This window comes from Zootoca vivipara, chromosome 11 (genome assembly GCF_965207765.1).
Source record: "Zootoca vivipara chromosome 11, rZooViv2.hap1.1, whole genome shotgun sequence".
Classification (NCBI taxonomy): Eukaryota; Metazoa; Chordata; class Lepidosauria; order Squamata; family Lacertidae; genus Zootoca; species Zootoca vivipara.
In genome coordinates this window covers 31,666,033-31,809,507 of record NC_142594.1, presented here as the reverse complement: position 1 = coordinate 31,809,507, position 143,475 = coordinate 31,666,033, and the positions used below count along the sequence as shown (strand labels likewise).

The 143,475-nt window shown below is 43.6% G+C and overlaps 5 protein-coding genes across 10 annotated transcripts; 2 read left to right on the top strand and 3 right to left on the bottom strand.

Moving 5' to 3' along the window:
* Window positions 1-6,779: 6,779 nt before the first annotated feature.
* LOC148684253 (tissue factor pathway inhibitor 2-like) lies at window positions 6,780-12,873 on the bottom strand. The gene is made up of 5 exons (XM_088653585.1): window positions 12,484-12,873; window positions 10,296-10,475; window positions 9,994-10,173; window positions 9,539-9,712; window positions 6,780-6,936 (listed from the first exon to the last, which is right to left on the bottom strand). Exons 1-5 carry the CDS (start codon window positions 12,575-12,577, stop codon window positions 6,875-6,877), a joined length of 690 nt encoding a protein of 229 aa, XP_088509711.1. The 5' UTR covers window positions 12,578-12,873; the 3' UTR covers window positions 6,780-6,874.
* Window positions 12,874-14,269: 1,396 nt separating this feature from the next.
* TFPI2 (tissue factor pathway inhibitor 2) lies at window positions 14,270-21,971 on the bottom strand. The gene is made up of 5 exons (XM_035130270.3): window positions 21,775-21,971; window positions 18,021-18,200; window positions 17,744-17,923; window positions 17,115-17,288; window positions 14,270-16,066 (listed from the first exon to the last, which is right to left on the bottom strand). The coding sequence occupies exons 1-5, from the start codon at window positions 21,866-21,868 to the stop codon at window positions 16,020-16,022; spliced, it is 675 nt and encodes a 224-aa protein (XP_034986161.2). The 5' UTR covers window positions 21,869-21,971; the 3' UTR covers window positions 14,270-16,019.
* Window positions 21,972-29,132: 7,161 nt separating this feature from the next.
* LOC118091912 (guanine nucleotide-binding protein G(I)/G(S)/G(O) subunit gamma-11) lies at window positions 29,133-32,684 on the top strand. 4 transcript variants are annotated; one of them, XM_088653583.1, is made up of 3 exons: window positions 29,133-29,594; window positions 29,875-29,972; window positions 32,279-32,684. In XM_088653583.1, exons 2-3 carry the CDS (start codon window positions 29,877-29,879, stop codon window positions 32,402-32,404), a joined length of 222 nt encoding a protein of 73 aa, XP_088509709.1. In that variant the 5' UTR covers window positions 29,133-29,594; window positions 29,875-29,876; the 3' UTR covers window positions 32,405-32,684. The 4 variants fall into 4 exon arrangements, with proteins under 4 accessions (XP_088509709.1, XP_034985387.1, XP_034985388.1 ...); XM_035129496.3 differs by having other exon boundaries at window positions 29,871-29,972; XM_035129497.3 differs by lacking the exon at window positions 29,133-29,594 and adding an exon at window positions 29,602-29,730 and having other exon boundaries at window positions 29,871-29,972.
* An 8,035-nt stretch (window positions 32,685-40,719) lies between these two features.
* Window positions 40,720-90,638, top strand: LOC118091708 (putative acyl-CoA dehydrogenase 6). The gene is made up of 9 exons (XM_035128939.3): window positions 40,720-41,147; window positions 51,249-51,369; window positions 69,062-69,191; window positions 75,290-75,396; window positions 77,065-77,232; window positions 81,248-81,421; window positions 85,350-85,511; window positions 86,122-86,272; window positions 89,664-90,638. The coding sequence occupies exons 1-9, from the start codon at window positions 40,800-40,802 to the stop codon at window positions 89,752-89,754; spliced, it is 1,452 nt and encodes a 483-aa protein (XP_034984830.3). The 5' UTR covers window positions 40,720-40,799; the 3' UTR covers window positions 89,755-90,638.
* Window positions 86,587-104,316, bottom strand: BET1 (Bet1 golgi vesicular membrane trafficking protein). 3 transcript variants are annotated; one of them, XR_009558399.2, is made up of 5 exons: window positions 104,112-104,316; window positions 98,059-98,174; window positions 96,696-96,752; window positions 95,627-95,833; window positions 86,587-89,094 (listed from the first exon to the last, which is right to left on the bottom strand). XR_009558399.2 is itself a non-coding variant. In XM_035128940.3 (4 exons), exons 1-4 carry the CDS (start codon window positions 104,128-104,130, stop codon window positions 95,678-95,680), a joined length of 348 nt encoding a protein of 115 aa, XP_034984831.1. In that variant the 5' UTR covers window positions 104,131-104,316; the 3' UTR covers window positions 95,304-95,677. The 3 variants fall into 3 exon arrangements, 1 of the variants encoding a protein (XP_034984831.1); XR_015946282.1 differs by lacking the exon at window positions 86,587-89,094 and adding an exon at window positions 91,245-91,400; XM_035128940.3 differs by lacking the exon at window positions 86,587-89,094 and having other exon boundaries at window positions 95,304-95,833.
* Between the last annotated feature and the right edge of the window lie 39,159 nt (window positions 104,317-143,475).

Below are 143,475 nucleotides of genomic sequence, written 5' to 3'. Positions count from 1 at the left end.
CTTGGTTTTTATCTTATATGTAAATGGCACTGTGAATCTTTTAAGTTGAGGAATGAGGTAGAATATGCTTGCTTTAGCTAACATTGGGCCATTTGTGTACATAGCTTTCCAAAGTGATATGAGCCAAGAATAAAAATAAAAACCAGATCCATAACCAGAAGAGTTTGCAGTTGCAGGGAACTTATCGTCTTTGGTCCCTTCCAGTTTGTTCATTTCTATATGCTCTCCCATTGAGCTAGCATCTTTGTATTTATGTGCTGAGCCTGCACCAACCAAGGCTTTTAGCTCCTCTCTGCTAATGCAGGTTACTGCCAAATGCATTTTTTTGGGACAACGAGTGATGCCTATTTCTCTCAGAGCACAAGCTGAGACTGTAGGACTAACATAACAAACACAGCTCTGTTGCTAGAAGGCAAAGCTGGTTTGAGATCTAAATTTGCAAGGTGTAAAGGAATGAAATGTTTTAAATTTGGGAAGGGGATAATTATATTTTTCAAGTAACTATAAATCCTTGAGAACAGACTCAAGGCAAGATTGAATTGTGGTTGACACAGCCTATTACTCATGTGTGGCTTTGGTTCTGCATAACTTTAATAATTATGTAACAATATTTATAATTTGCAACGGGGGTGGGGGAAGTTAGCTGCCATTCGGTAAATCGAAGTTAGTCACTAAAACCAACCCCCTGTGCTGAGCCCTTAAATCACCCTCAGTATGCATAATGTAGAAATAGCTCTAATGTTTCTGGGATTTATCACTTTATCTTGAATATAAAATGTCCATTACTTTACTTCCTTAGATGTTTGATGAAAATAAATTGACCATTAGCCTACTGCTGTTTACAGTTAAGACCTTCTGGGGGATGATTATTATGAAAACTCAGACCTCAGGAGGCAAGGTCATTATTTGTATATGTTAGTCTGTTTCAATGCAAGCTTCACCTTGCAGGCTCAGTAGCTATGCCCATTACAACTGGCAGGAGTAGGACTGGATTTTGCAGTGTAACTGTTGTGCAACTTTGCACAGCAAATCCTATATCAAAGCCCAGATAATTGCCATAAGGGCACAAGGACAACCTGCTTGGGTCAGGCTTGGAGGGCCCATCCAGTCCAGCAACCTGTTCTCACTGTGACCAACCGGATGCCTTTGGGAAGCCCATAAGCAAAGGCTTAAATGCAACAACACTCTCCACTCCTGCAATTCTCAGCAACTGGTATTCGGAATCATACCGTTTCTGATGATTTTGTCTGATCTCCATTTAAAGCCATTCAAATTGTTTGACAGTGGGTTATGCTGACCAGGGCCAAATTTCAATTGCAAGGGCAAAGAGGCAGATGTCGGCTAAATTTCCGAACGGTAAGAGCACTTAACACGGTGGAGCAGACTGCTTTGAGAAGTGGTGGGCTGTACTTTGCTGGAGGTGTTTAAACAAAGGATGGGTGTCTGCCTGAGTGAAATTTCAGTGGGAAGATGGCTGCCTGTCGTGCACGCTGCAGTTGATTTCTGCCTTGCAGATCAAGACTTGAGTGGGGTTGGGCTCTATGATCTTCAGATCCCTTGTAGCTCTGTGGATTGCATCCAACTAAGTTCCGCTCAAAGTAGATCTGTTAAAATAAATAGACCCACATCACGGTCATTCATTTCAATGGGTCTACACTGAGTACGATTAACACAGTGTGCAATCCTGTGACGCTATGGAATCCTCTGTGTAACTGTCCTGCAAAGGAGTAGCAGGATGACATTCTGAAGAAAACCTGATTGACATTATTGCTCCGATTCAGCAGTAAACAGCAGGTTTTCCCGGGGAAAGCAGTGGGACACAAACAAATCATGGACCTGCTAGATATTGTGGCACAAATGGAAGTATGGATGAGCCCTTGGTTGGGCGATATTAGCTTAGATGGTTGGTTGCCCTGGTTACCTTAGATTCATAAATAAATAGTTTCCATTGAAATAACCCTGAACCACATTTCACCTTGTCTGATTCAAGGTAAGGCAGTTTCATACACTGGTCCCTGCAGTGTTGGGTTACTAGCATTGCTAGGCTTGAGAAGTACAGAACAAGAACATAACATTCTCCAACAACAACAAAAGTACCAGGATCTTCAATCGGAATCAGGTCATCTGAAATCTAGGTGGTTACATCCAAACTTTGGGAAAGAATCTCATAAAAGCGCCGCGGTATCAAGGGTTTAAAGTTGCAGACTTGCCCACATCAGTTGACACTGTGTTCCTTTGTCAGATGAGCTGTGGTCCACTTTAAAATGAAGTCTTAACTGAGCTGCACCCGTTAAAAAGGACAAATAACAAACATTGGATAGGTTAGGCTTCTTCTTTGAAATGAAAGAGATGGATAGGCATGATTGCATATGCAGAGTTTACATCCGAAGCTAACACTATTGTGTCAGATAATACACATGATTTGCAGAATAAGTTAACAAAGGGAAAACTGAATATAACTGAACATAACCCGTAAACATAGGCATAAGTCTACATCTTGTGGATAAAAGTGCAGTGAAAATATTTGTATGCCACATGTACACACATAGGTCGCAAAGGGAAAACAAGACCTATACAGTGGTACCTCGGATTACAAACACAATTGGTTCCGGAAGTCTGTACTTAACCTGAAGCGTACTTAACTTGAAGTGAACTTTCCCATTGAAAGTAATGGAAAGTGGATTAATCAGTTCCAGACGGTCCGTGGAGTACTTAAACTGAAGCGTACTTAACCCGAAGTATGAGTGTAATTGGTTCTGGAAGTCTGTACTTAACCTGAAGCGAACTTTCCCGTAGGGCCGGCCCTGGTTTCTGTACAAGCTCAAAAAGTTGTTGTCATTCCCCAAGCAGCCCCAAAAACTAAATTCCTGGCATGCTTGGTTGGCTCTGTCTTAGTACCGCCTCAGATGTAAAGCCTGGCAGGGTCCTTTAAGTGCTGGCTGTAGACAGATCTCTCTGCTGTCTGTTGTCAGGGCTCCAAGATTGGGCATGCATTTCCCAGGAGGGCGGCTCAGGAGCAGGAGGGCAAGCCAAATCGCGAGGGGGTGGATGGAGCGGCTCTCAGCCTGTCACGGTCCGGTCGGCGAGCGGTTGAAGCCCTGGCTGAGGACGTCAGGACCAGAGGCAAGATGGTGGTGTAGAAGCAGGAACAGGTGCAGAGCTGAGGGTCCAGCAGCAGGCAGTCGCAGGGTCAAGGAGCAAGGCGGAGGCAAAGGTCTGGGAGTCAAGGAGCAAGGCGTCGGCAAGGCAAAGGTCCAAGGGCCGAGGAGCAAGGCGGCGGCAAGGCAAGAGTCCAAGGGTAGAGGATCAAGGATCAAGGCGGCGGCAAGGCAGAGGTCCAAGGGTTGAGGATCAAGGCGGCGGCAAGGCGAGGGAGCAAGGAGCAAGAGGCCAGAGGCAACCAGGCAGGGATAGCGTTGCTGTGGCAAAGAGCTGAAGGGAAATGCTGAACTTTTATCCCTCCCAGCTCCTGCCACCAGGTGCAGTGAGGTATCAAGTGGCCTCACCTGAGCCATAGCTGCCAAGTTATCCCTTTTTTAAAGGGATTTTCCATTATGCTGAATAGGCTTCCTCGCAAGAAAAGGGAAAACTTGGCAGCTATGGTGACCACTCCTTGCTTCTCCAGCACAAGCTGAGGCAGGCCCCAGTCCTGCAAAGCACTACAGGCCCCAGAGCCTGACTCCTGCCCATACTCCTGACACAGCCAACTGGTGTGCCCCACGTTATGACTGTGGGCTAAGGGGCTAGCTGGATGACCCGGCCCACCCCGGGGGCAAGGGGAGGTTGAGGGGGGCACCTTGCTGCTCCCCACCACGAGAGTGGGGAAAAAAAGGCAAGGGGGGAGACAAGGAGCAACTGATGGAGTGATGGTGAGGGGTGAGCTGCCCTCAAGCAAGTGAGAGAGAGAGTCCCTGAAACTGCCAAAAAGTTGTGGTACATTAAACTTTCAAAGAATCCACTGTATGCATAATGTGGCCGTGGCCCTAATGTTTCTGGGGTTTATGACCTTGCCTTGAACACAAAACAACCATTCCTCTATTTCCTTGGATGTTTCACTGACAAAGGTTGCTCATTAATCTAGGGCTGGTTACAGGTAGATATTGGGGAGGAATATTTTGCACTTGTGGGGAAAGGAAATTATTTGTATATATTAATCCTGTTCACTGCAATCTTCATCTTCTAGGCCCAGTCAAAAATGGGCAGGAGTTGAAATGGCCTAGACAGTGCAGTGTAGTCCATATGAGCCTCTGCATATTAAGGGGCATAGCTAAGTGGCAGAGCACATGCTTTGCATTGGGGAAATCCCAGAGATTAGCATCTCACTGATTTAATACGCTGAGCATTTATTGCGCTCTTACAGGCGTGGTGGCGCGCTTTCAGGTCGAGCGCGCAAACGTAATTTCTGGTGCACTTCCGGGTCGGGGGAGGCCAATGTGCATGCGCACAAGCGATTTTCGGTGCTTTTTTCTGACCTGGAAGCGCGCCGCCGCGCTGGTAAGAGCGGGCTGTGGCAGCGGGCAGTGGGGGTCAGCACGGTCTGGATAAAAGAGACCTTCGGGCCGTATCCGGCCCTTGGTCCTTAGTCTGGGGACCCCTGCTCCACTGCCTTGCGGGATATCTTCGGGAGAAGAAAACCCTACACAAATCTGGAGCGGAGTCCTTAAGATGGTTGGATGGCGCCTTGTACACCTCCTTCTGGCAACTTATGTGGCCAAGCTGGGGCCAAATATCTTGCTCCGCTTTCCTTTGGACTACATCAGTAAGGCGGTGTGTGCGTGTCTTTTCTAGGCAGCCCAGGACCTCCATATACAGTCATACCTCGGTTTAAGTACGCTTCGGTTAGAGTACTTTTAGTTTAAGTACTCCGCAGACCCGTCTGAAACGGATTAGTCCACTTTCCATTACTTTCAATGGGAAAGTTCACTTCAGGTTAAGTACGCTTCAGGTTAAGTACGGACTTCCGGAACCAATTACACTCATACTTCGGGTTAAGTACGCTTCAGGTTGAGCACTCCGCGGACCCATCTGGAACGGATTAATCCACTTTCCATTACTTTCAATGGGAAAGTTCATTTCAGGTTAAGTATGCTTCAGTTTAAGTACTCCGCGGACTGTCTGGAACAGATTAATCCACTTTCCATTACTTTCAATGGGAAAGTTCGCTTCAGGTTAAGTACAGACTTCCGGAACCAATTGTGTACTTAAACCGAGGTACCACTGTACATTGCCCAGGCTTGCACCCTGGAAAGGTCACTTTGGTGCTGCAAATACAATGGTTTGACCTCACTCCTGGAGGCGCACTCCATTGTCTCTCGAGTGGGATGCATTGCTAGAGCAGTCAAGTACAACATTTTCCTGTTGCCTAGAATGGACACACAGGGGAATGTGGCTCCAGACAGGGAGGACTTCCTGTCATTCATGCTCTTGAGCTTCCTCCCCTTGTATGTGACCAGGTAGATGGGCATGACCCTAGCTGATCCTGTAAAAGGGCTATCTATGCAGCCATCTTCCCTTTTCTCTTTTCAGACTTCTCACTTTGACTTCCTCTTCCGGCTCTTAGCCAGCACATGGCTCATCCTTGCAGAAGATGGAAGCCACAGGTAGAAAGTCTGAGGCGTAGCTGAGACTTCTTTTCTCTACAAATGCATACCTGCCAAGTTCCTGTCTGAGAAATAAGGGACTGAACCAGAAGTAGCAGACCGGAAGTAGCCCGGTTTATTCTGGCGCGGCGACCATTTTGGAACTGGGCAGAGCTGCATCAAAAGTCGCTTCTGAGCATGCTCCGCCCAGTTCCAAAATGGCCACCGCGCCAGAATAAACCGGGGAAAAACAAAATGCAAATGCAAATGCTATGCAAATGCAAATGTAAACACAGGATAAAGCCTGCCTTCTGATTACTGCTGTGAACTGAATGTGACTAAAACTTCATTGTTGTTTTCAAAAAAGACTGTTGTGTTATTCTTATTTTAAGAGGGAAATAAGGAGGAAATTTATCAGGAACAATCCAGACTGGACAAGCCAGACTGGATTGCTTAATTAAAAGACTCTAATGAGTCATCAACTGCTTCACTAAGCTGCAAGGAAATGTGCTCTGCTGTTTGCTTACTAGCGTGAGCAAGGAGGGATAATATCAAAATAATATATTCTCTCCTACCTTCCTTTACATTCCCACAAACAACATATCCCGCCCTTCCTCCTGAAGAAGCCCAGGAGGCAGTGTTCTTATTTTGTATTTTTATGTTGTGAACCGCCCTGTAATCTTTGGATGAAGCGTGGTATACAAATTTAATAAATAATAATAAAGCAAGTCTTCCCTTTCAATTCACTTGGGAGTACCTGGCAAATCCCTTCATAAAATTAATAAAATTACTGAAAAGTTCATAGTGGAAGAATTGATAGCAACAATACCAATTTATTTTTAGTGTTCTTTAAGAAAAATAAATAAAGCAAATATGCAGCAGGTGAAAGAGAAAGATCCCTGTTCAGTAGTGTTGTGCCTACTCCTGCACATGAAGAATCTCTGAATGAAGGTCAACAAACCAGGGTTATCTCCCTCAGCAGATCACTATGCTTTGGATATGGAGGCCAGTCCACAAGGCTGATCAGCCCTCATCAGATAACAGTAATCAGACTTACTACATTTCCAAAACTTACTTACTACATTTCCAAAATATAGAAGAGCTGTTAAGATTGCGACATATAAACAAAAACAAAACCCGCCCATAAATTAAAGCTTTCAGTAATTTAAAATAATGCTTCTGGTCTAGAGACCTTCAGGTGCAAGAATGTATGTGGCATTTGTTTGATTTGTAGACTTCTCCTCCTTATGAGATGGTATTTCCCAATATTGCAACCGTTGCTTACATTCTTCCAACTAAGAAAAGAATAGAAACTGAATCACAATCGGAGGTAACTTAATCACTTCATTGACTTGTACTAGAAGAAGAAAAAGAGAGAAGAAGAAGAAAAGCATGCGACATTCCAGCTCTGCAAAACCCAAGTCACCAGAGAACTGCTGTTTCTAATATGCATGTTGCGGGCATTCAAGCAGGGGCAAAAGCGATTGCTTCCTCTCGAATGCCCCCAAGCAGGACCAAGTCAAGCACAGCCCAGTTCACAGAAAGCAGGACCTTTGTGTACCTTAAGCTCTGCAAATGCCGCCACCTCATAAGTCCCTTGAACTCTCCTTGGGGAGGAGCAGAAGGCAGCAGTGGACACTTACCTGGCCTTAATACAGTGGTACCTCTACTTACAAATAACTCTACTTACAAATTTTTCTACTTACAAATGGAGCTCCATCTGCCATCTTGGATGTGGTTTAGATAGGATTTTTTCTACTTGCGAATTTTTAGATAGGGTTGCTTTGACTTACGAATTTTTCTCCCAATGCATTCCTCTGGGATTCGACGTACAATTTTTTTCGATTTACAAATGTGTGTTCGGAACGCATTAAATTCGTAAGTAGAGGTACCACTGTAGGTACATAAGATCATAGTTCTGGAGTGTGTGCAGATGGGAGACAGACTGCCAGGGAAAGGGGAGTGCAGTGGTGTCTTACCCATAGATGCTAGTGGCGCAGGGCGCCAAGTTCTGGAGGGCGCCAGGCAAGAGTCCGGGGAACACTGAACGAGCGCACTGAGTGAGTGAGGGTGAGTGCGCCGCTCCTGCCGAGTGCCAGCTCAATTTTTTTTCCCTTTTAGCCTGCAGGTACCAAATTCTGCGGGGCGCCAGAAGGTGGAAAGGGAAAAAACCGAGCTGACGCTCAGTGGGAGCAGCGCATGTGCCCTCGCTCGGCGCAGGCCCGCTCACTTGGTGTGCTCACTCGCCCAACGGCTTGAGGCGCATCAGCTCACTGCCGTCGCCCGCCTCCGCCATGCCGTGCCAAAGCAGCGCCCGCCCGGAGCCTCCGCCTGCCGTGGCCACGGTGTCCCGTCCTATGAGGCTTTCTCCGCCGCTGCTGGTGTTCCCTCCCTAAAAAAAGGGTTGACAACTCTCAGAAATCAGGGGGGCAGGGGCGGGCGGAGGGATCTTTGCACCACAGCACCGGATATGCTTAAGACGGCCCTGGGGGAGTGCCCCTTGCTTAAAATTCCTGGGCCTTGGGCAGGGGGAAAAAGGAGGCAGGGGCAGTGGAGGATGCTTTGTAAGCACACTTCAAACTTTTTGGAGGTGGTCACCTCAAAAAAAAAAAAGACATTGGAAAACACCGGCTTTTCCAAACGGCTGTGTGTGGAACCATGTAGAGCGTGCCTCACACTGTGTTTTATCCCCCTCTCCAAGCAAGGATTCCATGTTTTAAGGAAATAATGTGCAAATGTGCATAATATACTGAACGTTTCAATATGCCTGCCTTTATGGAAATAAATGGAAAAGGTTTTATTTGCAGGTCATCCTGCTTAGTAAGCAGGCCAGGATTTAACTACCTTCCAGTTCTTTAGGACTGAGTTCTTTATGCTTAGGCAGGCTCCCCCTCATCCCCTCTTCTTCCTCAGCTCCTGTGATAAAGTATCTGCTCACACCACTCACCACTCCCTCCAGGATTGCAGGAAACTGCCTTAATGCTGAGTGAGGATGCTGGTCCACCTAGCCCAGCATTTTCACCATTTTCACTGGCTTGGGTTTCAGGCGGAGGTCTCTCCCAGCCCTACCTGGAGATGCCAGGGATTGAACCTGAAGCCCCCCGTGTACAAGACAGGTGCTTTACCAATAGGCTGTGGCCCTTCACTTTTGTTTGTTTGATTGGGAGGAAGCAGGAGCCTCTCCAGAGCCCCAGGTTTATGTTGGGCAGCTGGTCCAAGGGGAAGCTATGCCTTGGTTTCTCACAAGCTGCTTTTATTGCTGCGTCTGGGCAATTCCCACCTTTGCACCTCAGTCCCTTCAAAACAGCACAATTTACTCTGGAGCGTACAGCCATTTCCCATGCCTTGCCCTCTTCTGGCAACTACTGGCCACTTCCGGTCCCTCTCATTTCCTTTGACAGTCCCACAACCACTTGGGGAAAGGGAGCAAACTGAATGGGTACTACAGTCCACTTGTAGCTGCTGCTGCACTCTGCACCCACAGAAGGTGGTTTAATGCAGGGGTGGGAAACATCTGTCCTTTCTTTTTTTATTGGACTCCAACTCCCATCAGCCTCAGATGGTCAGGGATGATGAGAGATGTAGTCCAGCAGGATTTAGACCAGGCACCCCCAAACTTCGGCCCTCCAGATGTTTTGGACTACAATTCCCATCTTCCCCGACCACTGGTCCTGTTAGCTAGGGATCGTGGGAGTTGTAGGCCAAAACATCTGGAGGGCCGCAGTTTGGGGGTGCCTGATTTAGATGGACAGTTTCTTCACCCCTGATATAACGAAAAGCCTCCCCATGAACTTCATGAGACCAAGACAGCATCAGCTCTGCGTGCTACTTAAAAACTTTTTTAAAAAAATCCTCCCAGACTTACTATTACAGGGCTTATTTGTGAACCTTCACAATCTGGCTAAAACATTGCTCAAGTCCCTGTAAATCTCTATCACAGCAGGAGGAGAGAAGCCTACCATGCTTGCAGGCATTCATGCAGGCTTTCTGTGTACGAAAGTTGTTATTATTCCCGCCGCATCCCGTGTAGGTGAATGCCTCACAAGTTCTGCTCGCTATATTGTAGTAAAAGCGACGTACTGAAGCCGAACAACGTCCCACATCCTTGGGAACATAGCAAAAGGAGGGACCCCCTTCAAAAAAGAGAGAAAGGAGTTAATTAAGGGTGTGTGTGTTTTAAAGAGCAGAATATAGTGTTTAGAATTCAAAACCAATAATGCCCAGCCTAAAAAAAAATCAGCAGAGTTTGCAGTTTTATTTAGATTGGATACAATATCACCTGATTCACCAAGAACCGCTGTTGTAGAGCTCCTGCTCCCTTGGAGAGTAAGTTTAGGAAATACATGAGAACATTTCATCCCTCCCCCACCTATCAAGCTAAATAGGCCTATGGCTTGTATGAGAAAATTATTACCCCTCCCCAACTTGCAGACGTCCGTGCAGGATCTTTTACTGGTAAACATGTTAGGGTGTCGTGAATGTCTTTTGGGGAAAAATTCCTCGCATTTCAGTGTCTCGAGGTTGAAGAAATATTTCGGCTTGTGGGGGCTCCAGGTATCTTGCGGAGGTTTCACTCGGCACATTACAGGCACTTCTGAAAATTAAACCGCAACTGTTTAGATTTTTTTTAAAAAAAACTGTCTAAAGGAAACCATTGCTCTTAAAAAATATCCCCCAATTCACTTCATGGTTTGAAATTTTGGAACAATGACTTACTCTTGATTTTCCCGCAAGTTTCTATACAAGCGTCATAGCTCAAAAAGTTGTTTTCGTTCCCCAGGCAGCCCCCGTAAGTAAACCTCTGGCAGTCTTGGGAGGCTCGGTTGTAGTACCACCTGTCGAATGAACCTGGGCAGACTCCAGGCAGCGGTGACTCTAGGCAGAGCTCTCTGTTGTCTGCATGAAAACAAAACCAGGGGAAGGGAGGAAATGAAATGCTTTAAGTCCAAATGAGATAAGGGGCGGGGAGGGGGAGGGGAGCCTGGCTGGATCAGGCCAAAGGTTCAGGCAGTCCAGCATCTGGTTATATGTGGTCAATTAGGTGGCCTGAACTCAACAGCACCCTCTCCCCACATGCAATTCCCAGCAGATGGCCTTCAGAGGCATACAACCTCCAACAGGGGAGTCAGAAAAGAGCCTCTGCGGCAAGTCACATTTGAATGCCTAATCTTTTGTGAATTTGTACACTTGGTCCTCTTTCACGGCTGTTCAAGTTGGTGTCGGTCACTACTTCTTGTGGGAGCAAACGCCAAAGTTTTGTTTCATTTGTAATGTTCTCTGTATCCTTCTCATGTTCTGCTATTTGATTGCTGTACGAGTTGAAGCTGGTCTGTGACCGTTTTAATAAATTTGATTTGATTTGAACGCCAAAGTTTAAATATGCGCTGTGGTAAGAATTACTTCCTTCTGTTGAAGCATCCAACATTCAGCTTCACTGAACAGTACATTTCCGAGCACAATTCAAAGTGTTGGTGCTGACCTTTAAAGCCCTAAACTGCCTCGGCCCAGTATACCTGAAGGAGCGTCTCCACCCCCATCGTTCAGCCCAGACACTGAGGTCCAGCTCTGAGGGCCTTCTGGTGGTTCCCTAACTGCGAGAAGTGAGGTTACAGGGAACCAGGCAGAGGGCCTTCTCGGTAGTGGCACCTGCCCTGTGGAACGCCCTCCTACCACATGTCAAGGAGATAAAACAACTATCTGACTTTTAGAAGACATCTGAAGCCAGCCCTGTCTAGGGAAGCTTTTAATGTTTGGTGTTTTATCGTGTTTTAATATTCTGTTGGGAGCTGCCCAGAGTGGCTGGGGAAACCCAGCCAGATGGGCTAGGTATAAATAACAGTTGCCCCCAAAGGGAGAGAATTGCCATGCTGCCAAGCAAAAGGGACTGTGTTGTGATCCGCTTCTGCAGTCCACTTCACCCTGCTCCAAAAGATTCCTTCAAGCCCCATTATTTTCAATAAATCATTAGCTTTTAAGAGGGTCTATTAAACGACTAAACAACAACAAACATTCATCTGAACTGTGCGTGTGTTAAATGTGCGTTTTATTTTATTGTATTTTAATCTTTGCTGGAAGCCGTCCAGAGTGGCTGGGGAGACCCAGCTGGATGGGCAGGGTACTAATTATTATTATTATTATTATTATTATCATTATCATTATCATCATCATCATCATCATCATTCCTTGTATTACTGATGTTCAGTGCCTAATGCAATCTTTGAGCGGCTACAACATCGCCCCCCAGCCCTGGAGGATTGGAAGGCACAAGTGCTTTAGTAAGCCAAATAATCAAAAACTCCTTCGCTCATATTATTTCTCATAATAAAAACACTTTGTGGCCAGCGAGTTGTATTGGCGGGGGGGGGGGGGCAAGTACACCACGCGAGGCAACGTGGGGATTAACCGGACAAAAAGATTCCTCTTCCCGCAGACCTGTGACTAATGAAGCAATCTATGTACAATATGGCCTTCTAAACTGTGGGCGGAGTTTATTGTTCTCCTTTGTTGATATGCCTTGTAGTTTTGTAGTTTTTGAATATATATATATATATATATATATATATATATATATATATATATATATATACACACACACATATACACATACATATACACACACACACATACATGTGTATATATATATACATGTATATATATTGCAAACCGCACTGTGATCTGCGAGGGAAGGGCGGCGGCGTAGGAATTTAATTAAGAAAAACAAATAATAATAATAATAATAATAATAATAATAATAATAATAATAATAATAATAATAATAGGGTATGAGGGTATGAGAACTGTGGTCGCGATCACTGACGTCAGAAGAAATACGTTTTAGAGCGTCTTGCAAGAGCGCAGCCAAGGAAGCTCCCCACCTCCAAAACGGACCCGCGCCCCACGTTACCTGGCGTCGGGATCTGGAGCCGGACGTGGCCCAGGAGCACCACGAAGGTGGCGGCCCGCAGAAAGGCGCGCGAGTTCCCCGCGGTCTGGCCCATCGCCCGCCGCGGGGGACTCGCTGCGAGGGCCGGGCTAGTCTACGAACGACGGAGACGTTGGGCTCGCGGAACCGCCGGGAGGAACTGCGCGTATTCCCACGGCCGCCTCATCGCGGCTCAAGGGTTGCGGGCGATGGACGTTGCAAAAGGCATCCCCGGGAGCAGAGTCCGAGGCGAGGGGACGGCGAGCGGGGTTGCCGCGGAGGCCTGGCGCGTCTCGGCTCCCCGCCTCGACGGCGGCGGCAAAAAGGCGCAGGGGATGAACTGCCCTCGAGCAAAAAGTCCCGGAAACAATCAACAACTTGCCGGGCTTTTGAGTTTTAAACAATCCCCAGTGAGCATAATGTGGCCACGCGGCTCTTCATGCTTCTGGGGTTGATGGCTTTGTCTAGAACACCAAGTGGCCATTATTACTTGACTTCCCTTGAATAACTTAAATTGCCCATTAAACCAACTGCTGGGGACATTTTGGAGGGTGGTGGTTTATGCGCTGGAGTGTGTGTGTGTGGGGGTTAATCGGGAGAAATATTTGTATATTTTAGTCCTGTTCTTATCAAAGTGCCCAACTGCAAGGCCCAGTCCAATTTGCAGGAGTTTGACCCGGCTATTGCAGGGTAAGTCACACTCAGTTCAGCACAGTTAACTCTCAGTTATTAAGTTGGGGGAATGTTGGTTTATTTCAATACTTCAAAGCCCCTGTTCATTGGTACGTTGGTATTGACTGGAGGCACATTTCAGTGTCGATCGAAAAATGTTGGGTGGGTGTTGCAGTTTATTGGTAGGATGTAGAGCTAGATGTTTTTAATGTTTGTTGTTTGATCCTGTTTTTAATATTCTGTTGGGAGCCACCCAGAATGGCTGGGGAAACCCAGCCAGATGGGCAGGTATAAATAATACAATTCTATTTATTTATTTATTTATTTATTTATTTATTTATTTATTTATTTATTTATTTATTATTTAACCAGGGTTGGCCCAGATAGCCTTCAAGGTTCCAAAGTAGACCCATTAAAAAGAAGTCCTAAGTCACTGAGTGTCTGCCTAACATAGCACACAATCCTTTGATTCTCTGAAATCTGAAGGGATTCTGGTCTGCTGAAGGGAAACAAGATGCAGTGTTTACTTTTACTTGTATTTTATTTTTGTACATTTTTAATACATGGGGGGTGGGGCGTAGCACATGCATTGCATTCTAAAGATCAGAGGCTTTATCAGTTGCATCTTCAGACTAGATTGTTCTGGTATGACACCCATTTAAGGCTGCTTTATACAGATCCCACCTGTCTTCAATCATGAAACTGAAATTAACGTGACTGCAATTCTCGAGAAGTCACCCATCCAGGTGTTGACCAGATTCTGCCCTACTTACTTGCAACAAGGTGATAGCCTTCAGACCACAAGGAGTCACTGAAAGGGATTTGAGCATGGATCTCCCCACTACTAGTCCTGTCCATGACCCCTTCAGCTGCAGAAGAGGCAATTCTGCATGTGGACATCTGTCCTCTTCCTTGAAATGAATGGGCTGGATATGCTTGGGAGCAGAGGCAGAGTCTAGATCTTAACTGGATAAAGTGGAATGAAAATGTAGCATGTGCATGCAGTGTGTACAAACATGGACTGCAAAATAAGATAGCTAGGGGGAAACTAGATCTACATAAAATGATGTGTAAAAATATAGGAGAAACAAACATGACAACTTATTTTATTTTATTTTTTATTTTTACAAATTTACAGTGAAGGTCAGTCACACTTGCACATAGCAAGTTAGATTGTAATTTTACCAATTCTTGTACAGTATAGGCAAAGTAAGGTTTTGGCACAGGTGCAAATATCCTTAGGGAAACAGACAGCATGAAGTGAAGGCAGATGACTCTTCTTCAGCTTCAGAACAGAAAACATGTTGAATGCACATTAAGGTACCTCAAAATGTGTTCTGTGCAAGAGATCACTTTAAAGAGGGAAATATTCTCAATATCTGTCTAGCGTTCTCCACTCTTAACTGTCCAGCAGGAATAATCTCATGATGAAAATTAATCCTGTAACTCTAGAACTAGACCTGTAGCTCTAGAACTGTAGCTCTAGAAATGGAAGATGCAGCCATCAGTTCACCACACGTAGCTTATGACTCACCTTTGAAAAACAAGCAAACCCCACTGTCAAGTTCATTGCTGGTCTCTTCCCAGTGCCAGCTTTTTAATCAGCAGCATTACGATTATGTGTATTACAAAGAACAAATGTATTTTATTTTTATTATCACCACTTCTATATCCCACCTATTCTCCAAGGTGGCAAACACACTTCTCCCCTCTGTATCCTCACAACAACCCTGTGAGGTAGGATAGGCTGGGAGACAGTGTGCGTACAAAAATCACCCAGACACGGCTGAGTGGTGATTTGAACCCTATTCTCCCAAGTCCTAGTCTAGCACTCTTAACCACTAGTCCACATTCATATTTCATAACCTCAAACAAGGGCTTTGAACTCAGGATAGAATTTTAGAATGTCAGATTGGGTTTTGACTTATTTACATTCCCCCTCCCTTCCAATTCACTTGGTAGTTTATGGTAAGCCTGCCCCTTAAGGATGCTCTTGAAAAGTTCACAGCAGATGAATTGATATCAGAGAAAATCAAGAGTTTGGCTAATCTTCAGTTAAGGGAACAATGCAAGAAATATCGGACAAAGATCCATTTTTTAAAAAATCAGCTATGGGACACGTTTCTTGCTTCAACTATTCAACAACAGTTCAGCTCTTCCAATACAGCAGAACCATTTTCATAAACTATACAATGGAGAAAGTTTAAATATTTATATTAACATTTTACAAAACTTGGGGGAAACTCCATATAAATAAGAGCTAAAGATCTACCACACATCTGCCACCCCTCCTTATGAAGGTGAGGATGAGAAAGTTCAGGAGGAGGTCTTAATTTAGTGTTCCATATAGTGAAACCATCAGAAAGGGTCTATCATATTCAGCAGCCAGTAGAGAAGAATCAATGTTCAGCAAGGGAGTGTTGAGCTGCCTCTTGTGCGTCCAAGTATCTGAATAATTTTTATTAATTTTTTTTTTATTTTTTGAATAATTTTTATTAATTTTTTTTATTAATTTTTAATTTTTATTAATTTTTATTAATTTTTTCTGAATGAGGGACAACAGCCCAGGATTTTATCCTGCAACAGGGCGCACTGGCATGTGCATGCGGCCCAATCCATAAGTGAGCTGTAACTAGATCAAAGTAACCTTGCCGTTCTACATTTCAAAACTGTTCATATAGTAAAATTGTTGCATAGCCACATAAAAGTGAACAAAACCAAAACCCACCCATAAATTAAAAGTTCCCAGTGAGTGAAATCGGTGCATTTGGTTTGGAGACCTCTCCAGATTTAAGAATGTATGTGGTGTTTGTTGGATTTGAATGTTGGCTGTAGACTCCTCATCCTTATGAGACAACATGTTTTGATCCCGTAGCAGGTGGTTTCTTTCTCCCTGCGAAGAAAAGAATAGAAACCGAAATATAATCAGAGGTAACTTAAATCACTTTATTCACATGTGGTGAATAAAGACAAGAAAGAAGAAAAAGGGATGCAACATTTTAGGTGTGCTAATTCTCAACCACCAGGTAATTGCAGTTTCCACTATGGGTGTTTTGGGCATTAAAGCAGGAACAAAAGCGAGACCCCGTCTCAGCAGGACTGAAGCCAGCACAACCTTCCTTGTGGCAAGCAGGGTCTGTGCTCACCTTATTGCCTGCAGGTACTACCTCCTCACAAAAGCAAACGGGCCCTTGACCGTGATGGGTAGAAGATAGTCCGCCAGAGAAAGGTAGAACTCCTTGTCTGAAATTCCTTGGTAGAGGATGCTTTCTCACAAGCTGCTTTTGCCCCAACCTGGGACGCATCCCACCTTTGCACTCCTTCAGAGCAGCACAAATGACTGGAGGGCACAGTCCATTACCCATGCCTAACCTTCATCCAGCAGCTATTGCCACCTTCTGGTTCCTCTCACCTCCTTCTACATCCTCACAACCTTTGGTCAAGGGAGTGAGCTGACAATACGGGAGGACTGCAATCCACCTGTGGCTACTGCATTCTGCACCTTTGGAAGGTAGTTTAATGCAGGAGTAGGAGACTTGTGCCTCTCCAGTTGTTCCTGGACTCCAACTCCCATCAGCCTCAGCCACGATGTCACATGGAACGAAACCTATTTATAGCGATACCTATTTATCTACTTGCACTGGGACCGAACAACGGGATCTCACCCCGTCGCGGGGATTCGAATCGCTGACCCTCTGATGCCTTAGACCAGGCATGTCAAACCTGCAGCCCTCCAGATGTTTTGGCCTACAACTCCCATGATCCCTAGCTAGCAGGACCAGTGGTTGGGGGAAATGGGAATTGTAGTCCAAAACATCTGGAGGGCCGCAGGTTTGACATGCCTGCCTTAGACTAACAGGGCTTATTTGTGAACCTTCACAATCTGGCTATAAGACTGCATAAGACTGTAACTCTCGATCTCTGCAAGGAGAGCATCCTACCTTTCTTGCAGGTCTTGAGACATGATTTCCGAGTGAGGAAGTTATTAATATTTCCTCCACATCCTGTATAGGTGAATTCTTCACAATCTCCTGTGTCTATGTTGTAATAAAAACGAGGAACTGAACTCGAACAACTTCCCACATCTTTGGGGTTAAAGCAAAAGGAGGGGATATCTTTAGAAAAAGAGAGAGAGAGAGAGAGAGAGAGAGAATTAATTAACACTACTTGTTTTTGTTTTTTGAAGTGTAGACTGCAGTGGTGTTAGGCATTCAAACCAACAGTTCCCAATCAGAAAGTGAGTTTCTGATCTTTGATTTAATATTTGTACACTGCTTTTCCAGCAAAAACGTTAAGCTCAAAGTGGCTCATAACTACAAAGCATTAAAAATGAGCAAACATTTCCATCTGTGCAATCAAACGGGGGGGGGGGGGGGAACCACACCACAATAGTGCGTTGGTAAAGCAAAAAGGAACAATGCCATAAATAATTGATGCAATTCAATACAAACTTGTAAGAATTCAAAATTAATTCATCAGAAATGCTTGGCGAGCACCAGTCCCATGAGACACAACAGAATGTTTCACCCTCCCCCACCCAAACAAGCTATTAATTAAAAATAATAATTACTTCTTTTCGGCAGGCAGAAGTTCATGCAGGAGTCTTTATCGTCAAATAGGTTCTGGTTTCCTAAACAGCCTCCATAATAAAATTTTTCACAACTCATCATCTCAAGGTTGAAATAATATTTTTGGATTAAACCTCTACAGATTCCTTCGTCAGATTTCAGTCGGCATTTTTTAGGCACCTCTAAAAACAAAAGAGCAACCAACTGGTTGAAAACAACAATCTAAGCGAAACCATTGCAATTCACTCCAGGATCTGAAATTTTAGAGCCACAACTTACTCTTGATTCTCCCGCAAGTTTTTGAACACTCTTCAAAACTCAAGAAGTTGTTGTCGTTTCCCACGCAGCCCCCGAAACTAAATTCCTGGCAGGTTTGGCTGGCTCTGTTGTAGTACCACCTGACATACAAACCCCGGCAGGGTCCTTTAAGTGGTGGCTGTAGACAGATCTCTCTGTTGTCTGCATGAAAACAGAAGTGGGGTGGAGGAAAGAGAAATGCTTTAGGTACAAATCCAGAAACAAGAATAGAATAGGGAGGCAGGTAAGAAATTCATGTGTTGAAAGTTTGTCCCAGTGAAATGTAAGAAGACCTCTCCTGCATCAGGCCCAAAGCCCAAGTAGTCCAGCATCTTGTTCTCACAGTGGTCAGCCAGATGCCTATGAGTAGCCTGAAAGCAGGACCTGAGTTCAAGAGCACTCTCCCCACCTGCGATTCCCACAACTGGCCTTCAGAGGCATAAAAAAGGTAAAGGATCTCTGGACGGTTAAGTCCAGTCAAAGGCGATTATGGGATTATTGTGGCGCTCAAATTGCTTTCAGGCTCAGGGAACCAGACAGCTTTCTGGGTGATGTTGCCAGCATGACTAAACCGCTCCTGGCGCAACGGAACACCAGGACGGAAAACAGAGAACATGGAAACACTGTTTACCTTCCCACCATAGTGGTACCTGTTTATCTACTTGCACTAGCGTGCTTTCAAACTGCCAGGTTGGCAGGAGCTGGGACAGAGCAACGGGAGCTCACTCCGTTGCGGGGATTCGAACTGTGCATCTTCTGATAGGAAGATGCTCAGTGGTTTAGACCACAGCGACACCCGTGCCCCTGTTTTAGAGGCATACCCCCTTCTTGTGGAGGGCGGTGGAGAGGACAGTGGTGGGGCAGCTGAAATTATTCTAAGTGACATCAATCTGGGTTGAGAATGCTGTGGCAGGATTGCTGACAGGAGTTATACCCCATCATCTTATAATACACTAGCTGACCCGGCCACGTGTTGCTGTGGTTCTTTCCTGTGACACCCCCCCCCACCCTGTCCCAATCCATGACGTATCCTGCCCCTCCTCCCTCCACCCCAGCTCATCCCTGTGTTTCGGTAGGATACCCTTCCCTCTGTTGTCCCTGGGGAGTGTTGGCCCCTCCCCCATGTATCTCCATACCTTGGCCCCCACCCTTGGAGAAGGAACTGTTAGGTTCTGGGTTCTATTTCCCAGCATGCACTTCTGTCTGAGCCCTCTGTTGTCCCCTCCCCCCTGTATCTCCATACATTGGCCCCTGCGCAAGCATCGTGAACATTTCTATATATTTAGATTAAGGATGGGGGGTGATGATGTGCCCTGGGACGCAGAGAACTACTTAAAAAATCCCGAGGGGGGGGTCAAATAGCGAAGCCCCATAGCCCCGTAGCAACAGAGAGGCCAAGACAGAAGGAGGGGGGTCATATGGGCCACTTGGCGCGGGCCTCCGAATCTAAAGGGGGCCTTGGTCTGCATATTCACAATCAGTAAAATGGAAAAGTAACAAAAGGGTTAAAAACAGGGCCACATTATCTTATCTACCTGGCCCGGGCCTCTGTCTGGCCCTGCAAGGGCCTGGCAACAGAAGGCGCGTTCTGAAGCACCCGAGTTGTTCGGTTCCATAAAAAACCCAGGAAGTGGCAAGGGGAAGGTAGGGGATTGTAAAGGGGGTGGGGTGGCCACTGCAAATATCTGAGGACTTAAACTGGGGAGAGAAGGTGCATGGTTGTTGTTTTTTAAAAAAGACACAGAGGCTTACAATCAGTTGTTTCTCCTAAAATAAGACATACCCATAAAATAAGCCATAGCAGGATTTCTAAGCATTTGCGCAATATAATCCATACCCCGAAAATAAGACATAGTGATAGGCGCAGTTCTGGAGGGCCCCAAGAAATAGGCAAGGGTGGACGCGTAATAAAAAATAAGACATCCCCTGAAAATAAGCCAATGTGGTTTTTTTTTAAGGAAAAATAAATATAAGACAGTGTCTTATTTTGTAAATCCTAGGTTAAAAGGGGCACGAATGCCCTTACTTAAAATGTAAAGTAAAGGGTGTGAGATTGGTATGAGAACCGAAAAGAATTGTTAATATTAAGAAGTTTAAAAGTCATGTTGCTGGGGGTAGAGATGTGGTATCCTACCTTTAGAGTTGTTTTTGAATTGGTGGAGTTGCAGTTTTGGTGAAGGTAGTTTATCCTGGGGTTGTCCTGGATTTGTGGAAGGTGTAAATGGATGTTGGAGTTGCCAGTAATTAAGTTATTTTCTTTTTTGATTGTTGAACTGTTAGTTTTGTTGATGCAAGTGTGGTTGATCTGCGTGGTCTGGATAGTGGATTGGGAGCCTTAGAGTACCCCTGTTTTATTTGGAGTGGTGTGGTTCCCTTGGGGAGTTTTGTAATATATTTGGGGTTTATTAGGTTGTTTCACCGATTTTTTGGATAATTTGGATAATTGAAATGGGGTGTGTGGAGTGTTCAGTGATGGCAAGAGGGTGTGATTGTCAGAGGGAATGGTGTGATTGTGAGACTGTGATTGTTAGTGGGAAAGGGTTTGGAGGACGATGTTTAGGACTGGATGAAGGATCGAAGGATGCTGTTGGAGAGGTTTATAGGACTTTGTTTATGAGGGGATTTTGAGAGGGGAAGTAGCGGTTACGGAGAACATAGCGGCCGACAATTTCAAGATTTTTACATTTTTATATATATAGATGTTCTCAGAGAGCTGTACTGGTTGCCAATCTGCTACCAGGCCAGGATCAAGATGTTACTCTTAGTACGTAAAGGCCTTAACAGATTGGGGTTAGTTTACTTGTGAGATCCCCTTACACACACCCAATATGCCTGCTAAACTACTTCGATCTGTGACCGGTGTCACATAATACTCATTTCACATTTGTAAGAAATATTTTAGTGTGGCAGCACTCACACTTTGGAACTCCCTGCCTAGGGACACCAGGCAGGCACTGCCATTTTACTTTCTTCTACACCTGCTAAAAACATTTTTCTTTAGGAAAGCCTACTTTGTAAACTGCTTTGAGGGTTGTTGTTTTTAACTATCATGCAGTATATAAATTGTATGAAATTATTATTATTATTATTATTATCATTATCATTATCATTTATTGAGTTTATATACCACCCTATACCCAGAGGTCTCTGGGCGGTTCACAGAAAAAAATCACAACATATATAATCAGAATGAAAACAGCAACCCAAAAACAATCTTGCATTTCCGGACGATGCAAGATCCTTCTTTAATTTATCATATTTAAAGGGAATATAATCTCTGCATTACAGGCACAAGCGCTTTAGTAAGCGCCAAACACACCCGCAAACACTCAATGACATCATCACTATTACCTGACAGCACTGATAGTCTTTACTTGGACTTTTGTATTTTAACTCCTGGACAACCATACCCTTTCTACGTTCCTATTCTAGAGTTTCACCTGTTGTTATAATTGTTCTCTCTGTTTTGTGAACATTGTACAATGAAGTTTTTAAAGAAAAACTTTGCCAAGAAAGAATAAAAACACCACCACTCATAATATTTTGGCTACCAGCCAGGCAAGGAAAAGCAAAAAAATAAAAAGGGTTTTGGCAGACGGAGGCAGGTGCACCACGTGGGGGGAAGCGAGGATTTTGGAAAGAGAACATCGGTCGCCATCCCTGGGAAGAGCAAAAACAACTCGCAAGAAGAAAACAGCTGATAACATGCACCCGCTCCAAAAAACGCGCCGATTACCTCCCGTCGTCGACTGGGGCCAGACCTGCTCCAGAAGTATCACCAAGGAGACGACCAGCAGAAACGCCCGCGAGTTTCCAGAAGTCAGATCCATCGCAGAAAGTCGCTGCGCGCGTTTGGCTGATCTACGACCGATGGACACGTTGGCCACAGTGGCTCCTTTATAAACGATCCCGGCTTCTCCGCGGCCGCCTCCTGGCCCAAAGCCTGCGGGCGTGTTTCCCAGACGAGGGAGGGCTGGGCGGGGGTGATTCATCCGTTTCTGGAAAGCGCTGCAAAACCGCGAGGGGGCGGGCGGACCGACGGAGCGGTCCCTTGCGTGGCTGGTGCGCCCCGCGCGTCATTGCGCATCTTCCGAAGAAGCAGCTCCGCGAGGCGGTCGCTGGCCGATCCCGACGCGTATCCGGCCCGGGACGCGTGGGGCGGGTCTGGCGCCTTGCTGCTCGAGACCCCGACGGCGGCAAAAAGGTGCGGGGAAAATGGAAGGAGCAAATACTGGAGTAAACCTCGCGTTGAATGCACGGAACACCACCAGCCAGACGCGAGAGAATCTCCAGGTGTCTGTTGAGGACTCAGTCGGCACCAAGATGTTCTGCCCCACTGTAGCTCACTTCTGAAGCTAGAAAGCAAAGCTTAGGCAGGTTGTGCCATACTGGCACATTGCAGTTGCTTTGTCTTGGTGCTTATCGGACGTAAACCCGAGCTTTCCGCAGGAAGTAGCCTTGTTAGATTATTTATTCATATATAGCTCAGTTGTTATATTTACACATTTACACACGTTACATTTACACACACACACACATATATATCCTTTTTTCCCTTTCCTCCAAAAGCTCAAGGCAACATGCATGTTTCTTCCTTGCCCTTCTCCGTATTCTCCTCACAACAACCCTGCGAGGTAGGTAAGGCTGAGAGATCATGACTTGCCCAAGGTCACCCAGTGAAATTCATGACTGAGTAGGAATTTGAACTCTCTGGGCTTGTTCACCCTGTCCAGGGATGAGGAACTGTTTTCAACCTGTGGGTGGCATTCATACAATAGGCTTCCTTCCAGCCACACGAAAAAGGCAGAGGCATCTGCACTGAACTTCTTTCCATCCAAGCAAGCAAGAAGTATCACACATTATAGCCTAACAAAAGCAATCAAGGGTTCACAGAGCATTAGTAAGGGAAAGAGGCCTGAAGGGGCACATTTGACCTCCGGGCCTGAGGTTTCCCACACCTGCTGTAACCATTGCACTGCATTGCCTAAGCCTGTTGGTAGGTTCTCAAGCCGAGGGAGGTCTTTCACAGCACTGCCTAGTTGGACCTCCTAACTGAAGATGGTAATTGGCACAGCATGTCTTCAGTGTTTCAGACATCGTGTCCTACATATTTTTCACTGGAGATGCCAAGGATTGACTCTACTGCTCATTTCCGTGCTATTTGCTTCCAGAGAAAAACCCATTTCCAATAACACAGAAATGAGCACTAACTTCGCACGATATTCCACAATATTTCTTTTATGTCACATGGAAGCTCAGACATCATGCAGAAATTAAGAGCTTTACTGAGACCAGAGGAAATGCTTTTATATATATTAGGAATAGGAAACAAAACTATTTGATCTAACCCAGTACTGCCTTACAGGGATGTTGGAGAAATCAGCAGAAATGAGATATGGTACTGGAAACGGCATCAGTTTGTGTGCCTGTCTGCAAGCAGGACTGGAAACCAGGCTCTCTCTCTATATATAAATATATATAACTGGTAATTTCCCCCTCCAGTCTGTAATTTGCTTTTGTTATTTTTTCCCCCAGTATGCAAACAATATACTATTGATAGGATTCCCCCACCCCGCCCATTGAAATGAACAGTGTGGAATCATAACAATATTGTAATCAATTATGTTATTAAATCTGAACAGCAAGCTGATTGATGTTGGTTTTGAGGAACCTGAACTGCAGTGGAACGGAAGCAGTGCTGCATATGTTGGATATGTGGCAGAATCCCTACAGGCAAGCAGAGAGGCATTTCCTCTCCTTTTAACAGGAAATGCCAGGAATTAAATGTGGAAACATTTCAAAGCACACTCTTTGTCCCTGAAGTATGTTCCTTCTTATGCTCTTTTACTTACCACTCATCAGCATGTAGCAGAACACCCTGAGAGATGCAGCTGTGTGTTCAAAGTGCAAAAAAGTGGAAAGTGAGCAACGTGGGGGAGATTGATCAGCAACTTTTTATGGTGCATGTCTAGGATGCAGTAAAGGGCGATAAAGTACATCTGAGTTGCTGACATTAATTTCCCCAAGATCTGGTGGTGGTCCAAGTTAGAATCAGGGACCAGGAGATCATGCTTATCTTCCACACTAGTGAGGACCGATCTTTTATAGGAGGAATCTCTGCCCCATTCTATCTATCCTTTTCACCAAGATTTAAGTCCTTCCTTGCATCTTGGTTATGCTTACAATCAAATGTCTTCAAGATCTCATTTTCTTCTTCGATGTTCATGATTGCTCATCTTGCCTTAAGATCACCTCTTCTGTCTTTTTCTTCATTGTCATACAACAGCTTTGCATGACCTGGTGCCTTCCACATACCGTATTTTGAACTACAACTCCCATCAGCCCTAGCCAGCTTGGCCAACAACCGGGGAAGGTGGGAGTCATAGTCCCTCAACATCTAGAGGGCACCAGGTTAGGAAAGGTTCTCTGCTCTGTATTTTTATAAACAGTCTTCGGGATTCTCATTACTTTGCTTCTCATTCCCCCCATTACATCTCAATTTTGCCCTCTATGTTTTGTGGCTTTGATCCAGAATCCATTTGATCCATTAATGCTTGTTTCACTTCCCTGCTTTGTTGGTTAGTTTTAGATTGTGGCTCTACAAGCAAAGACTGATCTTTTAAAAAACTGTTGCCAAGCACCTGTGCCTAGTAATGCTAGGAAACTTATAATACCGGTAGAAGCAAGAAAGTATATCTCTTTATCCCCATTGCAGAGGAAGGTCTTACTAGGGGGTGAAGAAATCTAGGACATGTGTGGAAAACCCAAATCTCCTTAGCAAATCATTTTAGATTATGAGTTAACTTAGCTGGAATCTATTGATAATGGTTATTGTGGGGAGGATTATACCTTTGTATTCTGCTTGTGGGCTTCTTGGAGTTTCTGCTTGGCCATTTTGGGAAACAGGACATGAACTTTGTTCATATCCAGCATGGTTCCTACGTTTGTCTTTATGTATGTACAAATGGGACTGCAAAAATGTGTTGCAGTATGCTCCTTTTTAGGGTGCCAGCCAGCCATGCTGTCATTCAGGATATCACTTAAGGGGCTCGAGCAGGAATCTCTCACCTCTCACCTCCTCCCACTTCAAAATCATGTAGCTACTAAGTATCCTTAGTTTAATCCATCCCGTAATTCTACCCAGTGCTTTTTTTCCTGGGGGGACGCAGGGGGATGCATACCCCTAAACATTTTGTGAATCTTTGTACTTTTGTCCATTTACTGTATTTATTTCCCCCATTTGAACTATAAAATACTGTATTGATTTTCTTGAGTTAAAATGAGAGTACCCCTAAACCTTTTAAAAAAATAAATCACTGATTCTACCAAAGTGGATGTTTCCCCAAGTATGATGATACCACCCTCTTTTTAAAAATACAGTGGAACCTCGGTTTATGAACACCTTGGTTTACGAATTTTCAGTTTACGAACGCCGCGGACCCATCTGGAACAGATTAATTCACTTTCCATTACTTTCAATGGGAAAGTTCGCTTCAGTTTATGAACACTTCAGTTTATGAACAGACTTCCGGAACCAATTACACCCATGCTTCGGGTTAAGTACGCTTCAGGTTGAGTACTCCGCGGACCCGTCTGGAACGGATTAATTCACTTTCCATTACTTTCAATGGGAAAGTTCGCTTCAGTTTATGAACGCTTCAGTTTAAGTACTCTGCGGACTGTCTGGAACAGATTAATCCACTTTCCATTACTTTCAATGGGAAAATTCGCTTCAGTTTATGAACGCTTCAGTTTATGAACAGACTTCCGGAACCAATTGTGTTCATAAACTGAGGTACCACTGTATATATGTTTATTTGTTTTTGAGAATAAAGGTGTAAAAAGATGTACAAAACATGTACAAAACAATCAAAAGAAAAATTTAAAAAAACCCTGTAACTGTGACAAAAGTTGTTTATGTCATCTTCACCTTCAATACTAAGAAATAAATATGGAGCAACGAGTCTAACCACTCTTAAGGTGCTTCCAGATGACCTGTTTATGGAGTATTCATTCTGATTTGTTTACAGGGAGACATCGTGTCAAAGTAACTGTTCTCCCACACTTTCTGGTACCTTATCAATAAAAGCCCAATCTTTTCAGAGAGAGGCAGGTTTGTTGTGCAAGAGCTCCCAATCAACTATAATGGTGCAACCTGAATTTGCCGCTATGTGATGGAATCGTACCCGAAAATAGGGACAGTCCAAAGCACACTTCTCCTTGGTCCTATTTTGGCTCAGTTTCTATAAGCACTCGCCACCTGAGTTTGCTGCTCAAAGGGGTGGTACATACTTATATTTCACTGTCCCTTTGAAAGCTTAGCAGAACTTAGGGAGCTCCCATTATTCTTCCAAGTTCAAATCCCCTTCAGCAGTTATGGTATACAATTTAGAACTGGACCATTTAATAGATTAGAAGGCATTGCAGCTGCCTAGAATAATTTCTTATGATTTGTTATATACTGTACTATTGCAGAAGTATTCAAAAGACGCCCAATCAGGACAAAAGCTCTTAAGGATCCATAGATACACATTGGAAAAAGATTATATTCCAAACATTACAATTTCTTGTAAAACAATGAATAAAAATGGAAGAGCAAATAAAGACTGAAGATCCCATATATAACAACAACATTCCACTGCTTTCTTATAGTATTTTCAGATATTTACTGAAGATCAGTACTATTTTGAGGCCACAGGAGTTATACAGCATAGTGAAACAACATTGTAAACTTGAGTACAAATCTATGTGCTTTACCCTCAAAATGCAATAAAGAAATAAATTGGGGGGGGGCAACTCCTTAGTTTAACCCACCCCATAATTCTCCAATGTTGATATTTCCCCAAGCATGCTGATACTACCCTATATATATATATATTAAAAATGGAAACTTGTTGCAGCTTAGCGATTTTCGCAAAAACCAGTAAACATGTTTCCATTTTTAATATAAATTTTATTAGAGTTTATAGAGAAAAATACAAAACTTAATATCAAATCTTTTTTTATCCAACATTAGTCTAAATAAGAGAAAAACATAGCAAAAAAGAAACAAAAGGGAGAGAAGTAGATATAAAAAAAGCTTAAAATAGAAAATAGAAAATATAAAGTTCAAAAACTAAAAAACTTCCAATTCTTCATCTGTCTGCCGTATATAAACATTTTACTTCATCCACTCCAATATAACGCCCAACCAAACCACTTTCTATAAACAAACTTTATCTTCAATCCCCAAATCCAAGTGCCATTATTTCATTTTCTTTCTCATGCAAAATGTCTATGAGAGGTTTCCAATCTTTGGTAAATGTTAACAACTTAAACATGTGCATTTTGCCATCTCAGCCAAGTCCATTAATTTTAACAACCATTCTTCCATTGCATTGCTGGTAATGCTGAATCGTTCCATCTTTGCACATGTAATAGTCTCGTCACTGTAATCATGTATTGAAACAAAGTTCCATTGACCTTTTCTAATTGTATATCTGTAAGTCCAAACAGGAAGAGGTCTGGTTTCAGTTGAAAGTTAATCTTCAAAATTCTCCGTATTCTTATCTTCTTTTTTGGGACTTTTTTTTACATGTCAAAGCATGATAAATATCCATTCATGTTCTTTATATTTCCAACAGGTATTCGGAACATTTTTATACATTCTAAATAATTTCTCGGGAGTTAAGTACCACATGTTTCCTATGCAGAAGACCTCAACTTTTCCCTCGAGCATCTGAAGTTAACAGGGCTGGGACTTTGGAAAGCAAATTATACTGGGTTAGATGGGCCAGTAGTCCACAGGGTCATATAAAAAGGGCACTGAGTGAATAGCACTTACTGTGCTATCTTCTCTTTGGTGATCACTCGTAGCAGAGTAAGATTGTCTTCCATGAACACAGTTTTAACAGTGAGTCAGTAAGTAACTGTGAAGGCCAATTCTGGATCCACATGTCCTTCCACAGTGGGGACATTGGTTTCCGGGTGGGAGTTGATCACGGTGAGGGTTTGCCAAGTGTGCCTTCCTCTTAGCAAGTTTCTCCCTTGCGGCCTGAGTTTGTGCATTTTCAAAGTCCATGACACCTTTGGTAAAGGCTGTTCTCCAATTGGAGCGCTTGCAGGCCAGGGGTTCCCAGTTGTCGGTGTTTATACCACATTTTTTTAAAGATTTGCCTTAAGAGTCTTTAAACCTCTTTTGTTGACCACCAGCATCATAGCACTAACAATACAGTGGTACCTCGGTTTATGAACACAATTGGTTCCGGAAGTCTGTTCATAAACTGAAGCGTTCATAAACTGAAGCGAACTTTCCCATTGAAAGTAATGGAAAGTGGATTAATCTGTTCCAGACAGTCCGCGGAGTACTTAAACTGAAGCGTTCATAAACTGAAGCGAACTTTCCCATTGAAAGTAATGGAAAGTGAATTAATCCATTCCAGATGGGTCCGCCGATGGGTAAACTGAAAATTCGTAAACCAAGGTTTTCATAAACCGAGGTTCCACTGTACTGTGCTTCAAAGGAGTTTGTAACCTTTTGAAACACAATAATTCGCAAAGCTAGTGCTGGTGGTCATAGCAGAAAATAAGTCATTTTAAAATAAGAGAGACTTTAAGCCCAGGGAGAGGAGCTTGTGGCGCTCCAAAGGCTAATGGACTCCAGCTCCCATCAACCCCAGCTTGTTGTTCTTATAGTCAATTGCTTCAAGATGCCTCACAAGGAGGGAATGAAATAAAGAATACCCAGAAGTAATTACACCCCACTGCATATAGGCATGCACAGCCAAAATAGGTTAGCAGCCCAATATATGCAAATAAACAAGCTGTTGCTAGGGTGTTCCCCTGCTTCCCTTGGGGTGGGGACAAGGACAACTCTAATAGTGTTTCCCCCCTCTATAGGTTTGCCTTTTCTATTTTCCCATGCTGCTTTCCAAGCTACCCTATTGTTTCAGGCCAGCAGAAAGGGCCAGACATTTCCTTAGCAAACCTGTTTCCTCTGGAGCACTCAGCATGGATGGCATTTTCCATTGTAGAGAAAGCCGAAGCACACATCCTGTCTCTCAGAGTTTTCCTCCTCCCATCCTACCCCCCCTAGCTCCGCAGTCCCTCTTCATGCACACTTGAGAGCTTACAGCCTCCAGGTGTGTTAATAATCCCATATAAAAAATTCTCCAAGGGGATTTCTCTGTGAAATCCCCTGACCTCCGTTTTTCCCCTCTCCTGGGGTCCGAGATTCTTTCTAGGTAGCGATAGAGCTGGTCAACTCCCCCCCCCCTTGTGTGTGATGTTAGGGAAATGTTAGGGAAATTTGGGGATGGCCTGGAGACAGAGGAGCGAAGTATGGTTTTCCATGTATGTGTAATGCTTCTTTTTGGTTTGAAGCAGTGAAAACTAGAGAGACAGAGAGAGAGAGAGAGGTCAAACTGTGCAGTTTAATCAGATTAGGACGGATTCTGCTGATGAATTAAAATCCTGAAAGTAGTTACTAGGAGCTCAAAGAGCCTGGCAAGAAAGTTGGCTGAACAGGAAGTTGCTGCCGCTGCTACAGAGAAACCGGGACAAACTCACAAAGAGGAGGTAAGGATTTTCTGGGGAGAAATGAGAGGGCAGTGACATAATTAGGTAACTTTAGACGCCGGACTTAATTATATTGTGCCCCTGCTTTTTAGCTCACTCATTCCTGCTGTGTTTCGGGGCCCTCCTGCTCATTTTGGTGAGTGGGGCCATGGTCCTCTGCCCTAAAGTCCAACCCCGATGGCACCACCAGGGTGGGGAGGGTGTCTTATGCACTCAGCTGCACCTCTCAACCTCATTTAACTCTCTTTCTCCCTCTCCCTCTCTCCCTGCTTTAAGCCAGCGATGCCAGCAATCAATATAGAGGATCTGAGCGAGAAGGATAAACTGAAAATGGAAGTGGAACAGCTCCGGAAAGAAGTCAAGCTGGAACGGCAGCCGGTGAGTGTTGTGTGGTTTCTTTTTTTATTATATCTGGGGAGCCTAGCTGTTGGTTGGAACAGCTCCTGTTTTCAGTGGCAGGCGGATCAAAGCCCCAGCCTGTTTGTTTGGAAAAGGCCTTGTGTGTGTGTCTGCAGCTTGCTGGTTACAAAGCAGTTTGGCAATTTGACTGCCTAGGATCATTAAAGGGGCCTCGAAAGGAGGCCCAGATTGAAGGGAGGGGTGTGTGAAAGGGAGGAAGAGATTGATTAATTTTTGTAGACTCGGGTAAAATCAAATCAAAACAAAACAAAACACAACCATCTCTCCCTGATACATAAGGGACACAGGTAGGGATAAAAGATCTGAATTGTATTCCATTGTGGGGAAACATTACTCTGGATTGCGCTCAAAAGGTACACATGTGAAATCCATATGAACATGAGAAACCGCCTTATACAGTCAGACTAATGGATTATTTAGATCTGATATTCCTGCATTGCAGGGGTTTGGGTTAGATGAGACTTGGAGTCCCTTCCAGCTCTATAATTCCATGATTTTATACGACTGGCAGAAGCTACCCTAGCTCCTCTCTCTAGCCCTACCAGGATATGCCAGGGATCCCCAGCAATTATTGCCAGGCAGGGGCGTGTGATCAAACCAAGTGATTAAAAATGTGATTGACTAACAGCAAGTCTCGGGGTGGGGGAGAAATTCAAAACAATTCACATGTGCAGGTGACCCCTACCTAATCCACACTTTACAAAACACTAATAGAAGTGAAACAAACCATCCTTTGAAAGGTGCAGTTTGCTGAATTTTGCAATGCGTCTCTCGCCTGAGATAGCTTCCTCATTTTGAGGAAGGGCCGTCTCTCCAGACTACACACAGGGGACTAGCATGTGAGGTAGAAAGCTAATCTAGAACCTGCCCTATCATGAGAATATTGCATTGCAGGGGGTTGGGCTAGATGACCCTTGTGCTCCCTTTCAACTCTACAATTCTAATTATTCAGCCAAGTAACGGATACAGAACTTCTTAGTACTTCTGCGTTTATTTCTGTTCTATCCCATTCCTGATTTAATCTATCATATGTACAACTGTGAAAGGAGTATAGGACTATCAGGATTTTCTGTTTCTTGGATACAAAATGTCTTGGGCTGCTTCTGCCCTGCCTGGCCCGGCCCCTTCTTCCCAAAAACAACCACAATTTGGGAATCACTGACACACTAGGGAATGCCAATTGACATCAGCTGCAGAACTGATGACACAGCCTGAGTTCAAGTGGAAGCTGCAATTACAAGGAAAAAGGAGAAGCGTGAAGAGGCTAATTATGGGGTAGGCAAGCAGAGGGCTAAATTTGGGGCTTTTTACTGCTTTAGTACAAGACTTCAGGGAGCTGAGGTGTGTGATATAGTAAGGAAGAAATGGCCAGATGACTAGGGAGGGGGGAAAACAAATTGGGCATGAAATATTTCCATGATTATTTCCAGAAATCTGGACAGATTTGCCTTTCCTGGCAAATCTTGTAGAGAAGTGGAGATACTCAAAAGAATTGCAAGAAACTACGTTTTCATAAAGTGGCAGGGTAGGTGGTAGAAGGTACTGTTATTTTTCACTAATATTCAGCCATAGCCCAATGGATGAGGGATGGGGAACCTGTGCCCTCCCAGAGGATACTATTTTCTTATTTTTATTTATAATTTACTGAATTCATATCCTGCCCTTCCTCTCCAGGCGGGTGTGAGGTTTTTTTTTTTAAAAAAAAAACATAGCAAATATAAAACAAATTGATGGTACAGAATACAGGCAATCCTCATTTTGTGTGTGGGTTCCATCCCAGACCTCCACATGCATTGTCAGAGTGCACATAAATCTGTTCCTCCGCCCCTTTTGTGGCGTTTTGGAGCTACTTTTGGGTTTGGCGGCATGCGCATGTTATTCGGACACACCAGGAGTTGCCTGTATTCCTACTACTCAATATGTTTTCACATGCAATGTATATTTTCATATGCAATTTAATATCATAACTTTAAACTGCTGTTATATTCATTTACTTTCTTTATACACTTGCTTAAAAAAACCAAATTTAATCTATATGTCATATTCTTTGTAAAGTGCCAAGAGGTTTCACTTACAGTTATACAAAATTTTGTTAAATAAAGCAAGTTGCAGGAAAAATATTTATACATAGCAACTTGCAAATTTTGCTTCTGGTGTTTATCATTAATTAATATGTGTAGTGTTTGTGTATCACTGTGAAGCTGTTTTCTTGCCTTCCAAAACGGCCCCTGTATTTAGATTTCTTTCGCTCTCTCTTTTTGAAGGTTTCCAAATGTTCTGAAGAAATTAAAAATTACATTGAAGAAAGATCTGGAGAAGACCCTCTGGTTAAAGGCATTCCTGAAGACAGGAACCCTTTCAAAGAAAAAGGAGGATGTGTCATTGCTTAGAAGAACATGGTTAAGCAATATTGAAAGTGGAATAAAAAGCATCCTAGCATAACTAGCCAGATTTAAGTTCCAGGAGTCCTTATTGAACAAATAGACAGTGATAATCTTTATTATTATTATTTTTTTTAAAGAAAACAAAATACCTGCTTATAATTTTATTCCATGAAGCAGATTCTTGCTTACTGTATCCCTAAATAAATTTCTAGAGGCTGTTTCCTGTCCTTTTAATTTCCTGCACATGCTGATTTGAGTAATAAAAGAAATCTATTTGAACAATCAACTACAGTGTTATTTTTGTAAAGAGAATGCTAAGATGCATGGTGAAAGGTTTCTTTTTTTCTTTGCAGAAAATAGAACCATAACTGTGAGAACACCATGATAGGACTGTTATAATAAAAATAGTTCATTTACATCTGGTGAAGTACAATGATTATGTGAGGGTTTTAGTTTTTTGGTCAGCTGCAGTTGTGTGGTGGCAAATTCAGAAGTGCTGGGGCTTCTCATGATAGTCACAGCCATGACCCACCTCGCTACCACCCTTCTAAGATTATACAACCTTTTAATGTTTTTATATTGTAAACTGCCCTGTGAACTTCAGATGCAGGGCAGTATAGAAATTTAATAAATAGTAATAATAAAACAAGAACATTCTAAGATTATATTTACCCAATAATAAAAATAATAATTAGGGATGCATTGCTATAATTAGTGCAGATCTCCACATGTTGCTTTAAACTAGATCCTATTTTCTATGCAAATGATTCCGGTTGCTCCAATATCTTCTTTCAGAGTGACTTAAGTTGCATTTCCCTTGAAGTTCCATTGTATATAACAGAACCTGCACACTATTGCCTTGAAACTGAGGCACCTGGTTTCAGTGTTCCTAAATGTTTAAGCTTTGGAGCTACAGAACAGCAAGTCCTCAATGTTCACCCCATGCGCTTTCTCCAAAGTGACCCTAGGAGCCAATCCTCAATGGCTGACTGACCACCTTTCACTCTGATTGGCTCCAATCAGCACAAAGGATGAGAAGGCTTTTTCTCAGTGGCTAAAAAACTTGCCTTCTATACTAACAGAGTAGCTCTAGGACACTGGAGTCAGGGACCCTGCTGTAGAAACTGTCACAGGTATTCAAGCCTCCACGACCCTGGACTGCTGTAAACAATGTACTTCAGATTAAACCGGCTTTATTCGTTTTTTAAAAAACCCTTATCTACTTCTTTTTGTTTAGAAAACAAATATTAAAGCAGTTCACAACAGGCGATCCAAAATCCGATTAAAACCAAACCAACAAAAAGCAACTGTAATCAGGTAAATAAAGTTACAGGTAGGTAGCCGTGTTGGTCTGAGTCGAAACAAAATATAAAAAAATCCTTCAGTAGCACCTTAAAAACCAACTAAGTTTTTATTTTGGTATGAGCTTTCGTGTGCATGCACACTTCATCAGATACACTGAAACAGAAGTAAATAAACTATACAATAGCATGACTGCAATAACCTTTGGCCCTCTGTGTGTTGTTGGAACAGAGGAAGCTGCTTCATATGAACAGACTACTGGTCCATCTAGCTCAGTATTGTATACATTGATTGGCAGAGACTCTCCAGGATTTCAAGCAGGAGTCTCTTCCAATCCTACCTGGGAGATGCCAGGGATTGAACCTGGGAGCTTCTGCTTACAAGGTAGCTGCTCTACCACTGAACCATGACCCTTCCCTACAACTTGTTGGGATTCCTATGCACTGGCGAGCTATGTAACGTGAGCCAGGCTAGTGTAGTTATTGGGTTTGTTCCCAGGAGAAAGGAAGTCTTTATCTCCCTATGCTCACATGATGTTTTTCACTGTACTCTGTACACTCTTTCTCTTCCGGCTAAGCAAGATGCCAGACACAATGCTGTATCTCTCTTGCCATATTAAAGTAGTTAAACTCTACTTACTGATTCCTGTGTATTGTTCTCAAGCTGAAGGCAATCACAATTTGCTCTAGCTTCTGTTAGCTGTGTGGGGGCAGGCTAGCACCTGCCCCCCTGGCTACGGATTGCTAACACAACTATCAGCCTTGACAATTGGCCATGCTGGCTGCAGTTGATGGAGTTCCACAGCACCTGGAGGGCCCAAACTCCCCCCCCCCCGACACAGTGGGCACCACAGTGGAGAAGACTCTTCCCAGGACCCCAAAAACTCAAACCTCAGCGTAGGACAGCCTTCTTCAACCCTGGGAACCCAGATGTTTTTGAACCACAACTTCCATGATCTCCAGTCACCTCGCTCCCTGCAACTTGTGGCCTCTCCCTCTCAGAAGCCAGCCGTGATGCTGTGTTCGGAAGGCAGGTCAGCAACCCTGCCCTGCCTGTGCCACCCCACCAACTGCGACTGGAGCCGTTTAAGGCAGTGGGGCTCTTTTACTGAACTTGAGTAGGCTTTACTTCTGAGTAAAACAGAAGGCTTGCACTGTTAACTCATAGGTTCAATGAGGTATGTGGAAGCTTTTTCCAGCAGGAAGGCTGCATTTTTCTTGGTTATGAACTGCCTGTCCACATGCAGACTCAGTTCTCCCCAGACCACAATTGAAATTTTAGTTAATTTTAAAATTAACCAGAAATTAAATGGATTAAGTCCTACAGAATAATAGGAAACGCTTATATTGAACCAGATTACCAGTGCATCTTGTTCAGTATTGTCTAGACAGACAGGCAGTGGCTCCAGCATTTCAGACAAGAAGTCTTTCCTGGCCAATAGGGACTGAACATGGGACCTTCTGCTTGCAAGGTAGGTTCTCTGCCACTGAGCCACCGTCTTTCCCACTAAGCCCCATTGAATTCAATGGAACATCCTCCCAGGTAAGTAAGGGAATACAGCCTAAAGATGTAAAAGTATGGAATTGATGATTTCTAAAGAAAATATGTACTTTTAATAGACTTATACAAACTTGATATACTTACTGACAATCTTAATGTACACACTTATAAAAAAACGGCAGCTAGCAAGCGCAACATAGGTATTCTCTCTTGTTCCCTTTCTTACGCAGGAGAGAATACCTCTTCCAAGATGCCTCCAGGTCACATAAGAAGCTGCTGAGACACACCATTGGTAGTCCATGTTGTTGTTGTTATTATTAACTGAATTTATATACCGCCCAATACCTGGAGGTCCCAGGGCGGTTCACAGAACAAAATCGAAATATAAAACCACAAAATCTATAATCAAAATTGTTGTGTATTGAGTCAAAGGATTTTATATCTGTATTATTATTGTCTGTATTTGCATTAGGATAAAGTAACTGCCTTTTGGTTCCAGAGGGTACAGCTACTATTGGTTCATTTAAGCTGCTGTATTTGGATCCTCTGTCTTATTGGTTTCCTCCAAAAGGCAGCACTGTGATTGCTTGATATTGTTCCCTCCAAAATGTATCCCTTCCTAGCTAGTCCCCTGTCCCTATAAATGTAGCTTTCCTCTCCTCAGTCTTCAGTCTTGTTCACTTTAATAAAGAGCTGTTACTAGAGAACTGTCTCCAGCATGTTTTGTCAAGAGAGCTGAAATCACAAACCCCACGTCACAACAACTGGCGACGAGGATGGGATCCGGAATGCTGAGGAGCGGTTAAACACAACCCTGCCTCAGAGTCCGGATTGCAGCTGAGAACAAGACTCACTGGCCAGCTGAGAAGACGACCCTGCCCGCTAGGACAATGGAGAGTCCAAGGGTATTGGAGCCCTTCCAGCCATCAGAGCCCCACACCTGGGAAGACTATGTCGAACGCTTCGAGTTCTTTGCAGTGGCTCAAGGGATCACCGATGCCAGCAAAAGAAGGGCCACATTCCTGAGCTACTGTGGGCCCGAGACCTTCAAGCTGGCCAAGGCATTACTTGCTCCAGCGAAGCTGAGTGAGACATCTCTCAAAGATATTCTTGCCTGCCTAACAAGCCACTTGGCGCCTACTGAGACCAAGATGGCCCGGCGGATGGAGTTCCATAAGAGGCAGCAGCATGCTGGGGAGTCTGTATCCACATTTCTGGCTGAACTCCGGAAGCTCGCTCAGCACTGCGGCTTCCAAAATCTGGAAGAGACTCTCCTGGATCGGTTTATTGGTGGTCTGAGCAGCAAGAAAGCCAGAAGACGCATCGTGGCTAAAGAAGAGGTTACCCTTGCTTCAGCCTTGAAAGAGGCCACCGCCACGGAGAATTATGAAAGAGAGGAGCTTGATGCCAGTCGCAAGGCCACTAAGCCACAGATAGAAGTTGCGCATGCCATGGACGAGCTAGAGGCTACTCCGAGCCAGAGCCCAGTCCGTGGGGTCGAGTCGGTGCGTCAGGCCTGCACAGTGCACAGAGATCGCCGAGGCAGTTGCCCAGGTTGTGGCGGAAACCATGAAAGGAAGAGTTGTCGTTTCAGGGATGCTATCTGCCGGACGTGCGGAAAGACGGGTCACATCGCCAGGGTCTGTAGATCGGCGGCGTCGGGAGCGACAGGAGCACCTAGACTGGAGCATCGCAGACCGCCCACAGCAACTCGTTTTCTAAAGGACTGCCACTACGTAACGGAGATCAACGGGAGGGCCGTGCAGTTTCCAGCGCAAGGCAAGGCACACGTCAAGGTGAAGATTGAGGGTCAGCAGTGCGACATGGAGGTGGACTCCGGATCCGCATTCACCATCGTGTCGGACCAGACCGCGAAGACATTCTTCCCCAGGGGTAAGTTGCCCCCTCTGGAGCCCTTTCCGGCAACCTTGCAGTCGTACTCAGCAGGCCGCATCCATGTTATGGGAATATGTGCCGTGAGAGTACAGTTCCGGGACAAACAGGCTGTACTCAAACTGGTGATTGCGAAGGGCAGTCGCCCCAGTCTCCTGGGCACTGACTGGTTCCCTGCCCCGGGACTGAGTATCTCAGGGCTTAATTCAATCCAAACCTGCCCTGAGATGAGTGAGGTATTATGCAAGGAATTTGCTGGTCTCTTTAATGGAAAACTGGGTTGTTATAAAGGGCCCCCAGTTGACTTCGAGTTGGACCCCGGGGTGGCTCCAATCCGACTCAAACCAAGGCGAGTGCCATTTGCACTGCAACCCAAGATCGAGGCAGAGCTGGATAAATTGGTCAAGCAGGGAGTTCTCTCACCCGTGGACTCTGCTAAGTGGGAGACTCCAATCGTCACGCCCCTTAAAGCAAATGGGGAAGTCAGGATATGTGCAGATTACAAATGTACTATCAATAAGGCACTCAGGGGAAACTCATACCCCATTCCAGTCGTATCACATCTGTTGGCTAAACTGGCTGGGGGCAAGGTGTTCGCCAAAATTGACCTGGCACAAGCTTACCAACAGCTGCCAGTAACCCCACAATCAGCGGAAGCACAGACTATTGTCACACATAAAGGGGCGTTCAGAGTTAACAGATTACAGTTCGGAGTTTGTGTGGCCCCAGGGATTTTTCAAGGGCTCATGGAACGCCTGTTAAGAGGTCTGCCGGGGGTCTTGCCATTTTTTGATGACGTTTTGATTGCTGGAAAAGACCCACAGGAACTGGTTGCGCGTGTCCGTGCAGTGTTGCTCAAGTTCAAGGAGGTGGGGTTGCAACTGAAAAAAGAAAAATGCAGTTTTGGGGTGCCAACTGTGGATTTCTTGGGGTTTAAAATTGATGCATCAGGCATCCACCCCACAGATGCTAAGATTAAGGCCATCATCGAGGCACCACGACCACAGAACAAGACGGAGTTGCAGTCATTCCTGGGACTTATTAACTTTTATCATTCGTTCTTACGCCAGAAAGCTTCGGTAGCTGAACCATTACATAGACTATTGCAGAAAAAGAATGTGTGGCGATGGGGGCGGGAGCAGCAGAAGGCTTTTGACTCCTTGCGAGGAATGCTGAGTAGCAGGAGCGTCCTTGCTCATTATGATGAGTCAAAGCCGCTGGTCCTGGCATGTGATGCCTCTCAATACGGTCTGGGGGCTGTGCTGAGTCATAGGGAACCGGATGGGTCGGAAAAGCCCATCTCTTTCTATTCCCGTACGTTGTCGCCCACAGAGCGCAACTATGCTCAAATTGATAAAGAGGCACTGGCTATTGTGTCCGGAATCAAAAGGTTCTATGATTATTTGTACGGTCGCCATTTCTCCATTGAAACGGACCACAAACCACTGTTAGGGTTGTTCAACCCAAACAAACAAACGCCACAAATTCTCTCCCCCAGAATGTTGCGTTGGTCAATATTCCTGAATGGGTTCCAGTACACCTTGACCCATGTGCCGGGGAAACAGTTGTGCCATGCTGATGCGCTGAGTCGATTGCCCCTTCCTGGCGGGAGCAATGAGGATCCTGCTCCGGCGGAGCACATTATGATGCTAGAAACACTTCCGGGGGCTCCTGTAACAGCTACGGATATAGCTGAGAAAACGAGGAAAGATGCTGTTCTCTCCCGTGTGCTCACTTGGGTGGGGAGGGGGTGGCCAGGTGGTCCGCATGAAGAAAAATTCAGGCCTTATGCGACAAGGCAGCACGAATTGTCCATGCATAAGGGTTGTCTCCTATGGGGAGATAGGGTGATAATCCCAGCACCACTGAGAAACAGGGTTCTTGAGACGCTTCACATGGGACACCCGGGAATGGTCAGGATGAAGTCGCTAGCCCGATGTTATGTGTGGTGGCCTGGAATGGACCAGAACATAGAACAATGGGTACGAACATGCAAGGCATGCCAAGAGGTGCGGCCAGAAGTGGCCAGAGCACCAGTCCACTGGTGGGAGCAGTCCAGGACTCCCTGGAGCCGGCTGCACATAGATTTTGCTGGGCCATTCCAAGGGAAGGTCTTTTTGGTTATCGTTGATGCATATTCCAAATGGTTAGAAGTGGCGATGGTCCCTAGCATGGCATCAGCTGCCGTAATCAAGGTGTTGAGGCAGCTGTTTGCTACCCACGGGTTACCTGAGACCATTGTATCAGATAATGGGGCAGCTTTTGTATCCCAAGAATTCAGGGCATTCTTGGCTGATAACTTTATAAGAGGGGTCACATCCGCGCCCTTTCACCCATCCTCCAATGGGCAGGCTGAGCGCATGATAAGAACAGCCAAAGAATCCATTGCGCGCTTAATGGAGGGTAACTGGTCGGCTCGCATTGCGCGAATGTTATTTTTGCAGCATGCGACGCCGTGTACTGCGACGGGCAAGTCGCCAGCTGAGCTGCTCTTAGGTAGAAGACTGGTAACGGTGCTGGATTATGTCCACCCAGATAAAATGCCAAACCGTAATTCAAGAGCAACCCCCCAGGCTGAGACTGACACAACAAGGTATCTCGCCCCTGAAGATCTGGTCTGGGTGAGGAACTATTCACGAGGTCCGCGGTGGGTGGCCGGTGTGATCACCCGGGCTAGTGGACCTGTGTCCTATTATGTGACCTTGGAAAATGGGCAAGTTTGGAAGAGACATATAGATCAGCTGAGGCGCCGGGTGCTCAGCAGGGAGGAGTCAGATAATTCATCCCTGGCTAATGACGCACAGCTGCAAGACCAGAGTGAAAATGGTCCAGAGGTACAGTCACCAGGGGCTTCAGCAAATGAACCAGGGTCTGCTAGTCCTCATGATGACGAGGTACAGGTCGGGGACCCTGAGATGTCTGGGACTCCATCTGTTCCTGATGAAACCCCTATAGCAGCCCCTCCACCACAGGTAACACCCAATCCAGAACCTGCAACACCTGTTGTCAGGAGATCAGGTAGAAGTTGTAGGACCCCACAGTACCTGAGGGATTACGTCTGCTGTGCTCACTAGGGGGGGAGGGGTGTTGTGTATTGAGCCAAAGGATTTTATATCTGTATTATTATTGTCTGTATTTGCATTAGGATAAAGTAACTGCCTTTTGGTTCCAGAGGGTACAGCTACTATTGGTTCATTTAAGCTGCTGTATTTGGATCCTCTGTCTTATTGGTTTCCTCCAAAAGGCAGCACTGTGATTGCTTGATATTGTTCCCTCCAAAATGTATCCCTTCCTAGCTAGTCCCCTGTCCCTATAAATGTAGCTTTCCTCTCCTCAGTCTTCAGTCTTGTTCACTTTAATAAAGAGCTGTTACTAGAGAACTGTCTCCAGCATGTTTTGTCAAGAGAGCTGAAATCACAAACCCCACGTCACAACAAAAATAAAAACAGCAACCCAATATCACCCCCCCTCCCGACACCATGCCTGCATTACCAGACAAGGGAAACAGGCATTTCTGCTTCACAAATGCTGCCCACCCCCCATGCAAATCTGCTAAGCGACTCAAGCGCTTGTGAATAATTAAATTAAATACATGTATATTGTTTGCAGCTTTCGCTGTTGTTGGTTTATTTGCAGGGAGCTGCAAAGGGAAGGCTCCACTTTAAGGGTGCGACGATGGTCCCTGGAGCTGACGCAGCTCCTGCTCATGGACCGCCCGCGAAGCCTGACGAAACCTTTTCCCAAGCGACGGAAAGCGCGCTCGCTGAGGCTAAGGGGGGGAGGGGCGTTTCGAGAGGCGGCCCAGCCTCGCTCCGTACTTCTCCGCCGCAGGGGCCACGCATGCTCTTTAGCGGCCCTGCCGAACATGGCCTTGTGCTGGACTTTTGCGCTAAGGCGCAAAGAGGGAGCCAAGTTGCTGCTCCTCTTGCGCGGGGCGCAAGGAAGCTCTCCTCGCAGTCGGAGCAGCAGCGCTGCCGCCGTAGCCGGGTCCCCCCCCGGAGACCACCTAATATACACGCAGGAGCATTTCGCCTTGAGGGCGTCTCTGAGAAAGGTATTGCGGGCCGGGGCGTCTCGGCCTCACCTCCCGCCTCGCCTCTTGTTGTTGTTTTTTGTGCAGAGAATTGGGCGCTGGAATCCGCAGCCGCGGTGCCTTTTGAGTTCAAGACCGCATCCAGACCCCGCATTGAATGCAACAAGGTGCCGCTTTAAACCGATCACGGCTTCCCCACCCACCCAAAGAATTCTGGGAGATGTAGTTTGTGAAGGGTCCCGAGAGTTCTTAGGCGACCCCCTGTTCTCGGAGAGCTACAATTCAGAGTGGTTTAACAGTCATTCTCTCTTCCTGGAGAACCTTGGGTGTTGTAGTTCTGGGATCAGGGGACTCCTAGCAATGCTCCATTAACAGACTACATTTCCCAGGATTCCATGGGGGATACATGACCGTTTAAGGTGGTATCATGGTGCTTTCAATGTATGGTGCAGATGTGGTTTTACTGTCAACGGCTGCAGACTCCCATTTTTTGCCCTGAAGGCAGTGGGCATTTTCCTTTTCCTGGCAGCCTCCGCTATTAGCTTCCATCAGGCCCAGCCAGCATGGTCAAGAACCAGGGATGATGGGAATTGTAGGCCAGCAACTTCTGGAGGTCCTCACATTGGCTAGAACAAAACAGACTATCTACACCTAGGGAAATTGCATGGGTGTTTCATTGAGTTTTTAAGTTGGGCTTTGAGTTCTGAAAAAGAAAAAAAGTCCTGAAGCTGAACAGGGATAACATGAGGTAGTGATGCTTTGTTCACAGTGCCATGCAGACACTCCTTAAAAACCAAGCAAACTGTGGACCTAGGCGTGGAAGCAGCCGGACTCCGGTGCAGGGTCCAGAACTATGAGACAAAGGGATAACTGAAAATGCAATGCTGGTGGTATATGCTCTTACTAGCAGCATTCTGAGTAGCTGCTCCAGTACTGGCATAATTTGTAGATGGGATTACAAACAATTGGGATAACAATTATGACTCAAAGGAGAAACTGCACCACCCTGATTACTGAGCCCTGGCGTGCTTTGGGAGTTGGTTTGATTAAAATCTACAAGAACATTACATTATTTCATCATTAACTAATATGCTAAGCATTTCCAGTTACGGTACTCAATTTTTTTGTTTCCTAATACTTTCAAAAGGTTGGGGAATAGTATTTTAACTCAGTAATGTGTTCCTGTATGACTGGACGTACACTGTGCCGTATTTTTTAGCATTGTAAGGCTGCAATCCTATACTAACTTTGGGAGGAAGTTCCCTTGAAGTCATTGGGACTTACTTCTGAGTTGACATGTATAAGATTGGTCTGTAAGGAGGCAGCCACAAGTCTACTATCTTTCTGCCTAAGCACTCGCGTTTCTTGTTTTAAAATAAAAGGTGAGGGAGGTATGACTGAGAATCTTTGCTTATGATTAAACATTCTGGTGCTCTAGTTATTCTGAGTAGGAACTGTAGGTATCCTGCATGGGAACACTGGATTATACCAACACATGCATTCCTGCTGCCTGTGAGCAGGCAAATATTGCTGATGCTTATCTGGATATGATGGAATCTTGGTTTCTTTCACTGAGTGGAAAAACTAGGTTTACAGGAATAGTTCTGTTTCATGTTGTCTTTCCTCAGATATACTTTGACCAGTGCACGAGCCAGGGTAATCATTTAGCTTCCTTCACTTCTTTCTTGCAAGCCTTTCAGCAAGCATGCAAGACTAGAGATTTCTCAGGATATCTAGGGCAGCAGATCTCAGACTTCTTCTGCAGCTATTGAGGTGCAAGAGGGAGGTGTTGGCATGCTCCAGAAACCTTAGCTTGTGGTTAGGGAGCTTAAGCAGAAGCCCAGGTTTGGACAGCATACTGAGCTAAACCTTGGCTTAGCTCAGTGCAGTGCAGAAGTTAAAATAAGAAGAAAACGGACCAGGTAGGAGCAGAGCAGCTTTGAACTCTCTGGGAACCTGTGTAGTCCCAGTGAGCCATGGTTTGGCTGACCATGATATCTGAAACAGGCCACTGTACCCTTTTCTGACTAAACTACAATACTTAGCCTCTCCATGGAGGGAAAGAAACTCTTAATTGTGCCAGAGGCAGGTCACAGAACACATGTCTGAACTCCGAATAAGCCTTTCTGCTTCAATAATACTTCGGCCACGATAAATACTTTTCTTGGCTTGCCTCTTAGAACCTTCCTGTGGACATTAGTGAAACACAAGGGATGTTTATTACTACTGTTGGCCGAAACCATTGTCCTCTTGTCTTATCTTCCCTGGCCTTCCTTGCAAACTGAGAGAGAAGGTGCTCTGCAATCTTATTTTGATTGTGCTTCTTTGCTAAATGAATACTGAAAAGTATTTTAGATTCCAAAAGAAGAAGAAAGGGGAGACGATATCTTTGAGAAGCCACAGTCAACAATATTAATCCTTGAGAAGGTCAGTGAAGTTTAAAACATTGGTGTGTCCAATTAGAGCCTGTAATCCGGTTAAGCAAAGGAATGCAGTATTTGAGCTTCCCGTAGAAAGGGATAAAGCAAGACTGGACATGGTAGGAGTTGCTTTAGTTCACTTTGTTTCTGGTGATTCCATCAATGTATGACATGATTCACATAGATGGGACTGAGCTAAAAATGGCTGGGGAAGGAATGATGTTACCCTGCCCCCCCCCCCCCCGGTCACCTCAATCTGTCAGCACAACAAAAGGCACGATACATGCAAGTACATTTTACGTCCTTCCTAGACCAATGACACTCTTTGGAAAAGGTTTAGGTACACGAGTTTGTGGTATTTGAAGGAATTGCTGTGACATATTTGACAATAGCAGGCTCATAAGCCTGTGAACAATTGACTGTGGCATGAGAAGGGGCCTTTTTGATGGGTAGTGGCTGTGGAACTGAGGGGATGGAACTATCTGACCTGGGAGGCTTAAAAAAATACCACATTTATACCCCACCTTTCCTTGTAAGAGCTCAAAGTGGCATACACACTTCTCCCCCTCTTCACTTTATCCTCACAAGAACCCTGTGAGGTAGGTTTGACTAAGAGACAGTGATTGGCTCAAGGTCACCCAGTGGGCTTCATGGTTGAGTGGGAATTTGAACCCTGTTCTCCCAGGTGTTAGTCCAGCACCCTAACCGCTACTCCACACTGGCTTTTCTTATGTGCCCACATTATAGACGTACTGTCTTGCAGTCAAGACTGTGCTATCTTCTATTCCTGGCTTGCTGTAGTATTTCGACAGATTATTCAGCTGCATCATGATGATTATCTGATTGTGTTTCATTATATATTGTGTTTACATTTTGCTAGCTCTTTCGAAGGATCTTCCAAATGGAAAGCATCATATAACATTTAATATAAATAAATAGTTTTATGGGGAAAGGCCCAAGGAACCTGTCCTGGAGAGTAAAAAGTTATGAGAGGAAACCTAAGACCTCAGAGCAATTCTCAAAAAGTGGGGAGGTTTTATGGCAGGTGAAATCTGCAGGCTTTTGTGGTTATCCAAGGCATTCTCTGAGTCAGATTCACAACAGAGTACTCATTTTCTATATAGTATGGAAATGCTGTGTTTTTGAAGGGTCTAAAAGCCCAACGCAGGTGGCGCTGTGGGTTAAACCACAGAGCCTAGGGCTTGCCGATCAGAAGGTCGGTGCCGTTGCTCGGTCCCAGCTCCTGCCAACCTAGCAGTTCGAAAGCAAGTAGATAAATAGATAAGTAAGTAGATAAATAGGTACCGCTACAGCGGGAAGGTAAACGGCGTTTCCATGTGCTCTGGTTTGCCAGAAGCGGCTTTGTCATGCTGGCCACATGACCTGGAAGCTGTACACCAGCTCCCTCGGCCAATAACGCGAGATGAGCGCCACAACCCCAGAGTCGGTCACGACTGGACCTAATGATCAGGGGTCCCTTTACCTTTAATAGCCCAACAGCCCTGTTGGTTTTTCCATTAAGTAAATTGGGATTAGGACTGCAGTTGCAGGTGATTCTCTCTAATTTATGTGTATGATGGGCAACAGTGAGATGGTACCTGCATATTTAGGTGGAAATCCTATGCCCACTTAACCAGGAAGTAAACCCTGTTGGAGTTAATGGGACTTACTTCCGTGTAAACATGTGTAGGATTATACTGTTGTTTGACAAGTGTATCCCAGTAAAGTTGTTTTTAGCTATCTCCCATTCAGGGGTGTGGATTCCCAGGTTCAAAATATTACCCATATTTGGAACTCCAGGTTCTCAAGGGAAAACATCATTTTCTTGTCGTTGTAAGAGGCTGCCTCTTACCATTGCATTCTTGGGTTGTCTAAAGCCAGGGCCTTGGGTATCAGCTAGAGTCAACCCTAGACCTTCAAAATGGGAAACTTAAGGGGTGTGGTTTCCGTTGTTCTGAATATGAATAGGGATGGTACTGTAAGCAGTTTTTAGTGCCTTCTATTAGAATCATCCCCAGACTTTATAATACAGTACAAATGAAAACATGCTGTATTGTGAAGTGAATTCAAGAAATTACTTTTAAAAGTTCCTTTTAGAGTGATTATCCTCTTGATTATCGGTATAAGTGGCAAAAATAACTATTGTCTCTGGCAGTCATTGATCTTAATATTAGCTTTTAAAATGGCCCTGTTGTCATTAAAGAACTATGTCTGTCTCTTTGCTCATTCTTTGCTCCTACTATCTTTCTCCTCATTAATTAAAGAGCAGTCTTCATGAATTATTTTGTCATGAGGCTATGAGAAAGTATTTTCCTTGCTGTTTCCCTCTGGCATTATAGGCATAGCAAGACACTGTTAATATAATAACTCAAATCTGCTCTATTTATTAGGTCCCAAAATGTAATTACGGTAAGCACCATACTGGTCGTATTAATATATACAGGAGCTAAAGTGGATATCACAGTTACGAATAATACTTAAGGGATTAATTAATTAGGCTACATCTGCATCTTAGAGCTAAAGCACTCTTATTCTACTTTAACAGTCACAGTTTTCCCCAAAGAATTCTGGGAATTTTAGCTTTTTAAGTGTGCTGAGAGTTGTTAAGCGATTTCTATTCCTCTCACAAACCTACAATTCCTAGAGATTGCTGGGAAGGAGGGTTGTTTCTTAAACCACTCTGGAACATAAATTCTGTCTACAATTAGTAGCACCTAATTTTGGACAAGAGGCTGGACTTGTTAAAAAAAAAGGTTGTTGCTTTTATTTTCCATTGCAACCTAAAAACTGACCTTTAATCAGTTACTAAGGTCACCAGACTGTGTATTTTAAAATCTTTCTCAGATGATTTTAAATGTCTTTTAAAGTCTTGCATAGATGACCCCATGCTTGGCTTATGATCAAGGGCAGATTTCATTAAGGCCCACTAAGTAACTTTAACAGAGGTGTAGGGGAATTGGTACTCAGCTGCCTTTTACTATTTTATCTTAACTGTTATTAGAAACATTGGACAGAAATGAAATATAAAAATCATGCATATCCATGTCTTGTTCCTCCTATGACTAATGGAAGCCGATCCAGTAGGCATGTTTTTTTTTTTTCCAGATTGAGAGCACCACCTTTGCTGTAGGAATTGTATATACTGGTAATTCTGTATTGTGGCAAATAACTAATCATGAACAACTGCACTTTCTTGTGCATGCATGTGAATGAGCACAGAATTTCATTAAGGTGGTGTCACAGTGGCCTGGGTGGGCTACTTCAGAGTAACGACTCCACACAGCTCTGCATTTTATCCTTTTATTGGTGCTGTGTATTTACAGTGCTGAAAGCAGTGCTATTTACAGATAGTGGTACATGTTGTTAGTCTTCCGCAGAACCTCCGAATGGCGGTTTGCGCGTTTTCCCCCAGCAAAGTAATCTTGGCATGCTGAATCTCCTCCCCCGGCGCTTTTTACGCAATTCCGGAGTAGCTGGGATCGGCCTCTTTCCCACCATCTCCCTGCTTCCCTGTTCCTTTCCCCGGCGGTGCCTGTGCTCCGCTAAGGTACTCAAGCTCCTGTTTCCACTTCCTGAATCACCACTCGAAGTCTCCCCCTCCCCACTGGGGGAGGAGCTGGTATTCAGTATGGGAGGGGGCTGCCGGTACCTCTTATCCCTCACAGGTGGGGTTGTTGATGTCTCTTCAGTATTGGTTAATGCTCCAGGTGTGTAGAGTATATCTTGAGATGAAAGAGGGTGGAGGAGGAGCATCCTTTGCCTTCATGGAGCTTTGTGGGCAGCAGCAAAGAGCATAAGACAAAGTTTGTGGTCCAGCTATCCTAGTACAGTTGTACCTTGGAAGTTGAACGGAATCCATTCTGGAAGTCCGTTCGACTTCCAAAACGTTCAAAAACCAAATGGCGGCTTCTGGTTGGCTGCAGGAAGCTCCTGCAGCCAATCAGAAGCCGCGGCAGCCCTGTCGCTTCCAAAAGAACAGTCACTTCTGGGTTTCGATCGGGAGCCAAAACATTTGAGAACTAGGCTGTTCGACTTTCAAGGTATGACTGTATTAGAATCTACAGTGCTTTATGGTAAGATAATGTTATCAAGTTGCAATAGTTTGCAATTCATCCCAGATATAGCCTAGTTCACAACTTCTACTCTGTATTTGTTTGCGCTTGGTGACCATTTGGAGGCCATGACTGGTGCAGAATGCTTTGGGACAGCTGCTGACGGAGTCTATAATTTATTATTTATACCCCGCCCATCTGGCTGGGTTCCCCCAGCCACTCTGGGTGGCTTCCAACAAAACATTAAAATACAGAAATCCATCAAACATTAAAAGCTTCCCTAAACAGGGCTGCCTTGACATGCCTTCTAAAGGTCTGGTAATTGTTGTTTTCTTTGACATCAGGTGGGAGGGCGTTCCACAGGGCGGGTGCCACTACCGAGAAGGCCCTCTGCCTGGTTCCCTGTAACTTGGCTTCTCGTAGCGAGGGAACCGCCAGAAGGCCCTTGGCATGGACCTCAGTGTCCGGGCAGAACGATGGGGGTGGAGATGCTCCTTCAGGTATACTGGGCCGAGGCAGTTTAGGGCTTTAAAGGTCAGCACCAACACTTTGAATTGTGCTCGGAAATGTACTGTTCAATGAAGCTGAATGTTGGATGATTCAACAGAAGGAAGTAATTCTTACCACAGCTACTGTTAACCTGCAGTTAATCGTGCGTGCGCGCACAGAACAATCTGACTATCTAGAATGTGTATACAGTAGTACCTCAGGTTACAAACGCTTCAGGTTATAAACTCCGCTAACAAAGGAATAGTATCTCAGGTTAAGAACTTTGCTTCAGGATGAGAACAGAAATCGTGCTCCAGCGATGCGGCAGCAGCCGGAGGCACCATTAGCTAAAGTGGTGCTTCAGGTTAAGAACAGTTTCAGGTTAAGAACGGACCTCCAGAATGAATTAAGTTATTAACCAGAGGTACCACTGTCATTATATACAGTCATACCTCGGTTTAAGTACGCTTCGGTTTGAGTACTTTCAGTTTTAGTACTGTGCGGACCTGTCTGGAACGGATTAATCCACTTTCCATTACTTTCAATGGGAAAGTTCACTTCAGGTTAAGTATGCTTCAGGTTAAGTACAGACTTCCAGAACCAATTACACTCATACTTCGGGTTAAGTACGCTTCAGTTTAAGTACCGTACTCCGCAGACCCGTCTGGAATGGATTAATCTACTTTCCATTACTTTCGATGGGAAAGTTCACTTCAGGTTAAGTACGCTTCAGGTTAAGTACAGACTTCCGGAACCAATTGTGTACTTAAACCGAGGTACCACAGTATATCCATAGTGGAAGCCTGCAAGGAGTTGATACCATCACTGGAAAAGGAAGCCCAGGACTCCTTTTGTTTGTGCTGATTACAAGGCAAACACTTGGCACAGACGACAATCATTAATAACCCTGTTTAATCCATTTCAAGAATGCCGTGTTAAAGGAGTGGTATAGGGAGTATTGACAAGAAAACACTACTGTATATTCTTACAGTAGTAAGAACATCTCAAGAGAAGCTCTACATAGATTTGTCAACACATGACAGTTTAGAAAGTAGATGTGTTTACTTCAAGATTTATATGGTTGCCTATTTTTGCACCATGAGATTTGCTTATTTTCCTGGTGAGGGGGAAAGGATTAAAAACAGCAAACACACTTATTTTGTAATAATGATTTTGCATTCATCTCTGTCTTGCTTCAGCACATAGCCAGTTTTCACGACAAAACTGAACAAAAAAGCAGTAACTTTCTGATAAAAAGACTAACATTTCTATCTATTAGATGTCAGAGGAGGAAAATTCTAAGGGTATATAAACTGATTGTTGTGAGGATAAAATGAGATGCGGTGGTAGAACTGCAAATATCATCATGAGCTCTATGGAGGAAAGGCAGGATATAAATAAAGGTGCTGGTCAGCAATTAGGCTTGTTCAATCTTCTTACTGAAAATCAAGTTGCTGCTATAAGCAGATTTCAAGAAACCTGTTAAAGAGTGTTTCAGCGGTGTGTTCTTTATTATAAATATATATATAAAATACAGTAGATGGGATTCAACTTTGCAAGTGGAACCTACAACAAAATGTTGCAGTGTGGAGTGTTCAGATTTCCAGCCATGCCATTCCTGTCTCACTTTCCAGTTTTCTGTCTCTCTGGCCCTGTCAATCTGCATTCTGTGACCACTCAGCCCAGTGTTCATTTGGCTGATGGGGGTTTTGTGCCTTCTTTGGATTCTTTCCACCCAAATATTTTTTGTAACTTTGGGGTTTCACAAGCCTGCTGACACCTCTTCCATGTGTGAAGGTGTTACAGTGTTGGCTATATAAGCCATGACACCTAGCCTCAGAAACGGGGGAAACGATTTCAAGTTCACTGACATAATATACTCTACTGCACATAAGTCAGTAACTCACTTCCTGCAAACTTTGGTGTGTCATCTGAATATGTAACCTGAATGCTGACTTTTGTACCTCTGTGATAGTTTTAGCTGTTTGTAATAAATTGTGTGTTTTTTCTGACAAAAAAGTGCTTTCCTTCTCATGTTAATAGAACCATCGAATGGTAGAGTTGGAAGGGACGCCCAAGGGTCATCCAGTCCAACCCCCTGCAATGCAGGAATCTCATCTAGATCATACATGATCATTCAACCTCTGTAAAAACCTCAAAGGAAGGAGAGTTCCACCCCCTCTTGTGGGAGTCTGAGCCACTATTGAGCAGCTCTTACTGTCAGAAAGTTCTTGATGTTTAGCCGGAATCTCCTTTCTTGTAACTTGAATCCATTGATTTGGGTCCTAGCCTCTGGAGCAGGAGAAAACAAGCTTGCTCCATTCTCCGTATGACAGCCCTTTAGATATTTGAAGATGGCTATCCTATTTCAATCTCTTCTTTACCAGGCCAAACATACCCAACTCCATCAACCATTCCTCATAAGGCTTGGTTTCCAGAACCTTTCAAGATTTGTAAGGAAAATAATTCTTATCTCATATTTTTTTCCCTGCCTCCATTTACTTCCAAGCAGCTTCAGTACACCTGCGGGGCAGGAAGGATTCACAAAGGAGTGTGTGAATTTCTGTGGTTCCCCAAAGGGGACTTAGTCGGAAATGGGGAAAGAGCTGCTATTTGTCAGGCCCTCCAGCAACCTTCACCAATCTGTTGCCCTCCAGATGCTTTGGACTACAACTCCCATCAGCCCCAGCCAACACATGGAGGCTAGTCCATATGGGCAAATGGGGCCTATCAGCTTTCCCCCTGCTTAGTCTCCATATTGCCATTTTAGAACTCAGTGGGGAGGAGGAGGGGCAAACTTAGAATTTGTTGGCTTTACCTTTCATTGGCTCTGGCGCCATCTACTGTGGGGTTCCCTGGCTTCTGCCCTACCAGCCAGCACTGCCTACAGGATGATTTGAATTGAAAGAGTGATTAAGATGAGGGAAATCTCCCAAGAATGGGAAAAGTCAGCTGTCCTTAGGTGTTAACAAAGTGCTTTGCTTCTATTTAAGAAGAGAAGCGTGACATACACACCCCGCCACAATCTCATTTAAGCTGTAGCATCTGGTGTTAAGCCTATCTAGCCCCACTGAAGCTAATGAGACTCAGCCAGGGCAAATAGCACAAGCTTAACTTTCCAAACTCTTGTCTCCCCCTCTCCCCCATTTCTCAAAATACAGATTATTGACAAAGAAATCAACCCATTTGTGGACAAATGGGAAGAAGAAGGACAGTTTCCAGCACACCAGGTTTTTAAGATTCTGGGGAAAGCTGGATTCCTTGGAGTGAATAAGCCAACTGGTAAGAAATAGTCTTAAGCCTTTACTTTTAATGTAAAATGCATGTTCTGGCCTTTAAATGGCTTGGTTCAGAGATTTACCAAAAGCTGTTTCTAAATTAATCTCAATAGCTATTTGTAAATTCATCTCATTTGGAACATTTTAAAGCCGGGGGGGGGGGGGGGAAGAGAGAGAGAGAGAGAGAGAGAGAGAGAGAGATTTCACCAAGATACATAGCAGTTTCCCCTACCCTCCCAACCACAGGTGTAATTTGCTCTGGGTGTATTCCAGGAAATATTTAATGTATTCTTGCAGAGCCTCCTTAAACATTCGAATGAAGAGTCTGACCTTATGAACCATTGTGCCAGCAAACAGGTGTGTAGGATGAGAATCAAAGTTCATTGTGGTCAATCTGCCTTGTGTGAACTGACTGCATTTTAGAATTTAATGCAACAACTGAGAACGGCAACAGAAGGTTGCAGTGCTTTTAAAAGAGCCAGCCAAGCTGGCTCTCATCAGTACCATTTCTTTTTATCTCCTGTCTCTCTCCCCCTCTCCCCCAACAGTCAGTCAGTATTTTAAGGTTACTGAGCATGCTTAGGCTTGGTTTTTTATTTATGGGGTTTTGTACTTCTGAAAAACTTGGGGTTTCCCTGAGACTTGCTTATACCTTCCGTGTGTGTGGTGCTATTTTGTCTACCTAGGGGCTGGAGAATGTGATCACCGTGTCAACCCCATAAATCTGAGGATGGTTTCATAATAGGATTTAGGGTTGCTGCACAGATCCATTACACAGGGCAGCATAGAAAAGGACAAGGACGGTGGGTGCCCCAGACCTATAAAACACATTCAAAGCCTACCCTCAAATAATTATGGGAATTGTACTTCACACATACCCCACAGACCTACAATTCCCAGCACCCTAAAAAAACTAGTTCCCAAGGTTCTTTGGGAGAAGAAATGTATTTTGAATGTGCTTTAAAGGTCTGGGGTATATACAGCCAAAGGTAGTTTCATTAGGGATAGGTCCAGGAGAACATGGGTTGTTGCCAAGTTACATTTTTTCACCTTAAGGTCAGGAGGACTGCTAACTTTGAAAAAGAGCCATTGGTTTGCTCTGACTCAGGTTTTTGTTAAAATCAGACTTTTAACTTTGTGGCAGGACACCTTGTAGAAATTGTTTTTTTTTAAAAAAATTAATTTTTATTGATTTTGCATAATAAAATTTTACATAATAGCAAAGACCATACACATACATAACATATTTTTCACATTCTCCTACCCCCCTCCCAGAGCTCTCTCCTCCCACAAGAGAACCCCCCCGAGAGGAAGGCAATCAAATGTGGTTCATTTTATAGTTGGGTCTCTATCCACCTCCCCCCTTCCCCCCCCCGAACCTCCCTCTGCCACCAAGAGGTCCCAGGATGGCAAGGATAGGGACAGGCGAATATCCACCCAGCTGTTGTCTAACTTTAACTTTCAAAAACGATAAGAAAAAAGAAAAAAAGAAAGACAAAAAAAGAAAAAAGAAAAAACAGAAGAAGAAAAAAAGCCACAGCGTATCTAATTTCCTAAACATTGTCTATTGGGCTTCCCCAGACCCCCCCCCCCTTTGTTGATTTTCATTTGCCAGCTCCATCTTTACAGTTTTCACTATTTACCAACCATTCTAATCTCATTTAATTTAAAATTGTCCATTTAGCCAATTAATCAAATTATCAATAATTTTTTTTATTTGTTTACTTATATATCTCCTTCCATTCCCCTCCTTCTCCCCACACCCCAGAACTCTCCCTGCCACTGAGAGCCTCCAGGGTACAGAAGATAGGAAGAGATGGCTCTTTTTCCAGCTGGTTCTCCCCCTCCCCCCCTCCCCCCCACTCCGGGAGTCCCCCTCTGCCACCAGGGAACCCCAGAACGGAGACGACCACGGGAGGAGGATTAGAGAACCCCGCTATCCCATTATTCATTCTTCCCAGCTATACTAATAATCTTCTTTCCAATCTAAAAAGAAAAACGCACACACATCTCTATTCTACTTTCCCTCCCTTGCCTGAAATTTTCCTGCAAGAACTTTCATACTTTTATAAAATCTATATATCATTTTCTTATTCCATTTTAAATCTTATCTTCTAATTTTAGCCTCTTCCCCCCCTGTTCACGGCACCTCCCTTCTCGGATCAGCAAACTCCATAGTCCATAAACCAGTTTCAAACCGTTTTAGCCAGCCTTTAAACAAGAAACCTTTTTCCATTTACCCCACTCCCTTTCTGCGAAATTTTACATGTCCAAATTTTCCATTCCCTCGCTGTTGCCCCTTTATTGTTTGTATCATCCACTCAATGTAGGTAATCCTCTCCCACGGTCTTTGTTCCCTATGGGTATTCTGAAGTCCAGACATAATTTCTGCTCCCCCTTCCATGGGAGCGTCATTCCCCTGATTCACGTGCTCAAAAACTTTTTCCTCTTTCTTCTCATTGCAGACTTCCTCTTGATCCAAAAACTGACATGTTTCTCGCTTTCCTTCTGTTTCTTGTTTATTCTCTTGTTCCAACGTTTTTTGTCCCTTGTCCCCTTGAAGAAGTCGATTTGTTTCCTCTAATTGAGCAATCTGTTTGTGTGTTCCAATAGTAAGTTCCCATAAGAATTTCAGAGTTTTTTCTTTAAATCCAACTGTGTAATCGTATGTTGACATTTTTGTACTCCTCTCAAGGACACAGTGCAATCCCAGAGCACAGGAAGTGTTAGTATTTTTCATTCGATCGCCATTTTTCCAAACTGGTTACAATGTATTCAGAAATTAAAATCCATTACTTGTTTCTAAATTGTAATTCAAGGGAGTTTTCGTAAGCAACTTTTACAGCTCAGTTTATCAACATTGTTTCAAAACTCCCTATTACACAAATCTTGCTGAGTCCATCAGGACCGCCGATTCCAGCAGTAGTAAGAGACTCTTCTCTCTTATTAAATCTCACACTCTCCCCTCTGCCTTGTCACCAAGGGGGATTTCAGCACAGTTCTTGCAGATGCATAGATATAACAAATCCACAAATGACTTGGCAATGGGTATTTTCTTAACTGTTTCCACTTTCAATCAATATGGGGGAGATCGGCTTCCGTTTTTTAAATCTCCACCCGCTCCAAATTTAAGTCCCAAAAAGAATTTTTTAGCCTTCTTACTCACGGTAATCTATTTTTTGAGTCCTTTTTCTTTGGAAGTATTCAGCGCTCTCCGCCTCCGGAACGGAGCTTCTCTTTGCGAAGACAACAATGGTGCTCAAAATGGCCCCGCGACTACAACCCTCCTCGCTCTGGGGCTCTTATCAGAGCCTACCAGAGAGTTGGGGAGTCCGAATTGGGGCTCCGCTGAGGCTTTTCGTCCCTATAACGCTCGATATAGGGCTCTATGGGGTGCAGCGTCGCCCCCGCTGCTCCCCCCCCTCGCAAAGACAGGCTGCCTCGGAGATCGAGGCAGACCCCACCGGACGGCGCTGGCGCTAAACCGGAAGCCCGACACCTTGTAGAAATTGGACTAAAGTGGACTACGCCAAGAATTCAAATCACTTGCCAATTTTGTCCTAGGGTCTGCTGTCATATCTCTGTTAAAACACTCAAGTAGAAATTGAGAGAGAAATAACTTCTTGCTCTTACCTTGGGAAGATTTTTTAATCCTTAGTAGCTTCTGAAAGAGAACTAGAACTAGTCTAGTTACTAATTTTTTTAGTAAACATACTGTACTTTGAATCATAGTCAGGGTTGAAAAGATACAGAATCCATGAAAAGCAAATGAGGCATAATTGCATGGTTCAGATATAGTTCTGAGTAGTTATATGTGAGCATTTGGGCATTCCTGTTTAAGAAATGCACTTTTTATAACCAAATTGCAGAGTTAAATGGAACAAAAGCTTGGTAATGTATCACTTAACTTGTTTTCTTTTTTTGTCTGATTCTGCTTTTTAAAAAAATGCTCAGCTTTTAGCATAAATTGAACATGGGCTTCAAAATGCACTGCATATTTAAATTGCACAAGATTGGACTTCTTTTATTATCCTACAGCTTGGGTCATATCTCTAGCTGTGTGCTGGATGACTTTTCACCACAAGAAAACTAGCAAGATGTGCAAGGCAAACATTTTGAACATATTACCAGATCTTGTTGAACGCCTGCTATTTGCTATGTCCCACTCAAGTACGGGGTTTTCCTTGCAGGGTGGTGTGTTTGCATGTTTTAATATTGTCTGCAGGTAATGATGACTTGTCTCTTTAATGCTCCAGAATTCAGCCTCTGTGATTTTGGTTCCTTATAAGAATGCAGCTATTTAAAAATAGCCCCCCCCCCCGGCAAATGTTTCTTAAGTCTCCAATGTGAATATGTTCCTCAAGGTATAATATTGTCACCGTTTCATTGTGGAAACTTTGCTTCAACTGGGCTGGCTGGGAGGATGATTCTTTGATTTTATAAGAGATAGACTGTGGGAATTAACTATTTAATAGAGGGTAAGATAGTAAAGAAAATAAATACCAAACTATGCTATCGTTGGGGACATGGGTGGCACTGTGGGTTAAACCACAGAGTCTAGGGCTTGCCGATCAGAAGGTCGGTGGTTCGAATCCATGTGGCGGGGTGAGCTCCCGTTGCTCGGTCCTTGCTCCTGCCTACCTAGCAGTTTGAAAGCACATCAGAGTGCAAGTAGATAAATACGTACTGCTCCAGCGGGAAGGTAAATGGCGTTTCCGTGTGCTGCTCTGGTTCGCCAGAAGCGGCTTAGTCATGCTGGCCATATGACCTGGAAGCTGTACGCCGGCTCCCTCGGCCAGTAAAGCAAGATGAGCGCCGCAACCCCAGAGTCATTCGTGACTGGACCTAATGGTCAGGGATCCCTTTACCTATGCTATCGTTGAAGGCATTCTTTTCTTTATTGTTTATCTTGGGCAGTTACAGCTTCAGGAAAGGCCCAAGAACTCAGACAAAAGAAATACAGTCATACCTCGGGTTAAGTAAGCTGCAGGTTGCGTACTTTCAGGATAAGAATGCGGCAGACCCGGAAGTGTTTAGTTCAGGGTTGTGCGGCGCACGCATGCGCAGAAGCGTTCTGCGCACTTCCTGTGTGCGCGGAAGCACCGCTCTGGATACGTACTTTTCAGGGTGCGAATGGCACCCTGGAATGGATCAGGTACGTATCTAGAGGTACCACTATAGATAGTGTGTTTATGTATGCACATATATGTTCTCTCTCTCTCTCTGTGTGTGTGTGACCTTTGATTGTATCTCCATGATATATAATTAAAGCCAAAATTCTGTCGAAACAATGCCATTATTTTAATAAGGTTTGGCCCAGAATGAGGGAACGGTAGCCATAAACAGTTGCTCTGCTTCAGAAAACTGCTACACTTTGATGGGTTTGCTTGAGAAATCCAATTAGTTCTGAGCTTCCACTTTATAAAAATGCTGACGGTGCAAAGAGAACATTAAAGATTAAGTTTAAAGGACAAATGAGATTATTGGTTAAAGAGAACTTGAAACCAGAAACTGGATCAAAGCAGTTCTCTAGACCGGCATACTTAGAGCAGTCTTGCATTCCCAATTTGGTCGATGATTAGACTTCTCTTTTCATATCTAAGGGTATGTTCACAGAACTGTTTGCTTCCCACCAAATGCTCTACCACTGCTAATCTTTTACATGCCACTAGCATGATCCTGGAGTTTCTTGACAAATACAGTCATACCTCAGGTTACAGACACTTCAGGTTGCATGTTTTCAGGTTATGTCCCGTGCTGAACCTGGAAGTACCCAAACTAAATCGTGCTTTGTGCATGCGCAAAAGCGCAGAATTGCGACCCACACGTGCTTAGGCTGTGCGTTGCGAACGCTGCAGGGTACGAACGTGCCTCCTGCATGGATCACGTTTTCAACCCGAGCGTCCACTGTACTGCCGTTCGATGTGGTGTTTCCCCGCCACAAACCAGTTTCAATCCATTTTTTTTAACAAACAAACAAAATAAAAGCAGAATAATGTGAGCATACCCTAACTGCTGTCGCACAGACGCAGATGACAGTTTGATGAATAGGAGTTCGAGGAGAGTTTCAGAGGCGGGGAGACCGAAAAGGTCATGGGGGTCGAGTGAAGACATTCATGTGCCCTTTCTAATGGAAACATCTCATTGCAAATGCAGCGTCAAAAGCTGCTTGGGGGGGGGGGGGAGAGATGACCTTGCTGTGTTTCAAACCACTAATATGAATGTACTCTTAACACGGCTTGTCTGAAGGTATTTAGGCTGCAGTCAGTTGGTATTATGCCAGTTCTGATGTTGGAGCAGCTGCCTTTGAAAATAACTTCACTAGTTTTTGTATATGATTAAATAAAGTTTTTTGAAATCCTGCATCACAAGATTTCTAGATTTGGTGTGCCTCTCTCTGTCTTTGTTTTCAATCACCCCATCTCCTTTCTTTTCTTTCTTAGCTGGATTGGATTGCAAACCTTTGGGCAAGGCTTTGTGTTTTATGTTATATAGCACTTTGTTGGTGTTTATGCAGTTAAAGAAAGGTAAAGGTAAAGGACCCTTGACAGTTAAGTCCAGTGGCAGACAACTCTGGGGTTGCGGCGCTCATCTCACTTTACAGGCCGAGGGAGCCGGTGTTTGTCCGCTCCGCAGACAGTTTTTCTGGGTCATGTGGCCAGCATGACTAAGCCGCTTCTGGCGCAACAGAACACCAAAACCAGAGCAGTGCAGGGAAACACCGTTTACCTTTCTGCCGGAGCAGTACCTATTTATCTACTTGCACCTTTTGGCATGCTTTCGAACTGCTAGGTTGACAAGAGCTGAGACAGAGCAACGGGAGCTCACCCAGTCGCAGGGATTCGAACCGCCAACCTTCTGATAAGCAAGCCCAAGAGGCTCAGTGGTTTAGACCAGTGCTCCCCAACCTTTTTATCGCCGTGGACCAGTCAACGTTTGATCATTGTACTGCGGCCCGCTGAGGGGGGGGATGTTGATTGCTTATATTTTATTTAGATTGTTTTGATTTAATAATTTTATTTTAATTGTATTTAATGTTCCTTGGGTGGCCTGGTACCAATTGATCCATGGACCGGTCCCGGTCCGTGGCCCGGGGGTTGAGGACCACTGGTTTAGACCACAGCGCCACCCGCGTCCCCCTATGCAATTAATATATAATAATTTAAAAGATGTTCAGGAAGGTGGTGTGCATGCCCCCCCTCCCCCCCGCTCCTCATTTAAGCCCTACAATAACCCTTTGAGGTATGTTAGGCTGGAAGGCAGTCACCGACCCAAGGTCACCCAGTGATCTTCATGACCAATTGGGATTTGAACCCTGGTCTCCCAGGTCCCTGTCTGACACTCTAACCTCTACACCACATTCGCACACAATTTCTGTCTAGCCACCTGTTCTACTTCAAAAGTAGGAAACATCTGCATGGTTGTTCCATTGTGAAGAATGAGATGTGTAATAGGAAAAGAATGTTTCATCAGAAGTGGACAGCCGTGTTTAACGGTGATCAACTGAACTGTATTGGGTTTTTATTGTGAAGGTGTCACCAGCTTTTGTCTACATACGTAGTTGTAGCTTATTAGTTTGACATTCCAGTACATTCTTTTATTAATAGTAAACTCTGGTACAAGTTTGGGGAAGTTAGTAAGCAGTTTTCATTATTGCAGGAGGAAAAGGAAAACCATAAATAATCAGCGAATCCTAAAACTGAATGACAGAAATGCTGTTTGAGAACATCTTCTGAGTCATACTGTTTTCAAAAACTTGCTCCAGAAATGTTTGATTTATAGGAAGTCAACTACAACGTATACTTAATGGCTCAATCTGGAGAAACATTTTTCATTTTAAGGATTGGAAAGACCAAGGACACATAATTTCTTAAGATCAAGCAGTGATCTACTGAAACAGACATACCTTCCATCTTTCCAAATAAAACCCGCAAGAGAACAACTTTTAAACAAAATATGGAATTCCTTGTTTAAAATTCTATTCAAAAATCTCTTGTTTCAGAATGCTCAGAGAAAGTTGGTTTTAAAAATCTATACAATTCTATCTGAATTTAAAAGGCAAGCAACATGCATAAAAATGGGTTTTTTTAAAAAAAAATTATTGCAAATTTGTAAAGAGAAAGAAAAAAGCAGGGAAGAGGGAGGGGTAATTCTGACATTGTTATTGGTGTTGCCAATGATCCCAGCCACCTGTGTTAGCATAAGGTCTGGCATAGCTACGGCCATTTGCACTAGGCTATAGGATTGTTATGCAAGACGAGAATATTGCTACCCTGTTGGCGTCCAATATCTAGGCCTCCATTTATTAATGTTTGTCTCCTGAATATTTTAAACGAAGAGTGCAGATTCGTTAGGAAGGAATGCATAAATAAACGTTGAGGCAAATTAAATCAAGTGTCCGTGCAATCTCCAGAGTACACAATAAAGCTAGAAAAGGCTGTTCTCATTAACATTTTTTAATGGCAGCATGGCATGAAGCGACACAAGCTTCTAATTAGAGGAATGATGTAGGCAACACTCTAGGTTGGTAGAGGTATGGCTTGATCTAATGCTGAAAAAAAGAGTTCCCACGGTAATTGTGCTTACTGATAACCTGAATATTCAGAAACTGGGGGGCCAAAATTGAGACAGGGCTGAAAAGTGGAAATGTAGTTGGATGGTATTGTGCAACAGCTAGGAAATTGGGGAGGCAGCAGGGGACAAAGAAGGGAGAGTGGTAGATAGGTGGTGAAAGAGCGGGAGTGGGGTGAGGAGTAATAATGGATGTTATTTTCTGACTGATCAAGATGGCCCAAAACTGGAATGACCTATGGAACTGGCTGATTCATCTGGGAGACCTTGAGTCCAGGGGAGGGGGGGGGCTGAATTAGATATAAGTGTTTAAATGTTATGATGATAAAAGAAATAATATCTGAATGTATGGAAAATTTTTGGGTAGAAATTTGAGGCTAAGGGGAGAAATAGAGGATAGATGGATGGGAAGATAAATTTAGATTTGGATTAAGATGAATTATGGGTGGAAGATAGTCGATACTTTTAACAATAGAAATAGTTGTGAGATAATGAAAAAATGTGTTGGAATGATTTAAGATAATAAATGAAAATTGCTTAATTTGGAGTTAAAAATGGACCCAGTGTGAGAGGAATCGAGGACGTCTACAATGTTAATTAAAATATTAGAATTGATATGTTTTTCTTTTCTATGTTTTTCTTTTTATTCTTTTTTTGTGAATTTTTGAAAACCAATAAATATTATTTGAAGAAAAGAAAAAAGAAACAGTGGGGTGGGGGGGGGAATGGCACAATCCCAGTGAGTCTGTAGCTCAGAGCATAGGCTTTGCATGCCAAAGGTCCCAGGCAAAATCTTGGGGTCTGCAAGCAGCGCCGGAAAGACCTGTGTCTGAAGCCTTGGAGACCTGCTGCCAGCCATTGTAGAACAGTGCAGACAGTACTGAGGTAGATTGTCTGTCTTGGTATAACCACCAACCAATTTTTATATGCCTTTACCTGGGAGTAAATTGTCTTAATCTCAGTGCAACTGACTCAGGCGCAGAACTGTTTACATGCTGCTTTTTGGGGGGTGGGGAGCATTTTGAAAATGCAACTGCAGAGGATGGGAAGACGTCCCATGGGCAAAATGTAAACTCTGTTAAAGGAGCATCCAGCCTCTATTAACAGAGCTTCAGTATATGCACTCCTAGGATTGTTCTGCCCTTTTTCTGGTGGCACATTTACCTTGGGGAGCCGTTTCACCTTGCTTGTCAACGTAGCAGCGACTTCAGATTGGCAGATTCATTGCCTGCTGTTTTGCAGATGCCCCTTTCCAAAGGGGAAGCTCCGGCAGGCGTTAACTCTGAGCTCTGAATTCTAAGTGAGTTTCGGAGACCTTTCTTGTGACCCAAGCAGAGACAATCGTATAAAAGTGTCTAATGGCAGGGACTGTGGAGATCCCTGTGGAAAACGGGGGCAATCTATTATTCCCATGCCTGCAGAATCTTAATAGCTGATCTCAGACAGTGCTGCGCTGAATACTTCCCATGTGTGTGAAAGGAGAATCCTTAACCTCAATAGATATACAAGGAAACTTGATTTTTTTTAAAATGCTATGTCCGGCCTTGTTTTTTGCCCCTTTGATGCAGGAAAGAGCCCTCTGTTACTCAAACAGTTAATTACTGTCCTTGGGAAGGGAGAAGGTATGCCAGTATCTCTGTGGATACTTGCAGAAAATCCTATCTCCCTGGGGAGGAAACGGCACAGCTGGAGCATGAAATGTACATTTTCTAATCGTTCTGGGAAGATCACTTGGTAGGTTTTTGTTGTTTTCCCAGCTCAACCCCAGCTAAGGTTGAGGATGGATGGAGATGGAGGTATTGTTAGCAGGAGTGAGAGATGGGCACTGCGGTCGCTTAGGAGAATGGGGCAAGTGAGGCCTTCCAGCAGGGATGGGCAACCCGTGGCCCTGTACATGTTGGTGGACTGTCACACTGCTTGGAGATCATGGGCAGTGCTTTAAAAAAAGAGAGAAGAACTTGGGGATAGCCAGGGAAGCTGAATGTTGGAAGATTGTGGACAAAAGAACGTACTTCACACAACGCAGCATAGCTGAACTATGGAATTGGCTCCTACAAGAGGTAGCTACCAACTTGGAGAGCTTTAATAGAGTATTAGACAAATTCATGGAGTAAAAGTATGGTTTTGAATGCCAGTTGCTGGAAACTGCAGGAGGGACGAGCGTTGTCATGCTTCCATCCTGCTGGCATGCTTCCTGGGGGACCACTGTGAGAACAAGTTGCTGGACTAGATGGGCTTCTGCAGCTGAACCCAGCAGTCCCTTATGTTCTTTAGATGCTTCCACTTGCTTCACGGGATACGTCTGTCCATAAAAAAAATCATAGTTCCAAGATGGTGGGTGGTAGGAAGAAACCATATAACCTTTGTGTGGTGCTTAGGATGTCATAACTGTCTGCATGGTTCTTAGGAAATGCAGTTCCCCCTTCCCCACTATTTACTCTCTATCCGCTATTTAAGGCAAAAGATGTAAAGTTCGGCTGTTGTGTTCATTGGGCATAGATTACTTAAAAGGTCAAAATGATGCTCCTGTTGGTAATTAATCTGCGTTAAGGCCAGGGTTCTTTTTTGTCATGTAGGAGCAGAAAAACACCTTTCTCGATAGTGGCAGGTTAAATTTTTAATGAACATGGCCTTTGTGCCACGATCGTTAGTCATTTGTGATATAATTTGATTTGCAATTAATTACAATGATGTGTTTTCCATTAATCAGCCGTGCCTCCTTAGGCAAGCAACAGCAAGTTTAGTCTAGGAATGTTTCTCGGAGCATTTAATCTGTGAGCAAGTGCAGCTCCTGGAAAGTAGGGAAAGATGACATGGTCCCTTTTGGTTGTGTAAGTTTCTCATTTCTCCACATTTCCACAGCAAAATTTGATTGATTTAAGTCCTTGTGAAACTTCATCTGCATTTTAGTGTGATTTTTCTCCCAATACAAAACATTTGGGTACGCCGTTTTGACTGATATATGCATTTTTGCTAGGAAATGCCCCTAAAATAATGCATTTTTGTATGTTCTGTTCAATAATATAAGCATTTTTGTTCATAGTTCCCCTATTACGTGCATTTTTGGTTGGAGAACTGCATTGCAACATTTGGAGAAGTGCAAATTTTGAGGAGTACCTGTGTTTCAGTGGTTGGAGCAGTAAGAATGAGGCAGTTTCTCATTTAATGCAAGCAAAATTGAATTGCTTCTTAATACCAAAGGGCAAAGACGCACAAGGTATAACACTTGTGTTGACGTCAGCGTAGAGGCCCTAGTGACAGCCCCACAACCGCAAAGGCTGATAAACTGAAGCCAATTGTACTGCATCACCAACTGTACACCGTATTCCGTGCGTCGTTGCATCATAGATTTGTATAAAGGTGTTGTGATATTTGTGGTCTATTTTCTATGCTTTTCTCTTAATGTTCCTCAAGATGGAAGTAGCCTTTTTCACAGCACCAGTACAGAGACATTTCAGTCAATGCCCAGATCCCATTCCTGGCCTACGGCTGCCAGCACAAACACCATCAGCATTATAAGCGAAGCTAGGAATTTTTTATCCCACTTCATACTTGCTTCGGTTGAACTGTTTTTGCCTTTTTGAACCCCATTCTGCTGTTTTGGAGAGATAACTTCTGGGGCTCTTTGCTGTCCCAGTTTTGTTTTTACCACCCTAAATTAATTGGAGTCATCAGCAAACTTGGCCTGCTCAGTGCTCTTCGCTGTTTTGTCACAATACAGTACATAACTTTGGGGGACCCCACTTTTTACATGCCTCCGTTGTGAGAACTATTCATTTATTACGTTCTCTGTTTCATATTCTTTAACCATAAACTTTTAACTGTTTCATATTCTATATCCATAAGAGCATCTTGCCTCTTATCTTATGATTACTAAGTTTGCGTAGGAGTCTTCGGCGAAGGACTGTAGCATGAATCTGCTGCAGCTTGCTAAGTTTGTTTAGGTTATTAGTTTGCTGCTCTCAGTTTTTAAATTTTTTTTACTTCATCTCATCATAAGGCATGGATTAAGGCACAAATGTCAAAGTCCACTTTTTGAGGGCAGAGCTGCATTTCAGGTCATACGTTTCATCTTCCACGACCTTGTTAAAATTTTGTTTTGCAGAGGAAGCAGTTTTCCACACGTTGAGAAAAGGAGAGAATCAGAACACTAATCTCTGCTGCATATTAAGGAAAACAGAGCCTTGGAAAAACTGATTAAAAATCAAGGCACACTGCCAAAAAACCTGGCTGTTCTTTTTCTCAACAAGCTCAGTTCTTAAAAAAAAATTAAATAGTTATACATTAATTCTGGTTTCCAAGGCTTTTAAAAAAGCGTTATATTTTGGTTCTGCTCCCCCCCACCTTTAATTTCTCTACCTTCTTTCCTCTGCCCTCACCACAAAACTAATGGGAACTGTAGTTTACCCTTAAAAGAGCTACAATTCCCAGCACTCTTGACAAAATACAGACCCCAGGATTCTTTTCCCCAGGGGTTGCTTCAAATGTATGGCACAAATGCAGCTTAGCTATGGATGGAAATGTTGGATGGAAAAGCTGGTGCTGATTGTAATTATATCTCAGATCCATGGTCAAGGGAACGGGTTGCTATATCTTCTCCCTCTTTTATTGTGCCCAGATATCCACTTGACTGCTTAATGCTGGCAAACATCTATACCTGTTATTTATAAACAGAATTTGAAACTGTTTTTAAGTGTATGACAGAGCCCAGGGTGACAAACATAAAAAAAATTAAAACAGTACAATTTAAAATAAAATAAAAGCGTTTTTAATTTTTTTTAAAAAAACAACTAATTTCTTTTGCAAAACAATTTTAAAAACCCATCTAAAAGCATTTTAGGACATTTGAAAGCAATCACATACCCCCACAGCTGGCACAGCCATTACCTTTCAGCCATCAAACACCTGGGTAAACAGGAATGTTTTTACATTTCTCCTCAAACCCAGTAACACACTTTACCAGGGAGGGCATTCCACAAATGGGGACCACCACCAAGAAGGCCCCGTCACAGGCCAACACTGCAGCAAGAGGCAGCACCTCCAACAAGACGGCCTCCCTTGTTGATTGTGGACCAAAGGTAGTATACATTGGATGATTCACTCCTTTAGGTACTTGAGTCCCAGGTCATTTAGGACTTTGGGTGCTAGTACTACCACTTTGAATCAGGCCTGCAAGCTCACTGGCAACCATTGCAGAGTTTTCCGGGTTGGTGACACCTGGTATTTATAAAAAAAAATTAACCGCCTCACCTCGGTGTTTAATCTAGGAATGGGGAATCTCTGGTTATCTAGATCAGGCATCCCCAAACTGCGGCCCTCCAGATGTTTTGGCCTACAACTCCCATGATTCCTAGCTAACAGGACCAGTGGTCGGGGAAGATGGGAATTGTAGTCCAAAACATCTGGAGGGCCGAAGTTTGGGGATGCCTGCTCTAGATATTCTGGGACTACAACTCCCACCATCCATGACTATTGGGCATGCTGGCTGAGGCTGATGGGAGTTGGATTCCAACAACACTTGGAGGGCCACAGGCTCCCTATCTCTGGTTTAAACTTTTGTTTAGTTAAACTTCCTTTAATAAGAGGTTCCATAGTAGCAAGAATAGGAATGTGGAATCTGTGCCCCCATTCCACCCCTGCGGATGTTATCATCCCTGAGCATTGACCATGGTGCTTGGGGCTGATACTAGTTGATGCCTGACAACAGGCTCTCTTTAAATTCCAACTCAGCCATGAAGTTCATTGTGTGACCTTGGACCAATCTGTTTCCTGTGTCTGTTTTTCTGCCTGTCTCTCTGTCTGTCTTATATACCCCCTGACAGGAGGATAAACTGCATGTTTGTGATGTTCAGAGAAATCCATGTCCCCCATGATGGAAGGGTGCAACATAAGTGTAACATGCCTAACCCTCATGGTGCGTTTATTTAAGAAAACCAGGCGCCTTTGAAATAACTATTGGGGAAGGGGGCCTTATGAAATAGATGAATTTAAATTAGCCTGAGAAGAGGTTTGTTTGTACATTTCAAAATGAGATAAGGTTAATTAAAATCAGCGGCAGGGTCCTGAATAGGTGCCAACTAGGATTCTGCATGATCTTGTTTGGCATTTTATGCATTAGTTAATACAGAACAGGGCATTTGTTTTTAAAACTGCTCTTGGCTTGACGGACCATTAAATGCATATTCAGTGTATCCATGTGTGTTACTTTATTGGCTTTGAACCTCTTAATAATGCGATTATGCATTCCACCGGGTTGCTGTGTGATCTGTGATAAATTGTATTGCAATTAGCATTGACAGGTACTATTATAGTCAAATGCCTGTATTGCTATTGCATTTTTTTTTTGTCTTTTGCAGAGAGATTTGTTTCAGGTTGTGTACCATTTATATAGTGCCATCAAAGTTCTGGACTGCAGTTCCCATTGCCCATGACTAATGGCCATGCAGATGGGAGTTGGGGGTCCCCTACGCTTGCTCCAAAATTTTGCACAAGAGAGGCACCGGCAGAAAGAGAGAGGAATGGATGCAGGGGTAAATCGTAGAAAATGTGTTGGGCTAGCAGGCAGGTGGGCATTAAGATCACGTTTGCCAAGAAGTCCTGGAAATAGCCTGATAATGGAAGTGTCAGAATAGATTAGTATCTGAAGAAGTGTGCATGCACACGAAAGCTCATACCAATGACAAACTTAGTTGGTCTCTAAGGTGCTACTGGAAGGAATTTTTTTGTTTTTTTGTTTCCTGTAACTAGAATAGATTAGCTTTCTCATTGTGCTTTATCTATGGTCTGGAATATGATGATGATGACGATGATCCCTCAAGGCAAGTCTGTATGATTATATCCCCACTCAATGCAGAAACGGATATTGAAGCTACGGGAGAAGAGTGTGCTTAAGTCCATTGGGTGAGGTCATGGCCGAGGTGACATTTGAATCTGGAGGTTACAGAGGTACAGCTCCCTCTCAGCCACTGTGCTACACCAGCTTGTGTCTGTACTGCAGGGGAACTGCTAATGCCCTTTGTGGGATTATCATTTTCTAGGATGTCCAACTAGGCAAAGTGCTGATTACACTTACAGATTCTGTGTTCTCACATCTCCGACTGGGGTGCTGTTGTTGTTATTTCTGTTGGTCTTTGTGTCTGAGTTTTGAATCTTGGTATGTGGAAATTTTTCGGTTTGGCTATGAACAGTATTTTTTATTGTTTTATTTATTGTTTATGACTACTTTTGTTATGTTGTAGTTGTGTATCTTCATGTTGCAAGCCACCTTGAGCATAGTTAGAACTGTGGAAAGGAGGCATACGCATAAAACCTATGTGTGCATGTATTAAGGGAGAAGAGTTTTTTCATAGTTTTTTATGGTTTCTAGTGGGGTAGCTATGTCTTGTCCAGCAAAAAACAACAAAAGACTTATAGAACCTTAAAGACTAACAGATTTATTATGGTTTAAGCTTTCATGAACATACAGTATGTTTAATGCTCATATTTGTCAGAGGACAGCAATCTCCTCTGCCCCCTTGAGTGTTTGTCTATAGCTGGTAAAATGCGGCAGATCAAATATTTTCACAAAAGCACTTTTCCTCATTGTTCTGGACTCTGAGAGATGATTGTCAGGTTTCGAGTAAGGTTGGCATTTGCATATGAAAAACAGCTTGAAGTCAGCTTATTATGCATTTAAATGGTTGCTTCTAAATTTTACATTTTATTAACTTAAAAACTCCCCCACTGCAGCCCCCTTCCTTGTTACAATAAGTCCCCAAGTTCTCCAGAGCAGATTTTTGTAGGGTACAAGAATAGCGAATTGACAAAAGTCACTCCTTCCACCTCTATTGGCAGGAGTGCCCCTTGAGTGAAATTCTTCTGAATCTGAATCTAAGCCAATTAATACCACGCTCTGTGGAGCCCAGTGGGTATCCATTGATAGTCATACTCAGAGTAGACCCATTGAAATTAATGGACATGGCTAACTTAGGCTGATTAATTTCAATGGGCCAGTTCTGAGCAGAACTTCCTTAGATGCAACCCTAGGTTTCCTTCTTTTCAAGAGGGCTGCATCATTACCAATTGGAGGCACCAGATTTGGGGTAACTTTCGAGGTAACTTTCGAGTTTGAGCTTTGAAGCAACAGTACTTATGTCCAAGCTTGGTCAGTGCTGTGTAATGGTCTCCCTGCACTGTACTTGTGTGGGAAAATAGAGCTAGTATGTACTCTGTAGTTTGTCCTGGTGGAGACTTAATTTCTTTTCTGACAGATGTCCGAGAGGAGCAAACTCTGACCCAGTGGAGCAAGTCAAGAACCTGACTTCTTTACGCCCAGACTAATGAAATAAGTCCCATTTAGAGAAGCATTAACATCAGCTTAAAGCCTTGCTATCAACTCTTCAGCAAAAACAACCCTGGATAAATCTTAGCCCATGATTTCTGGTACTGTATATTTCTGTAATTGAACAAATGCCATTTGCTTCAAAATATGAGGGCTTTATGAGTTTTTCTTAATGTCAGTTGCTAAAAATCCTTTTAGGCTGTACATATATAACTTCAGACAAATAAGCATGAATTAGGAGGTTTATTCCTGGTGATGGAAATGGGAGGAATAACCTTTAAGAAGAGAATTTAGAAGACGTTTTCTACCAATGTAAGCATTCTTCTTAATCATTGTTTTAAATTGGGTATTAAGCGAGCAGTGCAAATAAGCATCCCTTGAGCAGATCACCACTTAGAGGAGCTGTGAGCTCCTCTCCAGGAGGTCAGGTCAGAGAAGGCTGCATTATAGGATACTGGTAGCCTTGCCAGCATTGATCGGGAATTCTTAGAAAGCAAAAAAATCAAATCAAATTCAGTTCACAATCTTGATTTAAAATGATATCTAGTTGTATCCAAGCATAAATGTCAACCTACTCTTTTCTGTGATGGACCATCCTTCAAAAATTTGGTTACGGTAGCTTAAGAGGTAAGCCAAATGCATAGTGAACAACAAATTTTCCATAACATAGAGTAAGTGGTGGTAATAAATAAATAATAAATTATTGTAATAATTTATAATAAAATAATAATAGTAATAGAAATAAAATTTTGATTGAATACAATTTTATAATTCTAAAGAAGAAAATTTCCTTTCTTATGAACAGAATATGGCGGCCTCGGCCTGGACTTCTCATACAGTATTGCAGTGGCTGAAGAACTGGGAAATATTCGCTGTGGAGGGGTTCCCATGGCGATTGGAGTACAAGCTGACATGGCGACACCTGCCCTTTCAAGGTAGGTATTCCAAGAAAACTCACTGGCTCTTTCTCTTGACTTTAAAGGGTTTGTTCTTCAGGGGGGCAGTGAGTTTAAAAAAAAAGCAGAAAAAGAGCTACAGCTTTCTAGCTCTGCATAATGAAGGAAGGCAAAAATGGAAGATTTTAAATGTGACATATGTTTCACCCAAAGACATAAAATACAACAAAGGAACAAGAGTAGCTCACACAAATTTTAATGAAAAGTTATATCCTTGTTGGAGGATTTGTTTAAATGCTTCATTTGGTTGTTTCAATTATTGTGAATCGCCCTGGGATCAATTAACAAAAGGCAATATAGGAAATCCCACAAATAAATAAATAGGGTAGCTATTAACTCGCCTGGTATGTGTTTACATTCACCACAATTCAGCAAAGATCTGAAATAAATGGTAAGGTCCTGGTTTAATTTGTTTGCCACCAATTTCAAGAAAGCTGCTATTATTTTGGTGTAAGGGCAAAATGAGGTTATAGCAAGAGGTTTTTTTCAGATAGTTTGTGTGATGCTCATAAGCACATATTTCAACACTAAATAAAATAGAAGCGCTAACCTCCAGCTGCCTCTGTGAACATCGTATGGGGCACTCTGCCCCAATTTCCCATCTGTAATATGGGAACTGCCATATGACCTACTTAGCAGCTGTTTTGAAGGCAAATGCCATGAAGATCAAAGACCACTCTGTAAATTAGAAGGAAAGGTAACATAGAAAAATCCATTAGTAGAAATGGTTCTGTACACCTGAACCTGCATATTATCTCAGCTCACCAACACCCACCACTTCGGCAGGTCAATAATCGCTCTAGTTTATCAAAGCTGCTGGTTATCTTGTTTGGAAGTTCAGGAAATAGAAGCCTTGTTACATGTTTTTTTTCACTGCAGTACCATTACTTTTGCCGATGAGATGAGCCTCAAGGTAAAAAAAAAAAAAAGTAAATAAACTCTCAGCAGGTAATATTGCCACCCAACTCAATAGAGACAAGAACAAGATTGGACAGTTAATTTGCAAGAAGATGGATGGAAGTAATTCGGGATGAGAGAATCATAGGAGCATCAACGTTCAACATGTAGACACCAGAGTTAAAAATACCATGAAAGAAAATCTCAAAGGGATTTTTATCACCTGTCTTAGAAACTTCTGTATGTAGAAGCTGTTGAAAAGTTCTCTCTGTCCACACCATTCATAATTTTTATGCCTGTCATGTCTCCATCACCGTTGCTCAGTTTCCCCCCTAAACCAGTAAGTCAAAAATGTTGGTTGCTCCAGCCACGGGATCATTTTGGTTGCCCTTTTGTGCACCTTTCCCAGCAAAACAGTATCCTTCTGAAATAGAACAACTTTAACCTGACATCTGAAACCTACCAGAGATGGTGCCTGCTTGATTTCTAATGGAAGGGGGTTCCATGGAGTTGGGCCCACAGCACTCAAGGCATGCCTCCTTGTTGACACAAGTCATGTTTCTGGACCACAGAGGACCCACTAATAATGTTCTCCCAAATGATCTCAGTAATTTACTTGGGACATATGGGGTAAGGTGGTCATTAAAAGCATCACAGACCAAATCTTCTAGAGCAAAGCTAAGGGTGGCCTAAAATACAGTGTGTTGTTGTAATCCAGTCTTGAGGTTACCAAAGCATGGACTACGTCAGTGGCCGCAGCTGAAGCGGATCAATGGCACCCCTAGCCTCTGAGACAACCTGGTTATGCTTTCTTGGTGGGGCAGAGATTGCCTTCTGTTGTGTTGTCAACTATGAAGGAAGCCTGTGGATTTAGATTTAAGCACACGTAGGCACATCATCATTATTACTGTTGATATATTCATGGCCTTGCACACAATCATCTAAACGCAGTGTACAATTAAAACAGCAAACGGTATTACAAAACAACAACCAGCTGATATATTTAAAACAAAACTAAAACAATACAGGATAGATACCTGTAGCAAAGACCCATTCAACCAGCTGGGAAAGCCTGTTGGGATGAGAAATGTCTTCAGCTGCTTCCAGAAAGTGGAGATAATGGGTGCCTGTTGTATTTTGACAGAAACGTTATTCTACAATACAGGGGCAGTCATACTGAAAGTCCTACTCTGAGTTACTGGAGCACAGGCTTCTGTGATTTGTGAAACTTGCCAAAGAAGCTTTCCTGCAGACCATTGGCTTTAAGGTAGTGTCTCAAGTCACCTGGTCCTGAGCAGTAGATTTTCGTAGCAACACCTTGGACTTGACCCAGTAGCAAATCGGCAGCCAGTGAAAATCCTGCAATCAATTCGTTATATGCTGGTGGTAATTTGTCCCCACAAGCAACCTAGCTTCCATGTTCTGCACCACCTGTAATCCAACCGTGTGGTTAAAGTTGAATTTGGAATTGGTCAAGTCCAGGTGTAAAATGCATTTTGCCTGTCTTCCCATCTCTACTCCTTTCTGAATTAACAGCCCTATTATTTATCTAGACAAGTTAGAAATGTGAACATTCTTTGATCGATATGACGGCTTCCCCCAGAGAGATCTTTCCAAATAGCATTCTCTCTTTCCTTTTAAACATGTGTGGTGTAAACCCCCAGACAACCTGCGGGTTGCCATAATTTCACATATTGATTGCTTCCTCCCAAACTCTGGCCCATTTATTGTACTGCAGAGGATAAAAATGGCAACTTGATGCAATAAGACTGTGGAAAGAATTCCCCAGAATGGGGTTTTGTTATATTTAATTCTTCCCTGTGGTTTATAAACAAATAAATAAATAGCCGACACATGGCTTCATCCCCCCGCCCCCCGCCAGTGTTTTGGCTTACATTTGCAGTGTTTTTTCAACACCATGTGGCAATGACAGCCTCTGGGATACTAATCACATCCATTTACAAGCTACACAAATGTCTCACGGAAATGGCAAGAATATGCTGCACTAACAGAGATGGGAGGCGACAGGGAAGGGACACATTGGTTGAGAACTGAATAGGCACGTCCAACTTCCAAGAGATTGTCATCTACTCCCACTATTAATAAACTGGCAATGATCTACCCATTGGATTGAATGACCAGAGTCGAGGAGCTTATTTGGGGGAGGCTTCACCAAAGATTGAGCATGATCGATCACAGACACTCTGCGATCAACCGGTAGGTCGCGATTGACCTGTTGGACATGCCTGGAATACGAGAATCTTTGCAGCAGAAATTGCAGGCACTGTTGGTAGGAAGAGCAACATGGGAAATTCTGATTATATTGGGAGTCCTGCATAATAAACCCTAAACCGCTTACCCTGATACTTCTTTTGCAAAGGAATTGCAGGAGCTCAAATGGACCGCCTAGCCTTCCCTCTAATAACAAACTCCAGGGGCAACGGAAGTGCAGCCCATAGCAGGTCTTCAACAAAAGGGTGGCATCGCCATGCTTAAGGGAACACTGAGGTTTGTAATTTTTTAATAAAACTTCTAAAGCAGGAGTGGAGAGTCTGCAGCCCACAAGCCACCTTTGGCCCATCACAGGTCCCAGCTTGGCCCACAAGGTTTTCCCCAAACCATGGCCACTTTCCCCATACCTGATGGCAAAACTCACACTTCTCACGATGTTGCAATGCATTTCTGCAACTACATAATGCATACATGTGTGAAGATTCATATACTGTACAGTGGTACCTTGAGTTACAAACGCCTCAGGTGACAAATGCTTCAGGTTACAAACTCCGCTAACCTGGAAGAGTTACCTCGAGTTGAGAACTTTGCCCCAGGATGAGAATGGAAATCGTGTGCCGGTGGTGCAGCGGCAGCAAGAGGCCCCATTAGTGAAAGCACGCCTCTAGTTAAGAATAGTTTCAGGTTAAGAATGGACCTCCGGAACAAATTAAGTTCGTAACTTCCTCTGTTACATTGAGGAAATTTGCTTAGCAAAAGCATGTATAGAGCAAAAATTGGTTCCAGAAATGTGTCTTAACAGGAGAGTTTTTCATGAGGACTGTTTCTATTATTATTTACTGCAAACTGATATGGAGACCCAAACTTAAGAATGGAAAAACGAGAAACTGAGAAAAACAGAAACAGATATATTCAACCCTCCCTAAGCATTATGGTGCTGGAGGAGACTCTTGAGAGTCCCATGGACTGCAAGAATATCAAACCTATCCATTCTTAAGGAAATCAGCCCTGAGTGCTCACATGAAGGACAGATCCTGAAGCCACCTAATAAGGAGAGAAGACTCCCTGGAAAAGACCCTGATGTTGGGAAAGATTGAGGGCACAAGGAGAAGGGGACTACAGAGGACGAGATGGTTGGACAGTGTTCTCGAAGCTACAAACATGAGTTTGACCAAACTGCGGGAGGCAGTGGAAGACAGGAGTGCCTGGCGTGCTATGGTCCATGGGGTCACGAAGAGTCGCACATGACTAAATGACTAAACAACAAGAAGCATGTGACTCTCAAGATTGACTCTTTTCAGCATTGCTGCTGTTCAGTCTTGGGTTATCAGCTGTTTGATGCCCTTCTGTGCTGATCCGCTGCGCCACTTGTGTGTGCCAAGTGCCGCACTCGTCCTGGAAGATCTGCCATCTCCTTTGAAGTGGGTCATTTGACGTGGCGGTTAGAAAGACGTGAGCGTAGGGTGGTTTAATGAAATGTGGAATGTGAAAGAACTCAACCTGCAGCTGTTCCTACTTGAAGCTACACTTTTCCCCCCACTGATGGTATGTCATAAAGTGACAGTCTTAATTAGAAACTTTCCTCACTTTAGATTTAATTAATTCAGTTGCACGGCGCTCCGCACGGCTCCTTTTCCTCCCCTGTGGGATGTGAAAGAAGAAAGAGTACCATCTCGTCTCCCTGCCTCCCTCCTTCATATTAAGAGAAGGGAACAAATCCCCCCCCCCAAAAAATGAAGTGCCGGCATCTAAGACATGTTTTTGTTCAGCGCGGCAAGAATCCCATCTGCCAGAAAGCATATTGATTGCTCTTTAAGGGGAACTTGGGAAGCATTTTCCTGGGATACACAGGCATCTGCGTGGAAGAAGTGAGTGTGGTAAGCGTAATAGTGTTCGGATGCCCTTACAAATCTCTCCTTTGTAACTCCATTCAACAGAATTGCATTTGCAGTTTGTTCCGGAGTTGAAACATCAGTCCCGCTCTTGGATTGTTTGCATGTAGGGCAGGAGCAGGGCTGTGCTGAAGTCTGCAAATTATCTTTATTTGTCTGAGCAATTTATATACCGCTTCGTTATAATAAATCTCTAAGCGATTTACAAAAACACAATACAGAAAAATCTGTTAAATCTATAAAATCAGACTTTAGTTAAAATGCTTGCTTGCTTCCAAAAAAGAAGAAGTCCTCGGTAGACTCTGGAGGTTCAGGAAGGAGGGAAGCCTCTTGACCCCCAACTGAAAGGGCATTGTGTAAAATTGGGCCCACAATACTAAACACACAGCTCCTGTTGGATTCGAGCTGTGCATCCAACCGTGTGCGGGAGGGGGGGGGGTCTCTAACAGTGACTCCCCCAAAGAACTCGGCGATTAGGAAGGGATATATGGGATTAGCTGGCCGTTGAGGTATCCTGGACCCAAATTGTTAAGGGCCTTGTAAATTAATACATGAACGTAGAAGCATTGAGTGTGCTCATCGGCAAAGGAACCCCTTTGTGTGAGCAGGTGCTTCTGTATAAGGCAGCTTCCTATGTCACTATATGTTTGGCGTTTTTTGGTTTTTGGCTGCTTGCCAAGGATTGCAAAGAGGGAGGGTATTGCAGAAACACAGGGCATTTGTCAATCGCTCCAGCAAGCCACCAGTCCATTTGGATCGGTTCTCACTGCTTAGAAGAAGCTGCCTCTTGGTGCCCTTGCCCTACTTCCTTGATAGCCACATTGTAAATCTTATTTTTCTGTGGTTTCTTGTTGTTTCTCCCCTTCTGCAGACATACAAGTTATTTTCATGGCTTCTGTCTCTCTTGAATATTTTGAAAAGACATAACTGAAAGTATTACTCTCCCGTTCAAAGAAAAATACGGGAGGGGGGGGAGAGGAATATTGTAATTCCGCTTGCATTCAGAAATCTTCAGAATTGCAGCCAATACAATGTTCTGAATATTTCACATTGCAGATTTGGATCTGAGGAGCTGAAAAGAGAATTCCTTGCCCCAAGTATAGCTGGAGATGTTGTGGCTTGCTTAGGAGTCAGTGAACCTGGTGCAGGCTCAGATGTTGCAAGTAAGTAAATAGATTATGCTTAGGAATTTTATAAGATGTGTAAGCTAGTGTTCATTTCGTCACGTTTTTGGATCTTGCTTCTCCTCAAAGTTCCTCAGGGCGACACACACACAATCCCCCCACCCCACACAGACAACACAGAAACTTTAATTTTGCGAGATGGTGCTTGGCCTGAGATCACCCAGTAAACTATGTTTACATTCTCAGTTTCACAGATGTGCAGGAGATTAAGCTGCTAGTTGCTATGCTATATGCCAGGGGTGGCCAACTTCCAAGAGACTACGATCCACTCACAGGTTAAAAACTGGCAGTTATCTGACCCCTTTTAGGGGGTTCAGGTCAAAGTTGCTGAGGTTTTTTAAGGAAGGAAAGCCCTGTTTTGGGTGGTTCAGGTCATTTTAGGGGTGCAGGGCAAAGCAAAGATGTTGAGCTTTTTTTAGGGGGGGGGGAGCCACTGATCTACCGGTGATCTACCACAGCCGTCCAGTGATCTACCGGTAGATCACAATCTACCTGTTGGACATGCTTGCCAAATGCCATGGACCGAGTAACCTTTTTTCTGTCACATTCTCTCCAAGGCAATCTGTCAAGGGCTGCATGCCACTGATAGGTGGAGCCATACTTAAAGTGGGTGGGACCACTGCTTTCCCCGCCTCCTTCCTCCATGTCTAGCGGCTGCAGTGGGGAGAGCAGATCACCCTTGCCGCAGCTGCAATTTACTAGCTTTATTTTATTTTTATTTTTTTATATACCACCCTATACCCAGAGGTCTAAGGGCGGTTCACAGGATAAAATCAAAATATAAAACCACAAAATACATAATAAAAAACAAAAACAACCCAATAACCCCCCCCCTCCCAATATACCGTATTTTTCCATGTATAAGATGCCCCCATGTATATTTTGGGGACTCCAAATTAAGAAAAAACCCTCAGCACTACCTGTGTATAAGCTTGCAGAGGGCTATTGAAATTACACGAAATTGGGTCTCTAGGTATGGAAAGGATTTTCTGCAGGTGGGCTTCCTGAGCTGGTGGCGACAAGGGCTCCTCATCAGGGTTGTGGATCATAATCTTAAAGCAGGGGTCAGCAAACTCTTTTCAGCAGGGGGCCGGTCCACTGTCCCTCAGACTTTGTGTGGGGCCGGACTATATTTTGGGGGAAAATATGAACGAATTCCTATGCTCCACAAATAACCCAGAGATGCATTTTAAATAAAAGGACACATTCTACTCATGTAAAAACATGCTGATTCCCGGACCATCCGCAGGCCGGATTTAGAAGGCTATTGGGCCACATCTGGCCCCCGGGCCTTAGTTTGGGGACCCCTGTCTTACAGCTTTGCAGAATGGGGTCTTGCAGGGAGAAAGGGCCTGGTGTTTTGCATGGTACCACAATGCAAATGGCAAATTGTGGGGCTGCCCCTGAGGTTGGTTCAGAAGCTGCAGCTAGTGCAGAATGCAGTGGTTCAACTCAGCTCACTAGGGCAGACTATAACCATCGTGTTACACCACTGCTGAAAGAATTGCACTAGCTGCCTGTTAGCTACTAGGCTAAGTTCCAGTATGCTGGTGCTGTTGCACAAAGCCCTGTACAGCCTGAAAAGATTTTTTTAGACCCCTTATTTCTGGAACAGGTACGCCTAACAATTTCTTTACTTTTGAATAGGCATCAAGACAAAGGCTGTAAGAAAAGGAGACGACTATGTTGTAAATGGTGGCAAAATGTGGATTACATCTGGATGTCAGGCAGATTGGATGTGCTTGCTGGCCAACACGAGCGACGGACCACCTCACAGAAACAAATCTCTTCTGTGTCTGCCGATGAAACTACCTGGTAATAAAACTGGTGTCTTTGTGAATGTCTGCGAAGGCACCAACTTGCTGAAGCTAAGCAGGTCTGGGTCTGGCCTGTGCCTGGATGGGTGACTGCCTGGGAACTGCAAGTCTGCTGCCTTCAGTTTCATGAGGGAACAAAGGCAGGATGCAAATGTAATAAATTAAATTATATGGGGAAATGGCAGTAGTACCAAAAATTGGAGGGCTGGAACATCTTCTGACCTCCCTAACCTGTCCTTCCATCCTCAAATGAAAACAGTGTTGCCTGGAAATGAGATACTATTTTAAAATAATCAATCACGTTTGAGAGAGGCTAAATGAGATGTCATGGTTTGAAAGTCGCAGGGGGGAAAGAATGAGAAATTGGAACGAAAGTAAAGTAAATATTTTATGCATAGTCTCTACCCCTTCCCTCACCCCACGCAGCGGAAATGTAAAACCATCTTTCTGTTAGATATGTTTTTGATGTGCTAATTTGTAACCTATTGTAGGAATAGATAAGGAACCCACCGATTTATTTATTTTTTAAACACACAATACTTGTAAAAACACTCCTTGAAACATCCAAACAACACGGAACAATAGTGCTATCAATCTAGTATGTCTTGGAGAACGGTCACCAAAGGTACAGCCAGGAGATAGATAGATATATTTCTTTGCTGTATACTGTATAAACTGTTTTTGTTGCTTAACTTCATTAGGTGACCTGCAAACCTGATGGCCAGAATCCCAACTTCCCACCCATGAACTTAAAACAGTTCATGAAATAGGCTTTACTGCCTCACCTTTTCCCTTTCTGCAGCCCCCTCACCTCCTTTCCTACAAATCTGCTCCTGGAAGTTGGAGGTGGCTTGGGAGTGATGTGGATATGGTGGTGGTCAGGGCTTCAGGTGGAAAGGCTGTTTGTAGAAATTGCTTCCCCCCGACACTTTACAGTCGACGAAGGAGCAATTCGGGATCCAAACAAATGAAAACACAGAACCACCACCATCCTCCTTTACAAAATATGGTTGAAGCTGGGGTTTAATATGTCCAAAGACATATATGTAGAGTTGAGATTGGCAATGACAATTGAAAAGCACACAGAGCTGAAACGTCCTCCTTCAGCTCTACATACTTTGCATGGGAGAAAGAGGCAACCCTCTCAGCATCTCATGCTGTGAGGCAGTGAGTGGGGGATTTCAGAGACTTTGTGGACAACTGGTGAAGGCCTCCAGGTCAGCTTAAGGATAAGTAGATAGTTGTGGCCGATTTCGATGTCAGCGGACCATAGTAGGGTTTCCTGCATCAGAGTCACTATGTTTTCTCCATGGGAAAAATACTGTTCTCCCCCCGCCCCCCAGAGATAAGACTGGAATCTTCATTATCGGCACTGCCCACAATCTCAGATGAAAATATTTCCATTTATTATCAAAGGACTTTTGTTCCATTAACTGCTCCTTTTCCGTTAAAAGAACAAACCAACAAACTTCTCATGCATCTTCAGGGCTGATCCCGCCCCTCTTCTGCACTGGAGAAGGACAGGTGGGAACCGCAACAAAATGTTGCAGCGTACAGTGCCTCTGTTCAGGGTTCCATTAACGCTACCACCATCCCACAATGCTCCGTCAGCATTCTGTGACCATTGATCACACTCAGTTCTCATTAGGCTGGCTTTGGGGTTTTCTCCTTCCTCCTTAGGGGTTTCCCCCCGCCCTCAATATTTTTTGTACTTCTGTGAACCATGGGTTCCACCCTGCCCCTCAAGCCTGCCGATATCTTCCCTTGCGTGTGGGTGGTGCTGTTTTGGCTACATAAGTAAACAGCACCCACTGCCTGAACATGCAAATGGAAGGAATGATAATACCGTGACTGAGATCAATTAAAATTTATGTGAACTGAGTTAATAATAATAATAATAATAATAATAATAATAATAATAATAAAATTTTATTTATACCCCACCCTTCCTGATTCAGAAACCCAGGCTCAGGGTGGCTAACAACAAATTTAAAACACCTAATTGTAATGCAACACAAAAACATCATAAAATACAGTATAAAAGCATGAATAACGTTCAAAAATCAATTTGGGGAAAATCCATCCAATAAACATTAGACAGTCACCCAGGGCTAGCTGGCTAAATTAGTCCTACTTGGGCCAGCGAGGAGGCCAGGGGAGAGTTAGCTGTGGGGTCCCAGAGAGGGTAATCTTTGTAAAAAGGGGAGGGAGGGAGGGAAGAGAAGGGAAATAAAAGATCAGGCTGAGTTCAGATTAAAGGCTAGGCAGAATAGCTCTGTCTTACAGGCCCAGCGGAAGGAGGTTAAATCCTGTAGGGCCCTAGTCTCAGCGGACAGAGCATCACACCAAGTCGGAGCCATCACTGAAAGGCCCTGGTGGAGAATAGTCTGACTTCCTTAGGGCCCAGGACCTCTAAACTATGGTTATTACAGGCGGTCCTGTAAATACGAGGGCCCTAAGCCACAAAGGGCTTTAAAGGTCAAAACCAGCACCTTCAACCTGACCCTATACTCCACCGGGAGCCAGTGCAACTGGTAAAGCACTGGGTGAATATGCTCCCATGGCAGAGACCCCCTGAGGAGCCTCGCTGCAGCATTCTGCACCCGCTGGAGTTTCTGGGACAGTTTCAAGGGCAGCCCCATTTATGGACTTCACCAAAACCAAGTCTGGTCATAACAGAGCTAAACTTGCAGCCCGTTTGCTTTTTCTTTTAAAAATGGCCAGTAATCCTAACCAGGGTGAAAAACCTCTCTTAGTTTTTGAACTTTACTGAGTCCAGCTGCTCATTCTGTGGACTTTTGATTCCTTTAGAATTACAAATGTGCGTGCAGTTCTAACCAAGTGGCAATAGAAACATAACAAATTAGGACCTTGCTACGGCAGCCAAGATTCAGAAACTTATTTGAATTTGGAATCTGGAGGATGTTTTCAATCATGCGTCCGTTTTTCCATGCGTCACTGTGAACTCCACTCTGCTAATGGGCTTAATTACACACGCAAGGTTGAAACATGAAGTGGAAGAGCCCTAGAGACTCATGGGATTAAATGGGGAGGGGGAAACTATGTACACTGCCTCCAGCTCCTTGGGGGGAACCCTGGGAGGCTGTTAGCAGCCAGAGTGAACAATGCTGAGCTGCCGGTAGGCAGACCAATGGCTTGACTTGGTCTAAGGCAGCTTCCTATGATACTGTACATATAGTCCGACACAGAGCTGCTTATCCCTGGCATGCCAACACATGGTTAAAAAGAGAAGAAGTCCCAGGATGATTCCGTAGCCTTGTTTTGCTGACTGTCTCGGGTCATGTGACCTTAAAGAAAATAGCATTTATCTATTTCATTCTGACCTCCACCCAGCTAAGAGAACGAAGATGAATTTTTCCCTTCTCTCAACCCACTCCTTCCCATTTTCTTCAAATGCTTTTCTTTTTTAAAAAAGCTCACTTATCCTGGAATGACCCGAGGTTAATTGTTGCGTTGTGTTTTGCTCTCAGAACCATATTCTGGATGGGAATGGAGGGTACATTCTCAAGGGTTTAGATACTTGAATGACACTCTGAAAGACTGAATAAATTTCATACTAATTCTCTGCATTTTTTTTACATGTTTTGTTTCCTTTATTAATCAAGATTCTAACGTTTTACCATAATACGCTACCTGGACAGTTTTGACATTTTTCAGTTTGAAATTCAGATTACTCTCATTAGAAAGCTGTTCCTGTTTTTCAGGATTATGAAAAGCAAGACCTTTTTTTAAATCTTGAGAATTCTGATTTGCTGATTAACAACAGCACCACCGTTTTTACAGATGAGGTAGAAATGGAAGTATTTACCTTATCTTAGGGATTTGTTTTTTTTTAAAAAAAAAACCACACACTTGCATGTGTTCTTAAATTTTAACATCTTATGTGTTTAAAACAGAAGACTCTTGGTTATACCTTTCTAAAAAGAAAATACCACAGTTGCGCTTGGGACTAATTGTTTCCTGTCTGTTTTTCCACGAACACTTATTTTTAGGTGTTCACATTGCTAAGAAAATCGACAAGATGGGCATGCGGTCATCCGACACGGCACAAATCTTTTTTGAAGATGTCAGAGTTCCCAGAAAATACCTCATTGGGGAGGAAGGAATGGGCTTTACGTATCAGATGTTGCAATTCCAAGAGGAGCGAATGTGGGGAGTAGCCAACAGTAAGTCTTTTGGACAGTGATAAAGCCTGTCCCTTACATAACAATGTAAAAAATGCTTTTTGGTGCTAGAACACAGCCATATCTTGATGGGGATTTTGAAAGCCCTTACTTTTGCTGAACACCAAATACTTTGGTATCCGCTGGCAAAGTCAGTTTTTTCCTCCCTTCTGCATCCTTGACGTTCTGTGTGCAGAAAAATACATAAATGAAAGTTCAACAAGCAGGAGTCCACAAATAGAACAAAAAGTTCCATTTCTGACTCAGTATAAGGCCGCTCCCTATGTTCTTATAAGTTAGCAGTTGTCATTTTTCCAGGGGGCCTTTCAGAACTCGGCTGTACATGCTTATTACGAAAAGGTCCTCCTAGAAAATGTGTAGAATTTTCTTGCACTTAATCTTACCCTCTGCTTCGCTCAGCACCCAAAATAATAAGAAATCAACTCCCGCCTCCCTTTCCTTAACTAGGGTTTTTAGTGCATTTGTTATAACACACATAGTACTGACATCTGCTTCACAATGCCGTTACGATGGATTAAAAAAACAAAAACAAAACTCCCTGTTGGAAATGCCATTTTCTTAATTTTATTATAGAGGTCACTTTTATATGTTCTTATAATAAGTGCGAGAAATCAATGCTTGAATTCTGCTTCTGCAGTCCTTATGGGAAACAAAGTTTTATTGGGTTGCTGCCCACCAGCTTCTACTCAGAGCAGACCTATTGAAATTACCGTAATATAATTTCAGTGGGTCTGTTCTGACTATGCCCAGCATTGATACAATCCATTTTATTTCTTTATATATACTGCCTAATGTCATGGTGGCATCCAAGTAGTTTGCAAAACATGAAAACCAGTTACACAACATTGTTTAAATACAAAACAATTAGAAATACACCAGGCTGTTAAAACAGCATGTCAATTAAAGTAGGAGACTTTCATGAAGAGACCAAGGGAATGCTTGCATTCCAATCTTCACTAATTTCCCCTTGTTTTATTTATACTGTATGCCACCTTTCTGCCAAGGCACCCAAGGCAGCTTGCAAATTGAAATAAACCTATGGTGTGAAATACAGATTAACACTTGCAAAAGGTGTGTGATGGGTGGAGCTGTGGTCTAAACCACTGAGCCTCTTGGGCTTGCCGATCAGGTGGTTGGTGATTCGAATCCCCTCAACAGTGAGCTCCCATTGCTCTGTCCCAGCTCCTGCCAACCTAGCAGTTTGATAGCATACCTGCACAAGTAGATAAATAGGTACTACTGTGGCAGGAGGTAAACAGTGTTTCTGTGCGCCCTGCTTTCCGTCACAGTGTTCCGTTGCACCAGAAGCGGTTTAGTCATGCTGGCCACATGACCCGGAAAGCTGTCTGTGGACAAACGTCGGCTCCCTTGGCCTGAAAGCAAGATGAGCATCGCAACCCCATAGTCGCCTTTGACTGGACTTAACCGTCCCGGGGTCCTTTACCTTTTACCACTTGTGCAACTCCCTCCCCACAGAGGTGCGTCTGGCACCTTCATGATACAGCTTCCAGCAAATGCTGAATATACATACCTCTTTATCCTGGCTTTTGACACTTGAGTTGCATATTTTTAGGACACACTTTCTTAGGTAGGTAGACATGTTGGTCTGACGCAGTCAAAATAAAAATAAAAATTGTCCAGTAGCACCTTAGAGACCATCTAAAGAAGTGTGCATGCACACGAAAGCTTATACCCAGAACAAACTTAGTTGGTCTCTAAGTGCTACTGGAGTCTTTGTTTGTTTGTTTGTTTCGACCTCCTTTTTATGTTGTTTTGAACCATTTTTTAAATACTCATGCAGTCATAGAATTGTAGAGTTGAAAAGGGATCCTCAGGGCCATCTAGTCCAACCCTCTGCAATGCAGGAATATCAACACACGGTTTCCCACCCAATTTGAAACCATACCAGACCCTGCTTAGCTTTCCAAATGTGCCAGCAATTGTACTGCGGCACCACTAGGAGGACTACTGTGTTATAACATCGTAACCCACCCTGGGATCTTGAAAGCAAAGAGCAGGTAATTAATAATAATAATTCTGTCATGGCACACAGGTCTTAAGTAGTTTATTCATTTTGAAAATTTATGAACCTCCTGATAAAGAATAAGATAAAATTATCCAAGCGGTATACAAGTGCAGTTATATATAGAACAGGTACATCAGTAGAGCATGAGACTTAATCTCAGGGTCATGGGTTCGAGTCCCACACTGGGCAAGAGATTCCTGTGTTGCAGGGGGGTTGGATTCCATGACCTTCGTGGTCCCTTCCAATTCTACAATTCTATGATTAACATGATAAAAATATACAAACCAATTAAAAGCAAATATGGTATCAGCAAGACATTTAAGTTACTGTATTTTTTTGCCCCATAAAACACACCTGACCATAAGATGCACCTAGTTTTTTAGAGGAGCAAAGGGGGAAAGCCCCATTTTTTTTGAGGATCAGCTCAAAATTGTTGAGCTTACTTTGCAAAGGGAAAAAAATTCTGTTTTTATGGGGTTCAACTCACAGTTCTGCAGCTTCTTTAGGAAGGGAAAGGGAGCCGTTTCTACAGTTTCCAGACAGATAATCTAATCAGCCAGTCACATGTTGCTGGGGCAACAAACCGCCTCCGTCTGCAGAACATTCAACAACGGAGGCCTGGGCAAGGAGGCGGGGCCAGAAAGGGAGCCAGCGATCGACCACACATTCGCTCCATAAGACGCACAGACATTTTCCCTTACTTTTTAAGGAGGAAAAAAGTGTCTCTTATGGAGCAAAAAATACGGTAAGTATAATGTCTGGATAGGTTTTCTGATACAAGTTTTTTCAGCCACTGCCTAGACCAGCAGAGTGAAGGTGCCTGTTTGATGTCAGGAGGCGACCCAGGGGACATGGCGCTGCCACAACACCCTTGACAAAGGGACATCTGAGTTTGCTAAGTGAGCTGTAAAATAGCAACAAAGCAACTTCAGCTTGAGAAGCTGCATATGTTTTCACATGAATGCTGGGAATAACTATTTTTGGCTACACATTTGTTGTGCGGAAGCAGCAGGGGGAATGGAAAATGGCAGGCAGTGTCAAATGTTCACAGAGGCACAGTAACACTTAAAAGTCATTTTCCTTCAGTGTTACGCTGAGAACTCGTCTGGGATATGAAAACGTCTTAACAAAGGAAGGCTTCCAGTTGCTTTGCAACTAATGGATTCTTAAGCACTAACGCTGAAGATTAAGCGGATTTCTCTCCCTTCTCAACCCTTGAAAACAGTTTTGCCACTGTGACGGTTTATAAAGTGGTTTGCTGTGGCTCAGTGGGAATAGGATTTGGCTGAGATTCATGGGGTGAATTCTTGGTGAACAAAGTACTGTAAGCTCTACTTTGCCGCAATCCAGAGTCCCACAGAAGCTCTAACACACATGCAAAGCTCCCCACAAGGTTCCCTTCTGTGTCTGAAAACACCTCACACGTCGTCTTCTTGTCCTTTAAAGTTGTCCTTTAAAGCTGTTTCCAAACACTAACTTGTTTGGAGGTTGCAAGTTACCCTACCCTGAATTGGGGAATCAGGCCCTCTGTGAATGAACATTATTGTTTGTTGCTTGAGGACTTACATGAGTGAATGGGTCGTCACAGGTGGAACTTTCATTTTTGCCTCTCATCATCTCGCCCACAATGCTTTTCAGTGGTCCATTCACAGAAACACATGTGAAGAAGAGCAATGGAACGATGCACATGGGTATGTGGACTAAGTCTGAACGAAGCAGTCATTGTTTAACCACAGGCTCTAGGGACACACACACACACAACCATATTTACCCTTATCATTATGGGCCACTTCTCTGGTAAAATTCAAAAGATTAGGGTTCATAACCTTTGAGGAAAAGTCATTCATTAAACTCACTTCCTCTTCCATTCTCTAATTCCTATAGTTTTGATGCCACTGGAAAATGTGATACAAGAGACAGTTGATTATACTCGCCAGCGTAAGGCATTCAACCAGCCAATACTTCATAACCAAACAGTGCACTTTCGCCTGGCAGAATTAGCAACGGAGGTGGAACTCCTTCGATCTTTACTCTATCGGGCTATTGGTAAGTGGACTGAAGTTTTGCTTCAGGTATCTGCTTGACGAGGTGTGTGTGTGTGTGAATAGGGTGTGTTCCCATCCTCAACTTTCCAGAGCAGATTTTGAGGGTGCTCGGGAGCTTGCTGGCTGGAGAAGATAAACTCCTGTTGTGCAAGTTGGAGTCTGTTACATTCATGCATAGACAGTATTGGGGGGAAACCCCCGCACTATTTTGTTAGAATTTATCTGCTTGTTGGATCAGATCAAAGGCCCAGCTCATGCAACATCCAGCCAGATGCCTCTGGAAAACCCACAAGCAGAACAGTACCACTCTCCCCACCTGTGAATCCCAGCAAGCGGTATTCAGACATACCACCTTTGACTCTGGAGGTAATGCATAGCCATTATGGCTAGCAGCCATCGATAGCCTTATCATCCATGGAGACACATTAAGCCACTACCTTGCTGAAGCTAAGCAGGTCTGGCTGTGGTATCTGCTTGAATGGAACTGCAAGTATGCCGTCTTGGGTTCCATGATGGATGGAAGAAAGACAGAATTAACTATAAAACCTAGCAAACAAAATATCCATATAGGCATTCTTAAAATGTATTCTTTATGTTTTCTTTTATTATAGCTCTGTATATCTGTGGCAATGATGTGACCAAATTTGCATCCATGGCTAAATTAAAGGCAGGGCGTCTAGCTCGGGAATTAACAGATAGTTGTCTCCAGTTCTGGGGAGGAATGGGGTTCACTAATGAGGTGCTGGTGAGCAGACTCTACAGGTGAGTGAATACTCTGTGATCAATATATAGATAGAAGAAATAACCTTTGATTTAAATGTTTTGTTTCTTAAAAAAATTACCAGTGGTATGCATTCTTATTCCTAAATGAGGTTTAATGGTTTGCGGCAAGGTGTTGTACGCTTGGAGTTAATATAAATATGGGGAAGGTATCTTCACGTTATTAAATCCATGCATCCAACATATTTCTTCACAACCCTGTTTTAACCAGTACATCACAATTTGATATTTTAAGTTCAACTGATGGAATTCAGAAAAGTGTACACCCACACAAGAATCGTGCTAAATAGGCAAGCCACTGTTTAGTTCAAGTGTTTATTATTACAGTCGATGGCCAGCATTAAGAAATCAGGATAAGGAGCACATCGTCTATATGTATATAATAAGGGGGGGAATGAAATAAAACAAAGTAATAAAAGTAGCATAAAATGAATTAAAATGGTCATCAGCATTAAACAAATTATAGTCATAGCACAAACTCCAAAGGTGAAAGTTACTTAACAACAGTTCCTGGCATGTGTTGCTTTCTGCAACACAGTACTTTGCCACCCTAAGAGTGATAGATGCATTTTGGTCTGAGAGAAGTAGGACATAAAATGTTTCTGATCAACCTGGCAGATAAGAGGGGCTCAGTGAAGTTTCTAGCAGATCTCCATAAGCAGAGCAGTGTGGGAGGTTATGGGTTGCTGACTAAGAGATAGTTAGTTGGGTTATTGAGTGGTTGGAGTCAGAGTGTGGTTGGAGGTTGAACCTAAATTGCGCTGGCATTCAACATCTTACAGTAGGCCGTTTCAGAGCCACTCCAGCTTTTTCATGTCCCAGAGGGATGAGGGAGCCCAGGGATAAGCCATATAGCTGGCGTTTGTGGGTTGGCTTAACCCATGCACTGACCGCCATCCTGAAGGGTGAGTGGGGCTGAGCCAGTTGGGTGGAAGGTGAGCTTCAGGCAAAGTTGAAAATGGCAAGCCAAGCCCTGGCTTTGGCCTTCTGAAGGCTGACCTCGACATAGGCCAGCATTTGGCATGAAATGGGGTATTTGAAGAATAGTCCTCAGAAATTTAGATTGAATTGCTCTATATTATGTCCCCGACTCTAGTGTAAAACTAAGGGTCATCATAAGAGTGGGTTAGTGATTTGGCCTGAAAGAACCTAATTACATAAATTATTAACTCCTCTGCTACGGTTTAAATAAAAAATAGCAGAAGTATTCTTTTGGGCTGTCAGATCAGCGAATTCTGCTTGTGCCTTCCAGCTGCCATTGGCTTGAAAGACAATGCCCAGGTATCTGAAGGACTTTCTTTACCTGTTCTATATTATGCCCATTTATGAGCCAGCTGCAAAGCATCGGTCTTTCAGCAAAGATCATGACCTCTGTTCGCTGTTTAGTTTAAAATGCAAATCGTACTTTTGGGAATTGAAACTCTTCAGCCAAAAGCAATTTATAAAGTTCCAGTTGTATGTGCAAGTATCCATCTTTGAATCCTGGCCAGGCGGTAGCAGAAATGCTACAGACAGTCCCCTCCCTGCCTTTCTATTCTTCCTTTCTGCAAGGGTATTTGGTAAATTCCTTTGAAAAACTTTGCTTCCTCAAATGAAAGTCAGGGATTGACTTCATTCCTCATCCCCCTTGCCCGGCCCCCCACCAGATATTCAGTATTTTATTCATTTTATTTTTCTGGGGACGGGGAAAGCTTTTCAATAAATGCTCCTACTTTTGCTCAGACTTCATTACTGTTCTCAATGACGTTGTCACAGTAGGGTTTGTCTCTCATAACTGAGCAGCATGTACCCTTAACCTCACTCCCTGGTGATGTTTCTGCGTCTGACGCATAGTAAGCGTCTGACGCATAGGTCAGTTTGCGTTACTACAGCCATCATATCCCATAGCATCTGGCTGCTGCGTTTGGGCTGCAAGTTGCTTCATAGAGGAATACTTTAGTCAGGCTGACAGTCCGTCAGCTGTCTTGTTCTTGGGTTAACCTTTCCAAAATTGCTCTCAGCTATGGAAACATCCCCCCCCCCCCCAGTGCTGTGGAAAAAAGAATTTACAAAAAGTCTGCTTACCTCAGTTGCCACGCTCTGGGATTTCTATTTGTCAGCTTCCTTCTCTGTGTCACTCTTTTTACTTTCCCTGTTTAGGGAAGCTTTTAATGTGTGATGGATTTCTGTATTTTAATGTTTGATGGATTTCTGTATTTTAGAATTTCTGTTTTGTTGGAAGCCGCCCAGAGTGGCTGGGGGAACCCAGCCAGATATAAATAATAAATTATTATTATTATGCAAGAGTTTTCATGGAATATCTTGGCTATATGATTGTACAAATGGACACATTGTTTGTGGGTATGTGTCCCTTACTACAAGTGCACTTTAAAAAAAATTTGTTTCTCATGCAAGTAGTTTAGAAATCCCACTTGCTTGGACAAATTAATTTGACCAGCTACTGTAGTTATTTCAACCCACATACTTCAACCCAGCAGTTCTTTCATATGGGAGGAGGCACACATATATTGTCTCATTGGGTGAATATATTCAGTTGGTAAGTTTCCCCATTCACTTCAAAGACTGGGCTGCCTCCATGGGCACAAAGTGTTAAATATTCAGAGCTATCCCCTGAGGAACATAGGAACCTGCCTTATACCAAGTCAGACTATAGGTCCATCCTGCTCAATAGCCAGTGTGGTGTAGTGGTTAAAAGCGGTAGACTCAATCTGGTGAACCGGGTTCGCGTCTCTGCTCCTCCACATGCAGCTGCTGGGTGACCTTGGGCTAGTCACACTTCTCTGAAGTCTGTCAGCCTCACTCACCTCACAGAGTGTTTGTTGTGGGGGAAGAAGGGAAAGGAGAATGTTAGCCGCTTTGAGACTCCTTCGGGTAGTGATAACGCGGGATATCAAAACCAAACTCTTCTTGTTCTTCAATATTATCTACACTGACAGGGCAGAGGCTCTCCAGGATTTCAGATAGGAAATTGCTAACTCTACCTGGAGATACTCAGGGATCTTCTGCGTGCACAGAATACCACTGAGGCAGTCCTTCCCATGCTTGTAAGAAATTAAAGCAAGAGGAAGGATCTGCAAGAAAACGTTGTGGAATGCTCTTGTTAAGCGTTCCAGCCAGCCATGCCCTTTCCCTAGAAAAATGAGGGCTGATGTGTGTAGTTGTTTTTTGACTAAATGATACTGAATATCGGCTGAATAGTTTCCATTTCCAGACTTATTGGTTCATTCATGTAATGGGGAAGAAGGTAACGTCTTTCAGAACCTAAAATTCTTTGCAGTGATAAGAACACCTAACTGCAGTTGTGTTTAAAAGTTGCCAGATGGGACAATCTTCATTTTGCCAATGTTATTTTTGCTTTGTTTTTCCTTTGCAGAGACTCTAGATTGCTCTCCATAGGAGCAGGTGCTGATGAGGTCATGCTTTCTATTATATGCAAGTACATGGACATCTTACCAAAGAAGTAACTCCCAGGACTCCTGCTGATCTCTGCTTACATTTCTGTTAGCTGAATTGGGTATTCTGTAAGTGAGGAAAAAATCTATTCTAAGAGTTACTTACCTTGAATGATCTTAACATTCATGTTGCTGGGATTGTGCCTTATATGGTGATACCATACCTAATAATTGCCAGAAACAAACGTGCAACCTTATTTTACCTCAAATATTATATGGCATGACCTATGCTCACTCTTTCTCTGGTTGGGCAGAGAGATGGACTACTTCTCTGGTTATTCTTACAAAGCTAAAACATTTTAATTATGTCACAAAAACCAGAGCTTTGAGCAGTAGCTTCTGGTAAAGATTGCTTGAGCCACACAGCTTCTGCACACTTGCCAAACAATGTAAAATTATTTACTTTTCCACCAGAAAGTTTTTTCTGGGCCTGCTTTTAATTGCTGTAGAAGTACAATTGTTGATTATTTGCTTTTAAATTCCATATAATAGAAGAACCTCATCATGTGTCAAGAAGAACTTCAAATACCAATAGAGTCTCTTAAATGCCTGTGTGAATCCTCTCTGCTCAAAGGAAAGCTTCTGGCAATTCCTCAATTGGAATAGCAAAGTATTGATTGCACACCTTTGTGTGTGCACAGCACATATCTAGGCTGCTCCAGAGTAATTGTTTAGGTTTATTGTTAGTGTAGCCGTTTTCAGCAAGGAGGCAATTAAAATGGGTAATTCACAGAACATGTTACAAAGCAAACCCCCTACAATTCTATCTGGTTGGCTAAATTAGTGTAATTTGTTAACGCATCTGACAATCAAGAAGTGGTAATTGACTTTGCAATAAGTTGCAAACAGTGGCTCTGTACTAAGCTGAATAAAAAATATTTTTAAATTTTGAAGAACTGGCTTGTACTATTTCTTTTGTCTGAAGCAAAAACAAAGCCTTACCCATCTGGACAGTGCAAGAGTGAGGCAGTTTACATTTAAAATAGACGATTCAGATCCTGAAACAGTTAAAAAATGATGGGCTTTCATAATAACAACTTTCACTGCTCACAATGCACATTGCTATCTTAAAACTTGCCTGCTTTAAAAGGACTTGTTTTGATCTCTTGCCCCTTATGTGTCCACATGGCTGGCCTTCATCAGGCTAGACAGACGGGGGTAGTAGCCATAGTGAGAAATATCCCTTTCCCCCCCTTAGTTTGCTATTTAGTTGCCCTGCTCTCAGCCTACTAAATCCTAAGTCTGGAACTCCTGGGCAAAAGGGACTGAAGCAGCCACACAGATAGTCTGTCTCACCTGCTTGGCTCGTCAGAGTTGGAAGGACTGGCTAGAGAAGAGAAAAAAGGGGCAAGAACTCTAGTCACAATAGAATGTTTCCCAGGTGCCCCACTCAATCAAGAAGTGAGAGGTCTCTGGACTTGCCTACCCAGCTCAAAGTCCTACCGTCATGACAGCTCAATACCAAGAGTTTTAAATTCACATTATTTTCTCTACTACAGAACTGTTTTAAAAAATATATTTATTGAGTTTTATGATTACAAAACAAGAACTATTCATCAATTCATTCATTTAAAAAAATTAGTGATGAAATAACAATGTTGGAATAAAGAGTAAGATCTAATTTTCTGTTCTTATAAACTGTAGGTGAGGCAGCAGTTCTAGGATTTTAAAAGACAAATACGAGTGTCAAATTCTAGATTTATGCATGTTTTTTCTTCAGTAGGTGGCTTTCTCTGCCCCCAACCCCAACCCCCCATTCACATTTTTTTTGAAGTGGGGGTATTAAGCCAGCTTAGTTTAATATTAAGCACTTTGGTGATTTCTAACATCTTCTAAGTGCCATACAGATATTTAAAAATGAGACCTTCTCTGCTCACAATATAATAGAGGGATGCAGAAGAAATATAGATTGGTGAGGGGAAGAGGAAAAGCAGCATTGCAGCAGTTACTTCTTCGCCAGCTTTTGAATGGGATCTGAGTTGGTCTCCCTCTGACCTTGATGTTCTACCCAGAAAGCTGTAGGCACTGTTGCCCCAAAGGCCTTTGGGCTGGTAAACTCTGTTCTCCCTTTCTTCTAGCTATTAAATTACCTGACTTAGATTGGGAAGCTTCAAATTCACCCAGTCACACAGCTCACTAGGTAAACTTGGGCCAGTCACTAACCTACTTCAGCAGAGTCACTGTGGAAGATAACAAGCAAAATGAATATATGAATTCTGGATAGGATTTCCCCCACCATTTCTAAGAATTACAACAATGGAAGTGCTGTTTTCAGTAAATTGCAGCCATTTTAAAATTTTATAACATTAACTATAAATCATGACACATTTCATTTGAGTATTTTTTAAAAAATACAAATATTAAAAGTTATCTGCAGAAAGGAGTTCTAAAGCACATGAACGCATAACTATATCCTTGCTCCTGCCAATATGGTGCTATGCCGTGCTCTTTTCCAAGGTGCTCACCATGAAGTTGTTACAGTAAGTGCTGCATGTTTTAACAACAAAAAAGAGGTGCTAGTACTGCGTACCCTTGACTACTCCCTGAAAAAAAGCCCTGGTGCCATGTATTTATAGACCTGGTGGAATGGCAAATCTTGATGACCTGAACCCTCCCCTCAACCCTTGTTAATGGGATCGTGTGACTAATCTTATTAAAGATAAGATGCAGTACAACTGAGTTGCCCATCACAAGATCCCCTCAGTGTATACACTCGACCATTTCTGCAATCTAGAGATTTTATTATTATTATTTAATCGTTCACCTCTAGTGCATACAATTCCACAGTACATTGCTCCGGGTAATTTCATAATGGCAGACTAGATTGTCTGAGGTTCTAGATAGATGGGTTATCATCTAATTGGCAAGCAGAAGTTGGGATAGCTTATTTAAAATATTTATAGGCTGCCTTTCTTTACAAAGACCTCTCAAAGATAAATTCCAAGACTGCATGCTCTTTTACCATTTCCTAAAATAGTGGAACTGTGTTAAGATGAGCCCCTCTTAACTTCTGAAAAAATGGCAGCCTGCCAAGGTGAAAGCCCCATATCTCCTAAAGAGCTCCCACAAATTGGGATACAGTGAGACCATGTAATCAGCTGGAAAACTACTTCACTGCTGCAGCATCACTTGTCCTGCAGCTGTCCCAGGAAACTGGCTGACAAAGTAAGGAATTTCCATATTCAGGAAGTATTTTGTACTGAATTAATCAATTTGGCATTACTTCTCAGAAAGAATGTCTGTAGCCATCACAGCAGCTCCAAATATTTTTGTGCTCTGTCTCCTTCCTGAGGCTTGCAAATATGCTTGTACAGTATTTCAACAACCTGGGTTTTGATCAGAGCTTCCTAGTCTAGTATACTGCTCTACATACTGGTGGGTTGGGCCTAATCCAAGGTGGATTGCAAAAGCAGCCCTGGCACCATATAAATTTACCTTAATAAGAAAATGGTTCTGAAATACATTAAGTTAAAGGTGGGGCCCAGGTCTGAAAAGGTTGAAGACTACAACTCTAGAAAATAGTTTAATCTGCAAGAAAAAACAAATGACACTGTCTATACCACAGATAGCAATTTATACTGTAATGCAATGCTATGCATATCTACTCAGAAGTAAATCCAATTAAGTTCAAGCAAAATAAAAAAATTCCTTCAGTAGCACCTTAAAGACCAACTAAGTTTATATTTTGGTATGAGCTTTCGTGTGCATGCACACTTCTTCAGATGCATGCACACGAAAGCTCATACCAAAATATAAACTTAGTTGGTCTTTAAGGTGCTACTGAAGGAATTTTTTTATTTTGCTTCGACTCAGACCAACACGGCTACCTACCTGTAACTAGAACCAATTAAGTTCAATGAGACTGACACCTAGGAAAGTGTAAGAAACATTTGCTGTTATATTAACCAGTACATCTATGTAAAACTATCAGGGTTTAACTAACGAAAACATAAATAATGTAGCAGTATTTTGATTTGGAACAATTTTGCCTAACCCATAGAGGGGCTCAGAACTATTAGCCTACTGAATAATGTTCTCAAAGCTGACAGTACCAGCCCCAATCTAGTAGCACTGAGAATGCCATCTCAGTCCAGTAACTGGAACCAACTGCAGGAATTGCTAATGCAGGCAGAAGATTTGGATGGTCTTCTAGATCAGATTAGGCAGCTTTCAAAGAGGAGAGACATAGTAATGGGAGACATAAAACAACTGAATATCTGTTGCAAGTCAAACTCTGCCAAGAGTGTCTCACCCAATGGGCAGAGCTGCAGCAATAGCCTCCCAGCTCTAGCGTCACTGTCACTTACTAGGAGGTAAGGCAGCCAAGTGCTGGATTGGCGGCACCAGTGCACATATAGTGCCATCCTCAACACTGCCTTACTCCTCCCAGTAAGCAGAAGCAATGCTACTGTGAATTCTAACCTCTGCTAAGAATGAAAGGTCTAATAAATTCCCGTTTTGCTGACAATTTTATCGTTTAGTAGATGAAAGAAAAGGCAAGGAGAACCAGCCACCCTAGACCCGAGTCTCACCAATAAGAACTGGTTGAGGAGATGGAAGCAGTGGGAGCTTGGGTGAAGAGGTAATGCTATGTTGAGATTCATGACAAAGATGAAAGGGAAAGCAGAATTAGATGTGCACTCTGGACTGGGTTCAACACGTTTAAAGAAATAAACATGAGTTGGCAGTGTGAAGCGATTAAAAAGGCAACTGTTATTGTGAAGTATTGTATCCAGATTGCAAGAAGTAATAATACTACTTTGCTTTGGTCAGTCCTTATCTAGAGTACTAGGTCCAGTTCTGAGCACTGCCATTCACAAAAGATCCTGATGAGCTAGAATGCATTCCAAGGAAGGCAATGGGGGGTGGGCGGGGGGTTGAGGGACTTGGAGCCTATGTGAAAGGTGGAAAGTTAGGTTGCAGTTTACCCTGGAGAAGAGACAAGTACATTATGATAGCTATTTTCAAATATCTGAAGAGTTGTCACAAAGATTATGGAGCAAATCTAGTCTCTGTTGGTCCAGAATTAAAACTAGTGGATTAGAACACACACACCCCAATATAAGCTGATTGACAATGGAACAGGCTACCTCAGAAGGTGGTAGCCTCTCCTTCATTGGAGGCTTTTAAGTAGGAGCAGGATGCCAACCTATGAAGGATGCTGTAGAAGAGGATTACTTGCATTGGAAGGACCTCTCAGCTCCATGGTTCTATGCACAGGACACAAGAACCATAGAGATCCAGACACAGAAGCCCACTTTCATGCTCACTCCTTGTGGGTTGGACCACTTGTCTATTTTGTTGAAACCCTAACACCACAAAAAAAGCCACAGTCACAAGGCTTCTTAAGAAAGGGAGAAAATTAGCAACACCACACCTCAGCCATTCTTTTTAACAGTTCTGGTTAATGTAAATTCTAACTGCAGGAATGAATAAACTGCCGTGGACACAATCCAGCCAAAGTTAAGCATATGCTGACCTTTCCCATTGAAACGACAAGGCTTAACGGTACTTTGCTTTGCCACGATCATGTACTTCATTAAAAAACAACAACAACTGAGTATAACCTTGCATCATCATCAAATGCAATTCATTCATTTTATTGTTAATGGTATTTGGAAAGTGGAACTGGTGTTTTTAGGCATTAAAAAAAATCCTTTTCACGTCATTCTTAATATATACACTTCACTCCACAATGTTACTTCTCTCTTGGGGGGGGGGGGCTCTACAAAGTGCTCAGCCTTGAGCGGAATTCAATTTAAGAACCCTACAAAATAAGGGTTTTAAAAATAGATGTAGTTCTGGCCTGATAATCATTGAGGAACCACACGCATTAATACTTAATGCAGTTTATAAAAAATAGCTGATCATTTTTCACAGATACCTTTCTAGGATCTTGACGTGGCGCAAATCATCTCGTATTGGAGAATATCCATCACCTCAATTTAATAATCCAGTAAATTACAAAAAAAACAAACAGTGAGAACAGCATCATGTAGCATAAGAGTTTTGTTTGGCTTCCTCTGGAGAGTGTTTTCAGTCTACCCATTGTGGCACCAAGAAATCCACTTGTTGTATCAAATTCATTGTCCTGCGGTAACAAAGTAGGAAATTAGTCTGTGCTTTATACAATTTTAATTTGCAACACTAAACTCCTAAGAATGGCACCTCAGAGTTGCTGTGAGAATTTGGGGGGGGGGCAGAAAGACAACCATGCAAACTGCCTTGAGCTCCTTAGAGGAAAGGTGGGATATAAATGTCTCTCTCACACACACACACGTGTGTGTGTGTGTGTGTGTGTGTGTGTGTGTGTGTGTGTGATAAATAAACAGCTTTGCCCTGATCCAAAGCAGCATGTGTACAAAGTGACTTTTAGAGATTCTTCTTGCAGAGCCACTTTTCAAAGTTAAACTCTTTCCAACCATCTGGTGGAGTCTGACTCTAGCTCTTCCTCCCAAACAGCTGAGCAATGAATTTTTACCTTTTTAGAAAGGGTTCCACAAGCTCAGCTTCACCTATGAAACTGGAAAGGGAGGGGCACCAATTGACAACATGGTTCATCATCCAGGTGGGGAAATCCAGATTCCGCATGTGTAGTTCTGACCAGAAAAGAGCGCTTTTTCTTTTTTAATTAAGAAAACTCTGGCCAGGCACACCACAAAATGTATGGGCATATTTTGACGCTTATGCAAATTCTATGGAGAAATCTCAAAATAATTTAAGTAAACATATGAAAATGTTTGAAAAATTGATACCTAGAAATTTTATTTCTGGAAATAAAAGCACATCTACTACTAGAAGTCAAAATTACGGGTTCTTTAAAAAAATAAAAACCCAACAAATTATATACTGAGACATTTCAGAAAAGAATGTGCAACTAAATTTATCAGTCAGAGAGATAAACAAATTCTAAATTCATCTAAAGGAACTGAATACTTTAATCATATACATACCATTTCAGCTAGCATTTTATTTTGCTGTTTAACTTCTGATCCAATTTCAATGGAAAGCTATGAGAAAAAAGAAGATTGTGATCCCATACTGCTAACTGGATTACATCATGCAAAACTAAGTTTCTTTGGGAAACATCAAACGTAGCTAATATGCTTTCTGGAATCATCTTAAAGATCCAAGATACAGTCAACTCTGAAAATATTCTAAAAGATAATAGTAAATTCTAGTCTACGGCTTTCAGATACTGTATAAAACTTCTCAAACTAATAGCAACTAAAGTATTGACGTTTTGTAGTGTCATGTTACAAATCTTTTGTTCAAATTTCTTTATTTCTTGATATGAGATGCTTCAAGTTATTTAACGTACCACAGTTTTCATTTTCATTCTACTTGAGTATTTTAAACCACCTCTATAGTGCAGCCTTCTACAGCCTGTTTCCCTGATGGGTGTGGTAGTCCAACAACATATGGAGGGCACCAGATTGGGGAAGCCTGCAGTAGAGCACAGTTACCTTCCCCTAGTGTACAATGCCCAATCAAATTAGATTTATTGTATTTTATCTGCAGCACCCTTGCTCTCACATGACACACTGTGGTTCAAATAACATAAGGTGATGGGGATGAGAATTGTCTTGCTTTGACAAAGCCCATTTAGCTATGTTTATTCCATTGGCATAGGGACCCAGGTGGCGCTGTGGTTAAACCACTGAGCCTAGGGCTTGCTGATCAGGTCAGCAGTTCGAATCCCTGTGACGGGGTGAGCTCCCGTTGCTTGGTCCCAGCTCCTGCCAACCTAGCAGTTCGAAAGCACGTCAAAATGCAAGTAGATAAATAGGAACCGCTACAGCGGGAAGGTAAACTGCGTTTCCATGTGCTGCTCTGGTTCGCCAGAAGCGGCTTTGTCATGCTGGCCACATGACCTGGAAGCTATACGCCGGCAACCCCAGAGTCGGTCACGACTGGACCTAATGGTCAGGGGTCCCTTTACCTTTACCTTATTCCATTGGCATAGGAATAATTTAGCCTGATGGTTTACTGGTAGGTCGGTTAACTGACCTTGCTGACTTATAAGTCCTTTGGGAGTGCAACTCTTAGTCACAGTGTGCCAAATAAGCAGCGCTTCTGCTTTCCCAACCTGTAACTAATATCTTGATTAGCCAGAAAGGTCAGTGGGAGCTCAAATCCAATTAGACGGAAAATTTGTTCCACGAATGAGTCCACTATGCCTTCTGATGGGCAATATTTTGCCCAAATTCAATTAAGCCGTCTCAGTTTTTGCAACTATATTGCTATTACCCTGATTGAGCAAGCATTATGTACGTACTGCCATCAGTTTTAATGCTTCTACAATAATATACTTACTGATTTTATGGTAGTGACTTTTGAACGCAAACTTTCAGTTAACTTCTCATTTTCTTCCTCAAATACACTGTACCCACTGTTGCTGTAGCCATAATTGCCGCCAGCAGCTCCTTCACCTGAGAAGGACATCAGTTTAGACCCCAGAAATAGAGCAAAAAAACAAAACAAACAGGATTTCTAGAGGGGGAAGAGCAATTTCCTTTTATTACACCTGTCTAAAGAGATTGAGGCAGGCATTGGTATTACACAAGATGAAGACCCAAAGTGTATGAAGAAAGGAAATGAAGGGAACACAAACAATTTTTACCTACTCCACCAAATGCCTCCACACAAAACTTTTTCACATACAATTCCAAACCAAAGGGAACCTTTGGATCCAGAAGTGTATATCAGGGGCCAGCAACCTTTTTTAGCCATGGGCCGGTCCACCATCCCTCAGACCATGTGGCGGCCCAGACTATATTTTTAAAAAGAAATGAACAAATTCCTATGCCCCACAAATAACTCAGAGATGCATATGAAATAAAAGCACACATTCTACTCATGTAAAAACATGCTGATTCCCGGACCGTCCGCAGGCCAGATTGCGAAAGCGATTGGGCCGCATCCAGCCGACAGGCCTTAGGTTGCCTACCCACGGTGTATATCATTCAAAAATGATTGAACAGTCCAAAACCACCTCCCATTCCCACAACTTTCATCCTGACAAACATCCAGGTCCATCAATGTTCTTTCCTGCACCTTCCAAAATGCTAATGCCTTGCTGGATCAGATGAATGCACCATCTTGATTATACTTGAACAGAGACTCATATCTGAATGAATTCCTCATGTACATTTAAATGCTACCAGATGGCTCAAAAGATTTACTACACTACAACAATTAGTGGACAGTTATGGATACAGCCAGATACATGCAATATCCATTTTTACAGCATAGATTTTAAGTGTTAAAAGAAACCCCAAATCCATGCTGTAAATATTTCATCACACACACACACACACACACACACACACACACACACACACACACACCAGTTGCTTCATGCTGTGTCACACAAATGCAAAAACAAGGCCATTAGTGGCATCTCTTGCTGGACTGCAACTCCCATCATTCTTGACCACTGGCCATGCTGGCTGGGTGCTGGGAACTGAAGTCCAACAATGTATTGTTGGCCCCAGGTTCCTCACCCCAGCTTTCACGATTTAAGGAAGTACTGTTTGTAACTCTCTTCAGTGCCTGCAATATGGCATGGCAGAGCTACTTGGAAACAAAATTGAAAGCTCTGCTGCATACATTCAAGTCTCCGAACAAGCAAGTCATAGGAGTCACCAGACTAGAATGAGCAAGGAACTCCTTTTCAACACAATGAAAGTACAAGCTGCCCCAGTCAACACACAAGCTGTTATGTGCACATCTGAAAGAAAATCCACGGTGTAGCCAAATAAACTGAAAATACAACATGTACTGTTTAGAATAATTATTGGCAATTTTAACTGGCCTTAATTTATTTCCAATTTCAATTTTAATCAGTGCTTCAATCTGTAGTCCACCACTTTAAGGAGACTTTGGGAAGCGGACATTACCACAACTTTCAACAGACTGGTTAATGAGATTCTGTCTTTTCCGAAAACAAAGACACCACAAAAAGACAAAACTGTCAGGCAAAAAGATAGCAAGTACTTTTGACCTTTTTCCTGCATTAAAGAGCAATGACTGTTCAACAAAGACCACAAGTGATGTAATTGCAAGTGTTACATGAGTCCACCTAATGTAAACATTGCAGGAGACTGCATTTTGTCGCCAACATGATCCTTTTGGTTGATCTGCATTATTCTTCCCACATAAAAACAAACAAATCAGTCAGAACAATAAATAAATACAAATACAATAAATAAATATAAAATCCAATGTTTAGAACTGTAAAGTTTATAATTGAAAAGTTTACAAGCCTATAAGCCTACCCCACTCCAAGTGGGAGTGCCAAAATGCTTTACACTCTGCCAGTTTACTGAAAACTTTATGGTCTGGAAGACTATTTTACCCCCAATAACAGAAGTGAAATAATGAGTTTTGTTTTATTTATTTTTTATTTATTTTTATTTTTGTGTGTGTGTGTGTGTGTGTGTGTGTGTGTATTAATTTTCCTGTGAAAACTCCATGCACAGAGTTTAGCTGGAACAATATTTACAAGTGGCTAGAACGAAAGATATCAGAGATATTCATTATGCAACTTGTAGAACAGCTCACTGACTTTTCTTAGGAAGCTGCATATCAAATAATTACTTTACTCAGTCAAAGTTCAGTTATGTATCACACTCTAGGGATGTCTTAACCCAGATGTTGTCTGTTTTATGACTGACGCAACATGCAAACCACAGTCAGATTCTTCCAGAATCTCAGCTGTCACTTTCAGACAATGACTCAAAACTGCATCTCTCCCACAAGAATGTTTCTTAAATCCACCAGTGACACTTCTAGTGCACACTTAGCAATTTCACAATTGCAATATTCAAACATCCACATACCTGATCACCAGAAGCAAGTGTCCCTGCCCCACACTGCTACCACAAAGATCCCAAGAGAAGACAACATGAAAGCAAAGAAAATACCCTCACACCTGAGTTCTGTGTGATTAAAAAAAGCAGCAATACCAGTGAGGTGCTACTAATGCCTCACAAGACAGTCTAGCAAAGAGGAGAGAAACCACTGATGAAACTCAGCTTGACTTATGTTTCTCATCAGTCAGGTGAGGCAGTGGAAGTGCTGAATCAGTGCTTGGAAGCTGTAATGGACTGGATAAGGGCTAATAAACAGGTAAGATTCCTCAGTTTTCATCCATGGGTGGTTCATTTGAGAATGGAGGTAAGATTGAACCTGTTCTTGATGAGGCTGCATTCTTCACATGGAGCAAGTTTGTAGCCTGGTGGTCCTGATAGACCTTGCAGTCAGTGGAAGCTAGTTGCAACTGCTCCTGGACAGACAGCCTGACCACAGTTGTCCATGTCCTGATAACATGTTTATTAGACTACTGCAATATGCTGAATGGGAAGCTGCCTTTGAAGACTTGCCAGAAACTTCAATGGGTTATGCTGCTGCTAGTCTGAGACAGCCCAGAGGGATTATATTTTGCCGGGTCTGCAGACTGTCAGTCCATCTCTGGGCATACTTCAAAGTGCTGGTGATCACATCTGAAACAGATTGGGACCTCCGTAGCTTAAGGACCATCTTCTCCCATATGACTATTTTGGGAGCAGAAACCCTCCTCAGAGTTCTTCTACCCTCCTCTACCTAAATACAAGGGGTCTGGCTCAGTTGAGGGTCTATGCAGCTGTGATACATGTGGAATGTTCTCTCAGAATCCCGAGCTTAGCATTACAGTCGTACCTCGGGTTGCGAACACCCCGGGTTACGAACAACTCGGGTTACAAACTGCGCAAACCCAGAAGTATTTTCACGGCGCGTGTGATTTGCGCATGCGCAAAGCGCGTAAATAGCGCTTTGCGCATGCGCAAAATGGCGGTTCGGGTTACGAACTTTTCGGGTTGCGAACTGCGACCCGGAACGGATCGCGTTCGTAACCCGAGGTACCACTGTACACTCAAACAAGGAACCATGCTGGTAAGCCAAGAAGACAGCTGTTTAACTTTGTGATAGCCAGATGTGGGAATGTTGGACTAGGACCTGAGAGCCCAGGGTTCAAATCCCCACTCAGTCATGAAGCTCACTCGGTGACCATGGGCCAGTCTTTGTCTCTTGAGCTCCTTAGAGGCAAGGTGGAATATAAATATAATAATAAATAAGGGATGGGGATCCATTTTCATTGACCTAAGGGCTGCACTCTCTTCTGGACAACCTTCTGACATCACACATCAGTAGTAGGCAGGATCAGAGGCAAAGGTGAGTGGAGCAACTAAGGTAAATTTTACCTTTGTACACACCACTATCTCCCCTCCCTTCCAGGCAAGCAAGAGGCATTATCAGAGTTCAAAGATACATTCCAACCAAGTCAAAACACTTAATGAAGGTGCAAAGTAGGGATGGTGAGGGATGTAGTTAACAAGGTGTAACCTGGAGAGATAGGCCTAGACAGCTGCAACTAGGTCCTGAGCCACAGGTTCCCCACACCCGAAACAAATTGTTTCTGCACTGCAAAGAGAGTAAATTTTGACAAATCAATCCAAATATGGAAAAAAATATGTAAAGAGGAGACAAGAGGGGGAAGAAAACACCTCATCGTGCAGAATTTGTTATAACCAAATTACTGTGCGGGCAACTCTGCAAGTCCCTAATGAATCCACAGGGACTAAGAGTTTGCCAAATACCCTAGCTATCCATTAGTCTGCTGTCCAAATTAGGCGGGTTCATTACAGTACTTGACATTACCATTGTAACAGTAAATGATATTTTCTGTCTTATTCATGAAAATTAGCATTCACCCACCAAAGAGCTGCTGATAAACAGAAAAATATGTCGCAGGTCAAAGAGTGGGAGTTTGTTTCACAGAACTCACTGCTAGAGAGAAAATTTCACAACACTCAGCAGGACGTGATTAACCTGATGAAGACCAGGCTGCATGTGGAGCATCCTTTTGGGAAACGCTGCTGTTTCCATAGTACTGCTACCAGACCTGGAAACAATGAAAGGGGTCTTATCCAGAGTCAGTCCATTGGTCCTTTTAGTTCAGTAAATTACAGTACAGTGATTGGCCGTGGTCTTCCAGGGTTTCAGACAGAGGTCCTTTCCAGTTCTACCTGGAGATGCCAGGGACTGAATCTGGGATTTTGTGTGCTCTGCCACTGAACTATGGCAAGTATAGAGTGAGCACCTCATTTCATTTCTGCATTGGAATTACTAGTTGAAAGGCTTTCTGTGACAAAGATACTGAAACCAGTGCCCAATGTAAGAGAGCAAAGGAAGAGGAATGGTCAAGACAGACACTATTAAGTGTGCGTCAAAAGAAGTGGGATGGCTTCTCACCCCACTTCAAGCACTGGCTAGAAAAAGAACAGTTGTATTGTTGGAAGCAATTGCACCAAAAAGTTTGGGGGAAAATAGGGCGCTGTGGGTTAAAGCACTGAACCAGTGTGTAGTGATTAGAGTGTCAAACTAGGACACTCAAATTGCCAGTCAGCTGTGAAGCTCACTGGATGACCCTGGACCAGTCATGGACTCTCAGTCTAACCTACTTCACAAGGCTGTTGTGAGGATAAAATGGAGGGTGGGGAGAACCATGTGCCCCCCCTTGTGCTCCTTGAAGTAAAGGTAGAATATATGTGTTATTATTCATATTACTATTAGCAACCAACCAGATGCCTATGGGAAGTCCAGCGAATGGTATTCAGAGACATGAAGCTTCTGATTGGGGGGGGGGGGTACTTAAATTTAAAATTCACTAAGTATGGACAGTTCCTTCCCATTCACAGAACATTAGATTACTTATACCGCTGAACTCGAATCTCGGTTCAAAAAGTGAAACTGAAGTACAATTTCTCCCATCACAGCTGTAATTCAATGAAAACACACCAGCCAGCACAACATGAATCACAGGAAACAGATGGCACCGTAGAGATCCACCACTCAAGTTTACAAGGCTCAAGTGAGTGCCTAAGCAAAAACGCGCAGCGGGTTCTGAAATAACAGCTGCAGAGATGTTCAGCTCACAGGCCCAACCCCCGACGGGAGCAGACAATACCAAGGAGTAAGTAAGGAGTAAGTTACAACACGTCTCCTCTCGTCCAGACTGCCCATTTCACGCACGCACACTTTACTCGGGAGTAAGCCCTGCTGGGCTCAGTAGCTACGTACAAAGACCAGGGGACGCTTTACAGAGAGAGGGAACCTGTCCGCCCCCGCGCCAGGTGTTGAAGGGACCCCCCCAACTCCCTCCTGCACCCCAAGAGGAAAACACTGCCCTGGCAGCAAAAGGAAGATTTAGCCTGAAGACCTGGAGAACGGGTTGCTGGTCCCTAGCAACCAGCCAGGGCCTTGGCAACAGGCCTCTCTTCCCCAGAAGCCGCTTAGGCCCGGCTCCCCAACTGCCCCCCACTTACTCAGCCCGGCCCTCCTCATCCTTGCTCTGCCTCTGTGTGGGGTGGGCGAGGAGACGCGGTGAAGCCTCGCTCCTGCGACCCACGGGCCCTTCTCGAAGCCGGCCTTCTTCCGACACTCAGCCGGGCAAAAGTGGGGGAGCTTTACGAAACTCTTTCGCCAGACACAGCTCACCCCACAAACGCCACGACAGCGCTTAAGTCCCGCAAAGCGTTCCGGGTAATGTAGTTCTCGTTGGTTTCCCCCCCGCAAGGTCCTCTGGGTAACGTAGTCCCCGTGAGCGAATGGGAAGAGGCAAAGAGGAAAGGCGGCAGGGCCTGGAGGTTTCTGGGTAATGTAGTTCCAATAGATCCAATCCGGCGATGCCTCCGCTGGGAAATTAAGTTCCACGGGCGAGTAATAAACGTGGATGATGAGATATGGGGCGGGCCTAAATAATCAAAAATGAAAACAGCAAAGTAAAAAGTACAAAAGCACGCCGTCGAGGAAAAGAAAAGAAAGCGAAAGTGGTTCATATTTACCTGCTCATCGTTCCAATTTTCTCCCCCTTTCGCTTCATGGGCATCTACGGCTGTAATCCATTTATCCCGGGGGAACAAATGGGACTTTCAGAGCAAGCCTAACCATGCCTGCTCAGAAGTAATTCAAGGGGTCTTTATCCCCGGTAAGGGGTTAGGATTGTTGCACTCTTACTTCTAAATAGGCACGTACGGTACAGGATCCCACTTAACTTAATGAATTGCAGTCTGAGGCTGCTCGTTAGTTTTTGGTTGTTTATTAGGATTAGAAAACGTGGGGCTGTGGGTTGATTTGTAGAGCACAGCCTATGATGTGGCCTCAGTTTAATATAGTCTCAGAATCATAGCTGTCAAGTTTTCCCTTTTCTTGCGAGGAAGCCTATTCAGCATAAGGGAATTTCCCTATAAAAATGGAGAACTTGACAGCTATGCTCAGAATACTCTCTTATATCTTGAGAGTGTGTGTGCTCCTCGCCTTTATGACAGTTTTTGCCTATTGGTGAAGGGGGGAGGGGTGTTATTTGTTTATTTATATCATATTAAATTTATTAATTGCTTTTACTGCAAAGGTGAATTTAAAGTGACTTACAGAAAAAAGCTTTTCAAACAGGTATGAAAGCAAGAGTAAAAACAACTTGAAAGGCTGACCAATAGAAGAGCAAGGCCAATTCATAAAATCATAGAATTGTAGAGTTGGAAGGGACACTGATGATCGCCCAGTCCCATCCCCTGCAATGCAGGAATCTCAACTAGATCAACACATGACAGAATCTCAACTAGATCAACACATGACAGATCCAACCTCTGCTTAAAAACCTCCACGGAAGGAGAGTCCACCACCTCTCATGTTCAAAAAGTACTGTCAAAAAGTAATGAGCAGAAAAGTAACGTCCCAAAGCCTGGGCGAATAAAACTGTTTCTGCTTGCCACCTAAAAACAGATACAGTCATACCTCAGTTTAGGTACGCCTCGGTTTGAGTACTTTCAGTTTAAGTACTCCGCAGACCTGTCTGAAACGGATTAATCCACTTTCCATTACTTTCAATGGGAAAGTTCGCTTCAGGTTAAGTATGCTTCAGGTTAAGTACAGACTTCCAGAACCAATTACACTCATACTTCGGGTTAAGTACGCTTCAGGTTGAGTACTCCGCAAACCCATCTGGAACGGATTAATCAACTTTCCATTACTTTCAATTGGAAAGTTTGCTTCAGGTTAAGTACCCTTCAGGTTAAGTACAGACTTCTGCAACCAATTGTGTACTTAAACCAAGGTACCACCTGTATCGAGAATGCTGGGGAGAGCATTCTGAGAAGGCTTGTTCTCACATCGCCACATTCTGCGCCTCCCTTAGAAAGGGCACAGAAGGGACTCCGATGATGATCATGAGGTCCAGGTTGGTTCATGTGCAGAGAGGCAGTCCCTAAGATATTGGGGTCATGAGCCACATAAGGCTCCCCTTTGATTTAGCACATGCGATCATGCTGTTAAGCACCATATAAATGCCAAATGCTTACATGTTTAAAATAAATAAGTATCACTGTCAATATTACTGAATCCTCATCAGAAAATACTAGTATCAAATGTGGGATTACTGCAGCACCTAAGCATAATGCTTCAGATTTCTCTCTGTACTTCTGAGCTCAAAAATGCCCTAGAATTAATTTGCAAAGCTAATTCATCTTCTCCTACAACTTGCCTCCATTCAAAATGTTTCCTGAGAATTCAGCATTATCTTCTTATATTATGGATGTGACTCATGCCATACACTGCAGGATTATAGATTTATTTCCCAGGATGATAACCTTAACAGGAGGGGGGAAATGCAGCATTTGGAAGCAGTGAATCACTTGAGTACAACTTTTTCTTTTTCCTTGCCTAAAGCTGTTACAAAACTGTTTTCTCAGTTTCAATATCTTCCTTTGCCTGCGTGCTGCTAAGTCTCCCTACAGGGGAAAAGAAGGATAGCAATGGAATGTGACAGCAATAAGAATAAAGTCAAGGTAAATGGAATCTTGGCTGAATTAAATACAGGGATGAGCAGCTGTTGCCTATTGCGTTCCCAAAGCTGTTGACACATGACAGTCAACAAGTGTATGCTCTTGTACCCATGTACACAGAAAGTGTACACTCCTTCACACAAATACTTGTACTTCTGTAGAGACAGCTTGTACCTTTATTCAGTACTGTATACCATGTGAACAGACCTCTTGTTGTTCTGTTCTCTTTATGCTCCTCCTGATTAATGGAGTTTTTTTTTTTAAAAAAAAATACAGAACAGGAGCATACACGATTTCCCAATGCTTTCCAGTTCATTCGCATCTCCCCGCCCCTCATGTGCAATCATAGCCCAAAACACTGTTCACAGTTTTAGTAAAATACAGTGGCACTACAGGAAGATGTAAAGGGACAAATGTTTTGAATGGATCAGGCTTTCTGAATTTGCATTTCATTTGGTGTTTCAGTCAGGACCATGGCAGGGAGGGGAGTTGATAGTGAATAGCAGGTGCGGGGATCCCTGGGGCTTCTGCAATGGGCCCTGGATCTCAAGCTCAGCTTCCTCATCCCACCCCCACCCCCCAAGATCTCAAGGTTACTTAGGCTTCCCTGTAGCAACTGTTTACAGACCGCCCTTCCCCACTTAACCAAGCATTGTAAATTGCATCCATGTAATTGTTCTCGAAGCTACGAACATGAGTTTGACCAAACTGCGGGAGGCAGTGGAAGACAGGAGTGCCTGGCGTGCTCTGGTCCATGGGGTCACGAAGAGCCGGACACGACTAAACGACTAAACAACAACAATTGATATCACACCTAGTTTGGCCTGGGAGACAAAATTTGGCACCTTCCACATGTGCAGCCTGTGTTCATTCGCTTGGCTGCATCCTCCCCTTGAGGAAAACACTGCCGTAGCTGCAGCTATAGAAGTTTTCTCCTCTCCTCTGTGTTTTCAGGCTCTTGAGCACAATGTTCTTAATGACCATTTATTTTTCTGTCTCTTCCTTCCCTGTACTTTACAGATGTTGTCTGACACCATTAGTGAGCTACCAAGCTGTTATCTTGGGCTTTTGCGCATCTGAATCTTAATGTTTGGTTGGTTTGAGAGAAATTGCTTCTCTCACCACCACCTTCATCGAAAGAAGGCTTGCCTGTTAATGGGTGATCCATCACTGTAATTAGATAATGTCTGCCTGAGATTTTTATAAGCACAATCAGCTACATCAGCTCCATAAAAGCAAGTGTGTATCCCTTTTAAAGGAGCACTTTTTGTTTCCTGCAGGGAATATAGTGCAAGTTCTGCTGCTCCCCTATTCATTTAACATCTTGTAGAAACTGGTAATTGCTAGCGCATAAATCACTTGGGCAGCTGGGCCGAACAAAATCAATCAGTATTTGAAAATGCCTGCTCTGGTTTGCTCTTTACTCAAGCAAAGTATCCATTGGCCTTGTGGCAGTCAGAATCATTCGGTGGCCTTGGGGTTGATGCAGCAATCCTGGGGGGATTTGGGGGGGATTTCACAGCTTCATGTAGGGTTTCCCTACTAAATAGCACTGTAGCTGCTCACAACAGGGTTGGAGTATCCCTGTCCCTCCAGATATTGTTGGACTCCTGCTCCCATCAACCCCAGGCAGCATTGTCAATGGTGAGGGATGATGGGAGTTGTAGGTGAGCAACATCTAAGAAGCCCATGGGTTCCTCACTCCTGTCGGGCAGGAATTCTGGCAATCCTTTTGAACTAGCGAAATCCTCATCTGATGATGGAAATCAACATGGAAAGCATGCTCTTTCGGCTTACCACATCTCACAGCATCCTCTTAAATCAGTTTACTGTATTGGCATTTGTTTGTTTTAAATATCTTGCAGCATCCACAGGGAGCATCTCGCTCCTTTGTTTCTTTAACTTGCTGAGTGTCACCTTTGTTGGCAAGCATGAGCTAAAAAAAGGCCCACTTTCTAGCCCCTTCCCAGTGTCATCCCTGGTACCCCAAACACTAAAGCGACGCAGGATGGAAGAGGTCATCAGGTGTGCAAATGGACAAACCTTTGACTTTATATCTTTGACCTGATGCTGTTGATCTTCACTTGTATAGTTCATGGCAGGTTGGTTTTGAGGGTTCCTCCTCCCCAAATTAGAGCCTCTAAGAAACATTTCTGGCTACAGTTTTGTGCATATGAATTGCATTATTTCGGAAGCATCTTATGGTTGATTTACTGTAGGTTAGGAGTTCACCTTTGGTTCCAGTCATACATGCAGAGGTTGAGCTGATGTGGTGGGGGGAGTTCCACAAATCCTTAAATTGTTTTGAAGTGCTATGTAATGGGTTGCCTGCTTGGGGGAGGAGGAAGAAAAGTAGAAACTACACCATACAACCAGCAGTCCTCCCCAAAGTGAGAAAAGTGCTGCTCGTGCTCCTCCTCCTCCTCCTCCTCCTCCTGTCCTTGGTCTGAGGTGTGGCAATCGTTTCAGCCCTTGTCAGTTAATCTTAAAAGCAATTAATGCTTGCATTTCATCCCATGGTGTTAGGCTGCTGCCAAACTGGACCGATCATAGGAAGCCATTCTAATGATGAAAGGATTGTACTGAGCATCTGTAATAAAACATAGACACTAACATGTCCCTAGATTAAACCGGGGGTTCCTATTATTCATGAAGATGTGTGGTTCGCATTCACAAATTCCTGTGAAAAATGAAAAGAAAATTGTGTGCAACTTTATGTGAAAAAATGGTCTTGTGTATCCCAGTGTGGCTCCGCTACTGATCCTGGAATCCCTAGAATTTAGCTGAGGTCCTTTGCATACCAGCATCCTTCACTACTGCTTGGGCATTGATATTCTGCAATCAACAGGGAGTGCACTTATAACTCTTGTTCCACATAGCACAAAACAGCAAACTCAGCAGATGGCATGGGCTGTAGTCAAAACAGAGCTACAGAAAGACAAGCTGGGGGTAGCAGCATGCTAGGGGGAGTCCCAAGGTTTTCCCTTAAGGAAAAACAGTTACACACACACAAAAAGAGCCTGATGACGACAATGACATATTACATTTCTATCCTACCATTTCTCCATAAGGAGTCCAAGGTGGGAAACAACAAAGCAGCAAAACAATACAATTGAAAATAACATAAGTAAAGCATTTAAAACCATGGAAAACAGCTAACAACATTTAAAGTGCAGGCTTGGTTTCTGGTGGTGGTGGTGGGGGAATGGAACCTCCTAGAAGGAGGGCATGGCTGACTGGCACACTGGCTCCATGCTGCAACATTTTGTTGCAAGCTCCACTTGTAGTGCTACCTTCCTGATTGCAATCTTGCAATCTCTCCACCCCCACCCCCCGCATGTCTGTAATGATATTTTCACTTGGTTGAATGGGACTTACTTACAATGCATAGGATTGCTGCCTTCAATCAGCAAAAGTCTCCCCAATCAGTGTGATTTAACACAGCTCCTGAGACTGATGACATTATCAAAAGCCGGATTTTAACAATTTCCTGAACTTCCACCCATTCAGTCATTTAATTACTCCCAAGCCCCATCAATTTCTCATTCTTTTTATGTTGCAGATGTGCATTTCAGAGCACTGGAGGCCACGGGCCTTGTCACAGCAGAGATCCACAGGTTCCTGACACATGTGTCACACTGCAAATGTTAATGAAGATAGCAAGAAGATCCTCATACTTGCGGAAAACTCTTTGTTTGAATGTCTGAACTATACACTGTACGTAATTTATTCTATAAGGTCGTCTGTTGTTGTGGAAACAATACCATCAACCTCCCAGAGGTTTTTGACCTTTATGAGTCCCTGGCTCCCTTGACCAACTACATTCTGTCTGTGGCACCCCTGTGGGACTCAGTAGCCCAATTATATCACCCCTTGCCTGCAGAGCTGGCAGCCTCTCATCCTTTTATGAACCCTTGAGTAGTGTTCTCTCCATCTCCTCTCCTCTCCCCTCTCCTTGGGAATCATCTGGGCAGCCACTGCTGTCACACCTGGTCTCTGAGTTGCCCACCCTGTGTGCCAGGCCTGCATGGTGGAAAGTCTCCCCTTCAGCAATGGACACCTGGCTCCCAGGCAGGCTTTGCACACAGCAACCACAAGAAAGGCCAGCACAGTGCCTGCCTGCCCACTCAGCCTCCCACTAGTTTGTCCTCTCCCGACAGCAAGGGCTGGCAGACTGGCTGGCTGGGCTCCCTCATCCACTTCTTGCTTGCTTACTCTGAGGCTGCTTCAGCTCCTGGCAACCAGCACCCCCTGGCCAGCCCCTGAGTCACCAATTACCTGCGGAGCTTGTAGCCAGGGCTGCTGCAACCAACAGTCACACAAGCCTTGGGGAGGCAGAGGCATCAGAGGAGGGAGGGAAGGAAAGGAAAGAGGGAATAAGGCTAGTGTTGCCCACTGCACCCCTGACCATCATTCAAGGCACCCCAGGGTGCCACGGCACACAGGTTGAAAACCACTGCATCGTGTTCCTTCTACATTGGTGGAATCTTAATGTCACCATTTCCAAACAGCACCCAGCAACTTCTATGTGGGCTTCCCATCACAATTTTCATTCACTTTGCAAGGGCTCAGGAAACAGCAACCTTTTAACTGTTTTAATGGGCTTCAGGTTTGGATGTTTTTTTAAAAAATCTACCAGAAGCTGGGTCCTGATTGCTACCTACTTTATTCATAATGCTAGTCATGTTTTTCTTCGGCAACATTAAGGCAGCACTTGGGTTGTCAGCTTTGACTGATGAATAATCAGCTGAGTGGGTGAGACAAATTCAGCAGAAACTCTTGAAGCTGGTTAAGATTTCCAGAGTCAAAAGAGGAGAACTTGGGTAGGACAATGACTACTAGCCTCATGTGTAAAAGCCAGAGGCTCTATTCAGAGGTGCTTAATAATATCAAGAAAACAGAAATCTGTAATAATGATCCAAGGAACACATAATTCTTATTTTTCCTGAAAATGATAATTAAATAATGACCTATTACTTTGATGTCTATGTCTGTTGGCCTTTTATGACTGAACTTTAAAAACAACAACACACAACCACATTTATTTTGGCCACAAACAGAGATAGCTTGAAACACATGTATTTTTATGTTAATAAAACACAGGAATCTCTTTACAGGTAGGTAACCCTAGGCCCAAGTTGGCATGCAGTCATTGGCCTGGTTTCGAAAGCCCTCTATAAGCAATCAGTCCAGATCGTAGGCAACAGCAATGTGTCCCTGCCCAGGCAGTCTTTTGGGTGGGGAGGAAGAAGTGGAGAGAGAGAGAAGGAAGCAGCAGAAAGAGAAGGGGGAGGAGGCGGCCTGCTAACTTGTGGTGGACCCTGCTGGATTAACGCCAAGGTAATGTGGCCCTCTAAAAATTGCCTACATTGAAACTACATTGAAAATTGCTTACATGAAACATTCTCTAATATAAAATTCATGATTGTATGGGGATGACTTCATTTTGTTGGGGCTCAGACAGAAGGACAGTTTATGGACATAAATGTTTAAAAGTGTACTGCTTAAAAGTGTGTTTTGTTTTGTTTTTTAAATCATTAGTGACTGCCTAGTCCGAGGTGGCATGACTTTTTGGTTGGGCTTCTCTTCTTCAGGGGAGAGGAATTTGTCCACAAGGCCTGCCAGTGCCTCTCCAGCCTGAGGATGCCATCTTGCCCTCTTCTGATTCCAGCTCAGAAGCCCGAGTGGAACTGCTGTAAGCCAAAAAATGGCTTATCTTCTGAGTTAGCCAATAAAACTCAGAGACAAGAGGAGTTAGGAGTCCATTATGTTTATTGCAAAGCAATAAGGTTACAGTCAAATCTTTTCGCAAAACTGCAACCCCGCCCAAAGGTCGGGCAGGAATTTATAACATTTCAGACAAAGGATTTTGATTTAACCAATCACATAAAGCATTACATCATCTAATATTTTAATATTCATCATTGTCTCATTTCATATTTAATACGTATGTCATTACCTAATCTAATACGCATGCGCAATAAGCATTGCTAACTAGGCCAAGGATTGCTAGCTAGGCCTTTTGATTCTCAATAAGATGCCACATTTGTGAGATAGTATGCGTGTTGGGAACCTGTGTTACGTGTACTATGTAACAATTTGTGTTCTAGCTTATGAATTATATCTTTGTGATTTGCGTGTTAGCTGACCTTCTGTTCTGGTAAAAGAACGGCATCTTGCTAGATCATCAGTTTCTTAAAGCGACAAGTTCCCATAATTCACTATTATAAGCATATTCTAGGATTTATAGGGATTTACATTATCACCTTAATTGGGGCCCTTTGGGCCCCTGCTACAGAACCACAGGGTGGTCGTCAACTAGGCTTTACTCTGAGTATACCCACTTGAGCGGGGCTCCTTTGAGTAAAACGTAGTTGAATACTATCCACATTCTCCCTCGTTTTGTCAGCGTCAATGACTGTTAAAGTGGGCTCGTCCTGTTTAAGTGAAGAGACTCTTCTTTGCTGAAGATGGTGGTAGCAACAACTGAGGTGGGATTGCAACTCATATTTAAGACTCAGTCTGAGGATGATTGTTGGTAAAGGAACATCTGAGTCTTATGTTGGTGGAATTGGCAGCCGGTGGCCTGCATGGAGCTGTCTCAGGTACCAGTGAAGCCTCACCTCACACCATCATTCAAAAGGAAACAGGGACGATCTTTGGAACCAATAGTGTGGAATATTTTTTTCTTTTAGCAACATTTTATTATTTATTTTTAAACAAAAACAGGAACAATTAAAACACTTATCCAGCAGTACATCTAATGGTGTTTCTTCTATCCATTGACTTTAGAGATAAGCTTACACGTTCAGTGTTCAAACTTATTATTTAATACAACCTCTCCACTGAGAAGACTGTTCATTAACATAGTTAAAGAAAGGGGTCCATGTTTCTTGGAAAGTATCTCATTCTGTTACGTCTTTAATCGCCCTCCTGTGTCTGGTGAGACACTCAGACATTGCTGTATCCCATATACTAAAGTGTGGAATATTAAATGTCATGACAAATAACCTCCTATGGGATGAAGGGTGGTTTATAAATGAAATCACAACATTATGGGGGGAATGGGGTTCAATTCATGAATAAGATGACCAGATATAAATGAAGCCAAGGGTTTATGAAGAAGTTTCATGACCTATATTCAATCTCTGGGATGGGTGTCTATTTTGTTTCGCTTTTAAAATTATAGGCTGTTATTTTCTGTGTTGTGTTTAATTGCTGCTTGTTTGTTTTTCAAGCTGTTCTCATCACATGGTTGCACATCACCTTGCTTCCCATGAGAGAATGTGGCATGAGATGAAAAAGCTTCCTGGCCCCTGGTCAAAATGTATCACTGATGCCACACTATAGGTTCAGATACTGCACTGGCTCAGTAAGTATTAGCTTACATTTCATCAGACTGCACCATACGATCAGGCACAGGGATTGGGGGGGGGGGAAGAGTATAGAACCTGTTCAATTTCAGCCTATGGCTGTTTGGTCCAGAACCTCTAGCAGGCAGAAAGGTAACAATCATCTGTCCACTGATTACAGCATTTTAAAAACGTACCGCTGCAAATCCCCATCAATATCGCATTGTGTGTGATTCAAAAATGCTTTCAAAAATGAGTGTTAAATTGGTTTTGTATTTTGCACAAACCATGCATTAATAACTACTCAATCAGCATTTTTAAAGTTCAAATCTCAATGCTTCTTTAGTGCAGGACAAGCCATGTTCTCTGTGAAGCACCAAGATCAATGTAACTCTAGAGTGGGGAAAGGCAATCTGAAATACTTGACCACAGGGTGCAAGAAAACATGCCCTCAGCAGAAAGTACAGATGGAAATGCTAGGAATTAAAATTAGAAATAAGAGTTGCCAGCTTTTTACTGGTTCTGCTCCCATAACTTGGGAGTGCAGGATGAATCCTGAACATTCCTTGCTGCACCTTTCCCTACCACTTACTATGATGCTAAGTAAAGCTTCACCCAATTAATTCCTTCATATCAGGTTATGGTTAAAGGCACAGGAGGAGGACTGGTAAACAAAGTTGGCAAGCCAAGAATTGGGCTGTTGCCTACTTTCCCCATGTCCTCAACAGATAATGTGTGTGATTTTTTGGGGGGTGCCGGTACTGCATACCATTGAGTACCACCAGTAAAAAGTTCTGGGGTCCAACAAGAGATGCTGCTCATTTGGAATTTAATGGCAGGGAGTTCTGAAAGGTAGGTGCCACCACAGTAAACAACCAATTCCTAGACTGTATAGGTCAGACCTCCTGATGAGATGACATCTGCAGGAGTCTGTCCTTTGTGATGCATTGAATGTATAATGAGTGAGATTATCTTTTAGATATTCTGGTCCCAAGCTGTATAGTGCTTTGTACACCAATGCCAGTACTGCCCACCACCACCATAAAAAGTAATAGCATCTGCCTGGCTTTAGTAAGAGTTTCAGGGTTTTGCTGCCACCGCAAAGAAAGCACCCACCCCAAGTGCCCAATTCTAAAGCACAGCCTCTGAAAGAGAACTTAACATTTAGGCTAATCGTACAGAATATGATAGGACTTCAAGGACCCTGTATCCAGGCTGTTTTTTTAAAAAAATATATAATCTCCATAGGAAAGAATGAACACCAGGCCCAGAAACAAAGAGTGATCCAATGCGGCTGTTTCAAAATTGGCCCCATATGTTCCCCATGGCCAACTTCCAGACAGCAGGCTGCATTTTGTCCCACCTAGAGTTTCCGATAATTCTTCAAAGGCATCCCTATCTACAGCATAGGACACTCATCTGGCCAGGATGTGACTAAGGCATAAGCAACCATGGCCAGGTCATGGTTAAGAAACTTCAGTCATTACTCTTTACATCACAGGAAACTGTGGCTACCCTTGTTTCCTGGAAGACTGGTTCATGGCGACCAAACTGCACTGATTGGATGAAGCTGATGTAGATCCAAAGCCTACGGAAGCTCACTTGGAAGTACGTTTATGCGAGCACCTAAGTTCGCAGCCATAATACCAGGCAATTGTGCTCACAGCATAGGGTTATCTTCAGCATAGATTCTACTCACAGCAGACGCACTGAAATTAATAGACGTGTCTAACTCGGGTCCATTAATTTCAATGGGTCTACTCCAAGTAGAATTTAGCTGGACACCACATTTATTTTTAAAAAGTGAGCAAAGAGGAAGCTTGTAGCTAACAAGGCGATTCTAGACACGTGTAATCAAAAGTTCCATTGAGCTTAATGGACCTTCCTCCCAGTTAATTGAGTACAGTGTGGCTCCCTTGTTAGACTCCAACCAATCAACATGCATGGGTCTTTTTCTTTTTTCTTTTTGGTAACCTGCGTACCAAGAACCAGAAATTCCTGAATAACTGCAAGCACCCTTCCTTTATCTATCAGGGATTAGCACAGTTTCAAAGGTATTCACAACATAGCTGCCAAGTTATCCCTTTTTTTAAGGGAAATTCCCTTATGCTGAATAGGCTTCCTCGTGAGAAAAGTGAAAACTTGGCAGCTATGATTCACAATCTCACTGGAGTCCTAAAATTTCATTTCCGAGTATGTTGGAATGAGTTATTCTTCTGAAAACAGGAGGCTAAAGGGAGCTGGGTTAGGGAGCTGGAAGCTGGCAACTGGATCAAACACAGCAACAAACGCATTATGCCAGGCATCCCCAAACTCGGCATTCCAGATGTTTTGGGACTACAACTCCCAGCATCCCTAGCTAACAGGACCAGTGGTCAGGAATGATGGGAATTGTAGTCCCAAAACATCTGGAGGGCCGAGTTTGGGGGTGCCTGCATTATGCTTTCCACCGGCTTCAGGTGAACTGCAATTACTAAGCCTTCTCAAAGTGAAAGAGAATTCTTTATTACCATAATAAGCCCTTCAGCAGCGCCGTAGCAGCCCACACCCTGCACTCACTGCCCCTTTGCCCAAAGAGGGTTAAATAAATAAATAAAGCGCTCTCACCATGAACTACTGCAATAACTTTGACACCAAAAGTAACTCTCTTAACCTCAATTAGCAGACAGTGGAAGTGCACACTATGAATCTTCCGTGGAAGTGAAGAGGTGTCAGTCACGTAAATGCCTTGGTTGCGAAAGGCATTTTCTGGAAATGGAATTGCTTTAGGTAAATGACCCTGAGTTATGGCTTGTGAGATACGAAGGGCAGGGAAATGCTAGAGGAAAGAGTTGGGGTGCTCTGTTGCATTACTGAAATCTACCTGAGAGTAAAAGAAAACAGCAAATGGAGTTTTCCCAGCAACACACGGGGGCAGTAGCTAAGAGTATCAGTTGCTAAAGTTATCTGCAATGTTTGGCAGATGGAACATGCCATTCTGGTCAATTTTTCATTCCACTTCAACATTCTTCGAATATTTTGCAGTGGATGGTATACACAGACTCTTCAATCCAATGGCATCCCTCTAATCGGAACACCATGACTTAAAATAAATATATTAATCACAGCTCAATAAGTCCACCCACCCTTTCTCGTGGGCGCCATTGCGGGCTGGCATTTCTCCATGCACCGGGATCCATTGTGAAAAGTCCCAGGGAATTTCCCAAGCAGCAAAAGAAGGGGCGGAGCTTGCTGCCTGGGTAATTGGTCCCGCCCGCTTGCCTAATCAGCAAATAGCAAGCAGGCATGGGCCACCAAGAGGCAGGCGATAATGTGCTCTCCTTGCTGTTGACCATGAATGTGAGTGGAATACTAAATTGACCAGGTTGTGGAGATGAATAAACAACTAAGGAGGAATATTAGGATGGGCAGGTCTTCTGCAAAAGAGAAGTGAACAAAATGTGTGTAAGTGTGAGTGTAAATAATGAGAGGACAGACAAGAAAACAAATATGAAAAATATAAAGCCAAAGAAAAACGGTCTCCCTTCCCATTCTACACTGTAAACCTTTTCAGTGTCACCTGCACGAAGGAGTGATTTGATTTCACCATCATGTGAGGTATCCTACACTGCAGAAATTCCAGTTATCTCCATTCCAGCTTTATTGTTATTACTTTAATGGGCTGTGAATATTTCTACCTGTGTAAGTATGTACTACACCAAAACCTCCTACCCTGCCTCTTCCCTTTTGCCTTCATGTACTCACACCTAACAAAATATTGGAAAATATCTGTTTCCTTGCTACTTTCTAAGGGTAATGGGTGCTTAAGCAACAGAGAAGTGGAAATGCCGAGGGTGAAAATGAATAGATTCTATCATGAGTAAAATAATAATCCGCTTTATTAGATAGGAGCAGCCTCATACCCAGCTTTGGTCGGGAATTCAAAGAAACAAAAATCGAACACCCAGGGTAGTTTCAAAATCAGTGGTTCAAATCAGAGCATTTTCGAGAGGTTCCATCCATCATCTTTATTCAAAATGGTGTCCAATCGTATCCAAACACAAGTGAAAACCTGCTCCTTGATCTCAGGAACCACCATGCAAAATTTGGTTACAATATCTTAAGAGCTGTCCAAAGGTTAGGCTTATGAATTTGAGCATTGGTATTGAACACTACTGCGCATTCTGCATTTGGGTTATTGTGTATTAAGAAAAGAAAATCCTGTTCTGAGACCATGGGACAGATTAGCATAGAAATTGACGGGCGAATGCTGAGTGACGGCAACACACTGAGAGCACCTTCCCTTTCAGCAGAGCAAAATGAAATATAGAGTAACAGTTGATTAATTGTTTGACTGCTTTAGAGGATCTGGGAACCTCTGTACTCATTGCTTATTTCAGGTACTGTACACTTCTCGGCACAATGGGAGTTTGGCAGTAGTCCCAGACAGCTGGTGAACTGGTGTCTTCTGCAAGCTGACATGCAGGCAAGGCTGGATCTTTACACCAAGTCTGCCCATAAGTCTTGTCTAGTCCAGGTTTGCCGGTCAGAATCCAATAGCAAAGCCATAGTTCAGTTTCTGAGCATATCACATGCATGCAGAAGACTCCAAGTTCAATCCATGGAGGTTCAATCCACTAGCAGGGCTTTTCATATCGAAGAATCGCACAGGGATCATTCCCAGCTCTGCTAATGGAGATGCCATGGGTAGAACCCAGAGCATTCCACATGATGTGGTCTACAACTGAACTATGGCACTAGCATTAGATTATGGGTGCCGTTGGAGTCATTGCCATTGCGATATTCACATTCAAGTATTGCCTATTATACTGAGAAAAGGAGGTTGTTTGGATTTTCTCCTAAAGATGCTAGTTTGGACCAACCCTTATTCAATGTCTTGAAGCTGTTCTTCCTATTCAAAGCCATCCTGCAGACTTTATAAGCATCTTCACAGTTAAAGGGAGCAAACGTGTATTATATGTGCAAGGAAGATTCCATTAAGACATTTAGCACTTTAAAAGCAATAGAGGCCCCATTAAAGGAACTCATACTTCCCAAGAGAAAAGCCTAATCAAGTGTTGCTTTTCCCATTGTTTTTAAATTGATTTACTTAAATTTACGTCTTCTGCTGGAGAAGGGTTTAATCCTGAGTTAAACCAAAGTTATTCATTTTTTGGGAAACCCATGTTGGTGTTCCCACTTCAGCTGTGGCAGTGTAAGGCAAGCAGGGTCAGACCAAGATAATTTGCTGCTTGGCGCATAGGGCGAAATGGTGCCCCTACCCCACCCTGCTGCCCCATTCCACATACAGAAGCTGATCAGACCAGCCGTCAATTTTTATTTCAGCACTGGGAGTGGGACAGCGCCCTCCTGAAGGCAGCCGGCTAGCAAGCTAGCTTAGCGGTTGCAAGGCAAACCACAAAGCCTACATACCTCTGCCCTTGTGGTGTCCTCAAGAGGGCAGTAATGTTTCCTCAGGGCTCATCCACACTTTTGCCCCACACTTTCTAGGCTCAGGTCTGAGCATTTTTTTAAAAAAATATTGTTTTGCCCTGGCCCTTCTCACAAAAACACTGAATTGATACAAATGGCAATTTGAGTTTTCTGTAGATTGCTGTTTGCTCCGATTCAGTGATAAAGTGAGGTTTTGGGAGGAAAGAACTGGGGCAAAAAAGGGCTCAGATATGGCACCTTAAAGCACAGGTCTGTGCCTAGAAACACAGCACAATATAAAGTCTGGATGAGTCCTCAGTCTCCAACTGTTGGGTTGAATGGCGTCCTTGGTGTCTCCTGGTGAAAAGTGATCAGCACCATGCATTCATTGCTATAAGCTGGCTCAGAAATCCTGTGCAAGAAGCAATCCCCCCCCCCCCAAGGAGCAAATAAGATTGCCAAGAATTGAATGACTCCTTTCAAAATGCAGGATGCCTTCCTTTACCTCCAGTTGAGTGTTTTTTTAAGGTCAAGGGAATTTCTTGACAAAATTTACAGTCACCAAGCCGGACCTGGTTAACTTTGCAATAGAAGGTACTGCGAATCTCTTTAGTTTACCTGGCCAAACAGGCCATTCTTCCTTTCTCTCTTCTTTGCAGATTTAATTGTTGTTGGATACAATGTTTTTAACCTGTATTTCACAATAGACAATAGAGTAGAGGAAGACTGAACTGCCCATAAATACTAAGTGGAATGTTCTCATTTCTTTTGGGGAAGAGGAAGACCGGTGTGTGTGTGTGTGTGTGTGTGTGTGTGTGTGTGTGTGTGATTTTCACACACTGTGCTTAAATGTGTGGCTGTAGAGTGACCTCCAAATGCATGGTCCTTTACAAAGAATGAAAAGACCAGTCCCTGCCCCTAGGAACTTACAAACTAGAAAGCAGCATGAGGAGGCAGCAGAAGGAGGGCCTTTGCAATGGGACTTTGCAGTGTGACAGGTCCACCACTGCCTTCTCAGCCCTGCTGCTCACAGTGGAAGCTGATGGACAGAAGATTTGGTCCTGATGCCATTGCCCATGACTGGAGCAGCTCAGAATCTGGCAGACCCCAGGCTCCATCCCCATCCTTGGAACACTCATTTGGGGAACTTTCAGCTGGCCCCAACCAATAGGGATATTGCTAGCAGGCGTCCTGCCCACTCATATAGTCAGTAGGAAGAAGTGTGGAGTGGGGCGGCAGTGGCAGCTGATGTGAGGTTGGCTGAGCCAGGAGAGTTAGGGCACCTGTGCCTAATCTAAATCAAAGGGAGGGTTAGATTGTTCTGCCCATTGCAGTGGGGCTCAGGAGAGTTGTGACAAAAGCTTCATGGTGACCTGCGCAGAAATATTTGGAGGAAAGAAAAAAAGTCTTGGGAGACGTTTTCACCCCAGATGTAAAGGGAGAAAGGGAAATGTGTTTTCAAGGATCAGGAAACCTTTGGAGAGGAAAGCAGCAAATGAAGGTCCTGGGCAGAGATGCTCGGGATATAAGGGCAGAGCCCTAAAGGAAGGCAAAACCATGGGGGATCTGGAAGGTGGCACAAGATCTATTCCAGTGGAGTAGTTTAAGCCGTCTCATTTTCAGAGGACAAGAAGCTAAGTCACAGATAGGGAAACTGAGGCCCCGGGGGCCCGATGTCTGAGCCTCTCTTTCTAGCCCTCAGGACTCTCCTCATCCTCAGTCTTCTCCACAGGTCACACCTTCCACCACCCCTGATTGCATTGCATTTTTGCTTGGCTAGAAATTATTCTTGAACTCTGATCATGCTGGTGGAGCATAGAGTGGGATGTGTGAGTGCAGAAACAAGCCTATTGTACCAAGCTAAAATCAGCATCCATTGCTCCACCCATGTTAGCTTCCGGCCCCGCTCACCACTGTCTTGTGTCCCCGCTTCCAGAAGGTTGCCTAGAAGGGCAGTCATTGTGGTGTAGTGGTCAGAGTGTTGGACTAGGACCTTGAGAGACCAGGGTTAAAATCCCCACTCTACCATGAAACTCACAGGGTGAATTGGGGCCAGGCACTTACTCTCAGCCTAATCTATGAACTATGTACTCCACCATAAGGTCTTTGCAGGAAAGGTGGAATATAACTGTAATGTAATCAATCAATCAATCAATCAATCAATCAAAGAGAACACAGCCCATGGAGTGAGAAGGTTCTCCGAGCTTGAATTAAGTGGCTTGGGCAGCAGAATACCGAACAGAAGTGAGGTGATCAATACAAGAGGAGGATGTCAAGTCATGGATTATTTGCGGGGAAAGGAGTTGCATGAAAAGGACAGAGAGTAATTCTTGAAAACTGTTACTATGATCAGATAATAAATATTTGACAAGGAAGGAAAAGGAAGGCTTAGCTGATTATGAGAATAACTTTCCTTATATACAGAAAATGGATTCTTTTTGTGTATAATTATTTCTTTTCAGGTTGGATGTAGATTAAAGCCTGGGCAGGTAAATATTGGCATTGGCATTTTCCACACATTTGATCTGGCACACGATCATTATTTCCCATTTAGCTATATAAAATGTAATTGGCAAAACGTTTTCTAACGCTCTTGCAATACATAGGTGTTTTTCTTCTTCTTCTGTGACGTTTATGCACTGTAATGCTAATAATTAGCATGCTTATGTGCTTAATTGCTACCAAGATGAGAGCACTGCTAGTCACTTTTTGTGTGCAGGCTTCAAATAAATCAATTTAACAGGCTAGCTATAAAAAGCCATATGTTTTCTCTTCAGCATAAACTGCAGCTGAGCAGAACACAAAGTGATGGGGAGGGAGAGAAGGAGGGAGGCAAGCAGAATACACACACACACACACACACACACACACACACACACACACACAGCCATTCCAATAGATTTCAACCCACCAGTATTATAAGTGGTGAAATGTCCATAATAGTATATAATCTTCTCATCGCACCCTGAAATAAAGAATGGGTTGAAATTTCCAGAGACTGTGTGTGTGTGTGTGTGTGTGTGTGTGTGTGTGTGTGTTAGTGTTAAATTCAGTTTAAATAAGGGGCATGTTCTTTTATGGTGGATTTTCTACAGCTCCGTCATCGTTATCATCATCACCACCACACAAAAAGCCATCTCTTTCAAGCTCATTGTTCAAACAATAACACCAGTTTCAATCCATAAAGCTAATTGCTCTCTCCACTCCACCCAGCCTCTCCAAACCCAAATCTCTCATCAAAGAAACTGAACTCTCAAGAAGGAAGGGAAGGAGGGAGGGAGGCCTGCTGGACAGTTTGTCACCTCTTTCCATCCTGGACACCCCTCTGTCCTATGGGAAGGATGAGAGCAAGAGAGGCAAAGGGGAGGGGAAAGAATCGTAGAATTAGAATTGTAAATCACCTTGAATGCCTTGGCAGAAAGGTGGCATATAAAGCCAATAAATAAGGGTAAGGTGATCACTTAACCAGGTGCACAGGCCCACTCTTAACTTACATTTTTCCAAGCAAGACTGAGGACCAGAAGACTGCTTAAAAAGTGGAACCCCCCCCCAAATAATTTTTATTTGGTTTTACAAATTAACATTTATAATAATGCCACAACACATCTGTAATTAGAAGATTCCTCCAAATCTCTGGGCTTCCCACCTTCCCCTCCCTGGGTTCTGTTGTTAAACCTTTTCTACTGCATCTTTTGCCATTCTTCTCTGGTAGGGAATCTTATCTTCTGGAATTCTCAAGAAGGATTCAGAATTTGCTGTCAGAGCGGAGTAGCCAATTTCTAATGTTTCCTGCTTTTCACTCTTTCCTTCAAAGCATGGGAGCTACTCATTCCACTAGCCTTGTGTTTATCCTCAAGAGGCACCGGTGCCTTCAAGCATCCCTCCCACCCAAGGATCATGGGGCCTGAGCTTCTGCTGGGAACACTGGGGGTTCAGTGCCTTGAACACTAATAGGAAAAGATGCTGTAGTGAAGGGAAAGAGAAGAGGACCAATGGGCACCCATTGTTTTCATGGAAACGGCGCTCATTGCCTGCTAGTCCTAGGGACTAGCATAAGGCTGATTGAGGTATCTCCCTGGGGGAGGGGGTAATTGTGAACTATGGCCTTCTTAATTATGGTTATATTAATTCAGGCAATAGAGCTCCGCAAAGTTAAAGATTTACTCCATCCCTATTTACTGCTACCAATCTTTCTCCCTTCTCCTGGCCCGGTAGTCACTGATACTTGGCAGGCTGGATTCCTTCTGCAGCTGGTCTTGTTAAGCATTTTTCCTACTTAGCTCTTGACACAATGAGCTTTTGGCACAATAGATACTTGACATTAATAGGTTTTGACCTACCTTCTCCCTGCCTCATTTGTGAGTATGAAGTCCAAGGAAGTATATTAAGAGGTTATTGATTGTCCTCCTGAGTCCAGTAATTGCACTTTTCTTCCCCCGTGTAACAGGCATATATTTAATTTCCTAAAGGGAGGAAAGGAAATAGACTGTTAGACCTAGGCTCAGTTTCCATGTCACCACACACTATATGAAGCATAACTGTGATGTGATGTCCTGAGTTGTCCAATCATGGCTTGAAGACAATTTGCAAGGTGTGGTTTCCTATCATTCCATCTATTTGCAGACTTAGGTGGTTGAGTGCCATATATGTTTGGAAGCAAAACTGGGCCACCCAAAAATAAGGGAGGTGTGTGTGGTTTCATGTCACTAGGTACACAAGAGTTTGAAAGTTTGCCAATTATTATTTATATAAATAAACAATATAAAAACTGAAAGGAACATGCAACCTTACAGAAGACAGCTGAGCATATTGAGAGGAGAGCGGAAGAGTATAAATAAACAAGGTCAAGCAGTCTGTATGATTCTATCAATAAAATCTATGGTTGGCATCACCTGAGATACGAAATGTTAGGATGTCAGATAAATTAACTCACAGCCTGCAAAGGAACATGAAAGAAAGGTAAGAAAGGGATTTGGCCTGCTCCTGGCAGCTGGGGGTGGGTGGGGGGAATCTTTGCCATATTAAAAAGTCCCCAGCTACTCTATACCGTGCAGTTTAGTCTCCAGAATTGCTCTGGTCACCTCTGCTATATGCATAGCTGTCAAGTTCTCCCTTTTTTAAAGGGAAATTCCCTTATAGGCTTCCTCGCGAGAAAAGGGAAAACTTGACAGCTATGGCTATATGCTATATATTTTGGAAAGTTATTTGTCTGTTTCCACCTATCTGTTTGCTCTCTATAGATTTAGCTGCCTCTCAAGAATCATTGCCAAACTTAGCATGAGAGTTCTGCCATGGAATTCTACTCAATATTGATCCAGAGTATATTCCAGTATATAGTTAACAGAGCAAAAACTTAAACATGTTGCAGGATTCCCAAAAAATAGACCAGAGGCAATTGTTTTTAATCCAGCAGAGCTTTACTGCTACTGAAGGTCACAAATCCAATACATTCGGGATTGGCACTGCCCATAAAAAATCCAGTTGCAACAGACTTAATTTAAGCTTACAATAACTTATAGTAACACCAAACCTTAACACTAAGCATAGCATGTACAAAACACCACACCAGAAGGAAAAGAGATACTAAGAGAAAGTGAAACCCAGGCTCCTTTTGGTCCTACTTTTATAGTCAGCATGACCTTCACAGAAGAGATAACAGAACCAGTTTAAGCCAACTGTACTCAGCCTCTCTGAAGGAATAACCCAAACATTGTGAACCTTCTGCTTGTTTCTTTCACACAGAGAAGCTTCCAGAACCCACTTGAATTAATTAGAATAGGAAATATCTCTACACATCAGATCAATACTTTCTGTACAGGTTCCTGAGTTGTGGGTGGTGATTTTTGTTGATGTTTGGATGCTGGCTGCCATTTTGAAAAAAAGATGGCAGACCAAAGCATCACTTGGGTACAACTTTGCCTGTTGGGGGGCATAGGCTCAGGTGCCTCTTGAGCTACCATTGCCAAACTCAGCATGAGGGTTCATGAAGAGAGGGCGCTTGACCACCATCTTTCTAAAACCTCCCTCTCCCTCTTCCCCAGCCTGGTGCCCTTCAAATGTTTTGCACTCCAATTCCCATCAGTCCCAGCTAGCATGGCCAGTCATGAGGGATGATGGGAGCTGTAACCCAAAACATCTGGTGGGCCCCAGAGTAGGGAGAGGTACGCTTCATCCCTTTTCATAACTACCATCCGTATGCCCATATTGAACTTCTGAAATCTGGTGCTATCCAGTCACCCTGCTGAAGATTTGCCATTGATTTTCACACAAGAGAGAGGCTTCCTCATTCGCTTCTGTATAGTTTTAAGATTGACTGTCCTGCGAATGACCCTAGAAATTATTTCCAAGGGCTTTCAGTATCTGACAAGAGCAGGCCTTTTATCGAATGGCACGCAGGAATCGGAGTTCCATTTGTTTTGCCAATCTGACATTCTCTGTCAGGTTTATAGCTGTGACTTGAGAAGTGGAGGCCCCAAATCACGGCGTTCTGAAGGCAAACGAAGAAAAAGAAGGTGCACGACTGTAGAGTGCACAAATCGTTATAACTGCGAAGGAAGGAGGCACATAAATTCCAGGCTGTCCTGGAAACAAGCCCTCCTACTCTGCTTCTGGAACGGAGTTTCTCCCAGATAGTTCTGTAAAGGTTACTTTTAATTGAATGTGACAGATGGACTTCCTGGTGTCCTGTAGCTGAAAAGCCCAAGTAATCCTCCACTGAAGCAGAAATATTTCACACACCATCACATTTTTGAAAATCTGATATATCTATATCTATGTGTGTCTATTGGCATTTATTGGAGGAAATGTCCAGCAATGTATCAGTAGATGCCCACACATAATTGGTAATGAATGCTTTCTCTCTCTCTCTCTCTCTCTCTCTCTCTCTCTCTCTCTCTCTCCCTCTCTCTCTCTCCCTCTCTCCCTCTCTCCCTCTCTCCCTCTCTCCCTCTCTCCCTCTCTCTCCCTCCCCCCTCTCTCTCACACACACTCTTTTTATATATATTCTCAACAAATAAGTTTGATATGCAGAGTTTAAGCAAGTAGCTATCTAGTCCAATAGCCAGTTTTCCACAGTGGCCCACCAATCCTACTTGCCATGGTGGCTAGTCTATTAGGGCAAATGGGGCATTGGCCCACCAACCATAGTCTCCCACCTTCCTGTCTTCTTACTTGCAACCTTTTTAGGGGTCGGAACTTCCTGTCAGCTCCCTCCCCCTTAGTCTCTGAGTTGCATTTGTAGAACTTGGGCGGGAGGAGAATCATAACAAATGAGAATTAGTAGGCTCTGCCTGCCATTGGCTCTGTCTTCCGGCCCTCCTGTTTCAATGGTCACCAGCCACTGCTGCCTACTTCCTCTCTCCTCCAGTTACACATTCACTGAAAGGGAAAGGGGAGATAACATGGTGCCCTCCAGATGTTGCTGGAACTCCAGCTCCCATCATCCCTTACCACTGACCAAGCTGACTGGGACTGATGGGAGTTGGAGTCCAACAGCATCTCAAGTCCACCATGTTTGGTTACCCTCAGTAGACAACCTCTGCCTGAGACATTTTTGCAACCCTTACACAAAAACGTATTCTTATTTGCTTCATATAACAATAATCTAGCTTAACACGAAATGCCAATGTCTCAGCAATAATAACATTGCTACTCATCTAAAGGAAAGTGAAGGCAGTTTTGCATTTCCTCAACAGAGGCACATTGTCACATGTGTTCGATGTAGGGAAGGTGTTATTTTTGTGAAGCGAAGGTTTGGACGACGTGGCATCAAGCTAAAGTACAACTGGAACTCAAGAAGTTGGGACAGAGAGGGAAGATAAACGGGAGCCAGTGTGGTGTAATGGTTGGAGTGTTAGTCTAGCACATGGGAGAGCCCAGTTCAAATCTCCATGCAGCCATGAAGCGAACTAAGTAACTTTGAGCCAGAACTGTATCCCAACCTAGTCCATCTTTTAGAGTTGTTGCGAGGATAAACATGAGGAGGAGAGTCCTGGATGCCCCCTTGAGCTCCTTGGAGGAAAGGCAGGATATAAACATAATCCAGTATACCTGGATACATAGTCCAGTATACCTGAAGGAGCATCTCCACCCCCATCGTTTAGCCCAGACACAGGTCCAGTGCCAAGGGCCTTCTGGAGGTTCCCTCGCTGCAAGAAGCCAAGTTACAGGGAACCAGGCAGAGGGCCTTCTCGGTAGTGGCACCCGCCCTGTGGAACATGCTCCCACCAGATGTCAAAGAGAACAACAACTACCAGACTTTTAGAAGACACCTGAAGGCAGCCCTGTTTAGGGAAGCTTTTAATGTTTAATAGATTATTGCATTTTAATGTTCTGTTGGAAGCCGCCCAGAGTGGCTGGGGGAACCCAGCCAGATGGGCGGGGTATAAATAATATATTATTATTATTATTATTATTATTATTATTATTATTATTATTATTATTATTAAAAACATACATAAAGAATCAATAATATAAATCCCTCTCCCCACTCTGGTGATTCAGTTCCCAAGTCATCAAATCTTCTTCTCCATTTCTATCTCAGGCAGCAAAGATTGTTGTTGTCTTGAACTCTCTGATAATAGGAATACTGCAGTTTAAGCCAAGTAGATTAGGCTTTAAGACTCAAATCAGGTTTTTTGGCAGCACAGTGAGTATAATTCCTAATGAGCAGGACTAACCCACTGCTGTTTATTTCCCAGTTCAGCTTGAAGGTGGGAGAGGCCATCTTTCCTAGGAGAGATCTGTCTCCCTCATTCTTCTTTTCCTTAGTAGGTACAAATCCGTAAGACATCTCCTTACGTCATCATTGTGCACTGTTAAATGCAAGTACAGACCCACTGATTGCCAATTCCATTTCCTAGGCAATGCCTGGAGAGATTTTCTGGTTTCAGCCTGACAGTTCAGTGGTTATTTATATGAGATGCTGACAAAAGGCAGAGGTCAGGAGCATTTGTAGCAAAGCAGGTCAAAGCCTCATGAGGCAGTGCTGAAAACACGGAGTCTGCCCGGTTCTGAAACATTGATGCACCCATCAGAGTTCTTCCACACATCTTGTCTGTTTACAGAAGGGGTCGCTGAGTCACTGCGTGATTAGGATAGCTTGTCAACATCCTGCCATGTCTGTGCATTGTCAGACTGTCAGGCTGCAGCGTCCATTTTAGTGATCCTGACACAGATTAGGTACTGTCAACAGGAAATGTTTTATTAATGCAAATGTGCATTCTGTATCCAGCGGATTTTATTCAGTGCAGGTGACATCTTTTATGTTGATAAAATGTTGCTTGCCTTCCAAAATTCCAATTGTTTACATAGCTCACACAAAAGAAGAATTTGTCCAAATTCCCCAAATGTGAATTTGAGCTATTGGCCCATAACGGGGACTAAGATATAAGTTTCCCAAATGAAAACTTTTTGCATTAACATTAACACTAAACTCACACAGCAGCAGTTGATGCCTATTGTCCGTCACCCCCAAATACATGTAAGACAGTGCTATATAATTATATATTGTTTCCTTTTGGGGGGCTTATGGGTAAACCCAAAGTGGGAGCTGGGAACAGGGTGTTGCCTATGGGTGAGTTTTAGCATTCCTAATGTCCCTCAGCATACTTCCTAAAATGCCCCCTAATTTCACTACAGGTGAATGGAGGATAACCATTTGGAGAGAGCTTTCCCAAGAAGAATCCAAAACACAATCTACAACAAGAGCACAGACTAATTATCCAGCTAGTTTTTATTCCCATTTTACTGCTCCTTCTCACTTGCAAGCCTCATCAGCTCCTAAGGTCTTTTGGGGAATGACTGCATGCTACTTCATTTGATGTTAACACGCGCCAAGGATGAAGTTTTCAAAAAGCATCTAACATGGGCAACTTAACTGAAAAACACGTCTCTTTAAAGAATGGACTTGTGATTGGTTCTGTATTCCTATTCAATTTTCTTTTCTTACATTGAAATAGGGGGTGGGGAGACCTGGTCGGACGCTCTTGATGGTCACATCAATCTCTGGAACTCTGAGACAAACGAGCCTAGTTTGTCCTCGCTGTTTTTAGCTTTTGCAGTTTGTGTGTTGCTGGTGAAATATTTCTGAGTGAGAACCTTTCGGAAAAAAATATCTTTGATGCTTTCAGCTATGTTCTGTGTTTTTGTACCACTTTATGTTCAGGCTCTATTTTTGTCAGCTTTACCATTTTTTAAATACAAACGCATTTAAATTGTCTTACTGCTTTTATGCTTTTACTTGATGTATGTCACTTGGAAGCTCAGTCAAGTGGAAAATGTTGTCATATATACTTGGGTTTTGTATTCAGGTCTTTTCAAAGGTCTGAATAGGCAGGTCTTGGGCCTCCTGGTGGAAGAATACCAAACAGGGAACCAATCTACGCTCTCTTGGGAAGGAATTCTCCAATATTATTGTGCTAATGATGGTTTTGGGAAGATTATACCCTGTTTCTCATATTTTAAGACATACCCATAAAATAAGCCATAGCAGGATTTTTAAGCATTCAAGGAATATAAGCCATATCCCGAAAATAAGACATAGTGATAGGCGCAGCAGCAATGGCGGCCGCGGCAGGAGGAGGAGGAAAAAAATAAGACATCCCTTGAAAATAAGCCATAGTGTGTTTTTTTGAGGAAAAAATAAATATAAGACATGTCTTATAATATGAGAAACACGGTATGTTATCCCATTTTCAATACCATCTGTGCCTGCAGCAGTTTCATGGCAGGCCCCCTGCTTCGCTTCCAACTGGTGCACGTCCTACAGCTTCCTGCTGAAATCCTGTAACTCTTTATGCCACAGACGTTCCAGGGTTGCTGTTTCGGACCTGTGTTTGTTGTGCTATAGTGTATGATTGCCTATCAAGATGTCAATAATGTGATAACACTGAGGAGGCATTGCAGAACAACTAAAAAAAATGGAATGAATGTGTGGATGGTGCCCAGTGTAAATCCATCACGACTGTACTATTATTTTGTCAATGAAATCTTGCAGAGTAAACACACACAGAGAGACAAAACAAACAAACAAACAAACAAACAAAAAACTAGTCTGGAAGGGCCCAGAGTTCCCCATTATGTTTAAACTAGGAAGCCTCTGTCTTAATATTGATTAATAAACCAGTGGTTTCTTACTATTGATTAAGAAACCAGTGGGTCCTCGCCTTCTTTTCCTCATTTATTAACTGACATTGGAAACAAGCTTCAGGGTTTGGACCTGAAGAACCTCTAGCTTAAAACAACCTAGGACAGGCATCCCCAAACTGCAGCCCTCCAGATGTTTTGGCCTACAACTCCCATGATCCCTAGCTAAGAGGACCAGTGGTCAGGGATGATGGGAATTGTAGTCCAAAACATCTGGAGGGCCGAAGTTTGGGGATGCCTGACCTAGGATCATTATGGCAAAGTTATCGTGCAATATGAGCAAGGGGGGCAGTGGAGGAGAGCTTGATCATATGAATGATCATGTCAGGCACACACCACGACCGACTCTACCGGTAACAATAGAATCCTTCTTTCAAGGGTAATTTCAGCAGGGAGAGGAGACCCCACAGACACCAGGGTGAGCCTCTATGGGTGCATGGGTGCCCCTGGGCACCACATTGGCAACACCTGCTTTAAAGCCTGGGTTAATATTATTGCTGTCCTCTCTCTTTGCTTAATGCAGTCCCTAGATATTACTGAGCCACTGTTTATAATATTCCTTTTACAGGAGGGTATTCTATCATAATGTTTAGTTGTTGTCGTCCCCCCCCCCTAAATTATTTATATAGCTTTTTTTAAAAAGCCAACAACACAAAACCATAATATCCCTACTGTTATTATTCAAAAAAAAAAGTGTTTGTCAACAGAATTAATATGGAGTATTAGGCTATTCCTTGTTCATGGACTTGGGATTCAGAGTGCAGATTTACTATAGTTATTAAGCAGCCTGACAACAGGGCCTTTTAGATGGTACTTGCTGCCACACTGTCCATATGTCTCAGTTGTAAGAAAACAGGTTTTAAAGGAGAATGCATAGCTTCTCAGAGCAATATGCTGTCACTTGATATTGCCTAAAAGAAAATAAAAATAAAAAACAAGCAAAAAATTACTTCCACCATGTGCTCTTCATTACACACTGTATAATGTATATTATACAATGGGGAAAACAGGAGGATGAAGGGATTTCCCACAACTGTGTAGCTCAAAATTCATTTTTTTCTATTTGTTTAAATATTTAAACAAATATTTACACATCCATTTAAAATGTAACCATTTGGAGGAATGTCACTGTCCTTTTGTTCCCCAGCAAAGGACCATCAAAAAGGCCATCGTCCATCCATAAACCCCCAAAGGAGTACATCACAGGCCTCTTTACACGCACTGTAAATTTAAGCCAGTCAAAGAATCCTAGGAACTGTTGTTTGCCCGGGTGCTGAAAGTTGTTAGGAGACAACCCTATTCCCCTCACAGAGTGGTTAAACAATCAATCCCTCTTCTCAAGAAACTCTGGAAATTGTACCTTTGACACCTGCTACAGCAATAGCTATCATAGTTTTCATGGAACTTACCTGCTCTTTGATGCTGCATCATCATCATCATCATCATCATCATCATTAAATATTGCCAGTGAAATGCAACTTCAGACTGTCCAGTTGCTTGGATGAGATGCCCTGTTGAGTGCTACCTGGTCCAGATTGTTCAACAGCACACATTGAAAGGCGGGTGGGCCAAAGGATTCACTATTTGCTCTGCCACTGTAGAGGCAACCTCTGCTCTCAGAGCCAGTCTGCTTCTGAATACCAGTGGCTTCAAATTGCAGGGTGGAAGAGTGCTGTTGAATCCAAGTCTTGCTCTCAGACTTCCCACAGGCACCTGGTTGGCCTTTCTGAGAACAGGATGTTAGATTAGATGGGTCATTGGCCTGATCCAGCATTCTCTTCTTATGTTCTTATGCTTGCATGTGGAAAAGCTAGGATTCTTCCATGTTATTCAGAACTATGTAGCTATGGAAAGTTGCTTTGTGATCAATACATAAATGAAAACTCAGCAGCATGTATTCATGAATGTTGCATAATTCCAGGTGTAGAGCATCAGGAAACTGCCCAGAATTCATTTTAAAAGGTGATTTTAGTTTGCTTCTGTTCAAAAGTTTCAATTTCTCCTCTCCTGCCTCCTCCTCACATTCACATATCAATACATGCATGTGTATAATGGTTGAATAGGGTATATGCACAAACATGGTTTTTCTTTTTATACATTTTACTTGTCAGTGTTTCCTATCCTTGAATGGCATGTGATGTTGAACTAACACAGTGTAACTATACAATCCCTTCCCTGAGCACAGATATTTGTTTATTTAGAAATGTTTCAATGCTGGCTATTTGGGTCAAGAAACCAAATACACTTCCAATATCCATTTTCAACAGAAGGCAGGCATTCAAAACAGCAGCCGAAAGCATTTTGCACACCAGCCACACACATCTATACAGAGTGTGTTTAAACAATTTAAGACAAAACCATGCAGTGCTATAAACCATTATGAGTCAGAAATTCAATCCACATCTCACCTAGAAAACAAATTTTGATAGTTGTTCCGCTGAACATTTGCAAGTGAATGTTTAGCTCTCTCTTTCTTTTTGCAACACACAGTTTACTACAAAGCATAAAGCTGTGCTTTGTTCTTAGTTAATCAATTATTTCTCCCAACTATGTTGCTACAATCGCAAAGCAAGACCCAAATTGTTTTTCCCCAGACAGTGCATTGAAACACGGGGCCACATCTGCACCATACGTTTAAAGCACAATTATACCACTTCCCCCAAATAATCCTGGGGACCGTAGTTTGTTCAAGGAGATGAGAGTTGTTAGGAGACTCTTATTCTCCTCCCAGAACTACAGTTCCCAGAGTTCTCCAGGAAGAGGGATTGGTTGTTAAACCACTCTGGGAATTGTAGCACTGTGGGGGGGAGGGAATGAAAGCAGATAATCTGGGGATTACGGTTCAGATGTGGAGGCAACTTTCCCCCAGAAGGGCCCCCATGTTAATGCATGGGATTGTACCATCAACTTGCAGAATTGGCATTAACCGAGAATGTGAATGGTGTGTATCAGTCACATTGATTAATGCACAGGCCAAAGGCTATGCACTGTGCTGTTAAGCAAATGCATAAACACATAGCTCATTGTTGATGTTTATTATGTTTAGTATACGTTTTCCAAACACACGCCTTTAATATCCCAATATACCCATTTGGCTTTTGACTGTGGAACTAGGGAAGATAAAGTAAGGGCCAGACACCAACATAACATTCAACAAAGCCCCCATTTCTCATCGCTGTCCCTTTGCAGTTCAAATGTTGCCAGCCATGTATCATTGCTGCTGGCACCAGGAAGGCAATCTCCACTTTGCCATGCAATGACTTGCCCCTCTTGGATCTTTTCTTTGCGAGGCAAGTAATAAATTATACAACTTCAATTTCCCCAGGACATGCCAAAACACATTTCCCCATTTGGGGAAGCAGAAGTCTTTTTTCACCCCTATAATGAGTAAAGATGTGATGATAGCAGGGTGACAATTCATAACGGGCAAACTGCAAAAAGCCAGACCTCCAGCTCTTAACAAAGGACGTCTGCCTGATAAAATTCCACTCTGTTTTTCTGTCAAACTTCATGCCTAAAATGGAAACAGGTGCAATTGCAAGCCTCGAGGAGCTGTGGGCAAGTTGCTCTCCAAGGCCTTTGCTGCCTCCCCCCCGGGGGGGCACATTCACACCATACATTTAAAGTGCTATGGTATTCATATGAGATACCAGCACTGAAGGGGGTTGGACTAGATGACCCTTGAGGTACCTTTTGACTCCACAGTTCTATGATTCTAAATCACAAGCCTAGCTTCCCCCAAAGGATTCTGGGAGCTGTAGTTTGTTAAGGGTGCTGAGAGTTGTTAGGAAGCCCTGTTCCCCCTCCCAGAGTTTCAGTTCCCAGAGTTCCCCGTAAAGAGGGCTTGATTGTTAAACCATGCTGGAGATTGTACCCAAATTTCCACTCTGAGTCACTATCTTGTAGACCTTAGAAATATCTCCCCTTCGTTTCTGCAGCAGCATGTTTCTCCTCTCTTGGGTATTGCTTCGTTACAAACCATCTGCTAACTAGATTTCCAGGATATTTAATCTACCTTGCCAAGCTATAAAAGAGACCACCTGCCACCTCTGATTGCCTAGATTTTGTAGAGAGATTCCTTCGTAGTTCAGCACAGTGCCAGAAAGACTCAAGAGCTGGAGATGGTGGGGGGGGATCAAAGTAAATTCTCACCGAGTACATAGAAAAAGGAGGTTTGATTTCATTCAGAAGCAAGAAAGCAAATAACCTGCAAAACACCTGCATTTCAGGTGTCTAATGAATGTAGGTAGAAGGCCTTGCAGAGTTTTCAAATAAAGGTATACACCTAAAAAACATCTCTGGAGTTTTGTTGAGAGGCTATTATCTCATGCACACTTATTTTTATTTAATGTATATCCTCCCAAGGAACTCAACAAAGTAAAGTATATAAAGCTCCCCCCAATTAAACCTGTGAAGAAAGGCCCTGAATGTCCACCACTTATCTAAGCCAGTACTTTTTCATTCAGTGCATAGTCAAACTATGGAACTCGCTCTCCCGGGAGGCAGTGATGGTCACCAACTTGGATGCCTATAAGAGGATTAGACAAATTGGTGGAGAAAAGGCCTAGCAAAGGCTACTAGCCAGTCGGGGGCAGCAAGGCTTCCAAACCAGTTGCTGGAAACTACAGGAAGGAGAGTGCTCTTGTGTTCCCGTTCTGCTCATTGGTTTCCCACAGGCGTCTGGTTGGCCACTGTGACAACAGAATGCTGAACTTTCCGTACGAACCTACCCACAGGGGCGTAGCAAGGGGGGAGTGGAGGGGGCGGCTCCCAGCTCCATCTTTTGGGGACAGCGCGAGCACCGCCGCCAGCACCCCGCTGCGTAGCGCGCAGGCACAGCGTCACTATGTAGCGATGCATGCATCGTACGTAGCAACGCATACGTCATACGTAGTGACTCTGCGTATGCACGCTACATAGAGACGCCCCACCCCCAGGTGCACATCATGTTTGCTGCTCAAGCGGCTTCCTACGCCAGTGCCTACCCAGACCCTGAGATCATCTTCTGAGGCCCTTCTTTGTTTGCCTCCTCCTCGAGAGGTCTGGAGGGTGGCAACACAAGAACAGGCCTTCTCTGCAGTGGTTCACTGGCTGTGGAATGCTCTCCCCAGAGAAGTTTGCCTGGCGCCTTCATTATACACGTTTAGGTGCTAGGCAAAAATGTTTCTTTTTAACCAGGTCTTTGGTTGACCTGTTCGACATCCTATACCCTTTTAAAATGTGGCTCTTTTGTGGGGGTGGTATTATTGGGTTATTGTTTTTATTTTATATATTGTGATCTTTTCTGTGAACTGTCCTGAGACCTCTGGGTATAGGGCGGTGTATATAAAATGAATGAATGAATGGGCTCTGGGAACAGGAAGGGCTTTACTGGCCACCTGAAACCATGGGTGGTAGTCAACTAACGTTCACTAACTTTACTGCACCTAACTGCTTTGCCCAGCCTCTGCTCATTAATTGTAATAGGTCTGCTTTGGGTTGGCAGAGGCTGGACAAGGCTATTCACAACAGTTATGGTATGCACAGGATTCTTAAACACACACACACACACACACATGCACAAAACCCCATGAAAGCATAAACACAGCAATCTGGTTGCAAATATATTGAAATTCATGGAAGAGTTGTTCTGGATTCTTCTTCCAATTCTGTAATTGTCAGTGGCTCAGTTTATAACAGCAAATTAAAATTATCATATTTATATAATCTATTGAAATCTATTAACAGTCGAAGGCCTTGCAGCAAAACTAAGGCTGTCGATTTGTAACACAACAAAGAATGAGCCAAAAGCCCCAGGGAGGCAAGCACACAATGAATTATTCTTTCTGTATTATATGTGCAAATGAGACCAATTAAACTATGAGATGCTCAGCCACGTTTCATTCCTAGACCTTAATTAACATGTTGACGATAGAGTCACTGGTTGTAGGAAAAAGTAAGAAGATGCAACCAAGAGTAGAAGGATCATCAAGTAACTAATCATTTGCTGCAGACCGCTCTCAAGTTCTTCCTAGACAGAAGGATTTTAGAGGAAGGCTTTGGCACAGTGGTAGCAGACCTGCCTGTCAGCAGAAGATCCCAGGATCAACCTCCAGGATGGCTTTGGTGATTAAGTGATATACAAATCCCTCAATCAATCAATCAATCAATCGAAATATCCAGATAGGGCTGGAAGAGAGCCTCTTCTGACATCCTGAAGAGTTGCTGCTGGTCAATGTAGACCAGGTGTGGGGAACCTTTGGCCCTTCAGACGTTGCTGAACTCCATCTCCCAAGCAAGGGGTGATGGGAGTTGTAGTTCAGCAACACCTGAAGGGCCAAAGGTTCCTCATGTCTGATCCAGGCAATACTAAGCGAGGTGGTCTCCCTGCCTTTTGCCCTACCAGTCCCAAAAGGGAACCAGCAGCCATCAAGGCTATGGTTTGTTGGTAGAGCATTTGCCTTGCAGGTAGAAGGCCCCAGGTTCAATACATAGCATCTCCAGGTAGAGCTGAGAGATAACCCTGTGTGGACTCCTGGAGAGTCACTGCCCATCAATGTAGACTATAGTGAGCTAGATGAGCCAATGGTCACACTCGGTGCAAGGCAGTGTCCAATGTTCCTGTTCCTAAGTGTTGGCAGCTGTTGCTTCACCTCCAGAGAAGCGTAACTGATAAAGAAGAAACCCGCTTGCAGCCGCCATTTGGCAGGTGGCCTTCATGTCACAGGAAGGTGCTGGACGATGACAGCATCATGTCTGAGAACAAGGAGGCCCGACAAGGCCACGATGCTGATATACAAATAGAAGCTTGTCAGATAAACAATACATCAAGCGACTGAAGCAGGAAATCAGTTTGGCAGGTTCACAATTCACATGGGTTTCTCCAGAAGCCAAGAGCCACTTTTAAGAAGTGGAGAGAGGGTGGGAGAGAGAAATTATATTTACTCAGCGGCACGCACACACAATGCTGCCACAGCCACAATCACACTGCAAATCACAGCAAGCGGCCTCTTGGCTATTTCTCCTGGGATTTTTAAAAAGATAGTTATGGGGATTGTGAGAATGAATACACCGGAAATTAAAAAGCATCAGAATAAGAAAAAGAGAAATGTCGGTGAAAAGTCTGGCTAGCTGTTCGTTTGCTGCCTTCTTTATTCCTCGGTTCTCAAGGCAAACACAGAGTGAATGGTAAACATCTCTGTAGAATCCTGGGTTGGAATACTGATCATCCTTTTTCAAGAACAAGTGGTACCTGCAATAAAAAAAATCACCATGTGGAGTGACACTGTTCAGGTTTCCAGCTGCCATTATGTGCTCTTTATGAAAACAGTGTTCAACTGATGATAGACTTCACGAAATTGGTACAGACAGGGGTGCATTTAGGTAAGTTTAGACCAGCCTTTTCCAATCTGGTGCCCTCCAGGTGCTCCGGACTGCAATTTCCATCAAGCCCAGTCAATTTGGGAAAGGCTGTTTTAAATTCTGGACCTAACCAAGGTGGGAGGGCTGGCCATAGGTGGCCCTGGGCACACCAGTTAACATTTCTTCCCATCACCATTCCCTACAACTGCTTCTACACATCCGATATGTTAGAAGTAGGAAATGAAATGCCAACACTGAATTTCTCTTTCTTTCTTTCTTTCTTTCTTTCTTTCTTTCTTTCTTTCTTTCTTTCTTTCTTTCTTTCTAGAATACTCAGAGCATGTACAGCTTCACATTTTAAACTTGGTTAAATCATCACTGGCTTCAAGAATGAAACTGAATTTCCTTTCACTGCCTAGAAGTTTAGCACATTTACTTGTGCTAAACTTCTAGGCAGGAGAATATATTTCAAAGAAAAAATAATAAAGAGAGCATCTGGAACTGTAATTGTGATTCTGGCCACTCCCTGGCAAGAATTAAGAGGAGGAGGAGGAGGAGGAGGAGGAGGAGGAGGAGGAGGAGGAGGAGGAGGAGGAGGAGGAGGAGGAAAGTGTGCTGTTGTGAGCAGCAGAACCTTGTCAGCCCAGGTGCTGATGCAGGGACTGTTGTCTGCTGCACTGAATCTGCCCCTATCCGGGGTGGGGCTGTCATTCTGGGTCCTCTAGGCCAGGCACCCCCAAACTGCGGCCCTCCCGATGTTTTGGCCTACAACTCCCATGATCCCTAGCTAACAGGACCAGTGGTCGGGGAAGATGGGAATTGTAGTCCAGAACATCTGGAGGGCCGAAGTTTGGGGATGCCTGCTCTAGGCTGTGGGGCCTGGATTCATCCCCAAAGCACAGATTTGGGTTGGCACAGATTTGAAGTAAAATGCAGTGCCAGGATTAAAATGTGTTTCTAAGATTTCTGGTGACCATAGCTCTGTATCAGAGGCGGGCAACCTAAGGCCCATGGGCCGGATGCGGCCCATTCACCTTCTAAATCCGGCCCACAGACGGTCCAGGAATCAGCGTGTTTTTACATGAGTAGAATGTGCGCTTTTATTTAAAATGCATTTCTGGGTTATTTGTGGGGCATATGAATTCGTTCATTTTTTTCTTCAAAATATAGTCCGCCCCACGACATGGTCTGAGGGATGGTGGACCGACCCATGGCTGAAAAAGGTTGCTGACCCCTGCTCTATATCTCTTCCACCAACAGCTCTATAACAATTTGGTCTTCTGTAATGGCGGAGCCTACTTTTCTTTCTTTTCCTTTCCTTTCCTACAGGGTCATGGCTAAGAGGCTGAGCACCTACTTTGCGTACAGAAGTTCCCAGGTTAAACCCCTCACTTCTCCAGGTAGAACTGAGAAAGACCCGTGTGTGAAACCCTGGAAAACTGTGGCCAGTTGAGGACAATACTGAGCCAAATGGACCAGTGGTCTGGTTCAGTATAAGGCAGCCTCCTATGTCCCTCCATCCCTTGTAAGTCTTGCGTGGTTTCTTTTCTGAATGCAACCCTGTGTGGTTTAAACAGATATAGAATGTTTCAGAGTATCTTTCCTCTCTCACTGTGTTGGGATACTCATGTCAAAAACAAATTAACCCTGGAAGACTAAAGAGATGTCTTGCCTCATATTGACCTGGCCTTTAAACTACATCTATAGAAATCGTACAGGATTCTGTTGCTGTGCCTCAGGAGGCTAATGAGCCACTGATTTTTCCTGGCACTTTGCCGGCCTTGGTGTCTGTCCTCAGGCTTCAGAAAATCACTTTGCTCCATGCCCTGCAGCAGGGATGGGAAATCTCAGGCCCAGGGGCCAAATAATTATTCCCCCCCCACCAGACCTCTCTATCTGGCCCTTGATGAACCCCTCCTCAGCGAGATTTCTATTCCCCGCCCCACTCACCGCACACAACTACATTTCCCTGAGTTTCATGGGAAGAGGGATTGGATTTTGGGAATTGTAGCTCTGTGAGGGGCTACTAAAAACTCTTGGCAACATTAACAAATGACTATTCCAGGATTCTTGGGGAGGGGCAGAGCTCAAATACCACCCAAATATACATGATTTGGCTTGGGACCTGGTTAAATCCAGTGCACACCCCTAAAAGCTTCTTCCTGCACATCTGAGGGCAGCAGGGTAGTTTAGGGGTGGCTGGACAAGCTATGCAGTGCACATAGCTCTATCCTTCAATTGCAGGGAATGGCCAGCGACTCAGGAGGAATGGCCAGGAGGCTTCCGTTCTGATGTCTGAGGCAGTTGCTTCACTCTATAATTGGGGAGCAGTCCCGAGCGTAAGCATTTTTTGCTTTCACCTTGGAGCATCCTGACTTTGTGGGCCAGGCTTGTGCTATGTTTGACTAACCAGGCCTTTTGCAGCCCACCACCTGCTATGAGCAGGTTTGTCAACAGACTTTGGTGGGTCACAGATTTATTGTTCATCTATTATAATTGTAAACTGCACTCCCCCCAAGGTGCTTGGGATGGGATATACTTCAACAATGCAGCAATCCTGTGAGGTAGATGAGCTGAGACAGTGACTGGCTTATGATTTCCCAGCCAGCTTTTGGCTGAGCAGATACTCATACTCCGCTCCCCTCCAGCTGTAGCCCAACATTCTCTCCATGAAGACACAGGCTCTACCGAATATTCTATATTAGCTGTCTCATTCTGTGCACCAAATTGAATTGTAGACATGCCCAGTGCTGGTGCTCTTGTATCATGCATCTGCTACATTTCCTGTTTGCTTTATATCTGCCATCCCCTAGAAGAGATTGCCCAGCGTATTTGTCTAAGAATCCCCTGTCTGCACCTCTGCCAACCTGTAAAGTGTACACAAATGATGAGGAGTAGAGCGGTGACCTTTGAGAATCTTCTCCTGAGCCTGGTGAGAAGAAGATTGTCTTATAGCTGCTTCTTCCCTGTCCACATCTATTTATTTCCATTCAGCCAGTGTGGGTGCTTAAATGGCTTGACCCTGCTTGCTGACACTCGCGAATCAACAGCCATTCAGATCAAAGCCAACTGTCACTTCATTTTCAGCAGAGAATAGGCTCTGAATGAATCTTTCTTTTTTTGTTTATTCAGGCCTCACGGGTATTTCACATACAAACTGGCTCCAACTCAGACTGAGAAAGAACAAGCAAGATACTGACTGAAAACTGTTTCGACTGCTGAACTTGGGCCCACTTCTGGAGAAATCATTTGTTTCCAGTAGTACCGCTATGCAATTATAAACTCCATACTTAATGGTCTTGGCATTAGACAGTAATGTGTATTATTTGGCCACATCCACACCAAACGATTAAAGCATTCTTATACCACTATAACAGTTATGGCTTTCCCCAAAGAAGTGGTCCAACAAGCAATCCCCTCTTTCCCAGGGAATTCTGGGAACTGCAGCTCAGACCCTCCAAGTGTCTCTATTTTCCAGGGACAGTCCCAGATTTACAGAAGCTGTTCCGGTTTCTGATTTAATCCCAGAATGTCCCGCTTTTCCTTAGGATGTCCCTATTTTCTTCAGAGAAATGTTGGAGGGTATGGTAAAGGTAAAGGTGAAGGTGAAGGTAAAGGGACCCCTGACTGTTAGGTCCAGTCGCAGACAACTCTGGGGTTGTGGCACTCATCTCGCTTTACTGGCTCAGGGAGCTTCCGGGTCATGTGGCCAGCATGACTAAGCTGCTTTCTGGCAAACCAGAGAAGCACACGGAAGAAGAAGAAGAAGAAGAAGAAGAAGAAGAAGAAGAAGAAGAAGAAGAAGAAGAAGAAGAAGAAGAAGAAGAAGAAGAAGAAGAATTTATTTGTACCCTGCCCATCCGGCTGGGTTTCCCCAGCCACTCTGGGCGGCTTCCAACAAAGATTAAAATACATTAAAATGTCACACATTTTACCTTCCCGCAGGAGCTGTACCTATTTATCTATTTGCACTTTGACGTGCTTTCAAACTGCTTGGTTGGCAGAAGCAGGGACTGAGCAACGGGAGCTCACCCCATCATGGGGATTCGAACCGCCGACCTTCTGATCAGCAAGCCCAAGGCTCTGTGGTTTAACCCACAGTGCCACCCGTGTCCCTGGAGGGTATGGTAGGATGTCCCTATTTCCATTGGAGGGCATGGAGTTATGCAACCCCTTAACCAAGGAGATCAGTAACTGTAAAACCTTTAGAAGGCATCTGAAGGTAACCCTGTATAGGGAAGTTTTTTAAATGTTTAATTATGTTTATATAAATGTTGGAAGCTGCCTAGAGTGGCTGGAGTAACCCAGTTAGATGGACAAGGTATAAATATTAACAATAACTAATTATTTATTTATTTATTTATTTATTATTAATAATATTAATAATATTAATATTAATCCTATATAATAATGTCCATGTTGTCCCTGCGTCCAGATGTCCCGTGTGTCCCTGGGGTACTGCGCATGTCCCCCAGAGACACAGGGATTGGACGGAGGGACAACCAGGGACACAGGGATTGGACCCGTGCTCTCGGGACACAGGGAACAGCCAACTGCCGCTCCGCCAACCGCCGCTCCGAAGCCCAGTCTCATGCTGGAGGTGCGCGGTGAGGCGGCGGGGGAGAGAAGCGCTCCCCCCCCCGGCAGCCTTGCCGCACACCTCCGGCATGGGACGGCGCTTCCTCGGGGAACCCGAGGAAGCCGAAGCGGCAGCGGGCGCGAAGGGAGGCCCGCTTTGGCTTGGCAGCGGCGGGAAGAAGGGGAGGAATTCCTCCCCTTTTTCCCGCCGCCGCCAAGCCAGTCCCGGAGCCGAATTGCGGCGCGGCGGGGTTTTTCGCCGTTTGCCTCCCCCTCGAGGGAAGGCAAACGGCGAAAAGCCCCCGCTGCGGACTGGCTTGGCGGTGGCGGGAAGACCCGCCACCGCCAAGCCAGTCCCGGAGCCGAATTGCGGCGCGGCGGGGTTTTTCGCCGTTTGCCTCCCCCAGGGGAAGGCAAACGGCGAAAAGCCCCCGCTGCGGACTGGCTTGGCGGTGGCGGGAAGACCCGCCACCGCCAAGCCAGTCCCGGAGCCGATTTGCGGCGCGGCGGGGTTTTTCGCCGTTTGCCTCCCCCAGGGGAAGGCAAACGGCGAAAAACCCCCACTGCGGACTGGCTTGGCGGTGGCGGGAAGACCCGCCACCGCCAAGCCAGTCCCGGAGCCGAATTGCGGCGCGGCGGGGTTTTTCGCCGTTTGCCTCCCCCTCAGGGGAAGGCAAACGGCGAAAAGCCCCCGCTGCGAACTGGCTTGGTGGTGGCGGGAAGACCCGCCACCGCCAAGCCAGTCCCGGCAGGCCGCTTCCTCTAGCGCCCGTTTTTAAACGGGCTAAAATCCACTAGTAATATTAATAATATTATTAATAATATTATCAATAATATTAATTTTCATTGGAGAATTGTTGGAGGGTATGATTTGCATCTGGCCCAATAAAACTGATTTCTGTGTAGACATGCCTACAGTACAGTCGTACCTTGGTTCTCAAACTTAATCCATTCCGGGAGTCTGTTACTCCCGAAATGGTTCGAAAACCAAGGTGCGGCTTCCGATTGAGTGCAGGAAGCTC

Coding starts and splice junctions, on each gene's coding strand:
- LOC148684253 (XM_088653585.1), bottom strand. CDS start 12,577: ATGGGCCAGACCGCGGGGAACTCGCGCGCCTTTCTGCGGGCCGCCACC. Junction 10,476..12,483: donor GCTCCAGATCCCGACGCCAG/GTAACGTGGGGC, acceptor GTTTTCATGCAG/ACAACAGAGAGCTCTGCCTA. Junction 9,713..9,993: donor CGTCTGCAAGTTGGGGAGGG/GTAATAATTTTC, acceptor TCTTTTTTGAAG/GGGGTCCCTCCTTTTGCTAT.
- TFPI2 (XM_035130270.3), bottom strand. CDS start 21,868: ATGGATCTGACTTCTGGAAACTCGCGGGCGTTTCTGCTGGTCGTCTCC. Junction 18,201..21,774: donor GCCCCAGTCGACGACGGGAG/GTAATCGGCGCG, acceptor GTTTTCATGCAG/ACAACAGAGAGATCTGTCTA. Junction 17,924..18,020: donor AACTTGCGGGAGAATCAAGA/GTAAGTTGTGGC, acceptor TTTTGTTTTTAG/AGGTGCCTAAAAAATGCCGA.
- LOC118091912 (XM_088653583.1), top strand. CDS start 29,877: ATGCCAGCAATCAATATAGAGGATCTGAGCGAGAAGGATAAACTGAAA. Junction 29,973..32,278: donor TCAAGCTGGAACGGCAGCCG/GTGAGTGTTGTG, acceptor CTCTTTTTGAAG/GTTTCCAAATGTTCTGAAGA.
- LOC118091708 (XM_035128939.3), top strand. CDS start 40,800: ATGGACCGCCCGCGAAGCCTGACGAAACCTTTTCCCAAGCGACGGAAA. Junction 69,192..75,289: donor GCGACACCTGCCCTTTCAAG/GTAGGTATTCCA, acceptor TTCACATTGCAG/ATTTGGATCTGAGGAGCTGA. Junction 86,273..89,663: donor CTGGTGAGCAGACTCTACAG/GTGAGTGAATAC, acceptor TTTCCTTTGCAG/AGACTCTAGATTGCTCTCCA.
- BET1 (XM_035128940.3), bottom strand. Junction 96,753..98,058: donor AAGTCACTACCATAAAATCA/GTAAGTATATTA, acceptor TTTTTCTCATAG/CTTTCCATTGAAATTGGATC. Junction 95,834..96,695: donor ATAAAATGCTAGCTGAAATG/GTATGTATATGA, acceptor TTGTTACCGCAG/GACAATGAATTTGATACAAC.